This window comes from Megalops cyprinoides, chromosome 6 (assembly GCF_013368585.1).
Source record: "Megalops cyprinoides isolate fMegCyp1 chromosome 6, fMegCyp1.pri, whole genome shotgun sequence".
Taxonomy (NCBI): domain Eukaryota; kingdom Metazoa; phylum Chordata; class Actinopteri; order Elopiformes; family Megalopidae; genus Megalops; species Megalops cyprinoides.
The window spans coordinates 15,253,972-15,398,150 of NC_050588.1; the positions used below are offsets into that span (position 1 = coordinate 15,253,972).

The 144,179-nt window shown below is 42.9% G+C and overlaps 2 protein-coding genes across 3 annotated transcripts in view; both read right to left on the minus strand.

Moving 5' to 3' along the window:
* The window catches only part of LOC118779312 (PAK4-inhibitor INKA2-like), a 12,009-nt gene extending 7,454 nt beyond the window's left edge, over positions 1-4,555 (minus strand). Inside the window, exon 1 of the mRNA XM_036531356.1 lies at positions 4,072-4,555. Within this exon, the coding sequence (XP_036387249.1) occupies positions 4,072-4,143 (72 nt within the window). The 5' untranslated portion in view covers positions 4,144-4,555. The remainder of the gene's footprint in view (positions 1-4,071) is intronic.
* Positions 4,556-16,812: 12,257 nt separating this feature from the next.
* Positions 16,813-105,725, minus strand: LOC118779969 (potassium voltage-gated channel subfamily D member 3-like). 2 transcript variants are annotated; one of them, XM_036532335.1, is made up of 7 exons: positions 105,368-105,725; positions 102,963-104,139; positions 32,968-33,130; positions 24,315-24,416; positions 21,011-21,103; positions 19,194-19,438; positions 16,813-18,619 (listed from the first exon to the last, which is right to left on the minus strand). In XM_036532335.1, exons 2-7 carry the CDS (start codon positions 104,063-104,065, stop codon positions 18,430-18,432), a joined length of 1,896 nt encoding a protein of 631 aa, XP_036388228.1. In that variant the 5' UTR covers positions 104,066-104,139; positions 105,368-105,725; the 3' UTR covers positions 16,813-18,429. The 2 variants fall into 2 exon arrangements, with proteins under 2 accessions (XP_036388228.1, XP_036388227.1); XM_036532334.1 differs by having other exon boundaries at positions 32,962-33,130.
* Between the last annotated feature and the right edge of the window lie 38,454 nt (positions 105,726-144,179).

A 144,179-nucleotide genomic window follows, 5' to 3' on the forward strand; every position in this document is an offset into this window, starting at 1 on the left:
ACCATGGACATGCCACACTTCCTGTTCCACAGCTTGCAGGCTCTACGCATGCTAGCTGTTTCTCCTCCTGTCAACTTCCACCATGTTTATGAGGTAAAGCTAATGTCAGGGACAGACAGCAATGTTTTTTTTGCCGAGCCACTGAAGCACGAAGAGCACAGCTTTTTGTGTAGCACGATGTGCGTCAGTCAACTGTAAAGCCGAACTGGATCGCTCCTGGAGCCCAACAGCTGCATCCCTGCTTTTTCCTAGAGGTCAATGCACAATTAGCTGCCACAAACAAATGCTACATGAAATCTGCCTGAGATTATCAGGGACCTTCTCAAAAACAATGAGCACACACATAAACGCCACAGCTGCTATGACACCCAGGCCAATTTTAGCGGAGGGGAAGGAAGGACTGCTTAAAGAATGGAAAACCACAGGAAAGCAGGAACCATACACTGCAGCGTGACACAAAACACCAGCTTTGCCTGCGGTGTTACCCCCCTCTGCTTCCCCCACCTCACCTCAGAAAACCTCACACAATCAGCACTTGTATCAGATGACATCACACAGCAGTCTGTGCCCACAGCGGTAAATAAGATGACTCAAGGTGTGTAAGATATTAACAAGGACACAGTGGGGCGTACAGCAGAAGCTGGGCTAGTATCCACATCAAAGTGCTCACCTTTTCAGCTCTCAATTTGAGATCATTGTGCAGGTGTGTACTTTATATACCTGGAGGCGTGTTATCTCTACCCATTAGATCTATCCCTCCCAGCAGGGACAGGTCAGATGACACCACTTTAATTGTAGCAGGTCCAGAGACATAGCCAGCTTGTGTGTCTAGTTGTAGTCAATACCCTGCACCAAAATAGTTGGGGGTCACAGTTCACCTGTCTCTGGTTGACTTCTGACCCCTGAACATGTCAGATCTTTGCTTTGGAATCCAGAGGAGCTGAACATCAGAGTAAGTCTGATTCCTGGTCCACTTCAAATGCTTCACTGTATGATCGTTCTTTTTAACCCACACAGAGACTGGAGTGTTGGAGACCCGTTGCCTCTTCACAGGACCAGCAGATTTACAGATTATCAGAAGTATGGTTCTGTTCTAAGCATGGTTGTCCTTGTTATATCTGGTCCCATCAAAAGTAACCACCCACACACTTGCAGGGTTACACCAGAGCAAAAAGGTCCAATGTCTTGCCCTGCTGTATCTCTAACTTCTCAGGTCTGGGATCAGCCAGGATCCCTGTGCTTGCACGACCTATCGGTATACTAGAGCAGGCAGACAGACATGAGGTATGCGCTGTTCCCTGGCACCCATTTCTCCTACAGTGGGAACATGACGCTGCAGCAGATTGTTCTCAGTTTGATGTGGGGCAAAGAGAGGGTTTTATTTTTTATATTTGCACCTGTTATTAATTTCTCTGCATATCTGTCTCATGGATTGGATAACAGGTTTTTTTGTTTGTTGCGGCAAACATCCTGTTCCTCCTGTGCAGCCAGATATGTGTTCTAGCTGACAGATGTGAATGTGGAGCAATGCTGCCTGTCTGTCTGTAAGCTCCAGAACAAACCTGCTGCTGAACAAATCTCTGTGGAAATACAGAAAACAGTATTTTCACTTTGCTCATCAGTTCATCTTACCAGAGAGAGGCTTAGCAAGTTCACATTGTATGCTCCATACGTGCTCACCCTAATGCCTATAAACTATCAGAGTCAAAATGTTGTTTAGTTTTAAACTTACTAAATTTTGCAATGATTCCAGTGTTAAATGAATCATTTTTAGGCTTTTTTGTGATGTAAATTTGACAGAGTGGCTGAAAACTCCTCTGTAATAGTTAAATGGTTATGTCAGGTTTCAAAAGAAATTACATTTATTCATGATGTCATCCTCTTAATAAAATCTACTCTCATTCTAGGCACATTCCAGGAAGAGTCAAGCCGGTTAATGCTGCTCTGTAAATGTGTTGCATAACTCCTGAGCTCCACTTTTATGTGCAAGGCACACTAACCTACAATCCGTTTCAGGGAATTTCACATTTGAGGTCTAGAAGAATAAACAAGCAAGTGGATCACAGACAAGCTGGACTCGTATGGTCCATTCTTAAATTCTCATTGGCATCTTTGGATTTCTTAAGTTTTAAAGTCAGATTTAAACAAAATTAGAAGACATAAAGCTACTGCTGTGATAACTCAATAAAAGCATCACTAGGGAAGTAAGCACAACATGCAGGAATTAAGGTCCCTGTAAACCCAAGGAGTCTTAAAACCTGTATAAATGTATTACTTTGCTGCCATTTTTAAACCACAGTTTCTTATTGAGGGTGACAGGCTTTGTTATTTATCCAGTTAGAATTAGTCAAACCATAACTTGAACATTAATCTTAAATAAAATTCCTTTACGTTTACTGCAACATACCTGCAGACCTACAACACATGCTTCTTAACTGCTGTGAAGGAGCATTTGCTTCCACAGAAGGTGCATAATGTCCTGTGTGTAAATATGTTGTACATAACTGCGATGCTAACACAATGTAATTACATGGGTATTACAACCGATGGGGTGGGATTACATCTACATTTAAACTTACATTCATTCATCTGGTAGACGATTATAATAAAACATTCTTTTTTGTTTGCGACTACACAAACAGCTGTTTTAGAAAGATTGTGCTGGTGTAATGATGACAGCATTGCTGGCAAAATTCGTTACAGATTGTAGTTGTTCTGTAGCCTACTGACATGTTGATCTTGAATACTGTATAATGATTCCAAATTGGACTTCACAGTCGCTTAGATCTCAACATTACTTCACAGGACACTGTAACTAATAATAGACCGCATCGATTCGAACGTGTGAGCGTGGGGGGATGAGGGTGGTTGAATTAAAGTCATTATTATAATCCTCTCCTACAGTAATGACATTATAAGATAGAGTAATAGGATACAGAAGAAAAAAAGGATATATCGTCATACATTTTATTGTTATTATTATTATTATTATTATTTTATTTTTTTTAATCTATGTGTGGTTGGGACATATTCTGATTTCACCCACGGAAAAACAATCCTCCAAAAGATTTATGGATTTACTGTGAGGTAGCGGATGATCTTCCCTGTCTTATGGGTTTCATTACAGTGAACTGTGTTCTTCTGTCATTTGAACACACTTCACAGAAGAAACCCATTGCGCTGCGTTTACTGAATTAAAGGGCGAACATCTGGCAGGGAGACCAGGAGGGGGAGGGGTAAACAGGCTTTTTATACTTGGAGTGTGCGCCTACATGACATGAACACACAGTAATGTGGATATTTTAAAGGTGTGTGGTTCATGACCTTTCATTGGTTTTTTGTTCCATGTCCCAAACAGTTGGTTTTATCCACTGGATCCAATCGAAAGAGAACACACAAAACGTTTCATGTTTTAAATAGCACCTTCATTCCGACCAACACGGAAGACTTCAGGGAAGTCACTGCAAGGAGATAACTGTCTTACACACACACACACACACACACACACACACGCACACACACACACACACACACACACACACACACACACACACAGTTAATTGTATATAGCTACCCATAAGGCTTTTCACGGGTGAACATTATTATCATGTTGCATGTATTATTATGTTGCTATAAAGTATATAGGCCTAATATTTAATACTACATATGTTTTTTATATATAATATTGATACATTGCTGCGTGCGTTAAATGTACTTTCACATCTGCAGAAAAACTACACTCGGGAACGTGACACAGCCACTCAATTTCATACACATGGTCACTCATAAATTCGTACGGATGTTTTCTAATATGCCGGGTCACTAGTATTTACTCTGATCCTCCTCGTTCTGACCATCAAAAGCATGTACATACAGCTCCGCCACTAGCCTAAACCACATGCGTAAGAACGGATTTAGTTGCAAATTAATTGAAACTGCCAGCAATTTTCTCTCCACACACACACACACACACACGTCTCTTTGTCTGTATGTATATCTGTATGTATAGACAGACAGATAAACACAGAAACAGGGGAAAATATATCCTTATGGAGTTATTACTGTACATACCAGCTCCTGCTTCAGCCGCTTCAAGCAGTTATCCATATTTCTGCGCTCAGATCTTGAAAGATGACATTCCATTTCTACAGTTCAGCAATAAAATGCGGTCAGAAGTTTGTCAATTTCCAAAAAAAATTTTAACATGTATGTCACCGCGCCCGTAAAATCTCCAGGCAAAACATGCTAACGAAAATAATAACATCAAAACTTTCTTGCAACTAATTGTAGCAAAGGCAAATCAAAAGATTTGTTCCGGGATGCACGATCTACCGTTCGACATATTCCAGCAAGGTTCACAGCTGAAAACACTGCGCTCCGTCTTTCTCTTTTTATGTTAACTGCCAAAGTATTGCTGAAACGGTTGCATATCAAACAGTTCGGTGGTAGAGCGATCGACAGTCTGCGTTTGGATGTTGTCACTTAGCTTAGCAAGTCAGCTGTGATCTCCCAGGGTTTCCTCCTCTCGAACGGAGCGCTTACGTTAAACAAGCAGCGTTTCTCTCCATCCAATGAGACTCTGTCCTTGCGTAGAGCGTTAAAACCGCGCAGGGTAAAACTAATATACAGAAGCTTTATCAGACGCTCTGTCGCTGTGAGACCGAGGTTTCCTGCACAAACCGATTGCATTTCCCGTAGCCCTCTCCTATTACCACTATGTATAATTAAATACCTGTAATACAATGCAAATATTTAGATACATTTTGAGACGGTCTGAGAGAAATATCGAACTTGAGGTGCACGGATACTTTGTAAATAAACAATTTATACCGCTTGTAAAAAGTTCCCATGAGGTTTTTTTTAGTCGGTTACATTTCCCAGTGGGGGTGTTGCCGTTCAGGTTAAGGACAGTTTATGCAAAATTCTGTGTGATACTGTACATGGGCATTAACAGTAAAAACTTCCACAATAACATAAAGAACGAATGGACTGCCTCTGATGGCTACTTCATTTTTGGAAAAGTGTGTGCTGTTTACATGCCGATGCGTTGTACTATATGCATGGTAAAAAGTCCTTTGTGCCTGATAATCTCCTTGTAAATAATGGTCTTTCTGTGGTAAATGATGATTATTTTGATTATACTGGGTCTGTCCCATCCACTCTCAAGGTGTTCCTAGGTGTCCCTTGGGTGACCCTGCATGCTTCTGCATCCAGCTGGAGCTCCATCAGCTGCATCCAGCATTGCCATTTACAGATCCACCTTGGTATTGGTTTTATATTCCAGGAATCCCCACAGTGATGCTCTCTCTCTGTCAAATAAAAACAAAACAAAACAAAACAAACAAAACAAAAAAAAAACACTCAATTGCACGCACATACTGTATTGGAGTTTGAAAGTACATGAGTTAGTATAAGTTTTAAGTTTGCCTTAAAATAGCTTAAATTGTTTAAATACACTCTTAGCCCCCCTCTCAGAAATCATCTCTGTCCACTCCCATTAAGTTATCACCACATGGATAATTATGTATGAGTTAGTCTTGTATGTATTGGGACATATAACTGAAGTCATAGGAAATGACTGTTCTATACTGAAACCAAAGTGCACAGGAAAGCTAGTCCTTGTGTACCAGTTTGAACACTCCGGGGTCAGTCAGAGGGAAGTACTGAAGGGAAAGAGATGGTTATTACAGGCTCTGGCTGGACAGGGTGGAGGAAGCACCTGGGCTGGTTAATGTTGTGGGCTGCAGTTTGACCTGGAAGCAATATGTGTCCTTCTGTGGAAAAAAGGAGGAAGTAGGGTTTGGCAGTCGGTTTAGCCTCTCTCCTCCCAGACTACTTGGCTATTAAATTTAGCCCTCTTCTGTCATCTAGTCCATCTCCCCCAGTGAGCCGCTAAGGAAACTTGCTGAGTGTTGTGATATTATTGCATTACTGAAAACTCTCCTGCAATTCCCTTTCCTCTGACATAATTCGCTCTTTTGGGCGTTGTGAGTTTCTCCACATCCGTGAAGGTGAAAATATCTTAAGGATAGGGAAAAGGTGGGGGAAAAAATGGCTCTTAATTTCTGTCAGTCTTTCCCGTTTATTTTGTACATCCTCCTTGTGGGATAAATGCAAGGAAAACAGGGTTGTTTCACTGGGAAATGTGAACTCTGAAGTCATGTGTAGAATGGAAGTGTGGAAGTGCAAGTGCAAGCAGGACACAACATTAAATATTCAATGGTGAATCAATGTTACATCATTGAAATAAGATGAAATAATGCTTAAAACTTGTTGTTCTGCTGATGGAATCAAAATAAAATATTAAACATAAGTAATAAAAAATTAAGCAACTGAGGATACAAAATAGAATAGGTGTGGGAATTTGTATATTTGCATTTATGTAGAAAATACAAGGTTTCACAGCCCCATGTCCATTAGATGCTGTATTTGTGTTATCCAACTATTTCACTTTATTTCAACAAAGACACTACACTGAAATGCTGGATGCCTGCTGGGCTCCTCTGAAGCACAGAAAAGTACTGAATGCCACAAAGGATGAGTCCACTGGATGCAAGGAAGAGACACAATTCACCGCTGATGACAAAATTGCACCACACTCCTTTCTCCCATGAGCATTTCAGAGGTGGGAATGCTTTATTTTTCATTAGCTGCAATGACTTGTAAGATATTTTTGACCTTGTGCTGTGGTCTGACTACAGAAGACAGGAAGGTTTGAATTACTGTCCTCTATCATCACCACATCGAATGTAGTTCAGTTAATCCCAGTAAGAGATTCTTTGTTGTTGTGATTGCCAAAAAGGGGTCGCCTTTTCCAGTCTGCTGTTCCAGATGCTGAGACTGCTTAAGAAAATATGTTTAATTGAACGAGGGAAAGTGTGGTTGCAGGCCAGTATGTTTTCAGCTGTAAATTTCCCATGATAATTCAATGTAAGTGCCTGTCTTTGCACAGTAAGGTTGATTGGATATAGTGCTAAGACGCAAAGCAACGGACCCATAAAGTTAGCTTTCCGTTTGGGTGGAGATACTGCATCTTTCCATCATTCTGGAACATACTCTGATGAACTTGAGGCTGTGCCCCTAACAGAAGAGGGGTTTGGATATAGAGTAACCATGTGCTTTGAGGGGTCCCATATCCCTTTGACAGTGTGTTGTGTTATCACTTATTCTGCAACAAAAGAGGGATCAATAATAAATTGTTTGGTTGCGTGATGCTGTTAGATGCTGTGCAATGGCTGTCCACAGTATAGTCTCAGTCCTGCTTAAAATGCTTTCTTCACGAGGACAGCCCCAACACAGGTATAGAATTTCTGAGTCAGAGTCAGAGGCTTATCAAAGAGATAAGGGATTGTCAGAGGATATGCGCACAGTTGTGCAACTAACACATCCACTTAACATCCAACTAACATACACCCACACTGACACACACACACACACACACACACATTTTAGTAGTGGGAAAAGGTTCCACTACAGCACACTTTTCTGTCAGAGATGCTTCTTACTTTGGACATTAAAGGGAACTGAGAGCTGAGACACATCTGTCTGCTTTTTTCAGTTGTACTGACAGCTGACGGCTAGTTATGATTAGGATCTGCATTTGAATTACACATAGGGATTTGTGTTTGAATGAGATGAGTGGCTCTGTGTTGCCTTTTAGGTAGGTGTGGTGTGCATCATTCATGCAATTATTTCTCATTAGTACTCTGCTGGGTAATGCTTTGTACGTCTGATAAGGATAGTGAGGGCATCTGTCACATAAATAAATTATATATTAACAGTGACAGCACCACAATGATGAACCTTTTTGTCTGAGAGTAAACCCTTAGACCCCTCTTCCATTGAAGTCTTTGCCTGAATTACGTTGTTAAAATGGTTTCAACTTTGTGGTCTCCTATGTTCTTATTCCTAAACAGCCCCAGGTGAGTTACATGTTCAGGTTAGCTGATTCCCTAACACCCCCCCCCCAAATATATAAAACATTTTGTTTAAATGTAGAGAGGTTTGATTCTGCTCCAGAGGAAGAGGCTCCCAGTCTCTCGCCTCAGCAGCTCTAACTGGATTCCAAAGTTCCTCTGCTCCTGTTAGCTGACCTAAATCCATCTAAATGAACACCATTATCATCTTAATATTCATCCTTGCCACATGCGCACGGTATCCCTGGGATGCATGCGGGGAGGAGGATGTGGTGGGGATCCAGCCTCTCCGCGCGTGGAGAGGAGGAGATGGATGCATAAATAAATCATACCCTGAAAGGAAACGCAGAGCCGCTTCGGGGGGGAAAAAACAGCCAACGCGGACCGCGGCCCGACAGCGCTGCTCGGCTTTGGCTGCTGCCGCTGTGATGACATTTTGAAAATATGCAGAAAGGCCGCCTGTACTTTTAAAAGGTGGAATATGATAGAAAACATTTTGCATCATAAATAGAGAGAGACGGAGTTAGACGGGTGGCTGTTTGCTTTCAGGTTCCCATTTTAAAAGGCTTTAGGCTAAAAATAAAATGCATGGATGTTGCACTTTGTGTAGTTGCATGCATGTTTGATGTGCATATTGGTAAAGCATTGAGGCCTTTTTTTCACTAAGACACAACTTAAGTGGCCATTAGATTTTAATGGCCAGTTGTTTTCTGCATTAGTGGGCAGCACCCGTGCAGCTCAGCAGTTCCAGTAAAGACACTGGCTCGTGCAGGAAGTTTCACTGTGCGGATACAATGGCAAGGCATGTTGCTGCCCCTTGTTGTGTTCTGTTTTGTTGCTATAAAAAAGTGACTTTCTTCCTGAGATTGATAACCTACGCTGAGCATTTCCTGATACTATTTGTTCAGGTCTCAAATGGCCTCAAAACTGTAAAGTGCTCTTAAAGGGAAGCTGGCTTGGTTGAGTGGTAAGGTCCAGAGTTGGACCTGAGGTTCAGAGGCCCGCAGCTGACTGTTCACGTGTGGCTCTTTTCCTCTGGCTGACAGTGTGACCCCCTATTGGAGCAAATGTCCACGGTCCCTAAGCCCACACCATTGGGCATGCAACCGTCTGTTGGCTGTGCCCCTCTTACATAACAAGAAGGGATGTCAAGATACTTTCAGTTTGAATCGGTTGCTGGTTTCTCTCATGGCGGTTCCTCCATGGCTGTTCCCAGGCGCTCCCCTGCTGATGCTGTGCTGGCACGGGGTGCAGCTCTTTCGGAGGCAGACGGAGGCCGGCTCTCGGTGGCCCGTGGTGTGTTGGATTTCTTCAATTATGGAGTGGCGAAGAGCTCAGGTGGAAAGAAAAGGAACGATGTGGCCCTCCAGGTACTGAGTGTGTACTCAAGTGACCTGGCGCCAATGCATCTTGTCCCACAGAAGCCCTTAGGAAGTATACTGGCTGTATATTCTCCGACTCACATCCTTAGCTAAACAAGACCCATCAGTGTGCATTATTATTAGTATTGTTATTATTAATTTTCTTGGGTGATGCCCTTATCAAATATATCAGCACCCAAACCACTACAGCTAACAAATGTGGGCCCCAAGGACATTTTGTGATGAGTTCTTTTTGATGTCATCATGATCCCCTGTGCATGGGTTGTCTGCATCTTTTCCATAATCCTCTGACTCATTCGTCTCAGCTGCTGTGCACAGTCTGAATAAGACATGAAAGTCTCTGTTTTAGAAAGTAAAAGTGGTTGTATGCTTCTGTTGACCATGTCTTGTACTGGTCAGTCACACATGTCTTCTGTATGCTACTGTGCTACACTGTTACGCTATTTTTTTTTACAAGGCATAGATGTCAACTTATGACAATAAGTTCAGTAAGACAGTGCCAACAGAATTGCTTAACGAACAAAAAACTCTTCAGTTCAGTGAGGGAAATGCCAGCCTAACTTAAAGAAATGATTGCTATTGCAGAAAAATGGCATAAAATGCTAGACCTCTGTCTGACAGTGCAGTGGCACACTCAATGCACCTTCAAAACAGGAGAAATGCTTTAGGTATATTGACAAAATCTTCTGTGTAATTCAGAATGTACTTTTCAAAGTCTAAATTTTTAGTTGTGTGTCTGTTGGCAAACACACCATTTTCTCAGCCTGTCTGTGCAAGAAGTTATTAGTGCCTGACCACAAATCAACCTTTGGGGTTTTTTCACATTTATAAATGCATGAATATGTGCAAGGGTGAATGCTCTCTCTGAGGACGGAATTTTTCAGTTCATTTCCAAATTCTGGGTGCATATTGTGAAAAAAGTCATGAACATATGATATTTATTAATCATGCTGTCCGCAAACAACAATATGTTGTATATTCATTTCTCTTCCTTTTATTATTAACAAAAACAATGACAAATACTAACAGTAGTTGTACTTGTCACCAATCCTATTAATACAATATTCATTAGTATTAATAGGATTGTTGTGGCGCACGCTCTGTATTACGTCATTAAAAACTTTGATGTTCAAGCGCCACCTGCTGTTGAATTTCTCAATTGTAACGGAGAAGCTCTGACCTTTGTACCAATGCTTTGTCAATTGAGAATTCTCAGACAGACTGCTTCCGCTATTCGTTATATCCGGGCAATGTTTTCCAAGTGTTAATACGAGATTATTTACATTTGCTTTGAAACACATTTTACAGGCTTTTGTCACTATAAATCACTATTAAGGTAGTGGAAAAAGCAAACTAATAAACAAATAATAAAGGAGACAAATGAGCTCTTTCAAGGTCTTGATAGCAAAGATACCTTATTCGAGTGTAAACAAAATTAAGACCAGACAGGCACTTTAGTTGAATTGCCCCCCTTATTTATGACTTTCGCCATTTGGCGGTCAAATGAAGGAACCGCTCAGTTATTGGGTCTTTGAGTGAGCGAGTGTAAGCGAAGGTTAATGGCAGAAGTCCTTATTTAGAGCCAGAAAAGATCACAATCAGCATCATGTACGTCCAGGTGTTGGATGGTGTTGCTTGACAGATAAAAATGTTATTACATAATTCAAGCCAACAGTAAAAATACTGTAAAATGGAGGAAACATATATAAATAAGAGGAGACAATGTTCCAGGCAACTCCCAACACAAACATGCATCCTGTCCAAGGTGCTGAATTCTTTCTCATCATGAAGCAAGGCCTGGAAAACCTGCTGCTTGGATCTCCCTGGTGCTGCTTTGTGTTCCAGTCAAAATGGAAATCTTCAATTCCCACAATGCACCGCTAATTGATCTACAGTCTGAAATAGCCATTTAAAATAATATGTAATCCAGGGTCATATTTTGTCAAAAATGTACATATATACATGTCATGATGAATGAATATTTAATGCTTTTTTTCCAAGAACTTAATCGGTCAACTCAACTACTTCTCAAAAAAAAATACTTTTATTTCAGTAGCACATCTGGGAAGACATCCTTTGAAAAGATGCCCATACTGCATACAATCTGATTGCCTGATTGACTGATTGATTAGTGAGAAGCACACTGCTGAAAGTATAGACACCTGGTTGCTGATGCTGAGCACCTGCCTGAGGTAAACAGAGTTCAGAGACAAAGCAAATAGCAATGAGCCAGGTAAGCACTCTATTCATCAGTTCAGAAATATAATTATGGAAGCACTGACATGCATAGTCTCAGTTTTCTTGATTGATTGGCTGGAACGAAAAACAGCAAACAAACTGAAAGGCCTCAGGGCTGAGTTTTAGAAGCATTGTTTTATTTAAGCAAACAATCTACACATTGTAGCTCTCATGGTTTGCAAAATGGCTATTCCAGTGAAAGGACTGTTAGATGGAATGATGATGCTCAGTTCGGAGGGGGCAGACTTCTGCTGTTAGCCATGGCAGCAGGGTGACTTAATGGTAAGCAGCAGGGGCTGGTTACCTAAAATTGGCTGGCTCCACTGCCACGACAGCCACTGCTGTTGCACCCCTGGACAAAGCATTTGCCTCAGTAAGTATCCAGCTGTATCAGTGAATACTGTGGAAAAATTGTAAGATGTATAATTTGTGTCTGGATAAGCTCCATTGGCTCCTGGGAACCCTCTCCAAATCAGTCAATCAGAACCTGAGACAAATAAAAGAACTAAACTTAATATTATTAATAGTGACATTTCATGTGTTTAACCAGGACGTCAGGAAGTTGAAGAAACACCTTTACTTTAATCTTTATTTTTGGCTGAAAATACACCCAAAAACAAATTTTGCTTTCACCAAGATTTCATCATAGAGAATGCAAAGGATGTCAAATATTGTATTCAGTTAATAGCAAAATCAAAACTTGTTCACTTGGAATGAAAATCAGTGTACAGAACAAGAATAGGGAAGTATTGCTGTTAGACATATTATATCCACACAATGTCCTAACGGCTTTCATGGTCTATGCATGTGCAGGAGAGGAGCACTTTGAGGCAAGCCCGATGTGTGCTTTAGCTTCACGTTTGTAAAGGTGTTGTTTTAATCAAATTGACTCCTAAATGTTATCTGAAAGCAAATCATTGTGTTCATTATGAGGAGCTTTTACATGGAGTAATGCTGTGTAGTCCATTAGCCTGAAGTCTGTCACAGGCCGACTTCAGCTGTGTCTTTCTTATACTCTCCCAATTTCTTGTCTCATTTCTCTTCGTTACCCAAATTGTTGCTGATGAACATGTTAGACAGGTGGTAGAGGAAGTGAATGAGGAGGACAAGGCCAGATTTGAAGGAGAGCAGGCCATGAAATGCTGTGTGTAAAGTAGGAACATTTAAGGGCCTTGTGCATGTGTTTTAGGTATAGTGAAGTAAGTACTACCGTAAATGTCAGTTAGATGGAATACAGCATGACTGATCTCATATCTAAGGTACGAATTCCATCCTAACAATTTTGTAGAGCCCAAGCTTTTAAGGTCAGCATGTTTATAGGGAATATGGAATCACAGCAGTTTTCTCTTTGTATGTATGCTGCACTATATTCCATTTTTATGTTGAAGCCTTTCACGTACATGATTCACTGCATAGCATGCAGCATGTTTAAGTTAGTCCAGATCCAGCTACACAGCATAGCGTTTGTTTTTTCATGTGGTGAAGCACAAAAACTTTCAGTCTGCATGTGTGTCCACTGTTGACTGATCCTGGTGGGCTATCAACAACTTTGAAATTTCTGACATTATAACTGCAGGGCCTGCAGGGCCTGCAGGGCCTCGTGTTTTTTTTTTTTTTTTAACAATTTTCACAGAAAAGCAGCAAAATACCTGGCCTTTTTAAACCACAAATTCAGATTAAACTGACTTTCACCTATCACACTCTATTCTCATTTATTTAACCCATGTTTTCAAGCACCGGTGTGCGAAAGTCTCACAATTAGTCTGATTAATACTATTTAGCTTATTGAACAGTGCCATCTAGTGGACAAAATCTGACACTGGTTAAACTAAACATGCTACCAGAAAAAAAAATTCTGCTACGTCAATTATCCTGATATCACATCAGATTTTCAGATGTTTCAGCTTCCCAATCCAACACAAACACAACAAATTCCATCTGTCCATTGGTGTATCTGGTGCTATTACAGTGGGGCTGACACTGTAGGCGGAATTTGCAAAAGGTAAACTCTGTTGTTTGTACATGGCATACAAAGACGCCACATACAGCTGGCAGGTGCATGGTGCATTCTCCTCATTTCCTCCCTCTATCTCCACAGTCGTTTTCAGCACCTGGTGTGTAGAGTGCCTGTCTACAGAAGTGTGAAGCAAGTGTGAGAGCAAGGGGGCTGCCTCCATGTTTGCATTGCTCTCTCTCCTAGCTCTAAAGGTTTTCTACTGATAGGCATGATAGGCAGCTATCACTGTGCTGTCAGTTCACTCAGCAGTATCTCCTCACAACTCCTTGGGTCTAGAGTGTTTGCATTGTGTTGTATTACTTTACTGCTAGAAACATTAAAGAAAAATCCTCTGCAGCCAGAACACATTTCAGTTGCACTTTAATGCTGTGTATTGCTGTCACTAATTGTTAAATTATTTACCATTAAAGCCTTGATTTCCTCAGATGAGCAGATCTGAACACATTGAAACATATCATGCAAACGTATTATTGTGGAACTATGCTCAAATGCGAATTATGTGTGATTTCACTGGTAACAGCTAGAAATAATGGTAACCCAAGTACAAAATAGCACAGATGTTTTATTTCTATCAGTGTTTATATTTCTGTAGCTTTGAAATGGCTCTCCATACAGCCAAATGTAAATACAGGTAGAGTGAGGCGTAAGTGAACTCTGACCTTGCTGGGAGGGATAAAGGGTCAAATGTTAAAGAAAGTTAAAAAATTAAAATACATATGACCATTTTAAATAACACAGCTATGGTATAAGAGCATGGGGCCCTGTACATTTGTGTTACTTGGAGCATCAATTACAGCAGTTTGGTGAGAGTTTCTTAAACAAAAGATGCACGCGCACACACACACACCTATGCACACAAACACACACACACAAACACACACACGCACAAAAATGGACCCAGAGTCATTGGAAGAATTAATTCCACAAGGTTGTATTTGTGGCAGATACAGATTGCAATCAGGCTCTTCACAGTCATTGAGACACAAGACAAAGTCATAACTGATACACAACATCTGACAAGAGTACGCACAGCAAATAGCCAGAATTCAAACGAAAGAACTGCAAAGGGGAGGGAGGGCAGAAAGAGAGAAAGACAGAAAGGAAAAGGGGAGACAAACATATCACATTTTTTTTTCCTTTGAAAAACAACAACACAAAGAATACACACTCCTGAAGACTGCCCTTCCCTCCATCCCTTCCCCTTTTGGGATGGCAGACACACCCTGGTAACCACAGTAACTTCCAGAAGACCATGCAATGTGGTATGACGAGGCTGCCCCTCACAGCCTGCCGCTGAGGGCGAATAGATCAGCAGAGAGCGGCACCTACCACTTGTTCTCTGTCCACACCTGATTGATGTCTGTCTGCGCTGTGTCGTTCGGAGACAGGGGGGAAACCTCCGTTGACTTGCTTCCATTCTTCATGGGCCTTGCTGCTCCTGACTTTATAAGGGCTATAGAGCAGCAGCAGCAGTGGTACAGGATGCTAGGCATGGTACAGCAGTTTGCCGATCACTGCCCCAGCACTGAGCAGTAAACTCCACTCACCATGCTGAGGGATGTGGTCAGTGCAGAAAAATGCCCCTGTCCTGCTGCTGGATACAGTACCTAGCGAGCTTGCTCCCCTCTGGAATTCTCTCTCTTGCGAAGGGAGGGGACTGGAGCTGTTGGCTGCTATAGCCCAAACATCAAGACATCAGTGGTTTTTCAGGTTGTGTTCACGTGTCAGTATGTGATGTTCCAAGTTAAAAATGCTTTCTGAGCTTTGGCGCATTAAAGTTATCAACTGCTTTACCGTACCACCCCTGCTATGCCATCTGACATTTTTGTATCATGCATATGGTATGCTGTATACGTGTGCCTATGTGTGTGTGTGTGTGTGTGTGTGTGTGTGTGTGTGTGTGTAAAATAGTGACTTGCAATTGTTGCATCAAAGTTCAGGCACTGTTTGCTCAGTTTTTCCTTATAGACTGATTACTGCTTGCTGTCTTTTTGCATGTGAGGGTAGCCACCCCAATGCTCCTTAGTCTATTTGAGAAAAGCAGAATGAATGTCCAGACACTAGCAGAGTAGCAGTTAGTAGCAGTAGCACTAGCAGTTAGTACTGAATTCTAGGGCTGGGGAGTTATTTCAAGATTAAAGCTTCCTCAGTGCTGGCCTGCTGAGTATATGCCAAAGCACCACTGGAGAAGTGCACAAAACTGATGCCCAGTACACATCAGGTCACAGTCTTTTCAGGTCCTTACATGTTTGGCAGAATGACCTTTCCCTTAATGATCCACATATTCCACAGCCTTTGGTCCTGTTCACACCTGTTTTCTATTGCAGGGCCAGGCTAAGGCCAGGACTAGCGGACTGCTGGCCCAGCTTGCCACATTAACACAGTTACTCCCCATTCGTGTTACACTAAGCAGGCCAGCAAGACAATTCCGTGACATCACACACTGACATCAGACGGTGACATATGGCACTGATCCAGAGTGGGTCTTCAAGACCTGTTTGCTGTATTTGTGACAGAAGCCATTCTCTAGCGGAAGAAATCGTGGTCAATGAAGTGGTGACCTGCTAGTTGTTTAAACTGACGTATAGAGCAATAAAAGAAGAAAGAAGAGTTATAGTTACTGGCAATGGCCAGGAATCCCCCCATTATGCTTTGTCATTGATTTCAGTGTTGGAGTAAACCCGAAGAAAAAATCCATTTTTCCAAGGTCTGTAAAGCTACACTTGCAAAAACAAAGATGCAGAAATCTCCATTCACATCAGAAAATGTGCTTTAAAGTGACCCTGCCAATACTGGCCAGACTGAGAGAATGAATCACAGAGCATGATGGGGGAACAAGGGAAACAGAGTCAGAGGCTGAGGCTTGACTCCTCCTGCATGGTCTGGGTGTTGTGCGTGTGTGTGTGTGTGTGTGTGTGTGTGTGTGTGTGTGTGTGTGTGTGTGTGCGTGTGTGTTTGTGTGAGTATGAGAGAGAGAGCAAGAGCATGTGCATGTATACATTTAAGTCTACTGTAAGCATAAACAGAATGGAGCTGAAATCCTTTCAGGTTCTAATGACCTGGTAAAGTTGGAGAAAATGTCTGGAGTACTGTGATTCACACCCACTATGTTGATGTTTCTCTGGTTTACACAAACGTACAGGTGCTGCTCTTGCGTCAGAGGGAAAATGGGCATGATGGACAAGCCCATACACCTCCCACAACACCTACAATTACACGCACAAGGATCAACTGTGGGGATGTTTTCAGACTGGAAGAGGGTTAGTAATTTATTGAAATCACTTATTTATGGCCCATTGAATTGATAAAAAACCTAATTATTAAGAATTAAATTAAGATGAAATATATTTTTGCTTCAGATCACACTACAATATTATTTCATAAATCACTGCACAGGGATCGAGATATGCTTATCTACTTTTATAAATGAAAAAGCCTAATTACAGACCACTCATTTGGTCATCACAGTTTTACTCAAAAGCACGGTTTCTCTTTGATCTGGGTAAGCTGTCTTGCATGACTCCAGACTCCTTGGACAGTATGTTTCAAAACAGAAAAAAATGAAAAGCCACAGAAAAGGGAGCATTTTGACTGGGTACAGTTCAAAGGGGAGAGAGGGGAGGGAAGGAGCAGGTTTCACAGAGAGCTCAAAGGTTGCAGGATTGCCACAGCAACAGATGAATCAAGTACTTTAGAGAGCAACTGAGAACAACTTGTTTGGGGAAAGAACACGGAAAGCCTATCCATGTGTCATTAACAGCTGACAATTAAACTCCAAGAGAGAAAACAAGGCCTAAACAATTGCTGAAAGAGAGAGAAAGAGTAAGAGAGAGAGAGAGAAATAGAGACGAATGGTTTGCCATGTGATGGCCAATATTACAAAATATTTAGGAACCCTTTTATTCACTAACAAGTCAGAGGTGAGGTGACACATATCTGCTTACTGTTAGATTTTCAGCTTGTGAATCTAGGGGATAATGCAACCCTTGGACATTTGAAATCCATTTTCTTCACAAGGAAAAAAGAGCGAACAGAAGCCTTGTCAGAGACTAAACAAGCATTGCCTAGATGAGGGCACAATTTGTGCTTTATTAAGAGGCTGTTGAGTATTTTGGACAAAAATATGTAATCAGGACCTCACCTCTACTGGCAGCAAGTTAATTTGCCCACAACCTGTGAAAGCCCAACACTTAGAAAACTGTACAATATTTCTCGTTCACACATAAATAAATTACATCCGTCCATAAAAATAAAACTAACATCTCTGTGACTGACACGCCTACCTTGTTCTTTTTTTTTCATTTTGCTTGAGCAAAATAAAATAATATTTAGAAATATTTTGGCAAAAGATTTTTTTTTGTTTGATTCTGTCTATCAAGGTAAATAGGCTGATCATAAGAACGACACAAAACAAATGGCAACCAAACTGGAGATAAACACATCGGCAAATACCTCATCTAAATGCTTCTCTTATAAAAGTGAACTGTTTGCATTGTTGCATTGGTTTTTCCTTTACTTTGTGTTGCTGTTAAAAGACCTTGCAGACCATAAGACTTTTAAAAAGGTGCTTAGTGCGCAGTGACACATTACTTTCTCATCTAATCGGTTTACAGTGGAACACGATTGGCCAGTTTGAAGATGCTCCCGCCTCCAGAAACCACAGGCTTCCAGCTTCTCTCCCCTCCCCCACCGCAGTGTTAAATCCAATCCTTCACCTCTGGGAGTTTCCCCCCTCCCCTCCACCTCCCCTGAGGTACAGGTTTCTCCAGGCACAGTTACAGCCAACAGTATGTCCTCTCTCTAAGGCTCCCCCTGCTGCTTTTCAAGGGTCACTGCGTCCATTTTGAAGATGACTCACTGCTCTTCGCTCCGGCCCTCACAGCGCAGACACCTTGACAATGTTCGAGCTGGACATGGTCTGGATGCTGGGGCTGGGGGGCCGCTGGGCTTCGCCCTCGGGGGTGACGGCCGGGGGCGTGGGGATGCTGATGATCGCTGTGGCGATCTGCCCGCCCTTGCAGTTGAGGCGGGCGCCATCGTCTGATTTCATGTTGAGGCTGGAGCGGCTGAAAAGGAGAGGATCTTATCTGGAGCGAGAAGGATTTTTTCAGTTTCCCCCTACTGCTCCCCTCCTAGCAGCAGAACTAGTCAGTCTGTTTAGGCTGCTGACTGCATCAGAAAAAGGTTACATCCCCAAAACTCCCTACCCCAACTCTCTCTCAGTATAATGGAATTGCAGGCAGAAGTTTTAGACTAAAATGCATCTGCATAACTAAATCTTGTTTTTTTCTGTATTACGTACTTGCCTGTTAATTTACTTTTTGTGTTTAAGTATTAAACCGGTATTGGTAGATAGGTAATGAGTTAGGCCATAAACAAAAATGTAATATTTCAATGCAAATAAAATAAAATTGAACCAGATTAATTTGGGAAGCTCCCTATAGTTAGTTTGTAATAGTTGGAGTGCAGAGCTAGTAATGAACATCACTGAAGAAGCAGCTGCAATTAAAGGCACAAAACCTTTCCGCATATAAACAGACAAATGAACTTACGGGCAAGTGCCTGCTTTCACATCTCATGTTCTGATGCCCTCTAGTGGCACATACTGAACTGCACTACTACTCAGACTCTGGCGCTGACCTGCCACTGTGGGGGGGCTGGCTCCCACACTGGATGTGGATGGCGCTGAGTTCCTGCAGGCTGCGCAGGTGTGCGGGGGGTGCGCTGGAGTTGGGCAGGTGGGTGCTCTTCTTGGTGCGGCGGGAGCAGCAGGTGCCCAAAGTGCCGCCCTGACTGGAGAGGGAGGGGCTGCGGGAGTGGTAGCTCTGGAGCGCCCCCTCCAGGCAGTTCTGCTCATACACCTGCTCATCCACAAACTCGTGGGCCTGTTGGCAGATAGAAAAGCATCTGTTAGTCATTGTGAGGCAAACATGTCTTGCATTTTATCATTACCTCAAAGAATCCATTCACAAATGAATGGTTACTTATAAAATACATGCAACATTCTCATTCTGAAGATTTCAGCCAGCAGAAGGAAAGTTCTGTGCACCCTTCTTTCAAGTCTAGATGACAAAAACGGTGCTAGCTTGATGTTATCCCCACAAATGAGTTGGGTTTGTTCACCGGTGAGCATTTTAAATGAAATATAGAGACCGAAGCACAACTGAGATTCCAGAGTATTCTTTGACAAGTCTATTCAGGCCATTTTAGCCTGACAAAAGCGGAGTTGAATAGCTTTTATCTAAAGCCATAATCATTTATTATACATCATAACTACCCACCTCATCTCTGCTGAAGGCTTTTGATTCTCATTTGGTGAAATTAATGAATTTTGATCCATGTGGAATGAGCATCAGTTGTATTTGGGTAATTTCTGATTCATGGTGGATGAGTACTGCATTAATTCCTAACAAACAGATGGAACAATGGAGAGTGCAGTGCTTCATTTGGCCAATTTGAGTGAATCCATTTTGATATTGGATATTTGCAAGGCCTGTTTATTTAACTGATATAGTGCCACACCGTATTTTATGGTTATATGCCAAAGGTAATAGCTTTACTTAATCACAATTAGTCAGCTTACATTAAAAAACAACTGCATGGACTCTGTATATTCCTTTTATTATGCTGACTCATACATATGCTGAGTTCTATCAAGTAACTGATAGATAGAATGATAGACAGAATGTCGTAAATGATAGATAGTGGTCCTGTGTGGCATTGTAGACATTTCCAGGACATGTGTAACACAAATACATTTCTTTGTAGCAGTTACCCCATGTTGCATGGGTGTTTACAGTATATGAACATACATTAACTGACATCTTTACTTCACTTAAAGTTATTGCAGCTGAGCTACAGCTTTCTTGTTTTTTTGTGCGATTTTTCACTTATGGGGTTTCTATTTTCTCACTTCACATGTCTTTTAATATATATTTTGTCTTTACATTTTTCCTGCCTCTAGGTTTAAAACAAATGAAAGCAACATCAATGAAAAATAACCCCTTTCATCATATCATCAAGGGGAAAAAGCTTAAGACACAGAGAATTGGATTCAATGCAGGGAACCAAGACATTATCCAATGTATATTTCTGTACCATCTATACGAATGAACATACAGTATCAGCTCTATAGCACATAGACAGGATCACAATAGTGCACCATCAATCATCAGAAAGAATAAGGCATATGAGGAAAACACCAGCACACATTCAAACCCATTCATTCATACCCATTCATCAAGGGATCCTCCTGCCCTATGTACAGTATCTTGACTAAATCACAGGCACTTCAAAATGGAGTCACACTTAACCAACAGGCATGGCTATAGTAAAGCTGCTGCAGTGTGTCAATATTATGACAGTGGTGCAACATTGCAGAGGCGCTGTGAGAACGCTGAGAGAACGCTGTGTTACCTGTGAGATGGTTAAGCACAGGGGGCTGTGGGCGGACTCACCGTGGTCTTCTCCAGACAGTGCAGTAGGTGGTGGTGTTGGCTCTCCAGTAAAGACGTGTTCTTATTCAGCTGCTGCTCTTCCCCATCAGAGCCCTGGAGCAGGCAAAGACACACACACACACACACACACACACACACACACACGCACATACGTGCATTCACACACATGCATACACACACATAAATACACACATGTGCATACATACATGTGTGTGCACACACACGCACAAACACACACACACACACACACACACACACACACACACACACACAATGTTCAGAACCTCAGAGATGCTGGATGCATTGCCAGGGCCAAGCATGCAGAGCCGTGTTCTTCTGTATGTCCAGTTCTGTGTTCTCTTCTTAAAGTTCCTGCTCACAGGAACTATGGCTCAGTTTGGGGTCAAAATTAAAATGGAGACTAAAATAGAGACAGTGGAACAGTTTTACTCTTTTACTGCTTGGTGTTGCATGATATAAATCTCATTTCCTCGTTTTGCTTCATAAATGGGTCACTATTCTCTGCTTAGGCTTGGATTCCATCCAGATTTCCATCCACCAGGTGAAATCACAGCACGGCGCTGCTCTCAGCACAGTCAGAAACAAGATCTTTCCACCAACAAATATGTCACACGCAAACCTGAGATGAGTCAAATAAATCATTTGCCACTGGTGGAAATGTGAACTCTGACCAAAATAGTATGACAACATCTAAAAATAGTTACATAGCTAATGTACTTTTTATGGCCATACCCTCATGTCAAAAGCCTGAAGCCCATTTTAACAGTAAGAGGGAAGCCACAAAAAGAGACTGAGACTGACACATCCCACAGTGAACAGACAGTCTAGAACAGATCCTGCTGCACGCCAGCTGTTGTGCGCTCCAGCTTGGTGTCTGAGATTCAGCAGTAGCCTTGACTCATCCGCTCTCATTTTTCAGTAGTGACAGGGGGATGTTAACAGATATGAGCGGGCTGCTCTCCACCCAGATCCCATGGCTGTGCAGGTCTCCCAGCTTGCTCCTGGAGATCCACCTTCCAGCCAGGTTTCTGTATCACCCTAAATCATCGGCTCCTGGATCAGCGGGGTGATGTAATCGAACCACAGACTCCATAAAGCACATTTTCATTGGGCAGAACCCCCCTCTGATCCGGTCTCTCTTGAACCAGTGACTGGTTTGACCTGTGATAAAAGGGGAGGAAAACTGGCTGGGAGGTAGCTCTCTGAGCCCAGTGCTGGTGACCACTTGACTTCTGATACCCAGATTCGCTCAGTGCAGCGTGTTTCTGGGCGATAACAGCACAGGTCAAGACAATGAGATGGGGACACTCCATGAAGTGTAATGGATCGAGAAAGTTTTTTTTTTTTTTAATTTTGAATTTTCCACAGTCTTTCTGTGAAAAGTGGCAGCTAAGACGTGCTCAGCTTTTGGGCAGCAGCCTTTCTCCAGAGCATGCTCTGTGCACATGTTTTTAGTGACTCCTGTTGGGTCGTCCTGATGGACTGGCTCCATCCAGAGCCTCTCTCTGTTGCAGACTGACAGTATGTGTCCAAATGCGCTGAAATGGAGTGGGGTGAAATGGGTCAGGCTAAAACGCTTCACAGGCGTTCGTCTAGGAGCCATGTGGGATCGTGCGGGCAACTCTCACCCTTTCATAGCACCTCCATACTCAAAACGAGGTTCCCAAGATTCACTCTTCCATTTCTCTATGGGAGACAACTGCCACTGGCAACTTTGGAATGTCTTATTTACTGTAAACGCGCTGACAAAATACAGCCATGGGCAATTTTGGGAGGTAGGGCTGATGTGATAGTTATACTTTCCTACTTAAATGGATTTTTTTATTATTTTGAATAGAGTGCAGCATTTACAACAAAACACTAGTGAAAGAGAGGCAGAACTCTAACAGCCACGAAGAAAAACACTGTCAGCCCAAACACAAAGGCCTTCCCTGACTCGGCTGGCCTTCGGCCCAGCTGGCCTCTGTTAAATAAATAAAATAGTCCGCAAATTGCAGGTATTGTTTTGAGGCGCAAGCTACTGGCCTTTTGAGCATATCCAGCAACATTCCTGGAAATAAAAAAGGAAAACAAACCAAAACAAAAGAGCGCAGCAGGGGAACAGGTGGAGAGCCAGCTCCGGGTGCTTTTGGCATGATAAGTCCCTTCAGAACACAAACGGCCTGGTCGGGTTTAATTTCTCCTCTCATGTATAATTTGTCCTGCCCTGTATGTAGCTGAGGGAAGCAATGCATTTGTGCCAATGCTACTGGATGGAAAAAATGCTGCCATCCACTAAAACTGGCCATTCCCTCTTATCACAAACAGAGGCCCCAAGGCGAACACATGGACCACTCTTCTCTCAACATCCAACTATCACACATATCTCTAGTTTTGCTGAACAACTGCGCCCACACATGAGATTCACTGAGCGAGAGTGTTTTCTGTCAAGATAAAGATGGATTCAATGTAAACTCCTAGCTTGGACAGAATGGAAATGCACAGCACTCAGTGTGAGGCTGAAGACCAAGCAGTGTGTTCCACATAGGTCCAGAAGCAGATGGACAGCCCCAAACTGGATGGGATAGTAAAAAGCTGCATTGTGGTTTTGTGGCTGAGTTTTATGGTGGGCTCTGGGTGAGCATTATGGGAATGAATGGCAATGCGGTTTGGCCTAGAGAGCAGCCTGCTACTGAGAAGGCCCCAGTTAGTTCTGTCCTTGCTTTGATGCAGCCTTCGGCTGTTTAGCTCACTCACTCTGTTTACTTCACTTGTAAATAAACTTTTCCTTCATCTGAGGTGCCAGTTCTAGCCTCTCGCAGGGGGAGAATTACAATGCCAGGTTCTTACAGGCCCACTCCATGGAGCTCCATGGGAGTCCAAGTAAAGGTGAGGGCTGCTGGTAAACAGTCTGCTCACACTTTGCTGATGCACTGTTCTGCAATGCGATTTAAGACTGTCTCCTTTGGCCTAATAGGCTGGACTGCTGAACAAGTAGAAATTCCAATAATTTAGCAGTGTTATGATTTGAGATGTCTATTACCTGTCAGTGCCTGACTAGATTTAGAGGGAGAGGCTTTGGAGTGAAGGGAGGGGTGCTATTTATTGTGTGTGCGTGCGTGTGTGTGTTTGTGTGTGTGAGTTTGTGTCTCTGTGTGTGTACGAGAGTGTACACTGGTGTGTGTGTGCTGGTGGTGGTGTGTGTGTGTGTGTGTGTGTGTGTGTGTGTGTGTGCGTGCGTGCGTGCGTGCGTGCGTGCGTGCGTGTGTGTGTGTGTGTGTGGGAGCGGTGTGTGTATGCTTACCGTGAGCTCCAGCAGCTCATTAAACAGGCCGTTGCGCTTGCTGTGGAGGAAGGCGTTGGAGCTGCCCGTCTTGGCTATTCGTATCCTGGCCAGTCTGGCTTTCTGTACGGGGAGAAATTCAAAAGTTACACTCCATGCACTGTTGAGTGAATGTTTTAGTTAATAGCGGTCAGAACACACTGTTCTGATTAATCTCTGTTCCCTCTTTTAATTTATGGATGAATAATCACACATTCAAACTGAAATGTGTAATTGGATGAGCTTGAATCTACAGTAAAAATGGTTTCATACCAGGTTTTCCAAAGTATTGTAAATTTATTATGTGCACACATGTAACTGCACATACCTGATGACCAATGACCATTTTTTTTTTCATAAAAATGTTATCTAGCTATTTGTAGTTGCATTTCTGTTATTTGCGTGCAGACAATTTACCTAACATAACAACAATGCAAATACAAAGGCATACTGGATGATTAATTTACTGTGTGAAATTCCATGATAACCATTATTTCTTTTGAAAATCTGCTTAGATTTTATTGACATTACTAAAACTTTGGAGCAATGCTTTTAAACACAATTATCTTGGTGTCGTATTTATATAAGTAACTGTTTTGAAGTAGACACACAAATTTGGAAAAGTTGCTGTGCCATTTTACTGGCATACATAATTTGGATTTGTTGAATTACAGGAGTCTTTGCCTGAAATAAAAGTAATACTTAAGAATAATTTGAGAAAGGGGGAATGCTTCTGTTCTAATATTGTGCCACCAAATCTTCTCTGCTTGACTCCTGGCTTTGAAAAGGGCACAAGTCTTGTTTTTCATAGCTCTATACAGCATCTCCACGGGCCCAGATTTCAGCAAACTGATGTTCTTGTAATTCCCGTGCTTTTAAAACATGATCTGGTTATAAATCAGGCACTCAAGAACAAGCGCATGAACGGAACGGGACCGCATCAACTGGACAGACAAGAGGTTGGCCAGAGTGCAAAGGCTGCCTGTCCAAGCCAAGCTATAACTACCATTAAAGGGGAAGCTTTGGTGAGATCAGTGAGTTAACGATGAAGTTCCAATGGGTGACGGGAGCCGATGGTTGTTGTAGTTCACGTTCCCCTCCCCCACAGTCTTACTCATCCACTCATAATAAATGCAGAACAAGACAACAAGTCTCTGGCGAAAGCTTAGTTTATCATTTCCTACAAGCGTCTGTCTCCACAGATACACTGGCAGCTGTGAATCAGCAGGGATCTCTGTACTCTGCTGCCCCCCTCATATGCCACAGAATGGGCTTTTTTCCAACTGATCTGACTAAGATTCTTAGACAGTCACATAGCAAAAAAGACCAGCTATATTCCAGATATTTATATGGCTGATATTTATCATCCTTTGACAACTTGAAATGGTAATATTGCTTTTTGTGTGTGTGTATGTGTGTGAGTGTGTGTGTGTGTGTGTGTGTGTGGGGGGGGGGGGGGGGGGGGTAGGAGTACAGAAAACATTACAGAAAGGCTGGAACATGTGATGATGCTTCAAAAAAAGAGGCCTGTCTGTGTTTATATGTGTGGCTGACCTGTATCACTGGGCAGACTGTTCTTTTAGATAAACCTCTTCTGTTTCCCAGAATGCACCTCTTTCCTGTAGTTTTTACCAAACTCTAAAGACAGGGTCCCCTGTGGATCTTCTTCCTCCAGTGGAGCTGTACTAGTCCTGTAACCTCCAGTCTCAGGGGTAGCAGAAAGGACAGAGGTTCACCAGTCAGAGCTTGAAAGGTGGCCATATTATATAACATTCATGGATGTGAGGAGAAAAAATTTCCCTTGACATGGTATTCCCAGATCAGATCTCTGGGGTCATTGTGACTGTGACAGACATGTTTTTCCTGTTTATTTTTAATAATTGTTTTAAACAAATGAATTGGAAAAAATACTGCCTGCATCAATCCCTCTGGGGAAAAGCTGAGAGAATAAAGAGTGAGAGATAGGAAAAATGGATTAGAAAAGGAGATTAGAGTACCTACTTGAGAATCATTAATGGCTTGAGAGTGCCTGTCTCTCACCGGAAGGAAGAGTAACCCCTCTCACACTCCAGCATCCAGAGAATGCCTTTCTGGATGATGCTCTTAAAGCGAATACGACTATGGTCTGGGAGTGCTTTCATTGTCGTAGATACCAGTTCCTTAATGAAACCTGCTTAGCTCTACTGAGAGTTCAAACAGAGAGAAAAATTGCATCTGATATTGGGTTTTTTGTTGCTCAAGTACCCCCTCAAACTGTTTAGGTTGCAATGCCAGTACTGAATGAAAGGAGGCTGTCATCCTGAGGCCTGCAACCTGAACAGTCATTGAACAGGGGGTAGGGGCACAATGAGACACTTGAGGCTGTTGTGGTAGCTGTACCTTTTAAATGTGACACTAGATGTTCAAACTGCAGCGCACCATTTGGATTGTAAAATCTCTGCGCTTAACCTCTGAACTGCCTGCTGCCACCGGCGGGACTCAATTAGCTTTGAGTCATGTTTAAAAACGTTCGCTTTGATCTGTTTTTCCAACCGCTGCTGCTTTCCAGCCTAATCCCTGTGAAGGTGACCCCGGCGTATCAACGTGCTCAAGTGTGCTCAGCGCTAAAACTCGCTGTCGACACAGACTCAGTCAGAGGGCGCAGTGAAACTGGATGGAGCGGAGAGCAACAGGGACATTCAATAGGCTTGTCACCATATCCTGTGACTCGTCCTGAAGAGGAGATAAGATGAAAGAGCTGCGGGCGAGTGCATCTTCACCACCCTTCCCCTTGCCCAGCCTGGTAAATCCAATCCGGCGTAGTGAGACAAGATCGAGTTTGTGCTTCATTTCGGGCACCGTTTTTAATCAAGATTGGTTGACTGAAAGTTATCACAAAATTGGTGGTATGTTCAAACCTAGTCCTAATAGCTGACTTAGTTTGGATTTAAACAGAAGATGACTCCCCTGCATTGCAGATTTTTGTTTCCTTGTGGCTTTCAAATGTTTCAGTCTTTCAGTGGTTTCCTGTCTGAGTGTCAGACTGTTTATTTGTCTCACCAGTTTTCTTGGACTAAATGTTTCAGTGGTGGTGTTTTTACTTACAGCCGCTGCTTTCACGGCTGTGCTTTTTCTCCGCTGCGGGTTTGTCTGCTGATTACACCACAGCTCGTAAATGGAACCATTTATCAGATCAGGTCGGTGGGCAGCGACAGCCGTCGGCGCAGTTACTCGGATTTCTCTTAAAGAGAATCCAGCCTCCAGAGCCCGCAGTCACCTTCCCTCCTTTTCTCTCTCTCTCTCTCTCTCTCCCGGTATGCTTTTCTTTGGACCTGACAGCTGTCTGTCTCGCTGGCGCACTTGACTTTCCGTCACCCCCACCACTGTGACCCGAGCTGAATTAGAAGCCTTGTGGTGGCCGCAATCACTCCCTGCAGCTGCCGGGCTTGGCAGATTGGCTTCCTGATTTGTGCTACACTTAAAAAAACAGCATCACTGTGCAGAACGAACAGAGTGTGTGTCTGACAGAGAGAGAGAGAGAGAGAGAGAGAGAGAGAGAGAGAGAGAGAGAGAGAGAGAGAGAGAGAGAGAGAGAGAGAGACAGCAGAGAGGTCCTGCTGGAAATGACTGATGCAGGTGACTGGTGCTGCAGGGACAACAGGAACGAAACACTGGAACCACGTGACGATTTAGGATGTGATATGAGGAGGTCCAATTTTCACACGAGGGGGCCCTGTGTGGTTTTTTTTGGTGCAAGGAGAATAAAGGAGACGTCAGGAGTTTCATTAAGTGGGGCCCCAGATGGCCGCGTAATTGTAGTGGGAGCCCAGAACAGCCCGCCATCAGAGGGAAATGGAGACAGATGGGGAGGGGATAGGACTGATCTCTCCCTCTCACTGACACACCTATGGACAGAGGCATGTGGGAGGCTGCTTGTGGGGTGAACCAGGAGGAGCATTAATTATGAATTAGTATTAATTGGGCAGAAAGGGACTCTGGGTAAGACATGGCAAGAGAAAAGCAAAGTGCAGCCACCTGCCTCTTCACTTCTCCTATTCTGAACAGGCTCGCAGCATCACTGTAGCATCATCATACACGTGACCGTATAACCTCGGTTCGGGTTATTATTTTAATTATTTGCTTGGAAGACATCCTTAAACAGAACATTGTACACTTCACATATTAATCATTACTCAGATACACATTGTACGTGGATATTCACAGAAGCAGAGAGGAAGCCAATCCCAGGACCTGACCTGACCACTGTGACACAATGTTCAAAGGATGACAGAGAACACCAAAAGCACTGTAACTGGATAATTAGGAGCACTGTGGTGAGCTATCAATCAGACTGATACATCAACTAAAGTTTTTGTTCAAATTTATTCAGGTTTAATAACATTTAATACTCTAATGCTGCCACTTAATGATTGTGCATCAATTGCCATTCTTGCCCAAGAAGCCCCTCTAATGTTGCTCAGCTTTTGCACTTGGTGCGCTGTTTTTAGGTTTGCACCCATAGCAGGAGTGATTGATGGAGGCGCCGAGCGTTCCTGAGCATTTTCATCAGTGCTGCCCTTAAGAAACAGCAATAATAGTTGGCGAGTGTTCCCGCGAACCCAAATTGGTGATAACAATTAAAGTCTAAATCAGTGACTGTGTCCCACAGCTTTGCCTCTCCCTCTGTTGGCATGGTTTCTCCAAGAGTGTGTTAACACACTGATCAGACTTTTTCACACTTTAAAACTTCCAGCACGTTGTCACGTGAGATGTTTTCATGGGAAGGCTTTGAGCGAAAGGGAAAATTATGTTAATTTCATAAGAACACTCATAACAATGAAAAGACCCCCTATAAGTCTTCCATGGACTGGCGGTGATAATTACAGGACCCTTTGCGCAGACCGTTCCTCAGTGATAGCCGAATGATTTTTCATTTTTTACTCCGTGTTCTTCCACAGTGCACTACACTACACGATCCCTGTCCACTGGAACACTTCCAAACCAACATTCGCCTGTAATGTCTCATAACCCCTCAACTGGCTGTTTTATCGCTCAGCTCTATGGGGTTTTCAGCATGCCTGTTGGATTGGTTCCTGAGGTAAGTTCTATCATATTACTTCCTCACAAGGAGAAAAGGGTCAGTGCACAAGACACCTTTGACTACACAGGAATGATCCTTCCAGCAGTGCAAATTGCCACTTCGTTTAGAAGGTATGTCAACCTGGAACCAGCAGAGGTAGAAGCCCACAATAAAGGATCAGAGAGTAGAAGACCCTCTGTGTTGTCACGCAGGCTCACTTTTGCAGCATCAACACAGCACCAACAGGGCTGGTGTGTGTTTAAGGGTTGCTGTCACTTTTATTTTGCTTTTTTATACTTTTCTTTTGAATTTGAAATCACCAGTTGTACTTTAAGCTCTCCTCACTGCAGCTCCTTCTACACTACGCACCTACACAGCAGTACCGAAGCACGAGGAATACTCATATGACACCATCAGCTAGTTTTCACACTACAAATCCCACACTGCACCACGGGAGAGCAAATGGCAAAAGCAGAATATGTTCATCTCTCTCTGATGTCATCTGAGTTACTCATAAGCCCCTGATGAGTTACAGGGTGCTAATGAGTGTTGCAACGAGGAGACCCTGGTTGATGTGACCCACCCTACCCTGCCAGAATGGAGCCAATTATGGTACTCCGCTGCGGACTCCCGGTCATTGTCGGCTAATAACATAGCCCTGACACAAACTTGTGATATCTTGGACCATGGGGCTCAGCCTGTGTCTGTAACAAGCGCTTTAGCTGACTGAGCTACTTGGTAGCTATGGCCACTTTTTTGGCATACAATCAAAGCAAATCCCTTGACCTCACGAGTCCATACCACTCAAACTCGGTCCTTATCATGCAGCAGAGGCTGTATGTGATGAGCATGGAAACAGCAGTTTGGGTGGCAGGCTTTAACTGGCCTCACTCTTGCCATGTTCTTCACACAATCAATGACTGCTGAAGGATTAACACTAGATGTTCTGTAAACAGCAATTAATTGCAGGGAAAGCTAATTGCACCCTCTCAAGTGTAATCCCAAAAATGAATTGCTCCTTCAAGGACAGGGACAAATGTAGACAGAATGTTCCAAAAAAGCAAACAGACACAGATGAGGTACATGGGCACTGGAGGGATTATGGAAAGCCTGTGTTTGAGCAACTTCAAGATCTTTTATACACAGAAAATGTGCGCACGTAATGGGTTCAACAATGTTGTTGAAATGACAAAGGAGAAAAAACAGCTCAGGATTTTGTGGTGGTTGTAAATGTAGGATATCAAAAGTAAAACATTTTCTTTGATTTGCTTAAAACTACAGGTTACACTTTATATTGTTGTCCTGTACCAGAGTAGTTACCTTGTAACTGACAATCACAATGAAGTTACTGTGTGACAACATGCAGTTACACTGCAACTACACTGGTGAAGTAAAGTGTTACTGAACTATTCTACAAAAAATAATGTCTTGAATGAATTTCCTCATACAATATACAATACCTAACTGACATTTCAGAATCAGAAACCCTGCCATGGAACTGTGGGTAATGTGATGGAGGAAGTCAATCTTAAGCACGTCCTCTGCTGCAGTTTCAGGAAGGGGACGTCTCCTTTGAGTCCTGGCAGGTAGGCAGGTATGACAGAACAAGGTTAGTGCCAGTGACTTTCTTTAACTACAAGATACTTTAGCAAGGTCTTATTCAGGAGAGCTATTTGTGGAATAATGCACCATTAAGGACGAACATCTCTCCAGGCTCTCTCTCTCTCTCTCCCTCACTCTCTCTCTCTCTATCTCTCTCTCTCTCTCTCTCTCTCTCTCTCTCTCTCTCTCTCTCTCTCTCTCTCTGTACATCTCTCTCACACCTGCACTATGCCTCCAACCACACTTTTCACTGCTTCTTTAAAAGGTTAACTCCGCTGGGTCCGGACATTCACGGATCGTTGGCCGGGCCATTGTTAGTTACTGAAACACTGAAGCCAACCAAGCAGAGCTATGTACAGCTTTGGGAACATTATGTCCGTGGAGACGACAACAGCAAAATGACATATCTCTCTTTTAAAAACCACACTCATTACCATACATTAACTCTCAACACTAAGCTAACCGCTGGGATGGGGAGACAACTGCGGGCTATTACCGTGCCGACTGTGGTTGCAATCGTTCAATTTAATTTAAAATTTCAGCATTTTGAGTTTCCCCAATGTCTAATGTGCTGCAGTTCCGCCCTTTGGGTTTTCTAAACGCTGAACAAAACATGGAATGAAATCTGCATTTGAACAAAAGAGCAAAATAGAAGCAAAACACAAAAGCATACTAGAAAAAACATAGAAAGAACTCTGACGCACTTTGCTGCACATAAGATAAATAACAAATGTTTCTCTGAAAAAAAGAGGCTGATGACAAATGTGTTTTGGACTAATGAGAGCTACCTCAGTACATAATGCGACTGCAGTCCCCTCCCTTTTCAAACCATCCACTACATCCCCCATTCATGAGGACTCAAAAGACACATACATTGTGTTTGTTCTTTTTTTGTTGTAATCAACCTAATTAGCTGTGAAATTAACTCATCATTAGCTGCTATCAGCTTGCCGAAATGTGGATAGAGTCCCAGAGGCCCAGAGTGGTTTGACAATCAGAGGAAAGAAGAAAGTTAATTAAGCTGTAACGAACACTTGAGGGACATAAATTGGCCTTAGTTGGGGCATGTTTTCCCCCCACCTCTTTCACTGTCCTGCTTGGATGTGAAGGTGCTAAAATATGAACCTGCGTTTTTCAAAGGCTGGATGTTAAGATAATATCAGTGCACAGCTTAGCTGAGCTTTTGTGAGACATGGATGCAAGTCTGAAGTGTGTTTTTGAGCTATTCTCTGGTAGTTGCTTAGTTGTTGCTTAGTCTTAGTTTATGCTTAGCTGTTCATGGCCCAACTATCATTTCACATGTACGTCTAACTAAAGATTGGAAGCGATTTAAATTTTCTCAATAAGTTCAAAAGACCCTGAATTTGGATGCTGAATGAAAGTGTTTAGCTGGACCAAGTTGAGCCCTCATTAAGCTATGTTTGACATAGTGTGTATTAAGTCACTGGTTTCATTTTCTCAGAGAAAAAACCCTAGTACCCTAGTGCTGACAGTTCTCTGAATGGTAGACTTTCGCACAACAGACAGAAGAAGGTGCCATAGTAATGAAGGGCAATATTGCAAATGATGTGGAATTTTTTTTATAGATACAAGAAATACAAGAAAACTGCAACATACCTAAAACCACATTTGGCAAAGCGGACCAGGGGTAATGGCTGGCTTGCAAATCGCTATTAGCGATAAGTCACCCCTGGCAACCTCTCATGAATTCTCAGATGTTAGCCGAGGGAGATTAGTGCCAGCACATTGTTCTGGTCTGCCCACCTTCGCCAGCCAGTGATCAAACCCTTCACTGGGGTGTTAAAGCTAATGATCGTCTGCACTAATGGTTGATAAGTGGGCACCGTGCTCACTCAAGGGCAAAGACGCAACGCCCCCTCGGAGATGCAGGGATGTCCAAAGTCCACGAGCCCCCCGCACCCCTGACCCACAGGGCCCGAGCTCATCTAATAGTTTACTGCGTTTCACCTGTACCTTCTGCGCCCGACGTTTGTCTGCTCTCTGGTTCTGGTGATAGATTCGGCTAAAGTTGGAGACGATGACGGGAACGGGCAGGGCGATTACCAGCACCCCGCTCAGCGAGCAGATGGAGCCAAAGATCTTCCCAGCAATGGTCTTAGGCACCATATCCCCGTACCTACAGAGAGAGAGAGAGAGAAAGAGGGAGGAGGGGAAGGGAAGAGGGGGAAGAAAGGAGGAGGGGGAGAGAACAAGGGAGAGAATGGGTTACAGGAGAGAACGAGGGGGTGAAGGACAAAAAAGGGGGTCAGAGAGAGTAGGATGAAACAGGCAGATAGTTAGAGAATAAGAAGAAGAGAGAGGCACAGAGAGAGGGAGAGAAAAATGGAGAGTGTGAGTTATTTCCCTTCCGGCAAGGACTGCAGGAGGTTGAGGAAGGCAATTCCCACACTTGCAGTCAGAGGTTTGGTCCTGTGTGTGTGTGTTGATCCCTGTGCAACAGGAATGACTTTGAGCAGGCTTGCCATCGGTGTTTGCCGCATCAGTCTTCTCTCTCCATTTGCAACCTTCCCTCTCCTCTCACCCCTTTCCTCCTGTGTGAAACAGTTACACAACAGGAAGAAACACAGAAAGCCCTTGTCTGCATTTCCTCAGCGTGGTGTGAGAGAGGTGTGGGGCCTGTCGGGCTTCTGGATAGCACCAGGAGAAGCAAGGGAGACCGGAGAGGCTCAGGTGCCCCTGTGTGATGTCTGCCAGGGGTCTAACTGCCAGGGCACTGCCAGCACTGACCCTGAGACGTCTGCCTGGAAGACTAACGCCGCGGGGGCCCCAAATCACTGTATCAGCAGAAAAGTGAAGACAAGACTGCACAGACTCCGGCTGCTTTGGCGTAGCTACAGAACTCAGACAGGGTTTCAAAAGAAGAGGCGTTATGCTGTCTGGAGGTGGCACTACTACTAAGGGTAATGTGTGTAGAGATCAATGATGCTTCTGATGGTAGTGGAAGCAGTGAAATGTAATCACACCATGGCTGATAACACTGTCAGATGTCCTGATGACATATCTCGGAGAGCCACAGGCCTGAGCCAGAGAGGTCTTTACACAGAGACACATGCACGTCACCACAGACATTTTTAAAAACACACACACGCACACCTAACACACACAGACAAAAGCATGTGACCACAGACAGATAGATATACACACACTCGTGCATGCAAGTATATACAGACAAATGAAACACACATATGCTCAAACATACACACAGAATGTACTGCACATACACAGAGATGTATAAAAATACACACATACACAGACACACACACACACACACACACACACACACACACACACACACACACACACACACAGATTCACAGCCCGGGCACACTCATTAGTATTCCTGCTATTCCTGCTCCTGGTTTGTCCACAATCACAGCAAACTCCATCTCTCCCATTTACGAACGCTGCACTGAAGTAATGCCGTCCCATCACCCCTCTCCGGCACCTGCCCCTGCATTCGCAAACCTCCCAATTACTTGCAAGAAAGGACAGAGAGATTCGACAGCGCTTTCGCTCATCAATAATGGAGCATCTTCAGGAGGCCGGGCCAATCAGAGAGCCCGTGGAGTAAGAGGAAAACGCATCAGCAAGCCGATGAGCGGCAGCCCAGGTGATGCGGATAGAAGAGGCGATCACCGTAAAAAAGCAGCGAGCCTCAGCCTCGGCCGCTCTTACGGCGGGGGACAGAAAGAAGCGACAGAAGAGTGCGGAGAGACGCAGGCGGAGACTTAATGAGCAGCGACGAAGAGACCGAAATCTGGAGGTGGCTGCAGAGTGGGAAATGTTTAATTAAAACCCCAGCGTGCTGCGTGTGAGCTTGATCCCTTTTCAAAGTTAGATTAAAAAATAAGCTTCCGAATTTTCATCTCGTCCTCCCTGCTTTTGAGTGCTGTTCTGGGTTTGCTGCTGGTGCAGTGGTGGGGCAGGGCAAATAAAGCCAAACATGACTGTGTCCATTTTTAATGGAGAAGCAGAAGGGTTTGTGGTGTAGACACCAAGGCAGGCATTTGGCTGCAGGTGTAATGTTCCCAGCGACAGCAGCTGCTGCAAGCGGTTTCACACCCCATGATCAGTCCGGCCTTGCCTGCCTTACCACCCCCCCTCCCCCGTGTGGTGTCCAGAGAGTGGGGGGGATCAGACGTACGAGAAGCTCAGCAAAAACCACGCTGGGGCCCAGGCAGTGTCATCACATAAACACAGAAAAAGACTTTGTGCCTTTGAGGCAGTCATTAATATTTTCCACTTAAGTCTCTCCCCCGACCCGCCCCAACGAGAGGAATGGAATAAACAGGAAATGAATCACAGTTGCGCCAGCCCCTGGGGATGACTGAAGAGAGAGGGTGGGGTGGGGTGGGGTGGGTGTGTGGGTGGGGTGGTTCTTGATGCATAGGAGCCGATTCACGCTGGAGCCTCCCTCAGCCTCCTCCCTTCTCCTTCCACCACGCAGAGCCTATATTTATCAGCATCCCACCCAAAGCAGGCTCGGGAAGCCCGCTGAAGGGCTTTTCGTTTGCATTTAGGGCACGACAACAAGATGAGACGTCGGCAAGGAAACAAATCCGAGTGGGATCTTCCCACAGATCCTCTCTTTTTTTGACTCCCCGTTGATTGAGTGTCTGAGTCAAAACTCTGGGGGGAGAGAACGGTGCTGCTAATCCCTTCTGCTCTGCCGCACCACTCCATCAGCAAAGAAACGTGTCGCTCTGTTCACATTTACATGCTGCATCGGAGGCAGGGCTACAGTCCCTAACGCAGGGAACAGCAGCTCCAGAGCAGAACGCAGGATCAGAGTGGCAGCTCTTGGTTCTGCCTCAGCTCATTATCTTTTATTTGAAGTCCTTATTTAAATACCCAGCCTGCTGTTCCAGGGTACTAATACTACTGTGATTGTGAAACCCACTTTCATGGTGCAGGATTGGAAAAGTCTGTCTCTTACTTTAGAGGGTCGTCCACACAGGCCAACAGTGCTGGATGTAACAGTCACATTTTAACATAATGTAGCCAATGTACAGTCTTCCACACTTCCCCTGTTGCTGTTTATAGGGCTTTCTCCATGCTGCACAATCACCCAACTAGAATCAACCTTTGGTCTGGGAGCTATGTAACACGCTAATAAAGCTTGGGTGTGTGTGTGTGGCTTCATGATCCTTTCTTCCATTAAAGCACTCTGAATAACCCCTGAATCACAGGTGACTCAACATGGTGACAGGCAACAGGGGTCATGACTACGGTTGCTGAGACTTCAGCTGGGGAGGGGGCCAAAGGAAAGCACAGATACTAATTCCAGCCTTTTTTGCAGCATTCAGTTGGAGGCACATGGTCTGATGATGGCACACTGTTAAACAGAAATTACAGAGAGCATCCCACAGAGAAAACTCATGATGAGTAGGCATTAGACGCTAAGCATTTTCTGTTTGCATTACATCAATTTATACAGACAAATGGCTTCCGTCTCTTTTGCAATAAGTGTGTGCACTCATGCAAGGCTGCCACTCGGATTTAACCCTGTGAAAACCGGCTGAGAGCACAGACACAATGACAGTGTGAACTAGTAAGACTGGCTGCTTTTAAATGACTCTGCATGAAAGCAAAGCTTCTTATTCAGTTGATAGCATAATGAGGATAGGAATTTAGTGCGCAGAATGTAAAGGCATCACAGACCACATTAGTAAAACACTGACGATTGCACTGCATAGTGGGTCAGAGGCTGGACCTGTCACATGGACGTTTGCCATTTCAAATCCCGGTCATTTGTATGTCTGTTCTTCCTCTGAGCAAGATACTTAACCTGCAGTGCTGCAGTAAATATCTAGCTGTATAAATGGATAGTGTGTGAAAATGCAAATGACTGAGTGTAATAATCAGTATGAATGTTGTAGCTCTTAACAAGTGACACACAGCTCTGTTTCCACCTGTTGCGTCAGGAACAAAGGATGCTGTGGTGTATATCTGAGGCAGTTACCTCTCCGATGTTTACTGCTGGGACAGCACTTAAGTTACAAGCTACATCCCTGTCACAGGTATTGGCTTGTGCTGAAAATGAACTGATAATAGATCATAAACTGCACACACAGATTACTGACCCTGATGTGGGCAGCAGCTGTGGTGTGCCATTGGAGAGCCTCGTTCCAGTGGGAGCACCGGGCCTTTACATTACTGCAGACACACGCACAGACATCCACTGCACTTTTGTGAGGGCTCAGAATTTCAGTTCACCACACATTGCCATAATCACGGCAGCATTAAAGTGAGGAGGAGAGGTTGCCTCCATGCAGAAATTCAGCTTTCAGTGTCGCGTGACTGCCACGGGGATGACGCCAGAGACGACTTCAAAACGGTGACGGGCCCCAGCTGTCAATGCGGTAAACAGTAAACAGACACACGCAAAGGTTAAAGGTTAAAGGCTGAAGGCCTTCCTAATTTTATCCAGACAGCAGCAAGAGAGGTTGTGAATGCAACCAAAGGAACCTCTGTGCCACCCCTGCGTCGCAGAGGGCAGCTGCACAGCTGTGTGCTGCAGTGACGCAGATGTGACATAGAAATATGTACTATGCACTATCAAAATCCCCAGCCTTTCAAAAAAAAAACTATTGAAGCAGCTGCTTTCCTTAAATGCTGCAGTGGCACCATATGTGTTATACACTCCACTTTACTAATTATAATCATTTTCTTAATGTAGAAGCTGCTGCTGCTGACACCCGCTGTTGGATTTAGCTCAGTGCGGCCTATGAAAGCACCATGCAGACTTCTTAAAAGACCCCAGACAGCGAGGGAGAATTAGAGGGTGCTCCCTTTCTCGCTGTCTCTTTCTCTTTGTAATATAATGCCAGAGAATGGCAAGGAGCACTCTCGAGACAGGCAGACGTTTGCTATCCATCTCTCTCCCTCTGTCTCTCCGGAGCAGCAGAACGCAAGCTCCGGCCGGCCTCCGAGGTTATGAGCGGGATTTATTTTGTCCAGGTTGCCAACAGGGCATCTTTCACTGAGCACTGGCTGTCAGGCTGTTAATAATAGCCTCTTGGCCCCTCTGGCTCTGAGACATATGGGGCTTCGGATGGAGATATGAAAAATATGGCCGTGTGTGTTGGATTTTCTTTTTTCGCAAAGCCTTTGGTAATAATAATAATATTTTAAAAAGTTACTGGCTGTTATAGCTCTCTGGGACCACACATCTAGGCAGAGGGCCTCCATCTGTCTTAGAAGCACCCAGAGAGGCACTTTATGAAGAAAAAAAAATGATTTGGAAAGCATTTGGTAAGAAGTACAAAGATTGCGTGCATAATATTCCTTTACATTACATTTCGTCATCTGGCAGGCACTCTTACCTGGAACTCTTATTCTTTTTCTAGGAAACATTTTGCTGGGGCTTCATTTTCAAGTGTTTGTGACTATTCTCTAGAAAACATTTGACTGAATTGTCAGTAGTTATTTGATAAATCATAGTTGCAAGGCAGTGATGTTGGGTTGTTATTAAGCTGAGCTGCACTGAGGCGTGCAGTTGCATGATGGAGGGCTCAAAAGGGGTCTGATGCCACACAGCTGTCCTCAGGCTCCATTTCAGGCCTGACACAGGAGCTGACATCAAGCACGGTGGGGTGGACATGACTGATCAGCTCCTCTCCTTCTCAGCTTCCCACAGCTTCCATCAGGCAAGCACTCTGATGCATGGTGAAAAAGAACCAAAGCTAAACAACAAAAACAACAAAGAAAAATGCCACGTCCCTAATCTGACTGGAAAGAGAGATCAAAGAAGTATGAGAAGTGAAGAACCATCTTGCCAACCCGCTGCTCACGAGTCACGGCCGCTGATGCCCTGGCACACAGGAGGGGGGTTGGCTTCCTTGCCGAATGCGTTCAAAGGCCATTCGCTTCCCATTATAATCACCAAAGTCTGACAAGCAACTTGCAAAAAGTGCTCTGAGGTTGGCTGTCTCTTAATTATTTTATATTCAGCGAAGAGTGAGACAACGCTTTCCAGCAACATGTTGGTGACCTTTCAGATGAGACAGGGTTATTATCATTGTCGCATGGCTTGGAACACTGAAGCGTTACCAAGGTCATTTTTTTTTACTTCTCTCCAACCTGGAACCTGTCCTAAATCCCCAGCTTTCATTGGCCGGGCTACAACATACCAGTGAGGAGAAAGACGGATGTGAGCGAGCTCAACCCAGGCTAATGTCCATAACTGCAAACACAAAACTCGTAATATATATTAGTGCCCAGGAGAAAAATGGAACCAAAACCCTTTATATTTCAAATAACATATTATTAGACTCACATATGGCCTGCTCTATCATTACTAACAGAAATACTTCCTCTGTCTCTGTCTTCACAATTTATTAATTTTTACCACCAACCAGGAGGACAAAAGTAAACAGGAAGACAGTGATTACAAACAACTAGGAGAACACACAGAAACAAATTCTCTAGCTGAAATTCAAACGTCACTGAATTGGAACCCCATTTTGACAGGGCAATTAGAATTAATCAGGAAGTCTGCAAATTACTGACTGTGAAAAGGGATCAAATTACACAATTTAACATATAATTGTGAAGTCAATTCTCAGTTAATGCAAAGCCTAATAAAAGGTTAACCGCAGTCATCATGAGCATTCAATTCATGGCTAAATCCATTTAGGACAGTTGCACAAATAATAAAGGATTGTTTGGCAGAATTTTTGAACCTTGAAGAAAGTAGCCATGCCTGAGCATGCAGTTATCCTTTCATTTGAGTCATTTTCAGGATATTGTATGGTGCTGATCATCTCAGGTAGGGAAGGTGGGGGAGTTTTATCTAACATCACAGTGTTTTATGCTTAACCTTGAGAAAGCAATGGAGCAAGCATTACATTTTTATTCTTGCACATCATCCAAAAAAGGCAATGCTACATCTGTTTCAATTTGTTACTGAAATTTAAGACTGGATCACCCACCCCCACACCCTTTACTGTAAAGAGCTTGGGTCTCTTAATGTGCAATGTCTTCTGAGTGTGGTTTATGCGGCACAGAACTTCCCACAGAAGGACTCCGAGGGAAAAGCCAGAGAGTGCTAGAACAGCTCCTCTTTGTGGGCTGTTGGACATGGTAGCAATTCCAGTCTGCACACTGATGGATGTTCCCTGCGGTGTCTTCTCATTCAGAAAAGGAGGACAGGCTTCCTACACAGCCATAAATGCTGACACAACTCAGCAGGTCTCTTCAGCCTCCCCAGGGAGAGCCCCTTTGAGCTGGGATCTGAAACATTCACTTTGTGACCATGTACGCATTCATGCTGCCCAAAGGCCGTTGAAGATATTGGCATTTTTCTTGTTTCTTCCCCTGACCATCTACCTCTCTGATTGTTTGAGACAGAAAGAGAAAAAAAGGAAATCAATTTTCATGCATTTATGTATTCAGACTGTGTTTCATCTTTCCTATTTTCCGCTTGTTGAGGTCTTCATTAACTGAAGACCCTTTCCAGTAGGCGACTGAAATCAGTTTATGTTGGCGGGCTCCGATTGAGCTTGTATGGGCCTTAAATGAAATAAATTGTGTTTGTCACAGCACGTCCAAACCGGCACCTGAAAACAAAACAAACGTTTAACTCAGCAATTGGAGCTGTGCCTCAGAACAAATCGCCTGTGGTTTCTGAAGTGCAGTCATGGCTTTGATATGCTTCACAGTAAACACTGTGGCTGACTCATGGTAATGAATGGCACTGCAGCACCAGCATTATTTGAATGCAAAGACCCCAGCCCAGTTCCATCCTTTGTGTTTGTCTGCTTTCAGGATCTTCATACAGGAACTTCGCACAACTAACACTCACCCTGTAAACACAATCAAGTTGGCACTATGATCCACATGTCTATTGATGACATTACATCATTAACAGCCCATTTTTCATCTAAATGCTCAACGTCATGTATGGATTATCAAGCTCAGTGCTGGTCAAGCTCATATCATGACGATCTTCCTTCAGTCCATCACAAGACTGGGGCATATGCTTTTAAATCAGTCTATAACAATGTCATGTAAAATAATCATTTAGATGACCGGAAATTGAACACATATGCCTCACTACATGTTTTATTGAGAGAGGTATTTTTGGTTTACAGTGCTCCATTGTGACCTGGAAACAAGCTGGGACATCCCCGTTTTGAAAAAATGACATAAAAATGAGATTTGGACAGCCCTGTTTTAAAGAAATGATCTGAAAATGGGGTTTGGACATCCCTGTTTTAAAGAAATGATCTAAAAATGGGGTTTGGACACCTCTGTTTTAAAGAAGTATTCTGAAAATGAGGTTTGGACACTCCCGTTTTAACGAAACCTGTGGCAAGTGAAGAACAGCTGCTGCGGTCCTCATGACTATGCACTGCACACGTACCCTCAAAGGAACGGACTCTGCTTAATGAAAAATTTTTTAGCAGGACGCAATGAGAATAACTTTCCCGACGCTCGACACGAAATCTCAAAAGCATGGTGAGGGGAGGCTAATGAAAGAGCTGAAATAAAACAATCTATTCGAGGTGTGATGCCATCTGGGTGGAAGTCTAATTTCTGTTTGCGTCCGTCGGGATTAAAACAAACCTAGTCTTTTATCTGCCTGTGAAGGAGAAGACCGGGCTGGAAAGTACGGGAGCTGAATGGAGGATGGAAACCTGCAGAAATTTCCATGCCATCGTCCTGTCTTTGGCGATGAAGGCGGAATTAAACCTTACCTTGAAATGCATAACATCTACATCAACAACAATAACAACAAAAAGGGAACCCTTCATAAATACGGTAAAATGGATAGAATATGCTGGCAGGGAGTATTAGGGCTGTAGGAGCCTATCGCCTTCGAGAGGCAACTTCATGAATAATGAGCCAGGCCCTGCATTCCTGCCCAAGCCGCACTGGAAGGAAAGAGAAGTGTTACTCAGAGTGTCTGTGGGTCAGCACCGTGGACAGCTCCCAGCCCAGCGGCAGCTGCGCAGGCTGGACGGCCTGAGGGCTCACGGCTGCAGCAGACTGCAGCTGTGGAGCAACAGGGCTGCTCGCCGGACGGCTGCAAGCCAGCACCCTCTCCGCTCCGACCGCGGTGCACATGTGCCCTCTTGGTATTTTGGCTGGGAGGCCTGGAGTTCTGCTTGTCACCCCTGTTTAAGTACGGCATCTGAAGGCTGGACAGGCCACTGCCTTATTCCAGGAAGATGCCTGCCCCAGATCAAAGGCTTATTTTCCACAGCGGCGGTCATTCCTGTACTATCTCAGGCTCAGAAACAGAATGCCTACTCTTAAAATGTTGCAGGCCTGTTTATGAACTAGACTGCATACTAATACAGATTACCATAGGTAAAAACCATGCAGTACACAGCGTGCCCCTAACTGCATAAGCTACAACAAATATACTAGGTTATTTTAAAAACAGACATTTAATAGAAACAAAACAATGTGCTGCCAAAGATAAATGGGTGTGTTAGCTCAAACATTCATCTCAAAGTTTCCTGCTTTCAAAGTCCTCACTCATATACAAACCCAAAGTCATTTTCCCATTCATTTCTCTTAAATTAAACACTAGAGGAGCCATTATCCTCTCTCACGCTGTGCTCATTTCTGATGCAAGACGGGATGAGTAATTTTGTGTATTCACGCTGCCCTCGGAGCGGTGGGCTGTACGCTCCTCCGTGATGATTTCAGACGAAAGGAGACATGTCGAAGACGGTCCGCGAAGGAGGCCACAGTTGACCTGTACGCGAAAGCCGAGGGTAACTCGCGATGAAACACGTTCTGCAGCAAATAGGTTTTAATTTGCGAGGTATCTCGCAGCGCGCCACAGGTCACGGAGCTCGCAGCCATCAGGGAGAAGCATTCAGCTCATTAACGCTTTCCGGGTTATTGGGAGATTACCAAGGCGTTCTTTCAGATGTCACTTTAGCATCGACATCCGTGACGCCCCACTGCTAATTACTGAGTATTACCGCATCTACCACAGATGTGTCCCCCGATCCCTCACCTTCCGTTCTCAGCCTTTAAAAACCTATTTGCTGTACATTAGTGTCTGGGATGGGGCTTCCACACCTCCAGAAATGCCCTCTGCCCTCTCCTGTATGGCCCGTTCACAAAAGTATCACCCAAAGGTGGTCTGCTTTTTATGAATGCCCTTGCTCAGAGGTCATTCACTGTGCAGCACAGCAGGACTAATACTTGATGAAACAAGGTGTAATTGCTGTGTGTAATTGAACTCAGAAGTGATTACTCCTTCCTCCAGCTGGTGGACTTGACTGTCTTCAGCCGCAGAAACTGGGCTTGGTGAGGTCAAGGGATGAACTGTGCTACATGCTTCTGACAAACTAAAGGGTTCAAGTCACTACGGACTTCCTGGCACTACTTAACTTGTTAAGCACAGCAGTTTCCAAGACTATCAATTCAGGAGCAGGGTTACACACACAAAGTCCAGAGACTGATATCTAGGGTTTAAACTGGATTTTTGCCTAGATGCCCACATGGATGGGTCACCAGCCTTGACTGGATTCTGTGCCACTGGGCCAGCGAGGCAGGGGAGTCCCCTGCTGGGCTTGCTACCCGAACAAAAGGCTGCTGAACTGAGTGACAAGATTGTTCGGTTCCCCTTCAGGCTTTTCAATCCCCGTGCACTGGGGATGAGTCTGAAGGGGCTTTCGGAGCCTTTTTGCCACCTCTGCTCTTCCAGCAGACGTCTTAATCTAGGCTAACAGCAGATAAGTCAGGAGTACAAAGGCAGGGGAAGATAACTATTATCACTTCTCCTCAATTTATTCCTTTAGGCTAATGCGTCTTTCTTGTGAAGTCCGATTTCTTTCTGAGGAAAGCCTTGGTAGCTTTGGTAGGATTCCTGAATAGCTTTGTTTTTATTAGAGAAAAAAAGTGCCTGGATCAGCTCATCCATCGCTAATCTTAACTCCAGCAATTTTGCCCATACAGCGGATACTGACTCAGGATCAGGGGAATTATCTATCTAAGTCACTGTAGAGCACAGATAGACTAAAATAAAGCTGTGTGTTCTTTCATCAGCTCAAAAAAACAATAAATCAAACAGCACATTTCACTTTTCCTTGCAGGTCATTACAAAATTCTAGAGACAAATAACAGCTAAGTTGCTGCAGACTAACACTTAACTGTTTCTGACATTCTGATATAACATGTCAACATCGTATTGTTCTTATCAGAGTTTACGCCGTGGGGCTTATTGATATCCAGACATGTGCGCATGTGTGAAATCATTTATTAACAGCAAATTTCACAGGAATAACAGCCACCGCTTATGTTAATCCAAGTGTCTGCCCCGATTGCTCTCGGCTTTGTTTATCAGAACACAATTAAACCTATTCAATTTCTGCTGAACATGAAGGGCCATTGAAATTAACCAACGCACATTCAGTAATGGCCGTTGTTTGTGATTCGTGTTAAGAGTGTACCTTCGTGCTCCAATACCCAAATGAGGTGGGAAGCCATCTGCAAACCTCTGCTGCAGAGGGGAGAAGCTATGGCAGCCTGAGGGCGAGTGTCTCTGGCTCTGTCCTTGGGATGACAGCTCTGTCGGGCCAGTAATGAGGTGTGAGCGTGTGCTACGACCACAGAGAAGGTTACTGTAATGACCCTCATGGCAGCAGCGGAGGTGTTTGGGTGGGAGCCCTTTTCGTGAGCGTTCTGTGTCTGACGGACTGCTGCGAGCGCTGTAATTAGCTTACGCCATTATACACTGCCTTTCTGCACTGTTATGGAAAACATGTCATTCATCATGCAAATGAGGGACTGGCCTTATCCTCATCTCCTAAAGACATACACGCATACACACACACACACACACACACGCATGCGCGCGCACACACACACACACACACACACACACACACACACACACATCTGGGTCCATTTACTTCCAACAGCTGCTGCTTATGCCTACACAAAACGGTGCTGAGAAAAAAAAAAACACGTTTATGAAAATGTGTACATCTGCATGCACACATTACACTCAACACGTTGCCCTTCTGATCCTCCTGATTGCAGGAGTACTTTTCGCTGCGCTTGGATCCACATTCCAGCCCTTGTTACCACTTCAGGAAAAGGCCATACGTAATAAAAAAAAACACAGGGCTAGAAAGCCAGCCCACCGCCCTGCACTGAATTTGTCTCCCATGCACAGCAGCGATTACTCTCGCAAGCCACGCTCTCTCTTTGTCAAACTGTGACACACTGCTGGAGGGATTTGGGCTGCAAAAACAAATGCTAATCCCCACACCTGCCAGAGCCGTCTCCTCAGAGCGCCCACTGCATTTTTATTATCTATTAGCTGAGCGGACGGCCCTACCCAGGGACATTTACATAGTCCACACATTATCCATTTGTTTGGTAACATTGATGGTAACTGAACCAATTCCAGCTAAGTGCCTTCCCTCAGGGGTACCATGGCAGTACTCCATCTGGGATCTGGACCCAAAACCTTGGAGGCACAGACCCAGTTCCCTAACCACTATTCAGACCCATCACTTTCCAACCATTAGCCAAATAATACCACTACTCAAACCTACTCTTCAAACCTACCACTACACAAATGTACTATTATTCAAACCCATCATTTTTCACACCTACAACTATTCAAGCTGCCTGTAATTCACTGAAAAAGGCCAGTGCTTCTCACTATAGAGAAAATGTCAGGAAACACTCGCCAACTGGCCAGGTCTGGACACCTCTCCTGGCACTTGTGTGGTCTATTTTAAGGAGGAGTTCACTGCACTTTAATTGAAAGCTGCCTCCTTCTTCCGTATGGGTTCCAGGAGAGCAGCAAGGAGGGAAAAGAAATGAGCAACTTCCCACATTCCCACACACAGCAGTCTCTCTCTCTCTCTTTTTTTGAAGTTTCTAACTAGGTTACGGGCAGAAATAGGCCACCACCAGGACCCGGGAGACCCGTAGACGTCTTGGTGTTCACCAGCAAGGGGCAGCGTCCTACTTCACAGTCGGTCGGTGCCCAAGGAGACAGAGCATATTGAGTGACACAGCAGCAAGCCCGTCATGGACTTCCCAGGGGCCTCCGCACTGCCACACCCAGGCAAAGGACCCTGGGAGAGCGGAAGCGGAGTACTGGTGTGGATGCAGAGGAGGCGGGGCCCCATGGGGAAGCGTGCCCAGGTTAAAGACCGAGTGCCTTGGCAGTCCAGAACATGCATTGGGTCCTCTGGAAGCGGTTCTGGTTAAGGGGATCAGGCTCTGCTCAACCTGCCAAACAATGTGGACGTACAGCCTGTACAGTGAGGCATCTCCGACCCTCTATTTGCCATTGGTTTTGGTTGAGCTGTTCGTTAGCATTGCTCATCTGTGGTACGAAGTTAAGCAGGAGAGCAATTACTTAAATGGGACCACTTCAGAAAATAAATTCAAAGTGTGATTAAAAGTGCTGCTGGTAGCGTAATAAGAGAGCGTGAAAACACAGGTCTTCAGATCAAATCACAATGGAAATCAAAACAATGCTGTCTGGATTAGAAGATTCCAGTCCTTTTTTTCATGACAAACAAGGACACTGTTGGCTTCTTCTGTACCAGCTATTTATTGACTCTAAAAAACAGCCTTGTGGATGAGGTCATAGTTTGTCTGAACTTCAATCAGATCCATTAGATAACAACTACACTTTATGGACAAAAGTATTTGGACACCTGACCATTACACCAACAGGGACTGTAATGACATTGTATTCAAATACATATACTTTAATATGGAGTTTTTGCAGCTATAACAGCTTCCACTCTTCCTGGAAGGCTTTCCACAAAATTTTGGAGTGTTTCTGTGGGAATTTGTGCCCATTTATCCTGTAGAGCATTTATGAGGTCAGGCACTGATGTTGGACAAGAAGGCTGGGCTCGCAATCTCCGTTCCAGTTCATCCCAAAGTTGCTTGATGGGGTTGAGGTCAGGACTGTATGTGGGCCAGTCAAGTTCTTCCACACCAAACTCATCAAACCATGTCTTTACAGTCCTTGCTTTGTGCACTGAGGCACAGTCATGTTGGAATAGAAAAGGGTCTTCCCCAAACTGTTGCCACAAAGTTGGAAGCATAGCATTGTCCAAAATGTCTTGGTATGCTGAAGCATTAAGATTGCCCTTCACTGGAGATAGGGGATCTAGCCCAAACCCTGAAAAACAGGTGTGGCCAAATACTTTTGTCCATATAGTGTAGCTGCCATGACTGCATCATACAGCAACTCTGCCCTTTATTTATTTATTTATTATTTATAAAGATATGGGTTTTCTCCTTGTACATACTCTTATTCTTAATTTTGTAACACTTCCTGGTGGTCTATGCAAGCTGCAAATAGGCATTTTTAGATAACATACTTTCTCTCCAAGAGGCTGGCAGTAGTGGGATAGTGGTCATATGAGGTGGGTTAAAGCGGAGAGAGTGGAGGCTCCATGCAGAGATGTGGAGTGCAATAGGAGACATGCATTCATGTGCCAGTCCCAGTGGATGAATGGCTTATCATGTGAGGGTGGGACGGGCTGGTACAAGCAACAGCATCCACACCTGATCTCTATCACTACTTGCAGGGAAATAGAGGGGGTTAACACCGGAATTTGCAGGGCAAATGGATAACTCTGATTGGATTTTAATGACAGCACTGACATGGATCCAAATTGACACAAGGACACAATTACCATTACCACTCGACTCACCTAAAAAAAAAGAGACCTGGGCAAGGACGACGATGACGAGTTTAATTCATTCCCCTTCCACTCAACGGCTGCCTTTCCACTGTCCTCTGACGGAGATGCAATCTGCGGCCACAGCCCCCTCCCTAACAACTTTCAGCCAGCCCCATTCAGCCGCGCGCATTAACTGCAAGAGCGCCTCTGTTTAGCTCTTCTCTGGGCCCTTTCTGCAAACCCATGTGTTCATTTAATCAAACGAGACACGCTCTGTTCTTTCGTCCGGCTGTTATTGACAAGCCTTTGTGGCTCACTACCCTCGGAGGTTTTAGAGAGACAAAAACAAACGCCGGATAATTACACCAAATAAACGTCTCTTTAATATTCTGAACACAGGTAAACTGGCCAGGTGTTGGAAGTGTGTTTGGCTTGCTGATTTCCCCGCTGCTGAATCCAGACAGACCGTGCCCTCTGTCCCGCTCACCATACAACCAAGCCAGCAGGGAGCCTGGCTTTGGGTGTGTGTGTGTGTGTGTGTGAGTGACGGGGCTTATCAAGTGTTAAGTTCTGAACTGGCATTCCATTTTTTTCAGCCTCAATCCACAGTGGCAGCCCGTGTCAATAACGAACGGATCTCCACAAGTGGTGGAAGTAAGAGAGGAGAATTACTCACACTTTCAACTCCATATCTCTCATTACTATGGATCATCACCGTCTAATTCGAGCGCTGCAGGCTTCCGAGCAAATCATCTGCATTGAAAGTTAATTGGAAATTAATCTGATTTTGTATTTTCTCCCAGGCCTCTTCTGCATACCACGCACAGCCTTGTTAATATTCCGAGCACTATTAAAAGCATATTTTTATACTTTCTATGGTTTGAAGAAATTCTGGGACTTTGAGGTAAGGGGAAAAACCCAAGCCATGTGCTGAACTCCTAGGAGAGAATCAGTAGTCATAGTGACGCAGGGTGTGTGTGTGTGCTGTCTTAGCTATGGAACATTTATTAGGAATGCAAAGTGCATTAAAGATGGCGATTTCTTTAACGTCCCTGTCTGTGGCAGTAACAGATGGGATGCATCAGCGGCGGAGGCTTCGGCAGCTCTAATGTGTGGTGGTCACAGAAATGGAGAGGGAGACATGAAGGGGGGGGGGGTGCTAATGAGTTGGAACATAACCGAAACATTCTCTGATTTGCCACAATTACTCAACACCAGGACACATACATAGGTGCCCTGTGCAACAGCAACCAATTGTAAAATTGAGGCTGCAGTGTAATCCCTTTGATCCCTTTAGTTTTTTGTTGTGGCATTTCTCTGCATTATTTCAATAAATAGCTAGACGTGCTCCATCCAAAGATGCCTAGGGGTGTTTCTCAAAGAAGACGAACCAATCCAGGGAAAGTTTTTATTTCTGAATCAGCCTCTGCCAGATGCCTCTGCCTTGGTACGTGCCTGGTGCATCCAACTCAATACTTCCCTCGAGCTTAATTTTCAAGTAATTACTCTTTTCCAGAAAACCTGAAATTCATATCAGCTTGCAGTTATGCGCGTACACACATTTAACAAGAAGGTTACGCTAAACTATCAAGGTTCTTCAGAGAATAGCCTGAGGTACCCTTTAAAACGACAGTGCTCTGCACGATAAAGACTCACACTTGTTACATAAATGACTCTGTGTTCAGGTGGTACTTATATTTTCCTCATTTCAATTTGCATTTATATAAGTTCTCCCTCCCCCCCTCTTCTCACCATGAACTTTTGGTTAAACTCCCTGCTAGTGTGCTATATTACCTTTAGTGTGTGCCCATTTAAAAGGAAGAATGAATTAAACACCACAGTCTTGAATGGAATCCAAGGACTCTTCGAACTGCTTCTGTGAGCTTTTGCTTTGAAAACATTATCAATTCCCACCCCCTCACTCCCAATTACTCTTAATCTACATGAGCTTTAAAAAAGCCTTTGCAGTGAGCTATTTTGTAGTGAGTATATTTTTTTATTATGAATGAATGTTTCAGAATGATTTGACAAATGAACAGTGCAGGTAGTGGCTCAGTGAGTGCCCCTTCTGGAATGGAATTATCAGCTCCCCATCTGGATCAGTGCTGTTATAAATTGCTTTGTGCTTTTTGTGTTTTTGTTTTCTTGTTACCGCCTTTACTCTGGCACTCACTGCACTGTTTTGAAGTTGGATCTTATTAGTTGTCCTATACTCTATAGCTGTATAAATTAGCTAGTACTGTGTCCTCAAACAGACTCAGCTGAGAACTACTGTCACATTGTGGAACTGTACACATCCTACTGTCGCTATACTTACTGTATGCATTTTTGTACGTCGCTTTGGATAAAAGCATCTGCTAAATAAATAAATGTAAATGTAAATGTAAATTATGGGAAGTGGAGTACTGGACAGGTGGCCCAGCACTCTCCACATGACACTGCAAGAGACAGAGGAGCAGGCCTACCTAGAGTTCATTATGGCTGGCCTTCTTCCTGATCTTGGCTCCTCTGTTGAGGCCTCTCCAGAAACACTTGCCCGCCTCTCTCTTGAAAGCTGTTACTTTGTTGTGCAATATGCTCTTGAGCTGGGCATATTTGCCAAAATGAAGTCAAACTGCCAGTATCCTGGTCTAGCACTGTGTCTGAAGCCAAGCTTTGGGTGTCCTGCAATTCTCTATGAGTACAGCAAGGAGGCCTTGGAGCAGCTCTCCCTCCCCCAAACGAGTCTCGCCAGCAGCAGACAGGTTCCCCTCTGCCACCTCAACCTCAAGGCTCCTCTTACGGGGGATTTGGAAATGGCTGGCACAGTGCTGTGCCCCAAGCGGGCAGATTGGAACCTGAGGGGGTACAAGAGCTCAGCTGTGCCAGGGGTGAGCAGTCTGACGCTCAGTGCTGGGCGCCCAGGCTGGGCTGACAACTGTTCTGTTAACCCACTGAGAGCGAGGCAAGTATCCAGGAGCACTCTCTACTCAACATGCATGGAGTCAGGTCAGTCTGTCAGTTTAGTATTTTCAGGCTTAAGGATAACAAGCCTCACAGTAATGAGCAGTATTCTTCCTTTGACTGCAAAACAATGCACCCCCCTCTGTCACATGGAGTATCAAGCACCCTGTCTCTTTTCACCTGCGTAACATGACTTTATTTGGCTGCAATCCCTTTTGAATGATTATAAACCCTGATTATCTCACAAGCTTAGAGAAACATTTGTACTCAGACACTAATTATTAGGCTGATTCTACAACAAACTTGATAAGAGATGGACCCCTTTGTAGCATTCCAAATTATGTAGGATAAAAGAAAAAACATCCATTTGCATGATGTCCCGTTTGCTCCGACCGCTTCAGCGCTCAACCGGGACATCCCTGCCACTCCGGCAACGAAAAGACGGCACTATCACCGGATCAATTATCTCCACTGCTTCTCTGATGAGTCTGCAAAGCCTGCCTCTCCCAGAGGGGGCCCTCTACACACCGCTAAACAGCCTAATATGAAGTGATCCGGCTTCAAATCCATGACAACTGCATGCGCAGCTGTTGTTTACATCCGGGGCTGGCGGTTCCCTCCAAGTCTCTATTTCCTTGAGGGACTTCCTCTCCTTCTGTGAACCTTTGCCTCCGGACTGAATCAAGGCTGACTGAACAGGCTGCCTGCGAGTTGGGGGAGAATGTTGGCTTCTTTGAGGCAAGAACTTCTTCAATGGAGCTTTGACATGAAACTTTGGGAACGGAGTGAGTGAGTGAGCTACAGACACCTCCTGGTCTCTGCTCCATCCCTACCTCCTGTTTCTTTCGGAGTACCCAGTCCATGACATATACATTGGAGATAGGTTGGAGTGAGGTGTGGGGACCAGAAAGTTTATCCGGATGGCCAGATGTGGCCTCTGTCTCAGATTCTCTAACCATGTCCATGCTAAGCTGTATACTCCTGTCAAATCCAGCTTCTACTGTCTGGGCATTCATTTAGTGAAAACAATTTGAAATGTTTTTTTTATTTCTTGGCTCTCAGAAAGCCAACTTCAAGCTTAACCTGGCCACTGCTCAGACACAACTGCGCTGAACTTTCCAGGCTGTGTTTAGTGGTGGGGAGGCAGACAGGAGATTCTCATCCTGTAGAGAGGCACTATGATGAAATGCACTTACTGTTTAACCATAATCCTGAATGCACTGTTGGTGACTGCAAAAAATGCCAAGCTTCCCAATAAATGTCTGTGATGATGGTATTCAAGGTTTTTTTCCCCATTGAAAAACAAGGGATGTTCAGTTTGTGACACCTAGTAAAGGTCTCTTCCCTCTCCAGACCAGTCTCTGTTCATTACTTCCTTGTGAAAAACATACAGACCTGCGAAAAACACAGTCATTCAATAAAGTGATTGCTTACTCTTTAATGCAGTGGTAATCCATAACTAAGGAAAGACAACCCTTGTGAGGATTTCATCACAACAGAAGATTCTCCATTCATTCAATCATTTGTACAAAATTCAGTAACCTGGCATAAAGTTCACAGGTACAATCAAACTGTCAAAAATTCACATTGCAAACTGACACATGATTCACATTCATGGTTTGGCCAGAAGAAAAGAGCTTCTAATCACAGCCAAAGCTGACAACAGCAAAGACAAAAAAACACTCATTCCTCCTCTCATCCAATGCAATGCATCTGGTCAAGGGTCAACCGCTGCCTCTCCACTGACCGAGGTGGGTCTCGGCCTGTTGGACGATGGTGATCGGTGCTCTGTCACTTAGTTCCACACAATTACACTAAGTATACCCCGGTGAAAATGAGAGCTGCCTTGGAGCTTTGGGAACCCGCTTAGAGGTGCGGGAAAATGGTTGACGATTATCCTGTTGGTGGGTTCGATGGAGCAGAAAGATGGCGCTGGGGACATGGTTCCCTTGCTCCTGGCCCTGCACAAAGCAGAAGGCAGCAGCCTCCAACAATGCACCATTTAACAGACCAGCAGAACAGCACTGCCAGGCTAATGTCACTAACCTTCACTGTGGCTGGACCAAACACAGCAAAAACATGTTAATATGAGGTCTCCAACTGTGCTGTAATCACCCCACTGAGACTTTGCACATGGATGGTGATCTACCAGCACATGGAGTGCACTAAGAACATCTGGACAATATCTCTTTGCAAAGCTGCCATGGAAAACAGATGACTGGCCCCCGATTCAACAAACTCAGGCCTCCCTTCTCATTGGCTGGTGAGTGCCAACAAACGGCCAGTGGATACCACTTTAAGGCAGAAGGTGATTAGGGTGATGTTAACGAAATGAAATTAGGCTGGAAGGTCAAATTACATTCCACCTGCTGCTTTGGAGGCTGGGAGCCCCCCGTCTGCCGACAGATTGGAGCAAACTTGTCGAATGTAAACTGCCGCGGGGCCAGATGGCGTCTATGGCAACCTGCAACACCTAAGTCTTTGCTCTTCACGCCTCTAGTGAAGGGAGCACAAATGTGACCTTTCCCCTTACAATGAGCTCAATCAAGAGCATGAGGGGACAACACAGAGACTGACAGGTTCACAAGGTCTGTGGCTGTTATGGCTGTAGCCTCTGTTCATCTTTAGGAAAAGAAAGTGATGTAACTGCATCCACTAAAAGAACAATTGAAAAGAGTGGTGTAAAAAGTATGTGGCATAAAAGAGGAAACATTCAAAGCCTCTGAAGATCAGGTGAAGTGAGTTACAAAGAGAAACACAGGGAAATCAATTTGCAGGGAAATGAAGACAATGTAAAACAACTGCTCCGACACCTACTCAGTTTCGGCAGAGAATCCAACACATTTAGAACAGGACTAGACAGTCAGCACCCAGACAGCAGGTGTAAAAAAACCCTTATGGATAACAGCCTACGCAGCTTGAATTTATCTCTTCAATCCATTTACTCAGCTATGCATTGATTCCAGCAAAATGGTTTATTTACCTGACTTGTGCATGCAACTGTCATTGGACCATTTAGGAATCAAACCTGCAACACTTGAGTTACAAGTGAAGGTGATAGCAGAACAGTGAAATGTGAATAAACACACAGTACACTCAGAAAACTACAGTATAATGCTGTAAGCCCCACAGAACATACTCTTACATTAACAATAGTACAATCGATAGTTCCTTTACACATTTTTTAATGTGCACAGACTGGCTATTTTCTTCATTGTTTTCACAGAGCTCCATGGCCACGAGCTCACCTTGGGTTCCTTTGCAGAAGACACAACGTAGATACGGTTTTCAAAAAGCTCTCCTTTAGATCTTTAGATCTTTGGATCTAGATTTGAGCTTTGCTCCCCAAATGACAATGCTATATACTATTATATATTCCAGTAAGTAAAGCCAACAAAGTACCTATCCTTCCTAATACTATCAAACATGAACTGAAGGATCCTGATACCCTAGTCGAACAATGGCATAACCATAGTTAATTTAAGCCATTAATATTACCATCTGCTTGTCATTCTCTCACCATGTTTAAAGCCTTAAAATAAACATAATTATTTCCATTGCTTGGTAAACAGCTGCTATCCAGTGATGTGATTGAAGACTCAGGGATCAGTCTGTGGGAGCCACTTATGCTTCATGTAAATTGGTTAGATTTTTCTTTCAATAAATTATTTTGTATTTCTCAGACATGAAGGGGTTTTATCAGAGGATGAAAATAATGAAATGAAATCTGTGCAATAAATATAACAGTAGCGCCTGGTCTGTTTATTGATCTTCTCTCTTTGCGCCTGTGTACAATACCTGGTCACCTATGAGCCATTAGAAACCACTGATGCCATGGTACCAAGAGATAGTGCCCAAATAACCAAATCAAAAGTTGTGGACCTCGCCATATTGAAATGGCATGGGCGGCAGTGTTTCATATCGGTTAAGAAACAGACCCTGTAATTAGGAAGTTCAAGGAACTGATGGAGGTTAGCGTAGACCTCCTCATCAAAAAAAGTAGTGTGGCTTGAATATATTGTTGCCCAAAGGTAAACAACTACAGTTCCTATGGTCCCCTATCTTTCCTTTGCTTCCCTATACATTGTAAATAGCAAAACCTTTAGTGTCAGCAACTCCTACAGGCACTCTGCATTTGGCAGTAAGACCTGCGGTGTCCTCATACAAGCAATGATAGAATTTTTAGAAACGAATCTTTCTGCGTAGAAGCAGAATAAATACATGACTTTACATTCACAGCCATCAACATACACCACATGTACACAACATACATGGCAGAGATAATGATCTCCAGCTGAAGAACACCATTGTGCTCCTTACCCCTGGCCTCCAACCTGCTGGTCTACCATGCAAATGAAGAAGTCATGCATAAAATCTGCCATAGAATTTTCCCTCACCAAATAACATATAGATGTGTGTGCGTGTGTGTGTGTGAGTGTGTTTGAATGCATGCATACATGTGTATGTGTGTGTGTGTGTGTGTGTGCGTGTCAGTGATTTCTACAGCAGGGACACCACTCTGACACTAATGAGGGTATTCCACTGCAATCTGCACATGATATGTGGTTGCGAGGTCATTGGTCAGCGCTCCTCTGATACTGTGCATATGGGATTGAATCGAAGCGTACTTTGCATATGAATGCGTGCGCTTCATTTCAACGGGGCTGTCATCTCATGTCCACTGTGGTGCGTCAGGGGCAGAAAGATAATGAGATTGTGTCGGTGTCTTGAGGACATTCGGGGAGGCAGCCAAACTCATCACTGATTGGGGGATCAGGCCGAGAGACATAGTGGCCCAGACGAGAAACAGGCAATTGTCCTTTATGGCGAGCGAGTCAACGAAAGACAGTGAGGGAGAGAGAGAGAGGGAGAGAGAGGGGGGAGAAGAAAGAGACAGCGGGGCTAAGCGAAAACAAATGACCCGGCCATGTGGAGACTGCTGATAGCCCGTGAGTGGTCAGGAAACAGCTTGATGGATTCCTGCCCTCGATCTGCCGGTAGCCGGTCAGGCACACAATGGCGGTGGCAGCGTCCTTTGTGTGGCGCTTGACAGACGGCACGGAAGGGACACACGTGGGGTCACGACGCTGAAGCCGCATGGTGCCACTTGGCAAAGCACAATCCCCCTGCCTCTCTGCAGGCTTGAGAGGAAAACAGGTTAAATAAAGGAGCCAACGGCGAGAGGGCAGCCACAGGGTGCCGAGAGCCGCTCCCCTGATGATGTCACCAAAAGAAAGCGAGGGCCACTCTGTGAGAAAATAAAACCCAAGGAAAGTCACTGGTTTGCCAAGTCAAGTGTTTAAATTCACCCTGGTAAGACGCATTGGCTTCTACATGCAGCGGAATGCAAACAGGCCATTGTCGGATCACTTTCATATACTTCGATGCAGTATGCAGAAATCCTCTCTGCCCCACAGACACCTCCACCTTGCCAAGTGCCTCCTCCTGGCGATGGCGGCTCAGCCCATAATGAAAAGAAACCAACTTTGTAATCGCTGCCGTCTTCCAAAACAAATTTCCTGAGCCGTACCGGGCTCCCCTGCGCACTCTGGCTTTAAATGTGATTCTGACGGAGGAATCAGATTTTTACCCCCGGGTCCCTGAAAATGAATCCCAACCTCAAAGACGTGTGTGAAATTGCCATGGTCCGACCGGCGGTCCCAGAGGGAGTGCTGTGATATTACAACCCTGCAACAGCAGCTGGCTCGGAGTGTGAGCCTGCTCTAAAGCATTTAGTGGCTGACAATCTTCAGTTAAAGTGCAGGCTCTGCACCAATTTGCCCCACCTCTACATCTGGCCCATTTGACTGCTTGGAACTGAGGGTTGCATGGAAGGTTGAGTAAATTTAACTTTGGAGAGCACAGGATTAAAAGGCCAGGTGTTCAAAAATGCAGCCATATTGGAAGGAAAATAAAATGGTGTGAGTTCCAACATATGTGCCAAAAAATGAATTGCGGCTTACAGGTATAACTATTTTTGTTATGAGCCAACTAATTATTATGACACTTTCAGAATCTTTGCGCCAGCAGCTCTGAAGACATCTGTGGGCACCAGTGCGGGCATTTCCAGACATGTGCAGAATGATCTGGAAGAATCCACACCACCCAAGCTGCTTCAGCATTTGCCTCCCTCTCTCCGCCAGCCCCCACACTGTAGATCAGAGGGGCACTGGCATGGGACCACCCCCAAGGGATCCATGGTGCTGTGAAGCCCCCCTCCCACAGAGTCCCAGTCAGCCTGGCTGTTGCCCCAGTCAGGCTTTGAGGCCTGACCTCCTCCCTCTTTCATGTCTGCCTCTGACCTTTTCCCTGTCCGTATGGCCCCTCTGACTGCTGCGCTTTTGCCTGCAGCGCATGGTTTATTTATTTCGTTTCTATAGATCAGAAGCAGGTTTGTTTTAACAGCAGCCCCCAAACCCTGTTTGCCTGGCGATTGCGGGTCCCATCAATGGAGTCGCCTCTGACCCTTCAGTTCAGTACTGCAGGCCTCAGCAAAAACAGAGCCAAGACTACATTAAAAAAGCTGACTTTTCACAAAGGAAAGTTTTTTTTTTATAGAGAGAAGCTATGAGAAGGAGTCGCTTTGTTCCTGGTTCAAAGACTTCTATCTTTCATCTGACTTATCCTTCAAGCAAAAGGACTATGTGTTCCATACTAAAAAAGAAAAATTGGGCATCTGACCACAACTTTGGATCAATCTTAAAAGTATAATGTGGTACGATTACATAAGGCTGTGGTCTAAGGATACTTCAACCATCTTACTACACATTCAGTACTCTGCAGCATTATGAATCGTATACTTTTCATTTCTCAATAAACGGGTACTGGCAAATATTGATGCTGCACTGAACATCAGCATAGGTTCAGCTGAAGAATATCTCACTAACAGCAAGGCATTTTGACAAACAGCACGATGTGAGAAGTTACACAAGTAGAGAGAATGCAGGGACTGCATCGCTACATGTGAATGGTTTAGAAAGCTACTGCAACCCTAGAAAGGCCTTTGGAGGGGGCAATGCTGGATTTAAAGCTTGTGTTTGATTTTCCCAATGCTTGTTGTGGATTTCTGCATTGACAGCGATCAAAGGGTGGAAGAAGGGTGCTCTAAGAACCTTCAAATTTTTCTTGTGATGGAATTCTGAAAATATTGAAACAAAACATACAAACAAAACCAAAACACAGGAAAGAGGAGGAAGAAGAAATGACAGATTAAAATGAAGGGAGGTGAGGGGGAGTTTGCCCTTTGTCCACCATTGACCTTTAGCCACAAGGCACAACTTCGGTGTGGGGCTAACACGCTGAGATTTCCTCACGCAAAAGAGTCAAATTAACACATAGTGCCAAGTAGCTTAACACATCCCACCAACTTGCACTCCAGGCACTAACACCTCATAACTGATTCATCTGAAAAACATGCATTTACTATTAATCCCAGAGGGCGTTATTAATAGCAGAGCTATTAACAGCAGCGTGTGTGTGTGCGTGTGTGTGTGTGTGTGTGTGTGTGTGTGTATCAAGGATTTCCGGCACACATTCTTGCAATCCTTTGCTTGCTATTAAGCAATCCAAGATTAACCCTGTATTCCTCTTTTACATCTTTCTGACAAAGTACACACACATAATCAAAGGCATGACAGTAGCAGCTACTGTACAGGCACTCTTGTTGTCCCTTTCTTCTCTCTCTCTTACTGCACTCATCTCCACTTCCACAGCGCAGCTGCGGGCCAGAGTGCGGCACTGATCGTGTGCTGCGCTCTCTCTCTTTCTCTTTTGCCTCTCTCTCTCTCTTTCTCTCACCGCCTCTCTCTCTCTCTCTCTCAGCTGAAAAAGATCGATAGCCCGCATTTGTGACTGTTGTTTGCAAACAGAGCCGACGACAGTAGCTGACTGATTGACTGCTCCGCTGGGCCACCAGTCATATTAGTAAAATATAATTGCAGCGCAAAGGCGGAAGCAGACAGACTAGGGCTTTGCACTCACTCCATGGAAGACTGTAGCCAGCTTAAACAGTGGCTGTGTAATTACTAGCCTGTTGAGCAGAATGGGCTTTTTTATATATACTTTTGTACGGAGATGGACAGATTTGAAGTGTGGCAAACAACAAGAAAAACAAATTATGCAATGGCTGGGACTGAATGACAGAGAATGAAAAGGGCTCTTGGCTGCCCATGGTATAGGCGTGGAACCCAATTAGGCAGCACAGATTGCCTATCGAGACAGCGTGCAGCGCTACCGAGCAGCGGGGATGAAAGGAGGCGGGAGTGAGGGGGCTGCGGCGCACGCGGTACCACAGAGAGGCGTGCGGGAGCCCATTCCCATTCCCTGCCTGCTCGCAAAAAGCGTGAGGCTTTCAAACCAGTCTGAGAAAGGCTTCAAAGTTTGATGGCCAGAGCCCAGCTCAGTGACACCCGTGTGATCAATGGCTTCTCTCGCGCACTGCTGTTTTCAGAGGCGAGACCCGACTCTGAGAGAGAAGCGAGGGGGAAGTGATCAAAACCCCCGGCCCTGTGCGGGGCTGTGAGAGGACAGCGCCTGACAGTTAGGGAGGGCGGAGTGGGGCGGCAGGCCGGGGAGACGTGAGAGAACATGCGCGGCTGTGGTGGAACAGATTCAGGCCGATGTGGAGAGAAAGGAGGCCCTGGCCACTCTGCAGGGCAAGCTGCGTGGTGGAGATCTGGCAGCTCAAATGACAGTCCATCAGCATAACGTGGCAGGCCGGGGAGGGCGCTTTGTCACAGGGGGCCAGCTCTGTGGGTTATCAGAAGTAGCTTTCACCCCATTTTACAGGATATCCTCACCTGGAGCGACAGGTGACACAATTCACACCTGACCTGGAATGTGTGATGCCCTCGGACCAACAGAGGACACTGCAGGCTTACTCGACTCATGTTCTGCTTCTTGATTATAGTCTAACTCAAAGCAGGCCATTTCATTGCCTCAGAGCTGAATGGGCATTGGAGACGTACTTAAACAACCACATGCAGCATGCTTTTTTTTGGGTCCTCCCAGTGGATGCTGTGATAATGTTCCTTCAAGACTGCGTCAGCACTGTCGCAGTATATCAGGGCTCCGTGTTCGTTGCGGCAGTCCGGCAGCACGCAGGAATGTGAAGTAATCAGGAGAGGATGGTGGAAATTCAGCACACATTATGTAAGGCGAGCACACAGTGAAGTTGTATGATCTAGGGGAGAAGTTAATGCTTGCAGCAACATCGCAATCTCCCTGCATGTCCCTAATGCGTCTGTTCCTACAACATGTTACGAAGCTGCAGACATGTGGGAGAAAACTTAAATGGGCAGGGGACACATTATGCTTACCTATGGAGATCAAGGGGAATAATTCAAGCCAGGTCCAGGGTACAGCCACAGGAAGAGAAAGAAAGAGACTTGATTAGTGTACCTATTTGACTTATCATTCAACAACACCCTTTGGAGTAAACCAATGTTCTGGACTACATATCATTCAACAGCACAACAGAGTGTTAGCCAGTGTTTTGATCATTTTGACCTACCTGTTGTGCTGTGTGTGCATGTATATATATGGGGGAGGGGGGGTGGGGTCACAGTGATTAGCCCATGAAGTGAACACAAGTTTAGCCAAAAGGCTTTTGTTGCTCCCCTTTGCGTCTGTTATGCTTGTCTATTGTGCTAATGTGTAATGTGTAGTGTGTACAACAGACGATGTTTTTCATCCAATAGGAAAAGAGTCAGCAACACAAGAGATGAGAGGTGGTCTCTAAAAGCCACTTGTCATTACTTTACTAAAAGACTGCTAATGCAGGAGGAGCAAACCCTCTACGTGCTGCATTACAGACGCAAACAAATTTGCCTCACTGTTAAGCTAAAACACTTTGTCTAATCAAATATGACAAATATGAACCAATATCCATAAAGCCTTCATTTTTCCTAAAGAGCTTAGATTGATAAAATCAGTTCTTATTTTATGTACTTAATTTTGACATTTGTGTTTATTTTGCTCACAGCGTGTTTTTTTTTTTTCATGAGTAGACTGAACAGGTGGCCTTGCATAATCACACAGTAACTACTTTTCCATCTGAAAGCAAATTTGCTGGTTAGTGCTCTTTATTGATTTAAATTTTAAATCAAATACTCAAAAACAAACAGGAGATATTTGAAATGTACAGCTAGTACTCAAAACAAACAAGGCCCTAACGTCTGCAGTTTACATTCCCATAGCATACCCCTGTATAGACCAAACAACTAAAGAGAAGAATGCTCATCTATTGTAGGAGGACCTGTGGAAAACCCCCCTCAAAACTCCAATATAAAAGTCAGGTTATGCATTCCAGATTCGGAAGGGAAGTCTGGTGGTAGTAGGATAAGTTCTTGAATTACCTGAGCGCAAACATGTCCTTGTATTTGATCTTGGACTGAAGCACCTTCGACCACACAGCCCGTGTGCGCTCACAGTACCAGCGCACTGCATGCACTAACGGAAACGCTGTGGATTTGTTGGCAATGAAAACATGCCGCTCGCTGCGCACCACTTCCCTATGGCATAGATACGCTGCTGAGGAACTCACCCTAGGCTCCTCTACGCCCCAGCACCCCCCCATCCTGAGGAGTTAAATACCTCCCAGTCCCCCCCCCCCCCCCCCCCCACAGGACGTGACTGAGCTGGAGCAGAGGGAGGGGGAGTGATTTAGGCACCGAGGTGAAGCAAACGTACCTGGCTCCCCATTAGCTGCTAGAGGTCGAGCGCATCAGCAGCTGAAAACGCATTCCCTTCTCTGTGGAGCCCGGAAACAGCGGAGAGCAAACAAGCATCATGCAAATGAGCGAGGACGTCGCCTCCCTCGGGCCGCGCGGAAATGCCTTTAATTGGCGAACGCGGAGGCCGGCCCACTCCTGGTTGGCTGCCTAGCCTTGAACAGCACCTGAGTGAAAGCTTGGGCGATTAGCGCGCTGCCAGGTAAACACTGCTCTGTTGTTCACACTCCGCTGAGCTGGCGTTCGGCGAGTCTACCTGAAGAGGTGCAGACCAATTCTGCGATAACGAGGCAAGCTGTAACGAGGTGGGGGAAAAAAAAAACTTCCATTAAACCACCAGGTGCGCAAGTTATGACACCATCACAGCAGCCTGCATCCTCAGAGCCTGCTGTGTGCTGCAATTCCGACCTTAAATCAAGACTTTCATTCTGCATGTATTCTGTGTAGTCTATGTGAGAGCATATTTTCAGACATATTGTTTTTCAAAGTGTTTCAGACAATGTTTCCTATTAATGTTATTATCACACTCTTAAAAGAGACTTTTCCTTGCGTTCTATTTATGTTATGGAAAAACTTCTTCCCCTTGTGGCTGGTGTTCACCACATCAGTAAACTTGCCCATGTACAACATAAGCAGAGGCGTAAAAGATTGATACATTATGATGCCTCAGATAACTTATGTAAAACACTATGTAGTGAGCACAAGCATTTAATTCTCTTATGAGATCACTGTATTAATGCTTGGGGCAACATAAAAAATTAAAAAGCAAAAAAACTGCACTGCAAATTTGTGCACAAGACTTGTGGTAAACAGCAAGCGCCCCCCCCAGCCCTGACTTGTCATCTCCACACATTATTGGCTATTAGTTCCTCACAGCATTCCTTCAGGCAGCACTAATGGCAGTATTTGCTTTTTGCTCCATTACGAGGAGAACTTAATTTCAGAAACATTATGTTCCAACAAAATCAATCACGTTAATAGTTCAGCATAGCCTCGGCATTGTAATTTCAAAGAAAGCCAACCACATATCTAATGTGCCATGTTTTGGACAGCGGTGTAGGAAACTCTGAGTATGTATCACCGGAATGGCTGACAATACCCGATCAAACAGAATGACCTTTTTTTGGGTTGAAAATTTCTGGCTCATCAACACTAGTCATTTCTGAGAGTGCTCGACGCAGGCCTCCTGCATTTAGAAGACATATATTTTTAGCGCGGCAGATTTAATTAGCATGCATTTTTTTTCTTCCTCTCTCCATGCGGAGGAGATCAAGCACGGCTGTATAGAAACTGCAAAAATAGCCTCTCCTCCTGATAGTCTTTATAATCCCCATCTGGAATAGGATGCACTTTTGTGGAAAGAAAAACAAACAAACGATGTTGTCTGGGATTAAAAGATGAGGACGCTGAGAGGGACATGCTGTTATAATGAGCCCCGCACAGCAACATGTCCCTGCAGTGTGCTGATTATGCAGGCTCTGTCCAGCAGCAGGAGTGGTTACAGCACGGGCGTGCGCTGACAGCAAACTTATAAAGCTTATAAAAGCTTCATTCGCTGTAAATTTTCTGCTGAGTTACGACACTGACTGGTACTAAGACTGAGGCTCGCAGGTTTCAGTTACAGGGTTTATGTGGTTGATTGGATTCTGCAGTTTTTATGCATGGTTGACAAATAAGCAGGATTTTGTGACCACTGTTGTGAAACTATGACCAGAAATGCTTATAAATGGTGGCAAAACCAGCAGACTAGAACTCATTCATAATGTTGTTACAACATCCTACCACCAGTATATTTTACCAACACAATATTTTATAGCATTATAATTGCGAACATGACAATTGCAGCAATTGTCAGAGAATTGGTTATAGCACCCCTAAACTGAATGTGATCAGAACGGAATGTTGTTTTAACACCACTTAACTTGCAATCAGAGTTTCAGGATGTCTCAGATGTCTATTACATGAAGGCAACAGGGCTCCTCAGCTCATTCTATCAGCATGACTACAGCAAGGTCTTGTTTGTCCAGGTTTGACATACAGTCTTGTCAAGGCCATCCACAGAGATACACATTTAGAAGCAGGCCAATGAAGTAAATGTATTGTTTGATAGGAGATTCTGTGTTTTGGCAAGATGGGTCAGGATGTGTCAGGCTCTTCCAACAGTACAATACAGCTGATGGCTTCAGCAAGGCGCTGCAGCTTTGAAACAGATGCAAAGAACAAACACGATGGTGTGGGGTGGGTGTGTGTGTGTGTGTGTGTGTGTGTGTGTGTGTGTGCATGTGTGTCTGTGACAGGAGCTTGTTTCTCTCAATCTCATTGGAGCTACTTATTGTCAAAAGCTGGCAGGAGATGTTTTATCTCCTCTCTCATTGTCTGATCATTAAGCAAACTTTTCTTTTCTGCCTTCTTTGGAACTTTGAAATCATCCTTTTTTCTTTTTGTGAAAAGTTTTGGAACAGCAGGAAGTGTTATTGTTTGCTTTCTTAGTCATACCACAACGGAGAATTTGTTTTGTTGGTACTTTATCTCCAGGAGGAGGTTTTTATTTGAAATGTTCTGGAGCTGACTTGCAAAAAAAAAAAAACAACAAAAAAACTGTCCAGCTTCATATTAGTGCAATTTTATCGGATGAAATGCGATTGTAATTCAAGGTGTCATGAATAAATAAATCCTTCTTAATCCCACTGGCAGATCCTCACACCAACAAAAGCTTCATGATATTTAATGAAATTTTATTCATCCTCACTTTATTAGGAGACCCCATTCTGACATAAAATTTAAGACTCCTGTAGCACTATCAAAACAACCTCTACCACTGAAACAAACTCAGTCCTCTGGTCCCCACAGTACTATCCAGAAGTCACTGACATCTACTGCCCATTAACAATGGTGCACCACTGTGGTTGTGTGGCAAAATGAACTCAAGGGAAAGTATTTGGTTGGCTGTTGGTTGGTTTGCTTTATAGATCTGCTTCCTAAGGGTCACTGACATGTGTGTTCAGCACAGCCAACTGAACACCCTCCCTGGAGTTCATTTTGAAATAGTTACAGAGTTTTGCTTATTTTGAGAGCTATGGCCCCTCTATATGGCTGGGAGCTGGATGATTGGACCACCCTGTCAAATGGAAGACATGGATGACGCTCTGTGGTCAGCTTGGTGTACGGGACGGCAATGATGTGCTGCGCAGCCGGTGTTACCGGGATGTGTTTAGAGAGCACGAAGAGTGACATCCACCGAGCCGAGCCGCAGGCTGCAGACGCAGTCAGGTCTGTTTGGGGTAGAAGCAGCGGAGACCCGGCGCTCGCACGCTGAGTAGAAAGGGGGAGACGCTTGGAAAATAATCACATTATGGAGTAATTATGTCATCTGCACAGCATGGCACTGCAACACTGGCTGTTGAGTGTTTTTTTTATAACATCTCTCCCCTGCAGGAAAGACAAATGCTAGAGAACCAGAGGCCTAGCGCTGGATGTGAAGACTGGGGAGACTTCAAACAGTCAATTCTGAATCTCCACCTGCCTTCGGTAAATATTGCCGTCTAAAAAACCTCACTGAGAGGCATGAGAGACGCGGGGCCTAAGAATGAGCTGAGGCCCTAGGTCTCGGTAGGGAAGAAATGGGGAGAAAATAGCGTGAAATCAATGTGCGCCTGACTTGACAGGAAGTAAACAGAGAATGGCGAGAGGGAAAATAGGTTTGTGCATCTGCCTGTGAGACAGGGGACCAGGCTGAGACACCTGACTGATGTATCCATGGTGACTCCTGGCCAAGGCAGCCACCCCCCCAGGGGGGACTTATTACTGGAGCACATTAGGGAGCCTTCTGCTAATCAGGCAGAGCCTCAGGTGAGAATACTCACATTGAAACAGGACCTCCCCCAGTTCTGTGGCATTTCCTGTAGGAGGTATAGGGGTCACCAGTCTCTATCAGGAAAGAAGGGCACGTGTAAAAATTGTAAAAAGATGTCACTGGAGGGGTTAGAATTGTTACACATTTGTCTGAACATGCATATGGCAAATTGTTAGTTTTTTGTTCAAAAAGATGTTTTTGCTTAAATGCCACATAGAGAGAGATTTTGGACACAATGACAGGTATTCATTTTTGCAAACATTGCTAGAACAGCAAGCACAATTCACCCCATTTGCCTCAGAAAGGTCCACTCGGTGGCCATAAAACTAGACAAAAAAATAATATGACAGTTGCATAACTTGTAACATTCCCCTTCTTTGTAGTACAGCATTTGTCACAATGGGAGTTTTCTCCACATCCTCCTCCTACTTTCTTCTTTCACGAGACAAGACTCCCTCATCGGAGAGATGATTTAAAGTTGTGAAAGTAGGTCTTAATGATCACATCACAGTGATGATAGACGAGGCAGGGAGAAGTTATAAGATATATATAGTCAATCTCTTTTATAAGATGAACTGAACTCATAAAAATTGAGACCCTGGATGAGATCATGGACCTGTCGAAATGTAGCGTTTATCTAATTTAATTTCACCGATCCAACTGATCTATATTTAGTTGATCCCATAATGATGAATCAGTTTGAGGCTCCAAAATAACCTCGCAGAAAGGATGTCAAGGATTTCCAGGATGAGAGGACCAGAAACCGCAGAGGAAGCCGGAGATAAAAACGAGGAACAAGTACGGAGAAGCAACAGGCCTCCCTTTCCTCAGGATACCACAGGATATTGCGAAAGCGTAGCACCATTTCCTTACGCCTGCTCAACAACCTGCTAATATAATCACGGGAGGGGGAGGAAGCCGCAGTACAAATGGACCCGGGGGGGGGCTGACGTTTGAATTTGCCATCCCTACACGTCAGGGCCTCTAGTCAATCAGTCAATAGAAGGCCTCCTTCGGCCTTCCCCATTGATCCTAATGAGGCAGATTACGGCAGTAATTATCACAACCTCGGGAGCTTCTGCAAGTATCGACCGTTTCCATGACGCCCGGAGCACGGAGCCTCAGCCTCCGCAGTTTGCTCAGCTTAGGAGATGACCCGATCAATGTTACCCATAGGCCATTTCACCATGATCCCTTTTTTCTCTTCTTTGATTCTCAAAGACAATATCCTTATTTTTTTATATGTATATATGTATGTATGTATTTATTTATATACCCCAAGGTGATACATTACTCATACATGTGCACCCTGGTTTTTCTGCTACTGTAAAATGCCTTACTGAAGCACAGGGGCAAGGCATTTCCTCTTCCTGCCTATGATAATCACAGCAGTCACTACTGAAATGTGACATGCTGGAATTAACTAACTGATTTTGTGTACATGTGAATTCACTATCTACAATCACAACACTTTGCTTCACTTCAAATGTGCATTTTATTTGTGTGTGTGTGTGAATCCTAGTATACTATATTACCCCACACATATAAATATACTTATACATATAGCTGTGCTATTCCAAAACATTGCTATTCCTTTGGCTGTGCACCTTTGGCATAAGACTGAGTAGATGAATCACATCTAAGAAGGTGTTTCTGCTGTTATCTGAGCTTTCACTCATTAAGCCTCAGAAAGGAAACAGTAAAATGATCTAAACAGATGAAAGGAATGTGGCTTGTTGTTTTTCTGTGTGCCTTTCAGCACATGCTGTCCCGGTAAGGATGAGCTGATGGCCTCTCATTATGCTTCATGGTCTTCTGCTCTAAATGAGTCAGGCAGCCCGATGTTCGTGCTCCTGGTAACAGGAGACTGTGTTAGAACAGAAAGAAAAGAGAACACACCAAGACACTCTGAATGAAATGAGGTACTTCAATGCCCACGCACACAAACTCACACATTCACAAATGCACACACACACACAAACACACAAACACACGCACACGCACACACACACACACACACATTCACAGACACAATCACACTCACACTCACACAAATGAAGCACAAAAGAAGCTTTCTCAATTTAGGCCTTATTCATCAGTGGGCAATTTATGGAACTACTCAATTAGGGATTTATTAATTTGGACAACTATGGAGGGACAACTTTGAAAATTAGAGGAGGTGAGAACACAATAATCTGATTTAGATGTCCAGGCTGCGCACTCCCCACCTCCCAGCTCCACCAAAGTCCCCACCCCCCCTATTTTTCCTGAGGTACCGTTCATCACCACTGAAGTTACTATGGGAACGCCTGTTGCTAGGGCATGAAGAACGAGCCAGCAATCAGATTTGGAGAGCCGTGTAATAACATTACATTGGAAAAAGGGGGGAAAAAAGCACACTAACTATTTTGGCAGAATTGATTTGAAAACGGAGGCCTTTAATATCCTACATTTCTTATGGGGATAAGCTCAGGACAGGACAGGTTTCCCCGAGAGAGGAGCAGCCGTCGAACAGCCATCTCCTGTTCGCCTCACCATAACTCTGCCTCTAATTCACCCTCAAGCAAATGGAGGGGTAAGACCGCAAGGACGATTTGTCCAGATGAGCTGGAATAAGATGCCAAAAAGGAGGGTGAATAATTTTTTTCACTTCATTCTGACCACCCATCTCTTGGTTAGATGGACTTATAAGCTATGAAATCACAAACCTGACCACAGAGTGGTCATCACAGATGACAAAATATGGCTGAATAAAATGGATGACAAAAGGGATTTCATTGGATATTACTTCTACCTATACCTGGATGATCCTTAATATCTATTTAAAAGGTTTGTGAAGATCTGAACCATGTCTTGTAAAGATCTTAACACATGCATTGCATATCTATGCCCTTAAAAGGACATGCTGCGTAAACACCAGACGGAATTTACTGTAAATAGATTATTCACAAAGACAGTTTGAGTTACAGAGAGGATCTCACTGGGTTCATATCCCTCGGCACATTGGAGGATAAGGGACATTTCAAAAACACACAATATAAGCCTGTATGACTAAATATTAAGGGGACATTGCAATCAGTGTGCGAAATACCCGGTGGCAATTGGGGGGGGGGAGCTGGGGGGGGCCTACCCATGCCTGCCAACATTTCAAATACAGGAGGTTTTTTCGGCGGGATGGTGGGGAGGGGTTGTGGATAGTAAATAAATAAGTAAATAAATTGTATTTTGTACAATTGTAATTGTATTGTAGTGTGTGGATTGTGTGTGTACATTGTGTTTCACAGATGATCTGGCAACTTGGGTCACATAAACATACAAAACTTATGGATCCGTGTATGACGATTATTCATAATAAAGTTTGCCATGCAAATTACGGGAGTTTCCCGGGAGAAACAACAAAACAGGAGGGCATTGGGAGATGACCTTGAAATACGGAAGAAACCCAGGAAAACAGTTGTGTTGGCAGGTATGCCCCTACCTAGTGTTCCAGTGTTATGATGAAGTTTTACACAGACTCAATACACAATATACAAGATTTCATGGATGCAAGCCAAGGCAATCAACTAGGCTATACACGATTTGTACACACATCACCAAGGCTTATATCGTTAACAATAAGGCCACTCACACAACTACACAACCATGCAACAACTATGCCCTGCAACAGAATCCACACAGCACGCTCGCCTAACCTGACACACGCACACACATACACACCACACACACTGGAACCCGACACACGCACACTTGTGTGTTGCTGTACAACTTTTCACCGTATGCACAGCAGGTCTATCACAATTCAGTCACAGCAAACATAGGCTAGAGATCTGTCTTCATAACATGATTACTTCGGTATGTACAAATATGTGACTAGCTTCATTACAAAGCTCTGGTTCCGCTCTTTCTTGTGATATGTGTTCCATATCTATGCAATGACGAGTTCATGAGTAATTCAAACAAGAGTAATGGGTGTGGAGATGGACGCAAAGCTGTATGCAGATTGTAACTATGATTAAATTTGATGTAAATTCAAAATAATTTTTCTTGACAACACTTTGTTGCATAGACAAGCAACTAGCATCATTAGCGATGAATACTTCGTGAGCAATTCAACCTAGAAGGGATGTGAATTTGGACGCAGGCTGCATCTGTCGGGCTTTAAGGGTTAAAAGACATTTTTAGTGACAATTGCAAGTGACAGATAATTTTTAAAAGATTTTTCCAGTGACCCCATCCAAAATTTTGCTGTTGAGGCTTTCAGGGGGTCTCAAGTGTCTCAATCAAGAGGTCTCGGACCCCCCGAGACCCCTCGTATTTCGCACCCTGATTGCAATGTTTCAAAAGCCTAATCCACTCCACTAACATATATAGAATAGCTGGACAGAGGAGAAGAGTGACAGGAATGTGACATGAAAAAAGCATGAAATGCAGTTTTTACATGTTATGCCGTTATACAGCTGGATATGTACTGAGACACTCAGGCACACTTTGCCCAAGGGTACAAGCACAATACACCACCTTGGGATTGCAACAACACACCTTTAGGTTATGAGCCCTATCCTTCGCCATGACTCCACACTGCGGAGATACAGTGAGAAAATGACACGAAACGAATTTATAGCCTCCACCTCTCTAAATCCCCATCACAGCCTTTGCTTATATTCAATAACACAAGAAAACATCAGATCAAGTATACAGTAACTGACATCAGCCTTTCAAAACACCTTGACAAAACTGTCAGGAATGTTTTCCTCCAGAGGAAGGTATTCACTGGTGCTATTCAGTTCCTCAACATTCAGTTAATTCAGCTCAAGGAAGGAAATTCTTTTCTCAGCACAGACCTTGCTTTTTTGTATTCAAGCCAGGAACATCACCATTCCCTCACCAAATATGGGAAGACACTTCTGTATAAAAAGAATAAATATGAAATATATTATTAATATTATAAATAAATATTCTGACATTTTAGAACACCGCAGTGCCATGCCATTTGGTTAGGTGGCAGAATAAGCCTTTGGTCCATGGAGAAGAACTCATGTCACTGTCACCATTGTTCATGCTTCTCTGTAGACATCAGGCATACAGTCTCTCCATAAAGAATTTTGCTCTGTTTTAGGACTTAAAGGCTAGCTAGCTCTTATTTATGCATGCATGTGTAAATGTTTTCATGGGATGGATGACCTTAAATAATGCAGCTGGGTTGAGGAGATCCTTGGCTTCTAGATACTGCACTTTCTTCCGCTTTTTGTCTTTCTTATATTTTGTTTTAAAGCTCCCAGAGCACAGTTTGACTTACCGACACATTCAAAGCATTGATGTCCAGTCAACAAAAGCTACGATTAAAGAAAATCAATATTGGTAACATCACATAGGCAGGCCAGATTGCTGTCAGTTCTGTGCATTCTCTGAGGTTAGAAAACTAAATGTTTGACCATTCACAGCAGCTGAACATCTGCGTAACACATGAAAACGTCCTCCTGTATTAGGTTATTATTAATTTTAGATTATTAATTTTTCATTATTATTATTCATTTTAAAAGCAACATTCAAATGGCCATGACGGTAAGGTGGTTCAAAATCTCCACAAAAAGTAGCAGCGCTGAAATAGTGAACAAACCCTGGCTTGTGCAAATGCTCAGTTGATCTATGACCAGGTAGAAACCAAAAGGTGTCACTGGTGCACACAAGAGCATCCGCAGTTTCCTGTCAAATTTTACAGGACTGCCTGACAAACACTTCCTTCAGTGAAGAGCACAATCCTTGCCACATCACCAGAGTTGTTACGTTAACAGCAAAGGCAATAAAAATGGAAAAAAGCAAACCACAAAGAGTCATTACTGTAAAGTTGGGGCCCTGTCATCTCAAGGAAGTCAATCTAGTATCTACTGACAAATTTACAATGCCTTAACCAGCCGCTCAATAATATCGACCGGCTCATCCCCACTGATTCTGCTATTGATGTCTTCACACACCGCCGCCCCCCGATATTCCCAGGACTCCACTGTTGTTCCACCACAACCGACACAACGATTAATGTCCTTAGCACTGCCTCTTCGAGATTTTTCTTGGTTGTCACAATAGCCAGTCAACCTGGGCTGGTCTGGCTGAAACAGATCTCTCAGTCACTTCCGGAGCTGCCTCTCTCCAGCCCTCAGCCCCGCCCCCCAACCCAACACTGCGAAGAGCAGCAGGCATGCCCCGTGCACTCAGAAGTAAGTCAGTGGAGCATACAGCGCAAATATGTATTCCCAAGCGATGGACTCGACTGCTATTTTTAGCTGGGCTGATGCATTTACAACGCTCAACACAGCAGAAAACTGCCAAAATGGCGCACTCAGGCTTCTGCTGAAAACACAAGCCACGCGGAAACACAAAGGCTGTGCTCTCCTTCCCATTCGCACCGTGGTCGTGATGTAAAGTGATGCGTCCAATCAGGGCAGGCCGGCATCGAATTATGTGCTGCTCGCTCTGCCCATGCGGGACTAATGACAGAGCAGCAGAGCAGGCTTGCACGTCTCCCCTTGTGGATTCATTAAAGCACCACTTTCATCCAAGTGTGAGTTCCTGATTGATTTTAGGGGCACCTAGCTACATATACTGTATATAATGCTCCGTGGTAGTCATCTGCTGCAGCCATGTAAATCCTCATTTGCCCTCAGCTTATTAACTGCTGATTTATGTTATTATATTATCTTTACACAGATGTAAGGAGCACGGGTAACAATACCCAGCTGGCATGTTTGCGCACATTATCACCAAAGTAGACCCCGATATGAAGGGCTAAGGATACCCTGAGCTCCACTGAAGCAGCAATGTTATCCATTATCTTGAGATGCACAACAATACGGTCTCTGCTTGCTAATTGCTTTATTGTAGCACCATTTCAAATTAACATGTGTCTTGAAAATGTACAAATCAGTGACACATTTTTGATTCTCTCTAATAGTAATACAGTGTCCACTTGCTTGGTGACCAGGTGTTAGATTTTAATGGCAACACTGTTTTAATGATACAAACTCTGTTTTATGGTTCATTTTAATGATATGCAAATCAGGAATTTTTGGCACGTTCTGGCTGGTGTTTCTACCTTTGATGTCGAATGCCAAAGTGGCACACAGATGTCCTGGTATACACATTCCTGTATGCCTTGGTTTCTGCACTCTGATCATATTTAACAAACTATCCTGACAAACATTTATGCATATACCACCTAGAGCTGCTATCAGTAAAATGACCAGCTCCTACATGTACCATTCAACATGCATATCTATTTGTATATCTAATTTTTCAAAACAAACCTCAGCAAACTGCTTAGCTGGGCATAGGGTTCCAAGAAGACACTGAACCAATGGCCTTCACAAGGCTGATTATAAATGCTGGGTAAGTGCAATCAAACACTTTGCTCATGTTTCATTTTGTTCTCTGTGAGCCAGCCCAGGTGGCATTTAAATCTGGTCCCTGTGAGAGGACCACGCTCAGACTGGCACAGTGAGTGATCAGAACACTCGTCCTTTGGTACCGTGCCTAAGGGCCAAGAGTGGGGTGCAGAGCAGATTGCCCTCCCAGTGTGGAACAGAAGGGGATGCCAGACCATGAGTCACTGTTCATTCCTCCATTTATTTTCCCTGCTGGGTGCTTTAATGTCATGACAGTGAACAATCCTGTTGCTTATTACAGTACTTGCATTAGAAAACCTAGCAACAACTCATATGTATTGTCATATGTAATGGAGTATTGTAAAAATTCTGATGTAGTTCATTATCACAAAGGGATCCTCACTTTTGAAACACTTTTTCAGATCTTTTAGAAATGTTTTTTTCTAACTTTTATTTAAGAATGCGAGTGAAGAGTACAGCAGTTGGCCTGTCTATCCAAGGAGAAACTAGGGGTGCTACAAAGGGGAGACAAATGGATCAAATCTAATTAATTATTGGAACATAATAATGTAACAGGCAAACTTGGCTAATATGAAAAAGATTATTCATATAACTAATTCCAAGGGACAGTCTGCTCTACTGCAGATTTTTGAATATTTGGGCATGGACTGGGACTTCTACTGTGTCAGTTTCCTCAGGGGCAGCCAAAAATGAGTCACTTAGCCTTGGAAATATGGCATGCAGTGACTTTGATCCAGTGATGGCGAGCGCTTAATGGCAACAGATCCTTTGGACCTCTGCAGTGCAGAATGTCACAGAAAACTGTAAGACCGAGGTCGAGCTGTCACATCCAAAGCTATCTATCTTTATGTGATTCTGTAAATCTGGTATGTGAGCTGCAGCTAGTATCAAAAAAGGATAAGTTGATTACTGTAAGTTGATTGCATCTGTGTGATACTATCACTAAACACAATGAAAAATCAAAGGCTCCAGGAACCTGACACTGACGTCTCAGCACTGCAGCTCTGGACAAACTATTCCAGATGCCTCACTCAACACTGGGGAGAGCTTATGGCTCCTCCTTTGTAAGTCCCCACTCGCACCTAAATCTCAGGAACTCAATTTTAAGGCAGTAAACATGAGTGCTGATATCCACTGATGCCCAAACCAAGCCGAGGGAATGACATGGTGGTGCTGGCCAAAGCAAGTCTGATTGTCAGGCCCTCCGGGGGCACACAGCACCCGCTCTTGTAAAAGAATACAATTACCGCAGGACGGTGGGATGAACAGTGTTAAGAAAAGCCACAGCCCGCTGGCAGGAAGGAACGGACCAGATGTCACTTTGTGCCTTGCGAGGCCACTGCTGGCGTGAAGGGGCAGCCCGTAATGGCTTTGGGAGGGGACAGAGCCATTCGCTAAATTGTTTGTTTAATCAGCTAAACAGATTGTTTGCTGAAAGCCAGGGAAACAATAGGGTCTTTTTCTGCCGTGTTAATCAGCTCACAGAGTGCTCCGCTCCTCTTCGTGGTGAGCCTTTCTTGTAAGCTCTTGTAGGGAAATTTATCTCACTAAGCTGGAGTAGCATTGTCTGTGTGTGTCAGTGTGTGTGTGTGTTTTTATGTGTTCGTAACTGGCTGGCTGAACAACAATGGATTCATAATTCCCTTTAAGATGCCATACTCTGTACTCTTAATTTTTTTTTCTTACACATTATGTAAGTAAAAAAGTTCATTGTCATTATCAAAACTGAATAAAATCACCGTTGAAGCACATGGGCAGGTCTGCCTCTATCTCAGAGGACTCCAGGTGTATCACTGATCATGATGAAGGCTGGCATCATGATCTCAGTTTGTTCTAAGCATCAGATGTGGCTTTCACACAGAGAACACGCCACGAGCGAGTCTGCAAAGCTTCCATTTAAAACACACCGTGTAACAGACTGCTTCTACATATTGTGAACTGATCCACGCTGTCAAAATTGGGCTGGGGCCAAAGACTGGCTCTGCCGTTCTCTCTGATGGATGTGCTTTGAGGGACCATTCATTTCCCATTACGACCTATAAGAAGGAAAATGAGTCAATAACATGATAATAAATTGCCCCAACCCTTAAATCTGCCATGCTGGGAACCTTGGTGCCAAGTGTGCATGCATAGTGTGTAGTGCATCTCTCTGTATCTAGTGGGAACTGGGTATTGTGGTAGCACACTGCACCAGCTGGACCCCCTGGGACGCAAAAGGGAACCCAAACACAGGATCCATCCGAAGTGTACAGCCCTCCTGCTGCCCCCCTGTCCCTCCTACAGGGAAAGAAATTTTGAGAAGGTACATTCCCCCTGCTGGGCCCATCCTGATGACGGCAGCCGAGGCTTCTGGGAGACGACCCCTCAGACACATCCGGCAAGCCAAACGGCCCCAAATGCTGCTCCTGCTGTGCCGCGGCAGTGGGGAAATGATCATGAGAACGTGCCTCACGGAGCTCTCTGATGGAGGATGAGAGCAGAGAAGTGCTGCAGCCCAAGCTCTGCCTACCTCTTCAATGCATGTGTCTGCACACCTCTGCAGTTTCCTCTTAGGGAACATCGGAATACATTTGTAAATCCATACAAAGCGTGTGTAAAAGCTCTGGCCCGTGAACAAGGAATTTCTATTATTTTTCTGTCACCATTATTTTTGTTATTAAATGATCGATACAGATTTGTTTCTGGTGTAATACTGTGATGGGGGTGAAATGCATGAAATCAATACCCTCCTCACCACCCATCCGTTTCAGTGCATTTCTAATAACGGTGCTGTACAATCTGTTGTTTCTGATGGATCAAACGGAAAAACAGCTGTATCTTAAATCTTGTTCTTTTCCACACTATTGTATACAGTGAGCGTGGAGAGAGTTTAGATCAGATTTAGCCAACTGCATAAGCAGTCCGATTAGCAAATCTAATTGGCAGCGACAATCAGTTTGCCATCTGCACCCTTCATTCTCATCAGTTGCGCAGCGCAGACAAGAAATGATAGCTCCCTCTGATTACAGCCGACTTGAAAAGCGTGACTTGGCCTCTCATCAACAAAGCGTTCAATCCCAGGATTCCACATTCACATTCCTGCAGTTGACTGCCGCTGACTGTGTGAAAGAGCAGAGATGCGTCCGGCTAAGAGGACAACAAAAGCCATTAAACAGCAGCAGTCAAACTAATCCAATAAAGGTTTGCTAACAACGTGTCACCTCAGAGTATTGCCACAGGATGTCTGCAGCACGCTACCCCTTTTTAGCTGTTTGTTGTTAGCCAATGTTGACAGTGAACAGACAGCAGCCAGAAGATTTTTTTTAAAACATTCCCAAAATCTTCCAACTGTTCGTGGAGTGAAACAGTTGAAAAACTGATAAAAGACTGAAAAAAGATTTTGCTGTGTCCAACTTTTTTGGGCATTGCTACATAATTAGTTAACATGCCACTCTAATTTCTTGCTTGCAGGATGTCTTATGGTTCCTACAGCTCCAAGCACGAGAGGTATCCTATGACTACTAACTATGTGCCTCTTGTTGTTTCTCCCTAAACAACATGGTCATCCTTGTCAAAACCTCAGGCAAAATGCATCATTGTATATAATGAATCACAGCCAAATCCTGTCATCCTGCTGACAAAAAAAAAACTTACAAATGAGTTTCAAGATAAAAATAATACTGAAATCTCCCAAAGGCAATATTTAGTTGAGACACAGTCTGCTCTTGGAAAATAACCCATGCCAGAGAACACAAGCCACCACTCATCAAACGTGGTCAAAGGAAACGAAAAACCCACAGTTTTCAGATCTCTGGTGGAGCTAATGAGGGCGAGCCAACCGTGGAATTCAAACAACACTTTCCTGTATAGCATCTGCTCCTGAGATAGATGCCTGTTGCTGGCGAATGGTCAACAGAGCAACAGCTCGTCAATCTCTATTTCTGCTACACTACCTGTGGAAAAGTGATCAGTGTTCTCTCCAGAGGGCAGACTCAGTTTCTTGAATCTTGCATTAGTGCACCATTACAACAATGTCACCACGTACACCAACAAAAGCCAACAGGAAAAGGGCCCCAACAAGAAATTTCATGTGCAGGGGTGGGCGTAATGGGCTCTTCAAATTCTATTTATGGAAGTGGCCGTTCCTTAACCATCATTAAAAATGAATATGTACAAGCTTTTAAGTTTTATTGACTGCACTGCACTGCACTGCACTCTGTAGCAGTGACTGTATGGTGAACTGTGGTGCATCTCAGTGATTATCTCAGCTAAGAGGCAGTTAATGAAGACTGAGGAGGAGAGATAGGACAAGACCACTGAAGATGGCCATATTTCATGGCCCACTTCTGAAATTATGCCTGCAGATGGCCCACAGTCGGCAAAGTATAGACAGGAGGTAGTGAGAACCAGCAAAAAGTAAGAAGGCGCAAACTACAGTTTAGTCCAACATACAAGATTTTTCATTTTACACAAGGCTAAATTTGATTTTGAATTTTCCTGCCACATCCCACACTGGCAATGGTTGAAATCTTGTCCCTCCCTGAGGTTCAATTAAACGATGATCACTACACTTGTCCTCCACTGGTAACCCTGAGCTGAAGTCCTTGTTCTATTAGATTTCACTCTAGGGGTTAAGTCACAAGGGCAGACATTTTGCCTAGTCCCTGTGCCTTACCATACTTTGGCAGCACTTTGCAGTCATCTCTGGCAGAAAGACTCATAATCAATGGTGAATGCAGCAGGAGGCCAATCGAGCCAACGGCATTCTGGGTGAAAATAGCAGCACAACATCTGAGCTGGGCTTGATAAAACTGAGATATCAATATATTGCTGATGGGGTTTCAATATTGAACAGTACTGTATGAAAGCACAACGGGGCCACACAAATGCACCAAGAGGCTAATGAAGAATGTCACCATGTATGTTTCTGATGGTTTTTTAATAAAAATAACAGCTGAGAAAAAAGGAAAAACAGAACAGTGCTCAAGAGTTTTGTTTGAATTAATTAGGTAAACAATTTAATGAATTATGCAGTTGGGACCTAAGGTGGAAGATACTGTATGAGAAGATTACAGGCAGAAAGGCAGTCAATTACGAGGTGGCTGAAATATTGAGAATAAATTTGGCTGCTGTTTGCCCAGCACGAGCACCTGTTTGTAAAATTGAGTGAATATAAATTTTACAGCTGAATTAATTTAATGTAGGATACCAGAGTAGAAACCCATCCTGTTAGAACAGCGATCAGAAAAGTCACTGATAAAATAGATTTCATTGATTGGAGCACACTTTAGCAATGTGCAAGCATATCGTTACACTGCTATTTAGGGATCAAAAGGAAGGAACAATGAAAATAATGACTACCTTTCCACGAAAGCAATCACACATAACAGATTTATTGTTATAGAACCTTTTGTCTCAATTATCAATATTGCTCCTGTCCCTGTAGCACCGAAAACGCTGAGACACAAAGTCTATACATATTGTAATTAGGGACATGGAGAAGGCCCGGGAAAACAATTTATCACCAGATTCTGACTGGGCATATATCTTTACCACATCAGTAACATAAGTGGTCCTGTATCATTACCGGGAGACTGGAGTACATCATTATCAATACCATGACTACCTTTATCACTATACTGTAGGCCTGTGGCTTATCTGGGAGTCAACAGGATGGAGGCACATAAATAACCAAACCCCAGAATCTCATTTCAGCCTTTGGTTCAGTACTTACTGGGAAAACGATGTCCATATGATGCAGTAATTCAAGTACCGACAACAGCAAATTAATGAACAAATACCAATCATTTAAAAACATGATTTGGGGGCTTACAGTTAACCCTGAGTGTTCATTTTTGTGTATTCTGTACATCAACTATCATTTTAAAACTGATCAGACCTGTCAGAAACATATGCTTTAAAATCACTTATGCAAGTTACTTACCAAATATAAGTCATTATTTTTAACATTACACAATGCAAAGGTAGAAAGGCCTGGCATCCATTATGCCCTTAACAAGCCTTCTGCTTGGTATGCAGTTTAATATCTTGGAGACAGACCACTCTTCAGATCACACTAGTCAGTGAGAGGAAATGTACTTCTTTTTCTCATAGTATTGCTGTATTTTTCTGACCTGTTGTTACCCTTGGCTGGCAGTTACTTAAAGCAGTGATGCAATAGCACTCAGCTAACTCAGTCAAACTTTGCTGATGCCCTCTAGTTGCTGAGAAGACTCATTCATCATGACTGAGCATAATGCTTGCGTTGGTCCATTGTAATTTCATGGAATATCAACTTTTTGTTGTAGCATTATTTGTCAAACCATGGCTGCTTGTGAATGCATCACATCCCACAGAGAGGTCACACGCAGTACAGAAAACACTTATGTAACAGAATCAAACAGTATCTGTTCACTTTGTTGTTTGTTCACAGTTCTGTTTAAAGTGGTCTATAATTGATGTACACTATGCCATTTCTCTAAGAACTTTAATACTTAGTACATTCTGAGTGCTGTCTGTGCTGACAGAATACCTCTGTCATATAACGCAACTCTAAGGCTCCTTAATGAGAGGTTGAAGATAGAGCAGCTGAACTTAGATTCTTTGATACATTCACAGTTAATTTTAACCTGGAGCAAATGACCATGTTACACAGTCATACAATAAAAACCCTGAAACTACATGGGTAGGATAACATGTTGTTTAGTATGTGCTTTGCTAACAATGTCCCTGGGCCCCGCTCCCTTGATTGACAGCGAGGTGTCAACAGAAATGAGGCTCCACACTCTAACGGGAGCTAAATCTGTCCCCCCTCAGAGCTGACATCTCCACATTGATCTCCAGGGTTTGACAGTCCCACAGCAACCCCCTTCATGGATCTCAAAGAGCTTTACACCCACATGGGTGACGCTCGGCAGCGATCTTATGCCAGAACACTCCCCACACATTCGCAGAGGCACAGACAGGGAGTGATTGATTTAGCTGAAAAAAAGGAATAATTTCTTGGCCAAATTAAGATAGCCCGATTGGGAAATTGACCCTACACTTTTGCAATAAGCAATAGGGATCTTTAATGACCACAGTGAGTCAGGAGCTTGGTTTAATGCCTCATCCAAAGGATGCTGTCTCTGACAGCATAGCATCCTTATCACTGCTCTGGCAGTACTGTGATTTGCGTGTCACCAATATATGCGTTGTAACTGCAGGACTAAATCTCTCACGTAAATATCCTCTTTTACAGAATCAGTGAATGTACCCAGAGTTCAGGGAAGCCTATGTAAATCATGACCCTGCCCACAATTTAGAGAAGGCTTAGAGCAGGCTAGGGGTAGCAGTGTGGCATAGTGGTAGGGAGTAGGCTGATGGCTCTATTTCCTCCTGGAGCACTGTTGTTGTACCCTTGAACATGATACTTAACCCAGAATTGCCTCAATAAATATCCAGCTGTATAAATGGATACAATCGTAAGTCATTCTGGATAATGGTGTCCGTTAAATGACAATAATGTAATGTAACACAGATCATGACTCCCGCCCACAATCAGAACCCGGGGGTTCCTGTGGTCAGCTCTTTTCCTTTGTTAGTGAATTCAACACAGGCCTTAGTTAAAACAACCACATTTTACAGTAGCACTGTTCCCACACAAAAAGGCCACTCTAAAACCAATCAAGTTCCTTTTGCCAAAGTTTTCAAGGAGACATCTGATAAATGTACTTCTCTGTCTGAATTTTGAAAAGTATCAAAACACAATAAAAACCTCAGGAAGACACAGACATGAATGCTGGAGAGAGGGTGGGAGTGAAAGAGAGAGAGAGGGAGAGAGATGAAAACCTTCAGGTTTTGTCATCGCTCCTCACAGCAAAGCTGTGACAGCCACGGGTTAATTTGTTATCAGACGACAGGTCCAAATGAGAAATTGAGTGATTATTAGTCACTGCCATCACCTTGGATTTCAGAAGCGTACCAGACCGTACCAGCTGACAGAGGGCACAATTTGTTGTATTCATCATTACACATTCTATGAATATCAAGCAGTGAGAGGCAGGCGTAAGGGTGTCAGGCTGCATAATAACGGCTATTTACTGAGTGCTTTCTAATCAAATCAGAAAATCTGTCCGAATTGACGAATCACTGGGGAACTACGCATTCTCAAGCCAGGCCCTCGGCCTTTTTGCCTGAGAGAGACAGCACGAAATAACATTTTAATCCGGGTGAAATTCTGACACGGGGAGGGGAAAAACAAAAGCACTGGGTAGTTTTCACATTTGTCTGACAGGGCACATAAATTTGACTTTGAGGCAAGGGGACCTGAACAGCCTGACTTATGTTTCTCCCTTCTGGCTGTATTTATGACAGTAAAACACTTTGGTCAATAACAATAAACACATTTTGTTCATAACAATGTCAGTGAGGCATAGGTGCTGGAGTTATATTAAAGTGAAAGTCAGGGACACAAACAGTTGGGCACAAGCACTGGGAAGTACTGGGACAGCTGGTAACTGTATATTAGGGTATCCTGCTCAAGATCACACCATGGTATCAGGCTCCCTGCACGCACCCTGCACATACTCCAGCATTCCTGTGATGTCATGGGTGTCACCGCATGGAATTATGGTGGTTGAGATCATTGGGTGCCACTGCCCTTTGCTTAAGCGACACAACCGATGCACTGCATTTCCAAAAGACAAATTACAAAACAACAGATGCATGATGGGAGCTGCAAAGTTGAGGAGGGAATTTCATACTTGAAGCTTGTAGATCAATGCACACAGAAGCTCGGACAGCAACGCTCAATCACAGTGACTGCAATAATTAAAGAACAATGAGCATAGAGCGCAATTACTGTGAAAAAAAGGAGAAGAGATATAATTGGAAATTGAAATGTGGTATGTGTGGGGTGGTGGGGATTTCATAAAATAGGATTAATGACTAGTTTATGTAAATATTTTGGAAAACTCTGGCTTTTCTCATTTCACAAAAGCAATCTAGTGAGGCTCATAATCTGAGCAACACAATCTTAAACATGTAAGAACACAATACCTCTAAGTTAACCTGGCTGTGTGTACAAATGAACACATTCTCTGTATTGAAAATCTTGAAGTCACCTTGATAGCGATCCCCTTGGTACTGACTAAAGTGAGTCAGGCTAGTATTGCAATGTGTTTTGGATTCTGTTATCTAGTAATTGTGATGTATAGTGGCTTGTGTGTATTTGGCTTCCCTTAGTTTCTAGGCATCTAGTCAGGTTGCTCAAGTTAACTTGTGGTAGGGCTTGAATAGTGTTACACTCACACTCTAACTGGTCTGGGAGTGTTGTTAACCTGGACTGACACTGTTCCTCATTCAACTTGAATGGGTACACTTCTGCTCTTTTGTGTTGGAAGTTGCACAAAATCAAGATGATGTAATGTCGAGAGAAAAAAGAGAAATAGACTTGAACCTGCCTAATGTAGGTCACCTCTGTGAACCAGGCCCTAGGCTCTGACTAAACCATGGAAGGATATTTGCATTTAGTGGAAATTAAATGCAATTCAGTGAGAATGAACTGTGAAGTTCTCAGGGTGTGTCACTTTCCAGGCTGAGACACTAGGGCACCGCGCCTGTTGGCTGTTACACGACCTCTCCCTCTGCTTTCGAATGGAAAACACAAGACTCTACCTGTTTCTGCCCGCACTCTTAACGTGACCCCTCGCTGACTCCCGCTGCCACAGTCTGCGCTGATCTCTCCTCCTGGAGGCAGCTCCGCCGCCCATCTGTCTTCACACGTCGCGCCAAACTTTGTTTACGAGAAGCGGCTGCCCGGGTGCACGTCAGTCACTTCCAAAAAGGCCACTTTGTACAAACGAATTTAGAGCGGAGTCATAACATCGCTGTGTAAAAACAGTTCTAATGCAACGGACAGCCCCTGGCTGATCCCCGGCATGAAGGCGAGAGAGCCGGAATGCGTCCTGACAGGCAAAAGTCAGCCGTTGTTGTAAGGGCAGTATGCCACCAGCACTCCGCCAGCGCGACGCTGGGGGCACGTGGTCGACTGAGAGTCCACAGCTGTCCATTACTGGATTAGGAAACCCTGGACAGAAAGCTGCGGATGTGATTCCAAAACGTCACTCTTACTCCTTTTGTAATGGTTTTGCCTCATTGAGTCCTTATAAGCTTTCTGTACATTTGTTAAAAGAGTGAGGCAAAACTGCACGGAATGGTGGGAAATTGTACTTCTTTTGTTGCTTCTTACTTTATTCCTGCAGGTACAATAAGAGTCGTGACAGAAACCACCATGTTGGCCATTATTTGTAATCCTACCAATTTCTTTATTGACCTTTTCTCGCCTACAGTCACACCGGTGTGATTAACCCTTTTGCACGTACAGTCAAACTGGTCTGATTACAGCACTAGATTGGAAAGATTCTAGCTAACATTAGCTTTGAGGAAACAGTGATTTAACGTTACAAAGTATAGCAAATGCAGCGGTTCTGCCGCTGGTGAGCACTGAAACAGAGACTCTAAGACTCTCCAATGGCGTAATAATTGAATTTCCAACTGCCAACATAATTGGAAATAAATTTCAAAAGTTTTTATTCCTAATTCCATTCAATTAGTCCTTAAAACTGAGCCTCATTTTGAGAAAGAAGAGAATAAACAATGTCAGAAATGATTCAACGATTCAAGCCTTGGAACTGGTTTAATAAATGGCCGTTTAGGTTTGTCTCCATTCCAAAATTCTTTCATTTCCTTCTACAATCCACATTGGTTCATCTTGATTGACCCATAATCCGCCTAGCCAGGGGTCTGTTTTAATGTGCGATAAAAAGACTTTCAATGACATTACTGTCTTGCAAATCTTCATTTCTGCTAAGCTTTTTTTCAGGATCAAAATCAGGCCAAAATCAATCCTTGCATTCCTAAAAAAAAATGAATTGACTCTGGAATTTATGAAATCTTCCATCCTTACTGCTAACCAAAGTAACCATGGAAACAGTAACTCCTGGGGCTTTGAGTGCAATTGAGACCCATTGTGAATGAGCCGGGGCAGCGCACAGAAACTGGCAAAAATAGTACCCTTTCTAAAGCAGATTTAGTTTATAAACGCACCTCCAACAAAGCAAAATATAATTCCAAAACTGTCCCTGGAGAGGTTGCCTTTAATGATGCCGGCATTGTGAAATCAGTAGCCAGGTTTCCTACAGTTGAATATGTTATAGTGTAATGTCCCATGAGCTTGCAGGCCCACTCGTTCAGATCTGCCAGGCTACAAAACGTACTATTAATTCTATTTGAAGCTGAGATACCAAGGAGGATCGGGTGGCTTTGTAGGGAAGCTCCCAGATGGTTTGGGAGGAGTACTTTCGCTCCTACGAAACATTCACAGTGCACTTCAGACAGCCACGGACCAGCTCCAACCAGCTCCGTTTCATCTGGGCACAGAGGTGCAGAGCTGAATGATTCACTCCAGATCTCTGCTGTTCAGAAGATTAAAGCAGTAAAGTGATTCTAATGCAGAGCCCAGTCAATCCGTACTGCAGGCCCTATCCTCCTCCTTCTTATTCACTTTCTCATGCACACCATCCGCCCCCTTACGTTTGCTTTATCAATGAAAGGCACAAACAACCTGTTGTCAGTACCACTCCACCCCTGGGAGCCAGTGTATTGTATTAAACTGTAATGCTGAACCAATTATTAAACTCAAGGTGAACAGAAATGGGCTATAATAATATATCAGTGATAAATGATACAAAATGTACCACTGTCACCGATGCAACTCCACTTATGTTACTGGAAATGCTGTACAATACATGTGATTTCATGTGTGAAATATGTGTTATTTTCCAGCTGTGTGTGGATTAAGATACACCTTTAGGAGTGGCATAATTTTAACATAAAGCTGATATCTGTGATCCTTATATCTGGGGTCAGGGCATGTCTCAGGTGCTCTTAGAGACTGGCGAGACACACAGATGCGTACAGCACCAACATTTCAGATGCAGCTGAACCAAAGCAGAAAAAAACAAAAGCTCAGCTTCGCAATGCCATAGGAACCGCTGGTCATTCTATGCAATTAACCTCATTTCCAGGTTTTTTATATTTGTTTAAGGCTGGGGCAATGTAAAAGCCATTAAAAGAAAAGGACAGACACAGTGTTCCTTGCTAGGGAAGGGTACAGTTTCTGGAGAGTGTGTTTGTATTTGACATCTGGGAAAATGTAAGAGAGAGTGAGGATGGGAGTGGGGGTAGAGGATGGGGGGTGCAGTGGGGAAACTGCTCCACTGATTAAGTGCCCAAGCTGTGAGCATCCCCCCGTAAAAAACGCTTTTGTGCTGAATCGCTCCCCCACAGATATAATTACTTGACCCCGAATAAAAGTCAGAGGACTACATTCAGACTGCAGAAAATGCTCTTATCTCGCCAGCCACCGTTTCCCATCTTTTATGTCTCAGAATTATAGATTAGCACACAGGAGAGAGTGTTAAACGTCTCTCTGAAGCAGATTATATATAGCCACTGATTAAGGCAGGCGAGAACATGACCTACATGCAAAACAACATTTCACTCGCCTCGCCCTCCGCTTGGAAATGCGTCCAGGTTTCAGCAGCTGGGAAAAACGGCACTAATTATGAAGCGCCTGAAGTCCGCCGTTCATTGCGGATATCACGCTGTCATATTTTACCGCACCTCTTAAAAGTTACCTACATCCTCTTAATTTATTTCTCCCTTTATCAGGCTAATATGTCATGGAGCTTATGACAAGCGCTGCCAGATTGATAGAGGAGCCCACAGCCAATTCAGAGGTGTCGACAAAAGGATACGATCGGCTGTCAGAATGTCATTTTAACGGAAAGCGCGCCGCTGATGTGCCCGAAATATCCCGGCCCCTCGGGGGCCTGCTCGGGGATGCGGGTTGAAAGGGCTTTCTCTGCACTCATCAATCCTCAGCATTCTGTCTCATGCTCTCGCCGGCAGCTGGATTCTACCACAGACGTCCGGGGCGCTCAGTGCAACTTCTGCTGGAGCGACAGGCACAGACAATCAAGGCTCCTTTCAGCAGACACCTGAGCCTGTTTCCATATGCCCAGCCTGGGAGAGAAAGGGGTGTGTCTTACTCTCCCCAGCACACCCCACACCATATCAGTGCCTGCAATATCCCATTACTTTTTCCGCACAGAACGATGTGGGACTATACTTTGCGATGATGAATGAATGGACAGCTTGGTCAGCAACCAATGGAGACTCACCTAAGCAGAGGGTCGGTGCTAAGACAGGGGGGTGGCAAACAAGGGGCAGACAGGTTTAAGACAGAATGAACAGGGTGTGAGAGTGGTTCCAAATGAGAGCCTCCTGCGGAATAGACACATGTCGTGCGTTCTACATTGATGGGTTATAGTGGACATGGATTACAGCTGGAACAGAGGCTATGTTCATTGCAAGTGAAGGAAATCATTTACGTTAGTGCAAGCAGCACAGTATTTACAGGAACAAAACAGTATGAAGGCACATACCCATAGAGGTGGAGATTATGGGACTATAGAGGGTACACATAGCACCGAAGAGAGCACTTAGGGCTGTGAAGTGACCAGCAGTGCCCTTTACGGTTATAATTTAACCCATATCTGACTGGATACTGAAATGAATCAATACATTAAAAAGACCAAATCATAAATCAAGATCATTATATCAATTCATAAGGATCCAGGGGAAAGTGTTGAATTGGATGTAATAAGCCGATGCCTGGTGAATGGCCCGAATAAGGCTGACTTGCACGTAACGTCCAACCAAACATAATTCTCCGCAATCACTTTAAGAGCCTTTTGGGTGAGAGTCATTTACCCTATGAAGATTGGAGAGCAGAAAACTGGTTAGCCACTGTTTATGCATTATAACGGTACTGTATTTATATGACCATAAATTCTCGTTGCTCACAGTTAAGGGCAAAGGTCATCAGCAGTTAGATCTGTGCTCACTGCTGTGTTGTGAAGGGTATGTTTATGTCATTTCATAGTGGATATGTAAAGTCTTTGAATTTACAAAATTTTTCATCATACATTAGTGTATGCTACATGCTAGATATATAAATCTTCAGACAAAGTGCACTTAAATGCCTATCCCCTCGAAATATTTCCATCATTCCTGCATGTACTCACAAATCATCCGTCGTTCCCTTATCACATTCAACAGTCTCCCTGTATTTCATATCGTGGGGTATCCTAAACCTTACTTTATATCAGTCCCCCTCCGCCTTGACGTAGTCACCGACACTGAGAGGGAGTGATCTGCATTTAGTCATGACAGCACAGAGAGTTAACACAGGTTAAATGTATGCCAATGTGGCCGGCTCTACTTTCTGCACTCTGTGATGTAACGCTCTGTCCCAACTCCTGACACTGATAAGTTTACGGCCCCGGGGCGCTCAGCTCTCATTCGCTGTTTTATGGCTTAGCTGTGCACAACAGGAGACTCCATAAAAGCCTGCGCTGGTCTTATTAATGCCCTCACTTTGGTATCAATACTTTAATCAAGGTGACATCAGGGGAATACTGCTATCGTTTGGTAAAGTGGAGGAGCTCATCCTTCCAGATGACACTTATGTTTGTTCAGTAAATCACACACGTCCAGCCTAGAGGCTGTAATCCTGCATAAATGCTCCACCTTAAACCCCCTTTTTTAAAAAAAAAAAAAATGAGAGCAGACAATATAAAACCACTGTCCTCTGTAAAAAATACCATACATTACAGGCATTCATCTTTGACCGATTTAGCAGGAATGGAGATGGAGCGCCGGGCCTTGTTTCGTGATCCCTCACGCATGGAGACAGATGGGGGTTCTGTGACCTCACTACCTTAGCAGATGTCTTTGCAGCAGGTGCACAAAAGCAGTGGGCTCTTTTCCAAGTGGGGAGCTCAATGCCATCAGGACAGCCATTTCATCATGGATGCCATGGAGCTGTATTGTCAACCAGACACCGGGCTCACCACATGTGGCAACGCCAGTGATCTGGACCTGGGAGAGTCTCATGTGGCCTCTACCCTCTGACTGCGCATTGACCACAGGGGGATGCAGGCCTGCAGACAACTGGTGCTACAGACATTGTGCAGAGACATGTGAAAACACCTGAAGAAGGGTCTTTACATTGGGATGAGGGGGCTTTGTAAGGCAAACCTGTGGAGTGGATCAGTAATGAGATGTGCATGGTGATTTACTCCACCTTCAGGGGAGCCCGTAACAGTTTCTCTTAACGGAGGAAGCCCAGCTGTATTCTGTTCTCTATAACTGTGCTCTGCTTTGACCTTGGTGTCCTGTGGAAGTGTAGACCTTGTGTCTGGCACTGCCCTGCATAATATGCGTGAAGTAAGAGGATGGTGATTAGGGTCAATATATGAGATGTCTTTCCCCAAAACCCCTCTCACGCAAACACACACACGCACAGCTGATGAGAGGTTACTGCTTTAGGGGGTAAGGGGTCGGTAACTACATTTTAAATCAGCAACCTCCTCAAAAAAGAGCACAGGAAATGGCCGGAGTCTTCTTTTGCACAACGCTTCTTTGCATTCTGGGGTACTGAAGGATAAAATAAAGACTGACAAAGAAAGTGGAGTCCAAAGAGAGAAAGGCAGGGAAGGGTGACAGAGAGGAGATGGATCATTTCCCCTCTTTCAAACTCAGACTGAGCTGAAATGAGCACAAAAATATCAGACAGTAGGGAATAATAGGTTTCCTAAGCTGCCGTCACAAAGAATGGATCATTTGGGCTTAAGCTCCGCAGCCCAGACATACTCTAAGAATTGTACGCTCTGATAACACTGGGAGGTCATCGTCCAGTGGGGGTTTACCTGAGGTGGCACAGGGCTCGTTCCCACAGACAGACTGGCATTCGCACGCACCTCTTCACATGCCACAGCAAACAAAATGACCTGTGAGAAGAGGCAGTGGCGAGTGCAGAAAGCTCATGCCACCGGTCATGGCAAAAACGGGACCTCAACAAATTATTCGCCTCCCTAAAGACACTGCTCCTCATCATCACCATTATGTGGAAACACACAGCTCATTCTCCCTCTCAGTTAGCTGGGCCATTAACTGTCCTCCTCCTTTGGCATTTTGTGAGGAAACAGCCTAAGCGGGTGCGTGCTACTTCCCCCTGTTAACTCATGGTAGCTGTGAATGTGTATGTATGTGCCTGGTAGTTGGATGACCTCATCAATGGAACCTTGAACTGAAAAAATATTCATTCACCTTCCAGTTACCATTCAATATGTAAAATAAATGAAGCTGGAAATTAAGATCAACCTCATAAGACTGTAAGTGTTTGAAAATGATTAAAATGTTTACTTGGAAGAAGAGCAGCAAGCACACATGAAGAAAATAACTCTCCCAAGACTAATTTCCAGTGGGTGCTATGTGCAACAAAATGATTGTCTAGGCTAAATTCTTTTCCTCATTGATAGGCATAGATGTCTTACAATGAAAGGAGTCTGTTAACTCCATGGCTCCCCATTTCTGACATCATCACCGCAGTGCTCCAATCAGACAGAGTCTAGTGCAGAATTGCGCTCATGCTCAGGCACATGGCAGAAAGAAAAGACATTCTAAAAAAAGAAGGTATGAATTTGGAGTGGTGTATTTTCGCACTTCCATGCATATGCACCCATCTGTGCCTCCCGCCTTGCCCAGAGCCTCCTCTCATATCTGTCACACTTGCTTTATATGATTCTACAGCTCTGTCGTGCCAAATGTTAGGAATACTGCCACTCAATGGTAGTGGCAAAACATTAATCAGTACTCATGGATAACTTTTTGCTCTGTACGACAAAAGAAATGCCTGCTTTTTCATTTAGCACACATTTCTCCATCTTACCTTTTCATGGTACAAAGGCTTAAAAATTCCAAAACACGAGCCGCAGACAAAAACTGGGAGGTCATGTTCAATGCACTTTTGTCCTTATGTATGCAGCCATAAAACAAAAAGTCTGTTTGTGCAACGAAGTTTAAAATGCTTACATCAGCTTTTGTATATCTACAATCTACATCTTGTAAAATAAAGTTTTTAATGAGCAAAGGAACCAAACTGTAATTGAAAACGGTTTTGCATCCCTGTGTCTTATCCTACATTTTCCCACTGAGGTAAATTCATGTCTACCTTTATGCTTATTCCTCTGCACCTGTACCATCACTGCCACAAGCTTGGGGGAATCACTGGGAAAAACCTATATATACAAACACGCATATGCACATAAACTGTGTTATAATAAACAATATGAAGTACCAAACGCAATAATCCTCAAACAGAGGTGCTAAAATCTCTCAGAGCCTTCCTACAAAACAACCACCGCATGTTTTCCTTTGTTTTTCTCAGCGGTTTCTACCACCAACAGTGGTGGAGACACAAAACAGTCATTATTTTCCTATTTCCTCTGAAGCTCCTCACTCTGCTCTCATAATATCATGGTCCTCCTTTCTGAAATGGATAACTGGTGTCTCTCTACGGTGAGTCATTTCTAAATGGTGCCTCTTTCATGTATTTTCCTCTACACACCAGATAACTAAGTGGAGTAACCACACCTCTCCGGCTTCCCGATTTGATAATGAGACAAGTTGCTTTTTCAGATCTGAAAGGAAAAAAGAGGCTTTCAAAGAGAGTGTACTCAATGTGTGGCCATTACGAGTCTGTATCCACACTGTCTCTATATATCTGTCCCTCGCTCTTGCTCTCTGTTTCTTCTGTCCTTTAATTCTTGCTTTCCTTCTCATTCCATGTCCATCTTTGCCCACTTTCATTTTGTCTGAGCAGCTGATTTACCAGAATGAACCAGGGAGCCCTCCGGCCAGCTTGTCCTGGCCAGCTGTAGATAAAGTATATCTGTTTTCACTCTGCCAGATCATGGCTTGTTCCTCTCCCTTTTTCTACCAGATTTCCTCCTTGATGCGGCCCTGCAGGGATCGCAAACAAGTACTCCCTCCCGCCTCCCCCGCCCTCTCCCTGCCCGTCCTATCCCACCTTGACCGTGCAAGAGATGTCACACCCCTGAAGGAACATGCAGCTCCAGGGGAGTGCTCGGGTTATGTGTGCCCAGTGTTGCGAGTGTTCCATTGGCGCAGCAGTCGTAATGGCCTTTGATATGAGCAGGTGGGGATTACAGAGAGCCAAGTGTGATGCGTAATTCAAGGGTCACTTGAGAATTACGTTTGCGTCCCTGATCGACTTCTGTGCCCTTGAGCAAAGGGCTTTATATTTGTCATTCTGGTGAGAAATACCGAAGCTGAATAAATGAGCTCCAAAACTCGAGCCACCAGTCACCATGGAGATGGGCACTAGCTGAGGAAACAGGTAGCATTACTGGGAAGTTAAAATGTCGTACAGCAGTAATGGCCAAAGCGAAACAGCTGAAGGTCAAACTCCAATTTATGCCCGGCGAGAGTGGCGTCATGGACACACGCAGCCACTCATGGAGGGCCACACAAACATACCGAAGTGGTTCACTATGGCTGCGCGAGGCACCCAGCAACTTGTATTGGAGTCAATCCATCAAAGCCGGGACACTTCTGCACGTGTACGGATTGCCAATACGAGACAACCTCCAGAGCCACTCCGACACACGCACAGCGCATACAAATGCACGAATCAGCTCACTCTGCTAATTATAGGAGCTTCATTTGCATCCCCTTTCAACTAGGATATTTCTGTCAGCCGTGCTGAGCTCCTCATCCACCCCCAGTGAGATGAGGAATCCCTGCAGGACAGTCCACATGGTGTGGAGTGTGTTAACCCCGGAGGTGTGGTCCGTGCCATGTCGTTGTCACATGTTTTGTATGCCACACCCTGACATTACCCAGGGAGGATACTGAGGTATTTTTTCAAGTCAAGGCAAAATTTTATAAACACCCAAAATCTGTGTGGGAGTGAGGTTAGAACACTGTATGAGACAATGTGCTGAATTTGCAAAGCATACTACTAAATAATGTTGGCACAACTCATTTGCCTGGGTGTACACTATTCCCCTTGCTTTTGACAGCACTGCAATTTGAATTTCAGAGAGGATCCTCCATCTAAATGTCATGAATGAGGTGGCAATTAAATTCAATTTCTGTTCATTTTTTGAGGGTAAATCCAATTACAGTATTTCAGTACAGAAGAAATTACAGAGCTTTGCATGAACGGCGATGAACAGGTGGCCTACATACATACATACTGACAACTGCTTTTATGCTGTCCTCAGGATAATGTGGACTTTATAAATCCAAACACAGTGTTGAGGCAAGTAAATGACCCCCTGTGTGCATTTGCCAAGCAGATCTCACTCATGCTTGGAAGTGACAAATGAGACTTACGCATTTAGAATGGATGCAGTTTCAAGATATTTACAGTCCTTTCAACAGCATAAACATACACAGATAGCTGCGAAACAGGAAGGAAGACGGAGAGGGGGAAGGCAAAAATGCAAAGCACCAAAGAGCCGCGCGCAAATGGCTCGGAGCGCTGCGGCGGAACTGCGGCGGAAGACTGACAGTGAAAAACGATGTGCATCTGATCAATGATTCAAGTTTGAAGCGTGGTGCCAGCCGGCCGCCGCCTCCCAGTGAAGAGCAACACAGAGAAGGAGCCCGGCGGCAGTGAGTTGGGGGGGGGGGGGGGGGTGTTGGGGGGGTTTGGGGAGGTAGGGGGAGATGGAGAAGGATGTCATAGGGGAGGTCCGGCTGTTACTGTAATTCACGCATGCGTCTCATGGGCCTTTGAAACCCCTGCTCAAGTGACAGCTTGAGAAGAAAGCAATCTCCCTGCTCTGCCCGGCACAATGGGGCTCTGGATGGGGAAATCAGTCATGCAGCAGGCTGAATAAGCAGGACGAGACAGGTGGAGAAATTGGGATCCACCGCAAGACAGAGGGAGCAGGGAGAGGACAGGTCATCCACCCCGGCCACCCCAGCCAGCCAGCCCTTAGATACATCTGATGTCAGCTCTGGGGAATTAACCCTTTAAAGGCTGGCATGCACAAGTGGAAGCATCCCAACATCACCAGTGATACAATATAATAGCATACAATTTTCTTATTCCAGATACAAGCCACTGAACCAATCAGTGAAACTTATTCTTTCACATGATCTTGTTGTTGCATTTCTCTCCACAGTGGATTATATAAAAAGACAGTAAAGCATATACCCCAGTGACTCATTGTGTAATCTGAAGAGAAAATCAAATAAAACCTCCTCTCTTTCCCAGTATTATTGATAAACTTGTGAAAAAAATTATTTTTACCAGAGAAACTGCGACAAAATAATTATTTACTGCACAGTGTTTCCAGTTTTAGCTGACGATCCCATCAAAAGTTTTAGGCACTAAACAAATTGTTACACAGTCTGAGAGACTTCTTAATGCTTGAGAAATCATGCTTTGTTTTATTATCCAACATCAGACATACTGGAATAGTCTTTAAGAGCCAAAGGAGGGTTCTGTGCCCTGGATCCCATTCCCTCACCTCTCCTGCAGACCATTGTTCCCAGCCTTCTCCCATTCATCTCTGAACTGATAAATTGTCATTCTCCACAGGCTGTGCGCCTGCAGCCTTCGAGGAGGCGTGAGTCACACCTCTGCTGAAGAAAAGGACTCTGGACCCATTTCCTGTCCGCATTTATTGACCAGTCTCTCTCCTTCCCTTTCTCTCTAAAACACTACAATATGCAATTGCTTCTTTTCTCTCCCAGAACGAGCTTCTTGACCCCTTCTAGTATAGCTTCAGACTAATCATTCCTACCCTTTTCTCCACCACTGAAGCTCTTCAGTCAGCCAGAGCATCCTCCCTCTTCTGCAGCTTTTGATACATTGGACCCTACCCTATTTCTGTCTACCTTGGCTACATTGGGAATGTCTGACACTGCTCTCCTTTGGGGTCAATCCTAGCTCTCTGGACACTCTTTCAGGGTGTCCTGAAACAGTGGGTTGTCTAGACCCCACAGCCTACCACAGTTCCTCAAAGCTCTGTACTCTGTCCCTTCCTGTCATTTCCTCCCATTGCTTGTCATACCACTTGATGATGACACTCAATTTTTCCTGTCTTTTCTGCCATTTGACACACAGGTCTCTGCATGCATCTCAGCTTCTGATGGTAGACCACCATCTAAAGCTTAACCTTGCTAAGACTGAGATGCTTTACATCCTTTCCAGGTCCTCTCTGTTTCAGGAGCCCTCCCTTAGTCTATATTCTACAAGTTATTTCACCAATAGCACTCCTACTGTCTAAAGTAATGCTTGGGGTAATGTTGAGCGGTGAGTCAGCCATGAAGATTCTTTTGGTACAACATCCCCCACACACACACACACACCTACAAGCAGTCTTCAAACCAGCCTGATCACTACGCTCTGAAAACATGGGGCAAATGACTGTCCCAACCCTGGCGGGGTCACTCCTCTCAGCCACAATGACAGTCTGCAGACTGAACACCCACCTCTTCAGACTCCATCTCGGTTCTACCTCAATCCCCACCCCCTAACACCTGCTGCTTGTATTACTTGCTTCTGATTTTACTTGTAGCATCGCAATGTGCAATGGATACCGTGGTCTAGTGACTGCGATATATGGTAGAGTGTGTACTTAGTCTCCCTTAGTTTCTAGGCTGTGTAGCTTCAGGCTAGCAAAACTTGTGGTAGTGCTTGAATGGTGTTACGCTCACACTCACTGGTTTGGGAGTGTTGTTAGCCTGGTCTGACACTGTTGCTCATTTAACGGAATGGATACACTTTTGTTCTCCTGTGCTGGAAGTCATTCTGGATAAGAGCATTTGCTAAATGAATATAATTTAATGGTTCTTTGTGATTGCTGACCTGGAGGAGGTTCAAATCTTCACATGCTGGGGTTTCAAGGAACACTTTAGCCACAGAAATAAAAAAAGTCATATCTGCCCATCTTCCAAATATTTTAATAAATGTCATGAAAGAATTTAATTTGGAGTCTGAAAATTGGTTTATGTCAGCAGGGGGCAAAGACAATAACGTTTTGCCAAAAACTGAAAATGAAAGTTGGAGGTCAGGCTGAAGGAATCAATCACTGAAAACAAGATTTGTGGCCAACATAATTTTCATGTACCGTAAGCTGCACAATGGTCAAAGGTCTTTTGCACTGACGCAAAAATTTAAAGGGCACATTGGGTCCTTCACTGAAAAAGAATTAAATCCAGATGAAGCAGCTGGCATAGCAAGCATTACTCAATCTTTCTTGTGAGGGTCATTCACTCTGTGCATGCTTTGCAGACCCATGTGTATTCAGAAACTCATTAAATCCAGCAAACTTTAAAAACAGTTTCAAAAGCTCCTAATGATATTTTGAGTTCAAAACAAAACCAGAAGGGTGAACTAATGATCCCTTTTTTCTCTGAAATAATCCCCAGAGCACATCTGAAGGATACAAATGAATGTGGCGTGCCATTGTTCCGCATCAGGTTGGGGGAAACGTCAGATCGTGGATTCACAGGGGCGAGGAAGCTGAGCACATGAAAGGCAAAAGGAGAGAAACACACTGATCTGCGCCAGGTGGGAGAGGGATAAGTGCGAATGGAGAGAGGTGAAAAGTGCCACACATCACACGCGAACTTCGCAAAAACCTTCTGACTTTGGCAAGTGCACAAGAGCGGCGCTCATTGTTAGCACAGCCCCTCCCTCGCCGTTGCTTTCAGGAGTGGCCCTCCAATAAACAGAAACAGATTAGTGCTGTTAAAAATAAACAACATTACCTTAGTATATTGCTTCTTTCAGCTGTGACTGGCGGACATATTGTACCTTTCCACAGGCGTCAAACGTCAGCCTCTGAGAGACTGCATTGATCCTGCTTTAGCAAGGTTAATGGCCAAATGTTTCCAGAGACTGGTTTGGTGTCTTATCATATAAACAGGTCCTTTTCATTGAGAGCGCTGATCCCCACTGATCTCAATTACTGCCAGCATCAGACTAACAGGGCCAAGGAAGGCTTGACTCTGACAGGGCTGTCTGTTAGTAAGAACTGGAGGAAAAAAATAGCCCAGGAATGAATCTACAGCTGTGTTTTATTCCCTGAAGGAATGGATATAAAGTCCCAAGTTCAAGTTCTAACCGTTTCAAAACTCATAATCTTCCATCTCATTTGTCATTGTACATATTTATCACCCACCTGACAGTCTGCCCCTGAGAATGATAAGGCAGGATATACGGAATACATATAATCAGTGGGTCTAATAATCTGCCTGCTTAAATGTAAAGGCCATTCACTAACCTGTCAGTGTTGGAATTATCAGGAAAATAAGGAGGCCGCGGCCAGCTCTCTAGTTACTCTTCAGACCAAGACAGCTGCCATTTTGGAGTTGTCAGTAGGCTGAAGTCAAAATGAGAAGGCTGTCAAACTCACTAATACATATTTACTAAAAAATCATCCCTGCACTGACACACAGGAGTAGCAATGTGCTGATGCATTTCTACCGAAATCACCTTCAGCTGAGATCCGATTTATGAGCAGGGCCGGGGAGACCCCGGGGGCCGACGGCTGTAACAGCTACCACGATAAAACAAATGGGAGATTTATTCACCTCACGCGTTTCGCCACAGTGTGCTATTATGTTCTGAGCAGACGGCACCTTTGCGGCCTCCCAGGGGAGGAGCGCGGAGGTGAATCTCTGCCGGGGCCGTGAAAGTGACGCGTGATTGCATCAGCGACGGCGCCCTCTGCGGAGAGTCCTCTCCGCCACTCACGCCACCGATACAAAGCGAACGTTCTGCCGCAGACAGCTGCAGCTCGGCGGTGCCACACATGTGGCTCAGGTGACGCACGCGGTGACGTCCACGCAGGGCGCAGAGGAGCCGAAGTCTCGAGGCGCGTGCGACGGGAGCCGGCGAGCATCTGCCTGGGGAACCTGCGCTCAGGAATGCGAAGCACCGTAAAGGTAAAAAGCAGGGCTCCACTGCTGCACGTGCTGACGCACTGTGCCGTCCCTGCTAAGTCTGGAGTGTGCCTTGCCATCCCTATGTAGACGCAAGGTTGTGTCCCTCCTCTGGAAGACATTGTGGGGGTCATATGGAGCACTGAGAGTGCGTAATTGCTTGGGGCGCGATGTGCTCTGATACACGTGTGCCAGGCTGAGCCCACTGGCCTTTCAAAGGGAGAGGATGAGGTGGATGCGGCCCCAGTCTTTTATCTTCCTGCCCCCTCCCGCCTGACGGGACTGCTGGGAGGTGCCAAGGTCACTTCACTCAGCCGGTTTCAAAGCACCATGACTCCCGGCAGATGCAGCAACAGCCCACTCCTGATTGGAGCGGGTCACTCTGAAAGTGGAAATACAGGCGCGAAATAAGACTGAGAGAGAGGCAGGATGGGAGGTTATTTCAGGGGTGTGGGGGCGCAGGGCACATCAGCCCTGAACGGGATCCCAATTTCAGACAGAGAGGAGGTCAAGGTGGGGGGTCAGTCTGTTGATGCACACAACCCGGTGGCACAAAGGGTGGACTGAACAGTGTATTCATCTATTCTGGGCCAGACACCCGCTTACAGTCCATGGCTTTTTGATAACAACCTAGGTGGAAAAAAAGCATCAGACACACACAGACGCAAAACTGCATGCAACTAACATGCAAATAACCTCATTTATGACTCTACTTATTCATGTCGCTGTCCCAACAAGGCTGATAACCCCTGTTTTCCCTCCAATCGCTTAGAGCAATCATTGGTGACACCTTCACACAGAGAGACAGGCCAGGACCTCGACTGATACCAAGCAATAACAGGGTACAGAGACAGATCTCACATGTACACCACCCCCCCCCACCCCACCACAACCTGATACACCCGTTGTTCAACAGAGTGCCTCTTTTGCCTCTGACTGAGCACCTGGTTTTAATCAGAACCGAAAAGGATTTCATGCCTATGGTGTGAGCAAGCCATTAGGGAGCACTGATCTGCATCAAGACGAGCACGTGCAATTACAGCCAAGCTCAACATCAAGCCATCCAGATGGTTAAGCCTTGGTCAGAGACCCACAACAGCAAAAAAAAAAGACAAATGCATAAAAATTGAATACTAGTACTGCCTACCTGAACAAAATAAAATAGAAGAAATTACATTAAGAAAACAGTGTTAATCAATACTGTAGTATGTCAGGGGGATTGGGAACTGCTGCAGAGAGACTTCAGGCCATGGCAACCATCACAAGGTCGACAACAGTGGTTTATTAATAATAGTCCCTGATTGTGTGTCCAATCCATGTGCTTAGACACAAAAACAGTGAAAACCCTTATTGGTCGACTCAATACTCTTCAATAGTTGTGACCAGTTGGAAATTTCCATTGCAGCCAGTCGTTGCAATTGCTGTTTAATATTTCCAAATTCCTATTTGTGTCATTGCTATTTTTTATGTCACATTGTGTCTCATCACCTTAACATCTATAGTGACCGTCTGAAAAGACCACCGGAATCGGATGCATTGCTGTGATTCATTGCTGTGAAAGCCGGTGAGATTAAAAACCATGTCTGGCACAAGACAGAAACACATAAATCATTGGCTTTCAACCCTCCCTTGCACCCAGATCCTCACACAGAGAGATACCAATAGCTGGGTGCCTTCCTCCTAGGAAAAACCAAGCAATCTGTGCACGAATATGTTTGATGTTTTACGTCTGTAAACAAACAATTTTCTGAAATATGTAACTTAACAATTTCTTTCATGTTTTGGACAGACTCACAAGTAAAATGCTTCACAGGAATTTTTATTTGTCTCCTGCAATGATTCTGTGAGCTGCCATGTTCTCTATTTGAAGCATTAACACAAATGAGAGAAATATTCAAGAATTTGAATTGCTTAACAAAATAGATTGATTACCTTATGGTCAAGCTTGTCACTGAGTTGAAAAGGGCAGGAAGTTAAATACATATGCTTAATTAATGTGGGATTAACTGTTTTTGTAGTCAGTTGGCATCTAGGTAAAATCTTGAACGTAATGTACAGTAAAACTCATATGCTTTTGTAAAGCATATGAAAAGATATGTTGTAAAGATCTGTTTTTGTAAAGCTCTTGGATGAAAACATTGTATAAAATCATGTAAAGTATCTATGTGTAACATAAATGTAACACTGTATTAACATTGGTACATTGAGTAACAACCTGTGTAGCGGATTCTGGTAATTATCATGTGTAAGTCATAAGTAATTGCTTTGTGACAACATACTGCTACATATATACCTTAGATAATGGATTGCTGTCAAGAATTAAAAGCATGTTTACAGCTATTGAGACAGCAATGTCTACTTACAAAAGAAGTAAGGGTTCTGTTTTATGTATTTGCTTTAAAGTTGGACTGCTGCTTAGACCTGAATATTATTTCAAAAATGTCATAAATAATGTGACAATTGAAACGACAATAACAAAAAAATTCATCACAGCTAGATGGAAAAACATTTGGCCCCATTGCTTTACAACAATTCCCATCAATAACCTAAGCCAGGAGATAGTATTTGAAAAGAATGTGTTAAAATGACTCATTTCACAAACACAGGGCAATGGTGTCAACTCACAACCTTCAAACAGTTCCCATCAGCCCTGTGGTGAAGGTAATACAGGGAACTACTTAAATTCAATGCAAAACACATCTACTGTCTGTCTCCAGGGCTTCTTCTGTCAATTGCACATGAGCCTGTAGCTGAAAAAATGTCAGAGTGTCATTTGGGCTGATTATTTCTATTATAAAATAGTGCCATTTTTTTTCTCCAACAATGTCAGAAACAAAGGAGAAATTTCATCTCTGAATAATTGATTACTTAGTGTCACTATTATCATCATCTTTTTTACATGACAGATAAACTGCATGCAATAAGCTTTCAAAAGATTTCATGAATTACCTCTAGTGAGAAATTTTGTGGTATAAGAATCTGTTTTGACAAAAGGCAACATGAAGCAAAGATCTAGTCAAATGGGAACACTGGCTTAAACCAAAGCTCCTTCTACATGCTTTCCAAAGTAACAGAAAAATGTAAATCTTATGAATATAGGGATCTCAAGAACGCAGTGCTGTTTTCCTTGTGTTGATATAATGCTAGGAGGAAATATTATCTTTTTATTTATAAATGCTACATCAGCCCAGACTATTGTATGTATTTCTACATCCTTCAGAGAACTAGTGAATCTTCACTGAAAAAGGAGATCCGTAAAGATCACTTTCAGAAAACCAACCATAATTTTCAAAAGACAAAATAAAACAGAAGAACATTTATAACCCATTTGGAAGACCTTACTGATCTCAGGAAAATGACTACATGTAGAAATGTCTGCCCTTCAAATGGAGAGCCCATCATATTAATGAAATCATATCATGTCCTGACAGAAGAGAAATCCTTTTCAAGACATGACAGATTTGGCCTTCTCTCAAATGGTCTAAATTGTAAAAATGCAATATGGTGTCAAGCAATAACAACTTTGCAGACAATTTGCGCAGTAAATGAGAACAAATGGGGGATGGGGGTGAGTAACAGAATTTCATGAGACATGCTGGGATAACACCAGAAAGGGACAACACATTTTAAGAATACCACATAGGATCAAACAGTAGGAGTGATCCAGTTAAATAAATTAAAGAAAGTCCTTGGCACATAAATCAAGCCTCTGAAAGGAGATTTAGCTAAAGCATATGACCTATACCAAAGGACAGTAAACACAACTTGAAATGTTCAAGAACAGAATTGGCATGAGCTTGCTTTTTTCCCAATGTGACATTTTAGTAAAGAAACCAGTGTAGTAGTCACTTAAAAGGAACAGCATACATGATAACCATTTCAAATGTGTTCAAAAATCCCACCACTACAAGCATTGCTTTTGTCAAATTACATCCTTTATCCACTGAAACTGTTGTCAGATTAACAAAACAACAATGAACAGCCAACCAAGTGAGAATACACTACACTGTCTAAAATTTTTATTGAGAGACAGGCAGCAAACCAAGATTAGTTAGCACCGCCTTTGCGTCTTTAGAGAAACAGAGGAGTGGAACATTAATGTAGTAACCAACAATATTTCCTCTAACTTGGCTTTGATGAATCTATCTTGCCATTTTTTTATCAGAACAGTTTGTTCAGTGTTGTATCCAAACAAAGGTGGAGGACATGTAACAAGCAGAAGGCAAATGATCTGTGAGAAGTGAACGGCACAAATGCGCCCTTGCCTCGAACAGCACGCAGCATGATTAAAGACGTGTGACAGCGTATCTGTTCCCAGGGGAATCGATGCCCACAGAAGAGCCGAGCTACAGGACACTGCGTTCTAGAACCATGTGTCCAGCACTCCGAGTCTTTCAGCATGGCTTGACATTAACGAGGAACGCTAACATGAGCAAAGCTGGTGCGAAGACATTTTTTGCTTCCTCTTCAAGTATTGTTAGCCTATCAAAATCTAATTCACGTTCATGTCATTCAAAATGCTAAATAAAATACTACAACCACTACAGCTGCAGTTGTTACTACAAATTGTTTAAAGTTTCCTTAACAAATCAAGGTCATTGAGAGCACTTTCTCTTGTGCAACCACAACAAAAATAATAATAAATTCTTTACTGTCATCAAGTATACCCAAGTTTCTGTAACTATGCATAATTACTAACAAGGATGTCATTCAAACATCATTCAAGGAGGGGAAAAAAGCATTAGCATTTTGTTGCTGGCTCTGAGTTAGCAAACATTGTCCCTTGTTAGGGTGTTCAGTTGGTCCGGTGATGTCACAGACCAACCGGTGACAGAAAGTGACCTTTAACCTGACATGCGTTACCAGCCTCGATTCAGCGGATCCCGGAGGAGACACCACCCTGCCACTGGAACTCATACCCAGGCCCGGGGATCTGCACGTGGGCACACCAGTGCAGCATGCGGCAGCTATGCCCTTATTAAGCTGGCCTCTGTGTGGTAAATAGTGCTAAGGATGTGATGAGAGTTTGCATTAGTCAGCAGATGTAGTGGTACACACCATTACTCATCCTGACACCCACTTGCGTGTTGGTAGTTTATTGAAGAGGAAAGGCTTCTCACTTCATAACAGCAGAAGTGGCCTGCCATGAAATGCCCCCCCCCCCCCCCCCCCCACACACACACACACACACACACACACACACACACACGCATGCAAATGCACAAACACACACACACACACGCACACACAAACACACACATACCCCAACCATGCCATTACCCCCACCCCCAGTGAGAGGTGAAATGCACCAAATACCCAAATGCACCCTCGCCTCAAACAGTATGCAGTATGATTAAAGTTGTACAACAGCATATCTGTTTCCCCCCACATCAACTATACACCAACCCACCCATCCAATCAGGGCTCCCCTACAACAGGAGAACATCAGATGAGTCCTCTTGTGCATTAACAGAAGCCAAGTAAACACCACAAAAAACAGAATTTAGGTTTGAGTATCATCACATTTGCAGTATTTTTTCCTTGCTAATAAAGCTATGCTAAAAAAAGACATGCAGTGCCTTTCAAGAAATAAAGAATGACAAAGAACATACAAGAATAACTCTACAGAGGCCACCATCACATCCAAACCATCTGTACTGACAGCCAAGTGCTGGTGCAACTGGCAACACAGATACATATTGATAGTTCAGACTTGCTTTGGAGTTGTAGCTCCACAACCAGTGTAAGGACAGACACAGTCTGGTACTGTTGTAAAATACAGGAACAACCCCTGGACTGCATCTCATATACTAACTCAAACCCATCAGTACAATGATCACATCATTCATCACACCATGCTTAGTAATATTCATTACTGCATTCAAGTATAATTTAAATAAGAGTGAATCATTTGAAGGTCACAGTAGAAAGCAAATTACCTCTCTTAATGTTTTTCATGCCATTTATGGTGACACATTGTAAGATGTGTAGCTAAATGAATGTTTCTTCAACCAAAACACATAGCTGATCAGTAATGTGAAAAGTCAAGCCTAAAAAATTCCTTCAAAATCTACAATATGCTGTAGATTCCTGTATATTCCAAGACAACGACATTTTTGGTTGTTTGTATAGGTCTCACCCTTTAAAATGCCAATTTCTAAAGTACAAAAAATAAAGTTATTCCATGAAACAATTTTATACATACAGAGAGAGAGAGAGAGAGAGAGAGGAAATGGGTAAAATGGGATGAGAGACAACCACCATGAACTGAATCACTGACCCATACTCCTATATCTGTGACTTCTCTGCAAAATCGGAAAAAAATGTCTGACTTCTGTCCTTAATGTGGGTTCTTGTTATTTCTGCATCACTAAGACTTACTTTCAGCACAATTTCTCAGGAGACCATACCCTTTTAAGAGAGTAGACAAAAAATAGTCTACAGTTTGCAGAGAGATGGAGACAGAGAGAGCGAGGGGGAAAGAGCTGCAGAGAAGAGACAGAGGACAGGGAAAAATAAGCAGACCTACCCCAAGGTGGTCATGGTCACAATGGTGTACCAGAAGGATGCCGGGATGCTGGTGAACTTGCTGGAGCTGGAGCCCTTCTCGGCGTAGAACATGACGGTGGCGAAGATGATGATGGCCATGGTGAGGGAGAAGAGCAGGAAGCCCAGCTCCGAGGCGCAGCTCTTCAGCGTGTAGCCCAGGATGCGCAGCCCCTGCGAGTGGCGTGAGAACTTGAAGATCCGGAAGACGCGGAAGACCCTGAGCGTGACGAAGGCCCCACTGACGTCCTCGTTGTCGGTCATGACCAGGCCGATGTAGTAGGGCAGGATGGCCACCACGTCGATGATGCTCATCACGCTGCGCATGAAGCGGTAGCGGCTGGGCGCGGCGAACAGGCGCATCAGGTACTCCACCGTGAAGATCATGACGCAGGCCGTGTCCATGCAGAAGAAGGCCACCGTGTAGCGCTCCCCGCACGGCATGTCCTTCTGGTTGGGCGTGGAGCCGCACGGCACCGTCTCCACCACGTTGGTGATGACCGAGATGGCAATGAAGAAGCCGGTGACATAGTAGAAGACCAAGGCCATGGTGCTGGTGTGGGGGTTCTCGAAGGCCCGCCACATGGTCTCGCGGAAGTTCATGTTGGGCAGCTTGCTGTCCTTGTTGTCCTCCTGGTCGTCCATGAGGCGCTCAGCGTTCTCCCGCTTGCGGTCCTTGTACTCTTCGTAGCAGCAGTCGCCGATGATCTCCGGGATGATGCCGAAGAAGGCCAGCTCCTCGTCGTAGGCCGAGATGCACTCGTGGCGCGGGTAGTGCAACTTGCCTGTCCGGTAGAAGTTGAGAACACTGCGGAAGGCGTCAGGATCGCGGTCGAAGAAGTACTCCTTGGTTTCCTCATTGTAGAAGAACTCCTTCTCTGAGGAGCCCAGCAGAGTGTCTGGGTAGCGGTCCAGGGTGGTTCTCCAGGTCTGGAAGCGTCGCCCGCTCACGTTCAGGATGATCAGCTCGTCCTGCCTCTTGTTTTGGTCCCTGGGAGCAAGGGGCATGGGGCAACTGGCCACTGGCATCCAGCCGATGGCTGCTGCCCGGGCGAAGGGGAGCCACGCCGCCACTCCCGCCGCCATGGTGATGCCGGCTTGATACTCGGGAAGGGAGTTGAACACCTTCAGAACGAGCTTGCCCTCAGATCCATAACCACCTGATGAGAGACAAAAGAACACAAAGGAAAATGTCAGTCAGAAGCTCCAGGGGTGTTGGGAGAACTACCTTCTTTCCCCACTGTCTTACTGAAGCCATTTCCATGGTCTGCCTGTGGGCACAACATAAAATTTTAGCAAAGTAATGGAACCAAGGTTAATAACCTGCTGGCAGACTTTCAGCAATATTCTAAAGTGTGCTAGATTCCATAATGGAGATGGAAAAGCTATAAACCCACTTAAACTCCTTTCTGACTGCCATCAAGGTTATAGTCAGTGTTATAAATGATATATAAAAATAATGAACATAATCATCATTAAAGTTCACAGCAATGTATAATATTTGGAGCTCAAAAGGAGGATAAAATAAATAATGGCACGTAATATCAACAGCATAAAATTTTAATAATATTTTTGGTTGGATAATGACTGCATGGTAAAAAAAAATACATTTATCAGAACCTCAGCACAAAAAAATCATAAGAGACAAACCAAAATACCATAAGATAGTCGGTATGCGCAAACGTAAGTGGTTAGGGGAACTGTAATCATATCACAGTGATTATACAAGCGACTTATAAATACGTAACGCACACTTTACAAATGAGTCTTATTCTGATCATAAAGGTACACACATACACAAATCACGTCCTAAAAGTGATGACAACGAAAAAACTTTCAAAACCTCCCTAATTAAATGCCCTGCAGCTAAACAATTTGTTCAACCAGGGGGTTCCATACCTGTTGAGTCAAAACTACAAAACTGTTGTAAATGTTGCGGTAAATTGGCATGTCACCTCTAGTTTTTCTGTTACAGTAGGCGTCTGGATGAAGCATTGGCATCCTTTTTTTTTAGTTTCGTATTGATCGAAATCAATACCTTTTTTCACTGACTACTTATGTTGGATCGGAAACGAACGAATACATTTCTGCAACTCACTGAGCACTTATAATTGTGTTAATTTGTGTAAATCTTTTCATTTATAATCTATATTAAATCTGTTAAATTTGTTTCCTCTTAAGTAACACATACGAAATATATAGAGACAATCCATGACAGAAATTATCTAAGTGAATTTATAGGGATTCAATTCTGTTGTTAATTAATCGGTATAACATCGCGGGTCAAAGTTTCAGTGCATTGCGTTGAATCTACACAGCAACAGGGTATCTCCATCAACCAAGTTCACTTTACCATAAAGAAGCTCGTTTAGCAGTAATCAAACTTACCTCTATGGGAAAACCGTGCTCGTCCTTCCAAATATATACAAAGCAATATCCTCGAGAAAAGTAACTTTGGGAAAGATGATACCCCGTACAGTAGAAAAATCGCACCCGAAAAATCCACGTAGGTACCAGAGAGTAGAGCAAGAGGAAAGGAGAGAACACAAATATGGGGAAAAATAGAAACGACGTGGGGGAAAAACGTGTCGATAATGAGGAAAACTGTTCTGTCACCTTTTCATTATTGTACTACATTTGCCTTCGATTTCACTCTGTGCGCTGAGGAGCCTCATGCCTTTCTCACCATCAGTTTGAAATGGTACCTTGAGAAGCTGCGCTCTCGTAATGACACCTTGCTGGATGCGTCGATGATGGGCAGAAGCTACTCCCCCCATCCCCCGTCGTTCGTTCTCTCTCTCTCTCTCACACACACACACACACACACTCTCTTTAGTACGCGTTTTCTCTCGCCTTTGCTTCATTCTTCCTTCACGCAGAACTTACTTTCGGTAGCACGACGAGAGAGACGTACTAAAGCAGTATCTGCTTACTTTAGTAGGTGAAGCGTTTAAAAAAAGGATCGCAATGGGAGCCAGTATTTATGTTGTTAATGTGTGGTTGACCTATTTAGTAAAAGTCGTACCATGTCAGCAACAAATTTAACATTTTCGTCGTATTTTAGACAAGATAAGTGTATTCCAGTTATCATTTACCGCATAACCACATAACCAGCGGGTTTCTCCTTTTGAATATGAGTGTCCCCGGCCTGCGGTAACATAAATGCAGAGCAGTGGGAGCTTTCTATGCATAAATAGTCCGTCAGATATAGATCAATATAAATCAATTCCCATACTAACTATACTAATGAAGCTTGTCAATAGCTTGTCACATCATTTTTTTCTCTTGTGAAAATACTATTATTGTAAAAAAAGGTTATATTGACAATCTGATTTCTTTCAATCTTTACGACGTTGAAGACCAATCGATATTAATTCAATGCACTCAACATGAAAAGACGAAAGAATTCAAATTACGTGGACGGTTATGTGTACTTTTACGGTGATGTTCGTGGATTTGATGCCAATGGTTCGGACGTAGTACCAATCCACTGGAAGATGAGTGAAAAGTACTGATGCCGCTCATTTGTATGTAAGATGATATTCTTCCGTAAATGCACTGTATAAGATTTTTTAAATCCCATGGAATGTTGTCAAGGGTGAGAGCTCTTTATACAAAAATATCAATTGAATTGTCATTGCAAAACACTAATGCGTATAAACAGATAATGCGTCCAGTTACCCCGAGACAGTACAACAAAATAAAATTGCAATAAAAAAGGAACTACGAAAATTAATAATTAAAAGAGGATGCACGTGTTGCAAAGCCCCCTTATAAGAGTCAGTTATGACTCCATGGGTTATGCTTTTTCAACAATAATTGGGATACATATCCGTGTGCTGATGTATTTGTTGACCATGCGCTTTCTTTAGCTTCAGATTCACTCATACGCTTGTTTCTGTCTCAACCTGGAGAGGTACACCAAATTTGCGCAGAGATGGTGGACTGTATATCTAGGATGTAATGGAATGGAATAATTGCCTTTTCAAAATGAACAGGTTGAAATCCTTCCCCCTGGGAAGAACAGGGCACTGCAACATTTGGGCAGTTTGTCACAAGTTGCTAACTTCCTTGGATTTTCTTTTTTCATTGTGAAAAGTAATACTTAATGGTCATTGTACTTATGCTCCTGAGCAGACCTTGAGAAATATGGGTGGTGTGGGTTTCCAGCATAGAGGATCATACATTACATATACACTATATGGACAAAAGTATTTGGCCACACCTGTTTTTCAGGGTTTGGGCTAGGCCCCTTATCTCCAGTGAAGGGCAATCTTAATGCTTCAGCATACCAAGACATTTTGGACAATGCTATGCTTCCAACTTTGTGGCAACAGTCTGGGGAAGGCCCTTTTCTATTCCAACATGACTGTGCCCCAGTGCACAAAGCAAGGACTGTAAAGACGTGGTTTGATGAGTTCGGTGTGGAAGAACTTGACTGGCCCACATACAGCCCTGACCTCAACCCCATTAAGCACCTTTGGGATGAACTGGAACGGAGATTGCGAGCCAGGGCTTCTCGTCCAACATCAGTGCCTGACCTCATAAATGCCCACAGAAACACTCCAAAATCTTGTTGAAAGCCTTCTACGAAGAGTGGAAGCTATTATAGTTGCAAAAGGGGGACCAACTCCATATTAAAGTATATGTATCTGAATACAATGTCACTACAGTCCCTGTTGGTGTAATGGTCAGGCATCCGAATACTTTTGACCATATAGTGTATGTTTCCTAAGATCAACTGAGGAGACTTTTGACAACAAAAGGGCCTAATCACTTGGACAACCCTGCTCAATGCTTAGTTTATAGATTTTTTTTCCTGTTCTTTGAATGTCACTGCCAGCTTGAGGTATGGGGAACCCAGGGCAATGGCTGTAATCTATGAATCTAAAAGCTCTAATTATGCATCAGAGGTTAACTGTGCTGTACATCACAAGGAAGTGTATTCCATTGTATCTTCGCTTAGCAGAGCTGTATCCTGCTTGACCCAGTGCATTTAGAAATGCCTGTTTTATTTCTTCCTGTGCTTTTAAATGCATGTACCTGCAGCTGTCTATAATTCTTTGCTCCCCATTGAATTTACTAGTGTGAAGTCCTTGATGATTATTTATTCACAAAGCCCCAATAGTTTTATTTAAAGTCTAACATTGTTGATTGTGACTTGGCACTGGTATTGGTTGTCATTAGAAAAATAATGCAGTGACACACTAAGCTAATCCATAGCCCCCTTGGCGACCATTCAACACCTAATACGGTCATGAGTCACGATGCAGATGCTGATTTCTGTCAGATCCTTCACAAATGCCATATCTCATTTTGGGATGCTGCTGAAATCATGTTTATCACCATCGTTATAGGTCTGTTTACAGGGCATAAAGTGCAACGTGGAATGTATGAATTCACTTCGCGTGGTCTAACAATAAACCAGCCCTCTACATTATTTAGAATGTGAAGCAGCAGCATTTTGATTGGTGGGTGTTGTCAGTGAGAACCAGTAACCAGAATCCTGTGCTAGTGTTTGTCTCATAATGATTAGGGGATGGGTATATGTATAGCAAGGGAAAGATAACTAATATATCCAAGGGGAGAAGTAGACTTCTAAAGAATTGAGGAAACAGCCAAACATTTTATTCCTCAGCCCATTAATACAGTTTCAAATTTGTCCTCATAACTTTTTGTAAATTATAGGTCCTCTTCCAAATGAGCTTTGAGTGTGATCATGCAAGTGTATATCAGTTGTCTATGGATAAGTAAAGAGTAAATGGAAATATATTTTGAGAGCTTGCCTTCTTGGGATTTTCTGCTGAGATGTTGCCCTTTGAAATCAAATTCCATTCCCATTATCTGCTCTCATAAATAAATGAAATCATGTTGACTCTATGTAAACTATTTTTGTAATATTAGAGAGATTTTTTTTGGCAAAAACCAATGGCATCAAGCACCTTAATGGAATGACTGCAACAGGTAGCTTTACACAGAGTACTGTAAAAATGTCATTTTAAAATAAGAATGTACAATATTTTTCAGAGGTGCTCTCTTTCATGTGGCTCTCATTTTTGGACTGGCACTAAGCAGCCCTAGAAGCAGAGGTGTCACTCACACTCACACACACACACACCGCCTCTCTCACTCAATTACTCACTCAGTGAATTACTGACTAGCTCCCCTACTGTAATAACAGTGCCTTCCCTTTGCCACCAGATGGGGAGGAGGAATTGAGAAGTTATCCACTGTAGTCACGACGCTTGAACAATGTCTTTTTTTTCTGACAAGCTGCCTCAAGACTAAAGAAAAAATCAAGTCCTTATTTAAAAAAAATGCACAATCTCAAAATGAGTTCAGTAAGGGCATTTTTGTAGTGTGTGTAATTATTGTGTCACACGTGGGTGTTCTGTTTTGCCCTGACAGGGCACCACAGCAGGAGGCACGTCACCATGGAGGAGTCCTGACAGAAGAGAGCGGCCTCCCATTGTAGACCTTCAACAAGCTGACGGGACGTCCTCCCTGATGAATCAGCTCGAGGTAACCTTAAATAATGCCTCTCCCAAGAGCCGGGGATGTGATGGTGCTGGTGGTGGTGGGGGCAGAAATCCCTGTCCAAACGCTTCTCATTCCTCTCAATCAAGCCGAAGGAGAGAGAGAGAGAGCACACAGAGTCTCTCCCAGAGTGCTCGGCTCTAATTCACACTTCAGCCCCAGTCAATAGACTCTTAGTTTCCAGGAGGGAGATGTGAAGATCGGCTTTGCAGACAGTTTAGTGGCAGGAGAAAGAGAGAGGGAGAGAGAGAGACAGAGAGGAGGGATCACTGTGGTGCCAGAACACAATGCTGCTGATGAGTGTTCCTCCATTTTTTGAGATGAAGGTGCCAGAAAGCAATCAAACACCGCACTCAAAAGCAGGGCACAAAACCCGCCACTTTGATAGCCTTTCCATGCAGTCTTCCTGTTCCTGGAAGTGAACCCGTCAGTTACCATGTGTCCCTTCTCACACAACACATATTGGCTGTAGATGGGTCTTACAGGCTTTTAGGCTTCGCAAAGGTCATGCTGTACCAGCTATTTGTTGCCTTTTACCTTTCGTCCAGCCTCCAGCAATGACTATCTTGTAAGGAAGTCACTCTCAAAAGCCAGGCTGGTTCCCCAAATGCTTCTCTTAATGGATCATAAACACTTTACTTGGGTGCTATTGGCTGTGTTGGTCTCAGGGGAAATTTGCTCAGGGGTTTCTATCCACGGCTGTGGTCACAAGGATTTAACGCTTGTGGAGGTATGCAATTTCTTCATCATATGCCAATTAAACACATGGTCAAGCGTTTAAAACTTCAATGAAAACTTTTCTGCAAGAAATAATTGAAAGAAAAAAAAAAACAAAACAAAAATAGAAAGAAATAATTGGGGAAAAATAATCCTGACCCTTGTTTCACACCATTGACTTTTGGATATAGTCTCAGGACTATTGGCTTCTCTGCACAAAATTAACCACACTGTTTCATTATAATGGTGCTTGGTGCTTTTTTGGATTAAGTAGCACTTTCTCCCTTCATTACTTGGCAGTTTGACCTTGTTTAGATTGGTCTGTAAATGCAACATACTGGTGTATCTGATTTTGGGACAAGTCCAGTCAATTTTTTCTTGCCTAGTCTGGACATACCTTCTCTGGAGGCTGGGTTTCATTGGAATTGAATCAGAGTCTGAATGCTCCAATATGCCACCCTGGATGCAAACTCCGGCAGCATTTTTCAACATGCTTATGTTAACTGTGGCTGTCATAATGAAGGCTACAAACAACAACCTGCTTCACCGGGGAAGCATATTCCATGTCAGATGTTCCCTTCCCTGGTCACACAACATACACACATTCCTGACAAAAACCTCCAGCATCTTCTCTGTTGCACAGACTTCTGACATACTTAAGATGGCATCTGACACCTGGGCTCTGAATGGTGACATCACATCCTCATGACAGTCTAGAAGGTATACCTTCTGCACTGTAATGCAGTTTCAGTCTGCATGCTCAGGCTTAGGTTTCTAATGTGGACAGTTGGAAATCTCAATTAATCATTGGTTGCTAATATTTAAGTGTAACGTGGCTTGGTCTTGTCAAAGGAAGGAAGGAGAAATGAAATCAGCTGTACCTAGGCCCTAAGGTGCCCCTGTGACTGAAGTGTTGTTCTGATATTAGGCTAATGAAGGCATTCTTATATTTACAAGACTTGATAGTATTAGTATTGACGTTGTGACTGTGTGTGTACTTAAGATGGTTGCAATAGAATAGAGAAGTGTGGGCGTGGAGGTCATTTCTTGTTGATAACCCTGACAAAAGGAAGGCATTTTTTGTATGTAGGTTGAAAATAAAACAATAAACTTCCAGAATGTAAAAAAATCTCCTCCACACAAGCATCTTGTAAAAAAAACCCATAAACAAAACAAACAAAAAAAAACAGTGTTTTTATTTTTAACAAGCCAACGCTATCATCAGCTGTACTTCCTGAGAGCAAGTGTACACGTCTGTACAACGCAGATATTTCTGAAGAGAAAAACACACTCAGCAAATCAGAGTAGCCAATAAATCAATAGGCAGACTGACAGCTCAAGGTAGTAATCACAGCAGAACAAAAGATGCAGTTTTTCTTTCCACATCAGCCTTGACCAATTCTTGGAGTCTCAGCAGAGGGTCTGTGATGTGGTTACACACCATATGGTGAAGTGCTTACTGACTCACACCTTATCTTTTAACATTATTTTTTGGTATAATCCTACAGGACCCTTACAAATTCAGGCAGCTGGCTGCCTAGTCCTCCTAATTTAAAAAAAGAAATGAACAGACATTGCTACTGCCCTGGGTAGCTTTACCCAATAGCTATCATTGTCAAGATGTTCCGCACCAAATATTGGTTTTAGAATAAATCGGCAACCCATTGCCATGAGGGAGGAAGACAGCATGCTGCCGTATAAGTCATCCAGATAATGGCGTCATCTCCTAAACAAGCCACAGTATCATTAGTACACGTGTTGGGAGCAAAACAAATAGTGTAGATTTTGAAACATTCAACTGTGCACTCCTTATGATACAAGTATAAAATATTCACATCTGTTTACATGTACGTGTGATGCTTTTCTCACTCCTCCAGTATTTTGCAGAGGAAGAGTATCAGGAAAGGGAAGTGGCAGAAAGAGCATCATGATTTATGGCAAACTGTTTGTTGAACCCATTCTATCCAATCTAAATGGATACCACGATTTCAGAAAGAGCATATACCGTATTACAACTGCTGAAATGATTACTTTTCATATCTATTACATCTTTTGGCAAGTGCTCAGAGACGGGATTATTGCCGCCAAAGCAAGTCTGTAACTGACTGTTTAAAGTGACATAAGAAATTCTTTGCTTGTCTATCTGCAATTCAACACAAGGTTCCCTCCACTGACAAATGGAACAAACCCCACAGAAAAGACGTGATTCCGATTACTTCTGGAAACTCAGAACTCACCTCCGTATAGCACTCAGGCATTCCACAATCCAATCACCGCCATCCTGGCAAAATTTTCAGTATGACTCTTTCAATCTGGGCATATAATTATCCCCCAGATTAATGAAATGCATCACTCCCTCTTCACCTTGGATGATGTGTGGTGAGCGTTCTAGTGCAAAATTGCTGCTGTAAATCGTCTAGGTGAGTGCGGTACACCCACTCACTGTGAAGTACTTGATCTATGAAACCTGCTGTATAAATGCAAACCACCATTGAACCAACATAACCTAGCTGGCCTTTCCCAAACAGTGTTTTTAGCAGAATCTCAATGTAATTCTTATCATTCAGTGGATTTCTTATAGTAAATAAATGATGTAAAGAGACAGTACAATAAAATAATAATCTGAGCATTCAGTTTTTGCATGTGTTCGCTGAATAACCCAATCTGTTTTCATTCTTATGGAATTACCCCTCAAAGATCACTGATCTAGTTCAGTGATTTGAATTATTTAAACTTTAATGAAAGTTCCTGGAATTATGAGCTCCAGCCACTCTTTAAATGTTAAGAAGGGTTTAGGTCTGGTAACATTCCAGGATGGTAGAAGCTCAAAGAAAATGAGATTGGCATATGTTTGGATAATCCATCATGTTTGCTACTATGCTAATAAATGTGGATGTTTGTGTGAAATTTAAGTGGTCTGCCCAAAGATGGCACTCTCCATTAAAGAGTTCAAGTTCTTACTAAAGAATTCTGGCAAATACTGCTCTCATTCTTGAGTATTCTTGAATATTCATGAGAACATTGGCTGGGATTACATTTTCATTCTGAATAATAAGACATTCAAAGATTCCAAACATATTGATATGAATCATAATCAAAACCCAGCTAGTATGGGTCTCGCTGCTGATGAATATTCATAAGCACCTGCCTTCACCAAAACATATTGGGTTAAAAAATGCAGGGAGGAAACTTTTAATTTGAAAGTACTGAGAGTCAGACATAGCATCCAACAAATAGGATCTCTCCAGATTGCCCATTGATTTCCACAGTGGTGATAGCCCATTTGAGGCCCCAGGGGAATATCTACAAATGTCTCCAGCAAGATACACCAGAAAATATGACTACTTGGAAGATTTCAAACTGCAAGGAAAAAAAAGGAATGTACAATGCAGCTTGTTTGCTAATATGCCAGAGACAGAATCAGGGATGAGGAAAGAGAGCCAGACTCAGACAAAATAAAAGGATAATGCCACTGTGTAGGCTGGAGAAAAAATGAGGGAGAAGAATGCTTAGTTGAGTAACTATGGCAACCACCATTCAAAAACCGTACCTCCAGAGGTAACAATCATTATTTGTTTATTGCAGGCGCAAACATTTTCTTAAATCTTGCATGCACTAATCCATCAAGCTTTTCCTTTTTGTACTTTTTTCTTCTCATTACTTTTAGCATATTCCTTTAAATCAGAGAATATTTTACAGTATATACACTTTACATGCTCATTTTAAAGCCAAAAATATTTTACACATACATGCATTTTTTTAATCAAACTAAGAGCTGTTTGAAGATTATTTAATTTTAATAGTGTGGTGCAGTCATTTTCCTTGTGTGTGGTGATTGCTGGGTGATTGGGATGTCATTGAACCTGTTATTTGCACTTGGTCTTGTGGAAAAAAGCTGAAATGGTATAAAAGAAACATGTATGGCATCTAGAAAAGTAATGGTGTGCAATAAGGATACAATAAAAGTTACAGTAAGAGACTGAAACTGCATACAATCAGACATGAGTGCAAGATGCACATATGCTCCTCACCTAGGATGCTTGTATGTTTTATATAATTATTGAAAAAATTCTGTTCCATTACTTCTCTGAGAAAATAACAAATCTGTTGCATTGACATGGGCATGGAGAGTGCCCCTTACTGTCCCAACTGACCAGCAGGACACATTCCTAATTAGACCTCCAAGATTGATGGTGTGCTGGGACACTGCTCGAAGAGGCCCCCTGAGTGCTTAATTATGGCCAGGGTGGTTAATGACAAAGGTCTTTCGCTATTATTCAGTGAGCACTTGAATAACAGAATCTGCTCTGTGGAATGTAGTTTTTTCTTATTTTCAATTCAGTTTTGAAGAAAAAAGTGTAGTCCTTGTATATACGAGGGATTTGAAGCTGTTTGTGTTCTCTTCTGTCTGTGTTCTATTCATTATGAAATGGAGCATAGAGGTCCAAGAGAAGAAGCAATAGTGAAAAAGAGAGAACATTTTTTTTTTTGCAGGTATATCTGTGAAGGAAACTATCCTTGCCTTCAGCCCTGTTAACCTTACTGCCTGAAACCTCAACCTTCATTTCCTTCATCAGTGTCCCTGATACACCACAAAAAAGAGGGGAAAAAAGCGAAAACCTACTGTCTTGCAGCAATCTTATTTACCTCATCCACGTGTAATCGTTAGCAATTACGGTCTTGTTAAAACTGCCGATGGAGATGAGGAGGAATCGGGAGAACCTAATTACGGGCACAAAATACCCCTGGCGTAAATTCACTATAAGGTATGCAGTCACTTGGTGTGTGTGTGTGGTGCTGCTGTATGTAAGGATTCATTAGCATTCTCAGATTAATTTGTTAGAAAGCACACACGCTGACTACCAAAATTGGCAACATTAGTTCAACCAGCTCAAAATTAGCCCAGAACACCTGTAGGGGAAAGCTGAGGTCTAAATGGCTTTTTATTACAGCAGTAAAAAACGAGAAAGTTATTAACGCCAGAGAAAACAGGAGAATTTTCCAGTAAATTGAATCGAGGCATTTACGATCACAAGCTGTTGGTATCCTTTCACAAACAGAATGAGACCTCCAATTTGTCACGCATTATTTGAATCAAGGACAGTAAAAGGCTGCACCTCTCAGAAACATTCAGTATTGACAGCAATGAGAACACGATGACACTGTGCATGACTGTAACCTCCCCTGACATCTAGAGGGTGCAGTGTGTTTGTTAATGTCTGCTATGAAACATGAATGTAGCAGGCTCATTCTGAGGCTAATGTTACAGACTGAATGTCCAAATTTATCGATTTAGAGTTCATGAAACCTAGGCTGAAGATTAATCTTGGACTTGGAAACATCAGAGTACGGTTGAATTCCACATGTCCCCACCCCAAATCATATCATGCTTAGAGGCCTTTTGTTGACATGATGAGGCAAGGATGAGGAGGATAGAGACTAGACATGCCTCTCATTTGCTTCTAACCTTTGGGCTTATACTAGAGTTTGGCTGACCTCTCCAGGTTTGGCTTCTTTTCTGTGGAGTGTGGAAAATAGTGACAGTTTTTTTTTTTTTCCACAGAAACTAAAGGTGCCCTTTAAAAGTGTTCTGCAGAAGTCCTGCCTGTTGTAAGTCAAATGAAACTCCAAAAGAGTCTCAGCTGTCCGGGGTCAGATGCAGGCTTGACCTGGCCAGGGCGTTCATACAGATCCAGACTATACAAGGCTTAGGCATGGGAAAGAAATGGCCCGCAATTTAGGCCCAAGCAACCAAGAGCCACACCGCCATAATGAAGGTAAGTATAATAAATGACACAAGAAACAGCTTGCACTGCAGAGCGACCCTCTTCAAGGTGATCAATAACAAGAAAAGAAATGAGTAATGCCGAACATTAATCTAAACCAGCCCTGCCAAATAATGACATTTCATTCAACTCTACATTTAATTTAGCATTTAATTTACTGTGACCCTCTCTTGACACACGGTACTGCAAAGGTTTCGCAAAGACAGGTCACATTGTGAATGGTGGAAGAAGATAGTGTGCACTCTGCTGTGTGCCATGTAATTGTTAAGCAGGACTACTCTAAGAAACTCGGTCATAAACCATTACACTGCGCTGCGCCTCTGTGTTATGATGAACTTCAAAAAGGCTGAGTTGTGCAACCTTGGATTTGTGATTTGGTATGATGTAAGAAGGTAATGTGTAAACACTGTGTGTTTGACTGCTTGGTCAAAATGGATGTGATGATGTGTGAAAACACAACAGAAGATGACTGCAACTGTACATGTGTGGTGCAGAACTTTAATCATGCTGCAAGCATATGTCATCTGGATGGCTTACCCTATCCCCTGTGCCCAATACATCAGCTAATCCACAACTCAAAGATCAGTGGAATTAAATGGTTTACCAAGTCTTAAACTGGGGCAAAAAAATAAGAATAGGACATGTGCTTCTCTGAGAATGTATAGAGTAGGTTTGAAAATGGGGTGCAAATGTCCTTTACTGGCTGAGTATTCAGCACCTGCATTGGTCCTGGTACCCAGAATCCACCACAAATGATAAACAGTGATAACTTTGATGTCAGTTGGATGATAACACAGCTGACAGCATGGTTTATCATTATGTTTCTGTTGGCATTTCAAAGGGCACATGATACCCTGGTGGTTAAATTTATTTTCCAATATATGCAGAATATTGTGACATATGCATATATTGTAGAATCCATGGTAAAATTACATGTATCATTACTTATATCCTATGTGCATATAGTCTGAAATTGCAGACACAAAAGCAACAATTGATACATTTTATCATTTACAGTATGCACCATAACATAGAACTTTGTTTTACTTGTTGACATATGTATATCACTTCTTCATGAGGATATTACTTGGAATTGATAACAAAGGATTGGTTGCACGCCAGTTAAACAGGAAGTAAATGTTTCTGATCTGGTCCTCTGTTGCTACTTAGTATTCCCATTTATTCGCTTGCCAAGTCGTTCTTTACTTTCTTTGCCAACTGCTGTTGTTGCAGTGCCCCTAAACAATGTGGAAACATAGCTTTTGGATTGAACTCCAAGGGCCCGCAGCCATTACACAGTTTAGCCTTGCACAATTCCAAAAAAGCCAATTACAGAATCCTCCCGTGTAACATTGATGCCTTGTACTATTACTTTTGTGCCTATTAGCCTCTGACATTTTCATATTTGTTTATTTTTCCTGGAGTGTGCAACAGGGAAAGCACAGCACAGGTTGCTAAGAGATATGAAAATTCAGAATAGCGTGTTAACGTTTTTTGTGTGTTTGTCAGTAAGGGACATCGGCAACAGATTTTGAGAGGACAGTCTGAAACTCAGTTATCAAAATTCTTTGCTGTGAAATCATCTTGTTTTGCAATGCTTATGTTTTGTACATTAGCTTTGCTTATGTCTGTACTGGAATACTAGCTGCATCAGCTGTGCAGCCATGCTACATTTTGATGTGTCTTTGTAGGTGTGTTCTTCCAAATGAAATGCCCCTAACATTTTGTTTCTAGCCGAAAAATAAAGTAAAATAAGTCTTGTTTGAGAAGATGAGTTTAGTTTTCTGCATCATCATTCCCATGAGTTGTTTTAATACCAGGAATAGAAAATTACATGCAGTATCAAAACTCTACAGTTTGTCCTTTATAAGCAAATTCATACTTCAAGACCCACATTAGTGTGTGTGCATGTGTAGTTGGGGGGGGGGGGGGGTGTTGAATGATTCATGTTGAATGACTGGCCACTTATTACAATTGCTTCTTTTTTCCCTGTCAAAACAAGCCGAATTGTTCTCATCCTCTTTAATTACCTTTTAAAACAATCACAGCACACAATTTGAGAACACCTGCCAGCAAATGGGCATTAAAGGGCACCGGGCCAAGAGGGAGACAGATGGTAACAGCAGAGAAAGGGAGCAGAGAGATTCAGGGTAGAAAAGGGACAGAGGGTGTTGAATGAAACTCTTCTCATGAGCCAGCTGTTCAACTTCCAGGTGTAACACATGTTCACAGGTCTGGAAAACATTTGTCCATATTCATAAAGTCTTTCCGTCATCTTAAATTTGCCATCTGCTTCTTCTCCTGGTTTCTCCTGTTTCTTTCTTGTTCTTTTTGCATTGTCATGCATGCAGCTTCACTATAGTAATCACTTACATACCTTGCGTAAGTCCCTCAGAATTGAAGCATCTCTCAAAGGACTAAATGTAGTGTAAATGCTTCTCATTCTTTATTTAGAAAATAAACATCCTCTAATCCAACTACAACTTTAGTTAAAACATATATTATTAATAATCTCCATTTATTTATTTATTTATTATTTATTTATTTATCTCCATGTTACTGCCATGCCCATGTTTTTCACCTGAAACACTGCTATTAAAAACGAAACTGCTAAAAAACCTCCCAACAATAAAAAAACTTTTTGGACTCTTCTAGCGATATATCCTAATCTACAAGTGTCACAAATCTGTCTTGAGAGAAACTATTATCGTCTTGACAAGATGAAGTGATTTGTGCAATATGGAGTTATTGATTGCTTGTGGCAGTGAGTTGACATGATTTACACAGAGGATTCAGAGAAGATATTAATGCACCGTTGGAGACATTTCACACTATACTAAAGTGGCTCAGTATAGCTATGGATAGCCACTCAATAACTGACATTTTCCTTTTCTTTGTTGTGCTGTGGCCCCAATCAATTTATGCATATACACACAAACTTTCTGCAGTTTTCAAGATTAAATGCCCTGAGGTATTGTTTTTCTCTAGAATTTTTTCCATCCAGTATTCTTCCGATTTTCCATTTTACTCTGTGTATAAGCTACCTGTAATTCCAGGTCTGTCAGCAAGAATAGAAGTGAGGAAGCAAACAGATTTGTTTCAGGAAACATTCATGTTTCATTGTTTAAAGTATGAAGGAAGTCCTCTAACAGACCTGGTGTATGCAACAAACAATGTGTCATTCATGCTATTGTTCCATTTACCTAATGTCAGTTGTTGTCTGTTGTAATAACAATCCCTTGTTAAATACAGGGTTTCAGTTCCAGGGTAAAACAAGGTGACATGGTCTAAAACATTCTCCATTATGTTGTCACAGTGGCTATGTTTGGCTTGTCCTAGGCAGTCCTTCGTGGGGGAAAAAATCCTTGATGCAACCTGTAGCCCTGACACAACAGCACAACTTTTCAGACACTAGTTAAGCACTGTGTTTCTTCTGACTTAAGTCCTGTAATTGGCTTGTCTAAAATACTACAAATGCAGACTTCCTGAGACTGACTCAGAACTGTATTTTTTAAGTGTTTCCTGAGGCGGAAAGAGAAGTATAGCTGCTTGATGGGTTAATTGCTTTCCTGTTTGAATCAAAGTACAATGCATGTAAGTCAATGTTGAGCAGTTCCTGTTTTGATCTTCCACAAGAGCCTTCAGTAAGCTGAAAACAAGGGGCTGTGTGGGTCCTGCTGCACTGAAATTCTATGCAGATTTATATGTAAAATATGCATGTACTGCTCTGCTAAGTCTTCTGAAAGAACACACTGACTTGTATATAGATTTATAAATACTCTTTTGCAGGGATGGGAAAAGGACCACTGCTTTGTGTCATGCCATGACTAAAAGTACACATTTGATGTGTCAATTTCCCTCCCCACGATACAGAGTGTATGTTCCCCTCCAATCGGAAATCTTGAAAATTACCTAAAGTAAAGTAGAAGATTTTCTCTCTCGCCCTTGTATTAACAGTTCACTAATGAAAGTTTGCATGTTGCATAATTTTAAGCAGCATAACTGGGGATGCAGGCAGACAATAAAAAGCTTTGTCTTAGTAACCTGGCAAATAAGTGCTCCAACTCATGCATGTGTTAAACAATAACCATAATATATGCTCTAGCTCTGTGTCAACTCTGAGACATGGATTTTTGATACATTGGTGGGATCCTTACAAATGAGTTTAAAGTGCCCCACAGGAGTCAGTAAGGAAGACTTCTGGACCACATCTCTGTAGCTTGAGAATGCTGTGGCTGCTTGTCTCCATGTGTCTATGTTCTAATAAACCTCGATTGCTGATTGTGATTCCATCTCTGGCTGGTTCTTCATTCTTTTCTTTCACCAAAGCTCCTGGGCCAAAGTCTCACCCTATCACTCCATGTGATTTGGGGGAAAAAAGTGCACTTGAACTGAAACTGTAACATTGTTGTGTTTATATTCATACCAGAAAAAAATTCCAAGCCCATAGTCTTCATTTTCTGAAAGTCTTCCCAATAAATATGGTCCTCAAGTGGTACCTGTGTCACAGGCTGAGGGGGTTGCTCAACAGACAGTGATGGGTCATACGGAAAGGCTAGGCCAATGCAGGCAGTTGGAATGGGCATAAACAGTTGGGTATTTTCCCCCTGAGAACACCAGTGTCAATCAATAAGCACAGAGTTCTTCTGCAGGGACCCATTACTGGCTGCTAATAAATATGAATTATTTATCATAATGGGGGCACTCACTGCTCCTGGCTCATACCAGAGTGTGTGTGTCTGTATCGCAACGCATGCGTACATGCTTATTCAGAAGTTGACAAGCAACCAGCTTGTGTTGTGCCTCAAGTACTCTCTGAAACATGAGGACACCCTGCTTCAATTATACCTTCACGGAAAACATTTTTCAGGGCTCAAACCAGGGGAAAAGAGATAAATAAATAGGGCACAATTTAACTGTTGCATTTTAATTACTATACTTAGTTGCCTGGGGGCACATTTAAGAAACAGCTTTACTTCGGAAGCAAATAATATCTCAGATTATGGTTTTAGCCTAACCTGCAGGCTCCTTTGTTTTGGTGTTATTTTCTTGTTGAAATTATTTTCTTTTTTTCCTCCTGATCTCATCTCCCTTGAGGGACTGTTTGTCACATAAACTACACAGATACTGATCCTCTACCTCCCCATCACCTTCCGTCTATTGACAGAAAAACACTGTGCTGCTCATTAAAAGACTGTTCTACAAAGATATGCTCAGTGACTTTTACAAAGATATATTCAGTGACAGGGGCGGATTATGTCAAAGTGTACAGCCACAGAGTTCTCCTCACACTTATTCCAGTCGTGGAGCACTTCACCTAAGACAGAAAATAAACTTTTACAGTTATGCAGTAGCATTGTGGATCAATGTCCTGCTAATTAGATAGGGGCCGCATTTTCTATATCAGTTGGACATCCATTATAGTCTTTGTGGGGAGCAGTGACGGTAGAGATATTTATCATGTATTTTCTTTGCAGATCACATTACTGAAGATACATATGTCATACTTTACAAATCAGTTGTACAGTTGAATATTTACTAGTGAAGGTTAAGGATTTTCCCTTGTTCAGGGGTACAGCAGCATTTGTAATGATTGTACTTACAGTTCTGGAATGTAATTATTTCAGGGCTGTCATCAAAACTGAAGTAACTAGTTTTATTATTGATGCTCATGAAATGTAATGTCGGAGCACTTTACAAAACCCACATTTGACACTACATAAACTGAATTTTAGACATGTTCCAAAACCTGCATTTGCAATCAGAAGGTCATAGTTCACTCTCAACAGGAGAGGAGAGAGACTAATTGGCAAATACCATTCTAATATTATTGACACAAAACAAGGGTTTACCCTCTGGGACGACAGAAATCAAACTGCATTAACACACCGCCAAGCCTGGTTTCATTTGACTGAAGCCATCAGACTTCATCTCTGTCTATTCCCATTCTGACAAGTCCATTATCCATTCAAAGTCTGGCACACTCCAAACTGAAAGCCTGCTTAATTAACAGTGCTTTTTTCGTTAGGCAGCCCTGGTTGGGTACTTTCATTTCTGAAAGAGCAGAGAGGATTCGCTAAAGAGATTGAAAACATTTTTCAAAATGTGATTATTGACTGCAAAAAAATAAATAAAATATGGTGTACATAGACAAAATTCCACTATTTGTACTATGCCTGATAGTTTTGTGCATACACTATAATACTCTGTACCAGTGGTTATAAAGCTTCACTGTTTTTTTTTTATTTATTTTAGATTGTGTCATGCTGCAAGTGTGCTGTAGAACATTTCAAGCACCTATACCTTTAAAGCACATAATGCCAATACCTGTGCTCCATTTACAATGAATGCTTTCTGCAGCTCTGCCGGAATGATTCTGTTAACCTGGTCAATGTATGAAACAGTCACTCGGTGAATATTAATACGTCAGTTGCTTTATTATGAACAAAGGACAAAAAAGGCAGGAGCGGCTTTTCGACAACTGTGTGAAAATATGAAATATTAACAATTTGAAAAGCACAAAGATCTAAAAGCATAACAAAAGAAGTGAACTGTGCAGGTCCAGGTGAAACTTGAGGATTTTACATTTATTTCAAGTAAAAGAAGATTTCCATTTCAGTAGGACTCTGACTGACAATGATAACCTCATGAAGACAAAAGAATGAGTCTCAACCATTGGCAGGTATTCAAAGACGAATCTGATTATGTAAATGTTCTGCAGAATTTCAGACACCCAAGGGTTGCGATGAAGGACTCTTTTTGGTTTTTAGACTGGAATACTTTGTACATTAAGTGGAACAGTGTCACATGACACACATGACATAACTGGGGAGAGAAGTTTCCCAATGTCATGCGACCCTGTTGGCAGGGTTGGATGTGACATTTGTTTCTACACAGGACGTTATAACATGGGATAAAGCGTGTCATATATCATACACAATGTATTGCAGATGCTTAAGGCACCCATTATGCAGTGCTTATGTTGGCTTTATTATGCTTTCTGTAGTTGCAGTTACAATGTGACCTTAGACTTCATGATATGCCATTGAATGCCTTTGAGTTATTATCTGATTATTATATCAGGGCAGGGGGTCAGGACAGATAGGCATAAGAGATATAGTTTAGGTGATGTGTGTGTGCATTTCAGACAGACCACAGTATAAGCTTGTCTATCAAGGCTCCCACTGTGGCATGGACCAGCTGGCTGAATAGTTTTGAAGAACACAACCAATTAGAAGACAGAAATCTCCAGTGTAAGTTTTTTTTTGGAGATTAGGGAGCCTGGGGGATGATTCTGTATTGCAGTGTACCTTTCTGAAAAAGGAAAAAAAAAAAAGACAGGTGTTCTGTCAAATCATATTGATCACCTGCAAGGTCTCCGACCGATTTCTCCTCTACAAAAAATAGACTTAGGGCAAGCAGACGATTTATTTTCACACAACTGAAAATGGATCATGTTACTGAGAGAAGAGAACCAAGGTCTTTATCAGTCGACAAACAGCCCATTACTTGCAAAACAAGGCTGCTTGTTTAAAATTTCATAATATTAACACCTCGATGGTAATATGAAATTGCACCGCTTTCATTAAGGATTCATTAAAAAAAAGTCAAAACATCACAGACATTTAAAAAAAAAATCTCAATTTCCATATCAAAATCAAATACATATGATTCTACTTGTTCCTGATTTGGATCTTGCTTCAGCTAAGTCCACAGATGAAAGACTTCTTTACCAGCTTTGCCATGCTGTGTAGCATAACCTCTTCTATAGAGAGCAGAACCGCAGCCTGACAGAGCCATTGTACCACAGTGGGAAATGTGTCTATTAAAAAAGAATTTTACCCACAAAAAGATTAAAGATGTTTAATGATACAGTATTACCCACAGTGATGCTAGTGTTTCCCAGTTGTTCTTTAATTTGGTGTCATGCACAGTTTCTCGCTGCCTGGCATTACAGAGCAACATGAACAGCAAACCATTAACGTGTGATGTGCACTTATTCGAGTTTAATTATATCCCAGCTGGCATGAAGGATGCAGCGCCTGGATGACTCCTCACATTCAGAAGTCCAAGATTCACCACAGAAAATATTCCTAATGGCCTCTAGCAGTGTGGAATGGAGGGTATAACAGTGCACACCTCTTTCCTGTACACACTCTCCATCAGTAATTACCACCAAACCCTCTGGACCTACTGCCAGCCTTGGCCTTGTACAGATATTGAACTTTAATGCAGAGCCAGAGGGTGAGTAATAAGTATGTATCACCATCACCCCATAAAGGGCACTTGTTGTCTCAAATGTTATTAGTCTGTTACCTCGTACTTCTCATTTAATACATGCACATCACTGGATTCTGTACGGAATGTCTACTTTTCCAGAAAAAAAAGAGGTATTTGACAATGGTCCAGAGGTATTTGACAATGAATCTAAGGAAAAGCAGTGATAGGGAGCCTTGCATCCTTCTTACAGTATGTCTACAGACTTAATAATGTGGCCATGTAATACTACGACCAAAACAGCCAAGAGCAGCTGTGACTGCATGCCATTTTATCAGGGTAGATAAAGGTTTACAGTTAACATGACATGCTTTGAAGCGGTTGTCCAAGTGAACGCACTGTTTTTGTAATACGATAATGATCTTGGACTGATGTGGGTATTTTGAATATCAGCTCAAACACGAATGGCACTGGTAATTACAATGCGAGGGATGCCGAGTGCAAACCACATCCAAGTCCAATTTTTTATCAAATGCATACAGAAACTCAAGGGAAAATAAGGTTTGTGCAGATGCACTGGCATTTTAATGTGGTCATTTGGGGAAAGACAGCACATGATTTATGGCAAGTAATGAGGATGGTTTTAGACATGATATGAATTGGTTACGATTACTTGACTATGCATTAAGTATGTGTGTGTTCATCATTATTGTGTGTGATTGACAGGTACACAGACTAAAAAGAGAAATGCTTCATATTATGTTTCTGTTACCAATATTTGCAAATGAATAAGCTTAGTGAAACCAAATGCCTTTTAATGTTAGAAAGTTTAGTCAAATATGAGGATGTTTAGTACTACAGATTTGTTTAATTAGTTAAGTTAAGCATTAAAAGTTAAGCATTAAAATACTTTGCAAAATGTTTTAAGTAATATGAAATACCTTAATAATACTGATATTACTGCATTGTTCTGTTTTTGGACTACAGAGCTGCAAAAGAGGTGATATTGACATTGATTGAAAAACATTTCACTGATGCACAATCTCAGATGATTGCAAGTTACATCAAAACCAGAATATACCATGAAGCTCAGTTCATGGCACTAACACCGTGACGGAAGCGAAGGTCAAGAGAAAGGTTCTTGAGAAGGAGTTTCAGATCCTGCACTTACTCCACAGAGAGCTTTTCAGCTTAAAGAGCATCTCGTTCAGAACACTCAGCTGGACATGATGTCCCATTGACCCTCTCAAATACACCACTCATGACTGACATAGGCGTCTCTACGTAATGGTCTCTTGACACCTTCCATCATAAAATTTTTTGTACTTCAAGGGAAAGTGAATCCATGTGAATATTGCACTGCATGATGTACAGGTAAAATGGTCTTGTTTTCCTAAGTAAGCAAATATATCATCTTTAATAACATTATTACATGCAACATTTCAACATTTTAATCCAAACCTTTTTATTGGGCATTTTAAATGGAATTTGAGAAAATATCTATTTGGCCTGTCAGTAAATGCATCTAACTGTCTGTTCTGTCCAGAGCAGAATGGTTCCTTTCCTTTCCTTTTCTCAGAGCCTTTGAAACTGCTCCCAACACCCTCTTCATTTCGGCAATTGTTTCATGTTGATTCAATAAAGCAAATCTCCCTGTTACATCAAAATGTCTGGGCTGATTTGTGGCTACAAAAGAATGATGCCAATTGGCTGCTCATTAACTGAGAGGCCCATCCTCCCCTGAAGTAGAGCCAATGAGTTTGGTAATGCTGGAAACAATTGCCATTGTGGGAAATCATAACCATACTAAGAATTGGTTCAATTGAATCTCATTTAGCCATTGCATTGTGCTATTCCTAAACTCTTCCCAAATATCCCCGTAAGGGTGAATTATGGATTTATCCTGTAGTCATGGTTTTTTGCTGTTGAGGTCAGATGAAAACTTAGCAATGGAGACCTTAAAAGTGACTAATATCGGTCAAAATGATATCTTTTATAATTAATATTTTAAATCATTAGTCTTAATTTTATATCATGCAGATCTACTACTATCTATCAGGCTTACATAAAATGTACAATATACTGTATACACCTTTAACAGCTGCAGCTACATACAATATACTATTTTGTGGTATATGTAATATTTACTTAATATTAGCTGCAAAAAACTCATTTATTTTGTGGAATCCTTAAATCATCATTGCTGACCAAACAAAACAGCTGGTAGCCTTGGATAAATATGTGATGGAGTAGCTTACTAGCTTGGGTAGCTAAGTGGAAAGCAAAGCAAAGCTGGTTAGTGTTGTTAGTTCCATGGCAATTTCAAGGGTATGTAGCTACAGTCATCGCCATAGATGCAAACACAACTAAAGTGTAACAGGCTAGCTAGGTAAAGGTATGTGTGTGGATAACTGTTTGCAACTGCTTGAATCTTGCCATCTTCTCCCACATCAGTTTACACTCCACTTACAGACACAATGTGTGGGGAAAAACATCAGGAAATGAAATGTGTCAATCATCAATAGGACACACACATTATCTTTGCAGTTCATCTCAGATCATAGCAATACCCATCCTAAAGTCCTGCAAACTGCCACCTCCAGTGGAGGGAAACCATCTCGCCTGTGTTGAAGCCAGTGATGAATCAATCACCTGTAAAACAAGCCTTCAAACAGCACAGTTATCCCTCGAGTTTCAAAAATCTATCAATAAAATGGGGGGCTTTCTCCCTTTCATCATGGCACAAAGGATCAGACACACCACAGTTCATTATACAAAAAGAAAAAGCACAAATCGAATTGTGGCAGCGCTGAATCCAGGCTGCGTCATTATAAACGATTCACCAGCTGCGCTCAAAGCAGAACCGAAAAGAGCTCCTGCAAATGCAGCCCCGTTGCCTTCTCTGCTTAATGCCCACATTCAAAAGTCCACATCAACGCGTTCTCAGCTCCTGCTGGGTTCGCAGTTCAATGGGCACAGTGCAGTGCTTTTGGATGCTGAACAGAGAACGCTGGGTAAAAACTTTTTAAGCCTTGTATGCAAATTGGTGCATGCTGGGAAGCACAGACTGTTCAGACTGGCTGCAAACACACGGCAGTCTTGCCTGACATTTGCTTGAATTGAGCAATGAAGTGCCAGGACCTCATCGCTGAGTGAGAATGAGGCAAATTATCCTTCATCAAACTCACCAGCCTTCACTTGGTATGAAAAGCGAAGATGTGGCAAATTCCCACGCTGACATTAATAGTATGATTTAATTTCACACTTGCCAGAGTAATCTACTCATGGAAAATATAGAGTCCATGCTGTGATGGGAATTTGCAATGAGAGTGCTTGCAGTCTTCACAGGCTAGTATCACACTGATTTTTGTCACTCCATATCCCCCCCCCCAAAAAAATAAATAAAAACAAAAAGAAAATGAGAATAAAATGAGCATAATTAAGTACAAGTGAAGAAATCTGATAAGTACCTACATGCATGAAAAAAAATTTATATTTTTACATCCCGTAAATACATAAGACGACAGGAAGCCTTTCACAAATTTCACAAAACCCTAATTTGTCTATGTAGATTTGTATTCACATTGCTGTAGTGCTGCACTTCTCAGACACACCATCCCCCTGCTCCTCTGCCAAAAATGAAACGGGGCCAAGTTTTAATATTTTAACCCAGTCACAATGTGCAGGCATCGCCGGGTTGACCTGAATGCGCTGCGCGGGTGAATCCCCCTTCACACCCTAAACAGGGGATGTGTCCTCAGTGGAACCAGGGAACACAACTTCTCCATTACCGCCATCCAGCCCAGTCTGTGCCTTTGGAACACACGAGAGGAGAGTGTCATTACCTGACAGAACAGGCCCGTCTGTCTGACCTAGTAATGTCAGCAAGAAAGCAAACCCCCATCCCCCCAATCCCTCCCTCACACTCACACACACACACACACGCACGCACGCACACACCTTTGCCAGGGAGCTTAAACAATGACCTACCATGAAAAAATGATCACCTTGCTCCAAAAAAAAAAAAAAAAAAAAACTGGGTTTCTGATTCAAAGGCACATTGGGTACAGAGCTTGCTCATGTGCACTGATGCTTCTGTTCACCTCGGACCAGAACGGAGACCGTGTGAACTGAACAGAGTGCTAATGAGGAGCAATGGAAAGGGAAGGGGAGGGAAGGGGTTCGACGCCTGAGGTAAACTGACAGGCAGATTGGAGGGACATGCAACAGGGCCGGTGCCAGAGACTGGGAAAAGACGGCTCCCGCTGCCCACACAGCGGGGCTGGAGCTGTCTGGTGTTGAAAGCCGGGATCAGCTGCGCTCAATCGACCCAAACCACTGAGCCTTGCGCCATAATCAAGAGGGAGGCACGAAAACAGCGTCTCAGAGCCCAGAGGGGGAGAGGCCCCTAATGCCTGCTTATTGCCTAGAGCTGTTTAACCCCCGACCTCCATCGATCACAATAACTCAATCTGATTAGAGCTTCCTATTTGCAGGTTCACTAAATATTATACGACCTATTCTACTGTGGCAATCACTGAGGGAAAAATAAACCCTTTTACTCTTTTTTTATTGAATAACTTGGTCCAATAATCATATTTTTAGCAGCCTGACAGTTGCTTCATGCTTTATGCTTAATTAAATACCATGATCTTAAAATTGTTGCTATAACCACTTTTCAGTGCGCTGGATATATACCTAGGTTTTTATCCACTGTTTTCAACATGGGCAGTGCAGGTAGGCTAACACGTCTGCTTACTGCCGTGATAACCTTACCCCAGATCTGCTGAGGACAAATTCTGTCCACTGCTGACTTTTTGGTATGGCGCCACCCTTAACATCTTAGCACCACAATAGCAAATTTTGGCTAGTCTACAAATGTCACAGGAGTTACATACAGTTAAATATTCTATGTATTCTTAAGAATAAAGCCCACCTCATTTTCAAACCAATGTAGTAAATACATTCATTGTACAATACAGTAGTTATTATGCCCTGCATTAAAGGGGGGCATTCTATGTCCTGAAGCTGGTGTATTTCTTTTCACACATTCAAAGCTGACTGACTTTGTTAAAAGTACATTGATCCCTCTTTGCTACTCCACTGCCTCATCATGGTGACCAAGTCTTTGCCCTTTAGTATTTTATTACACTTTAGGCAGTGACATTTATGTGCACTTACCATCATGACACATCATCTTTCCTTATGTTATCTCATGCTGAAATTATGAAGATTTAATATCCAATCAAATTTGCTTATACAGAGGCTTGATACCTCTGCAAGCCTGAAAACAAATGACCATTTAAAATTAAATGTAGAAAATTATGAGGAACCACACAGCAGTAGATACAGGCTTGATGTGTATATATACTACATTGAGCAATGGACAAAAGGGCAAAGCTTCTCCTTTAGGTTCTGTAATGATTGCTTCATTCGTCCACTTAGACTGTTCATCATTTCTGATGGAATAAAGGCCTCAGATTTCTCAAGGTTGTTTGCATTTCAGCATAATTACCCCTTCAATCACTTTCTATTTCCGCTCTCTTTTTGCTTTTGGGGGAGGGGGCTCCTTGTGATGTGCTGCAGTCAGCTTATGCGCTCTCCATTCTGTGCTCCATGCAACACACAAGCCACACCTAGATTCAGGTTGCCTTGCCAACCATAAAAAATATCTCCTTAAGTAAGGGCAGAAAGTACATCATTTCACACAACTTGCTGTTAAATAATGATACAAGTATACAAGGGTAACTGAACGTATTTCGCAGAAGCTGGGTTCAAATGGTCCCCAGTACACCCCACAAATAACCATGTTTATTGCATTTATTGTACTACAGCGCTCCGGAGATGCCCACAAAATTGCTCATTCATTTAATCATTAATAACAGTGCAAGAAGGTCTTAATGTAGTGCTTAAGTATCCATTTCGTCTCTCTTTGGGGTACCTTTGACTTCAGGTCCCTATGGTGGTCCTACAAGGAAACAAACCCCAAACAAAGAGTGGGGCTGGACATACCAAGCATTTGTAAAGATCTCCATGTCCCATGGCCACCTATGCATGGAGCAGTGTCAACTAATCAGGAACTTGCATTCTGTTCCTACCAAAAAAGGAATAAAAAAAATGTCATTTCAATCCATGCAGTTCATCCCCCAATCATCTCACCCCTCCAGAAGAATGTGTTTTTCTGAGAACAAAAAGTATGTAAATTAATATGGTTATTTTGACAGCGTTTGGGTCATGTTCAGGCTGTAAGACTCCGGCAACTGGAAACTCTTTTGGCGTGTCTGGCATGTGTGTACCAGTGTGTGTGTGTCTGTGTCTTACTCTCACCCATCTCCACCCAAAGACAAAACAAACAAAAAAAAAATCACACAAACGCACCTGATCATTAAAAGTTGAGAAAATTGACACTGGAGGCAAGTTTCACATCGTCAGGGGAAGCACCCTGGCTCAATTTGCTGTTTTTAATTAATTCATTTTGACATTAATTAAACCCTATTTGGCAAGTAATCAGAACTGCAGCTGGCACTTCTCGAATTTTTCATAGTACTGTGGCTGTTTTTATTGCCTCCCTCCTTGTATCACTTACAGGGCTAAGGGGAGAGTTACCCTTCCCACTTTTATGTTTGTAGAATTTGCAAGGGTTCTTTGCATGCTAATCCCTGCATTTAAGCAAAACTCCAAAGTCAGAGGCAAATTTATTTTTATCAGCATTGATTTTGACCAGTTGAGGAACCACACCTCAAAAAACTCTTGAAGATGTGGGTATCGCACAAGGTAAGGCCAACGGAGTGAGCCAGAGCCGGAGATCTTCCCTGCTTCTCTTCCCTCTGTTACCTGCTTGCCCTGAGCCATCTGCAGCTCTTTATAGCCAGCACAGCGCGGCTCTAGCAGTGTTTACAGTTGTAAGTAAGTAGGGGCAACGGGGAGAGGGCAATGCGGTGATTTCGCGGCTTTCGCGAATCATCTTCCAGCCACTTCCTTTGCTCTTGTGTCGTTTTGTAGAAATTTAATTTTAAAAATGAGCATGACATCAGGAACCACCGAAAGATAAACTGACACAGAATGTCATTCTCCGAGCATTTGTTTGCTTTTTTGGAAAAGGTCTCACTTTTTAGTACACCTTTAATAGACAGTGGATAAGTCAGTGACTAATGATGAATGGAAAAAATTTAGTGTGACATGACCCTGGTGAAGAAGGGCTGGACTGTATATATTATAGCCTGCTGAATCTCACTCACTCACTCAATCTCAATCTCAGTCATTGAAAATAAAAATTTAAGGCCAAAAATTATCAGAATAAATTGCCAAAAATAAAGTCATTATTATCAAAAACATCTACCATCAAGCATTACGAATAAAATGATGACACTCCTCTCTCCTACATTTGGCCAAAATTGTTAGCAGCTTTAATCATTGATAAAATGATTGATGATTCCTCTGAGTGTACAGACATGTCATCCAAAACACTTGTTAGACTAGTGGTCTACCTTTTCCTGCTTGTTTCCTTATTCCTGATCTAATCATTCCTTTTCATGCTCCACTTGAATGCCACTATGCCATGTAAAGGGGAAACTAGCCCCTGAAATGCCAGAGCAAAGTAAGGGGAGGGGAAGCATGCTGCTCTCAGCCATGAGAAGTGGTATCAAACTTTTATGAGGGCCGGCCCCACGGGGATGATGTTCCTGCATGATGTTTACAGAGCGGAGTCCTCCGGTTGCAGGTTTCGCACATTGCACTGAGTCTTGCATTAGAAATGGGAACTAGGCCCAACAGCCAAACTGCACAGGAGTGTAATCATTTTGTCTGAAGCATCAACCCCTATTCTACCATACTAACAATGCAGTCTTCACTGTTTGCTGCCATTTCACCTAATAATTGTAAATAAAATTATATATTACATTATATAATGTACACACACATACATATACATTTAATGAACTTGTCAGACTCACAATTTGATTCTTATGAGCAGTTGAATCTTATGTGCAGAATTACAAATGAATGGGTAAAATCAATGTTCATATTTTTTAAAAAAATCCTCCTACTGAACTGAGAAATACCCTGAACTAAATTCCTCAGACATGTAACATAACCTATTTGAATGAGCAGTGTTTCTATACGACCTTTCGTTAAATAACTCGAGTCACATTAAATATATTTGTCTTCATGCAGATTTCTACTGCCATGTAGGGTATAATGCTGTGTCTTTAATTAAATTCAAATATAAAATAATCATTTGAGTCCTGCTAATTACTTTTGAGTATCTCCAGGATGATGTTCTCCATGTCTTTTACAATATTACGCAGTGTAGAATATGGAATGTCTACACTATGAAGAATTTCATAAGACTCAAGATGGTACCATTTTTGTTGTTGCAAATGTTTTTCTATATCCTGGCACGTGGACTGGCATACAGGGTCTTGACTAAACTGAAATATCCTTTTCCTAAAAGCATTTACATGATAGGTGCTAGGAAATTAGTACAACATATGAGCTTCTGAATACACACAGACTTTAAACGTAAACACTTGCCTTTTGAGCAGGTTACACAACCATTGATCATTAATCAAATGTAACAATAATCAGGAATCTCTCCATTACAGTTCAGCTCAGTCAGTCATGGCAAGCATGTTGATCAAATTTTTCATTTAATCTGATGGTATGGAAAAAGAAATCATTGTTCCCACAATTAGAGCTTTAGAACAGGGCCCATTATATATTATACACATAAAATGCATGGTGGGTTGTGGTATGCAGGTCATAATATTTTCAGGTATAAAATACAGGATTCATACATAATTGAGAAAAAATTTCACCAAATAAAGCCTTGAACTGAAATTTCCATTGATTTTTTTTCTGTTCCTATTTCCTTAGCAGATGCCCTAATCAAGAATGATATATCTTACCTTTTACACAGTACTCTGATATTTTTATGAAGAAAAACAGAAAAAAACACACAACAGTTCAAGTACCTTTCACAAGTGCACAATAGCAATAACCCACCCAAGTCTCAATCCTGCAACCTTTTGGTTACAAAGCACAGCTCCCCAACCCCCAACCACTATGTCTCACCATCACCTGCAGGCCATGTCACCTCCTGATTAGGTATTGTGGCATAGTTAAAAAAAGACTTGAACTGCTTTGAGCTGCTACCAGGATCCAGTAAGTTGTGGAGTCCAAGATAGTGGCTGTCACTTTAACATGGTACCAAGGCGTGAAATTATACTCTTGCCACCAAGCTGGGCCCTGAGCCCAGAATCCAGTAAAATTATCATGCAGAGATGAGCTCCCTTTCAAAATCCCCCTCTGCTAACAACTTAGCCACGGGTCTTTGCTTCCTTTTAATTAAGGCTGTTGTTGCTGCTTGTATAGGGGATGCTACTCCCCTGCTTTTGAACTATGGTGGTACCCTGTCAAAAGCTGTCTGGTCTTCCAAACCCTCTTGATGCCTTATTTTCATGATACCAAGCTTCATGGGGGCACTCCCTTTGTGTTCAGTTTCAACTGGGGAAAAGGGATGGGAAAGGGAAAAGTGATCAGCATATAAGGACAGTGCAGGAATCTGTTGAAAATCTCTCTTTCAAAGGCTTAAGGAGAAGATGAGCAGAACTGTGCTTATAACATTACATGGAAAGTCATCATCAATCACTTAAGCACAGAGGAGCAGCAAAAGGAGCAAAAACAAACTGTAGATTGTGATTTAGAGAGCTGGGCCAAACAGTGTCTAATCTGCATAATCAAATGTGCATCATGTTACCGTTGAGGTTTATGATGTTATATCTGTGGCTTGTAAATGTTTTCTTGCATAATGTGAAAGTATGATTATTAATATCATTGTGCCAGTAACACTGCCAGAACATTATGCTATAGTAGATCAATGTTAACAAGGGGATGGATTCACCTCTCCTACTCTATATTTTTTTCAGTGCCTTTAGATGCACCCGCAGTAGAATAAGGAAATGGTTTACAATAACTGGTTTCCCTTTGTGTACATGCCAAAAAGGTGATATTCTATTAATTTGCCTTTCTCGAAAAATAGGAAAAAGAAAAGGACAGAAGGGTGAATAGGGTCAATCGGTTCACTTTTCACTGAGGGCAGAGTGAGAAATAGAATTTGTGGGGAATAAATAATTACCGACAAAGTTTAAAAGTCCTTGAAGATTCCATACTCATGAATCACTCAGACACCATCATATCTGATATTTTACTTCTCAGTTTTACTTGCTGCTTGTATGCTGTGGTTACCAGAGGGTTTCCCTACATAGCCAGTTAATCTCACATAGCAAAAGGTGGCCAGGCTGCAATGGGCCACACAAGCACTAGTGTCCCCTTCGTGACAGCAAAAAGCCTTTCTTTTACATTCCTGGCCTGCGGTTTCTACTACACAAGAGGCTCCTCTCACATTAGGGGTAGCAAGGCATTACCAAGTAGCATTGCTAAAACACGTGGAACATTGTTAATTGTGTCATTCACACTGGCAGTTTCAAATAAGGGTATCTAATGTCAGCATATATACTATATATGCTGCTGGATCTTAAATGAGTTGATTGAAACCCAAAATAGGTACATACATAGATGCAATGCCATGCAGGTGAAGGTAATTCATGAAGGAATAGAGCCTTGATAGAGTGAATTAATGAATGAATAAATGTTGTGGATGTTAGTAAAGATGTATTTGAAATTTTAAAAAATCATTTTAAGTACGCTACCATATAGCATGGAGTTTATTTATGTTTCAGAAAGTGGGAATGCCAGATTTTTTAATCAAACTTTGGAGCCCGCTTCTAACAAATGAAGAAAAAATAAATTATGCCAATGCTACAATGGTACAATGCTAACAGCACAGATTTACTTTCTACTGCAGATTTGTTATGACTCTAAACTACCGCTCCGCATCAGCAATCTGTTGCAGGCTGTCAAGAGTTTCCATGGACTCTTCTGTGCTGAGCCCAGAATTATACAGAAACAACAAAGGCAGAAAGATAATGTGTCACACAGTTCAAGTTGAACCAAAAAATATACTTTCTTATAACTAGCTTTCACACAAAACATGTGTCCAGCCAACCGGAATGTTAAATTTCTTTTAACTGTGTTGCATTACGCAAGCAATGGTCTTTTTTCTCTGTGGGGAGACTTTGGATAGAATTCCCTAAGCATGCTGGGAACCCAAGGTAGAGAAGAGCAATGTGGTAGAAATCCCATCACTCTCACTGGAAACCGTAAAAAAAACACCCCTGTAGAAATACAAATGACTTAATTAGTCTAAGACAGCTACCTGAGCATGCCTTGAAGGCTTATATCTTTAAAATGCTAAATTATCACACAGAGCCTGAAAATCCCATTCACCCATTTAGTATCCATTCACTTCTAAATCACTGAAAAGGGGAAATGCAACATTCTGACTATATCTGAGGAATAAATGGCAGAGGTCATTGCCCTCTTGATGGGTTTGTCCACTTCACTTGAATACCCACTAAAACTGTAAGGAAAGGAGAAACTTACGAATACATTTGTTATAGTGTTTGGGGTTGCTTTAAAGTAGTGGTGTCCTCCCCATGTCTAAGGCATAGCAGGTGTCTTAAAACCAGCAACTACACCTGAAAGAGGTGATTCCATTTTCCAGCAGATGACATCATGAAGACCAAAGTAAACTCCATAGAACACCAAGGATCTTACAAAGGCCTCTGAACTCAACTCAAATGTCTGTGCACTCATGTTCATTGACAGCCCTGTGTCCCTGAAAAAAAGAAGTTTCTTAATCAGTATCTCACGGTAATGAGGCCCCCCAGCCGGTAATTGAGTGATTGACCTGTCTGTGTGAGAAGGACCTACGTCAATCAATCTGTCACTTAGTGACTCGTCAAACTGGCAGTATTTTTAGGCAGCCTGACTGACAAATGCAAAACACCGCCAGCTTGTTCTTCAAGGCCTAAAAAGGAGCAAATGATTTAGGACAGTGGCATTGTGCAATATTGTCTCACTCAACCCACTCTGCCATGATTAGGAATAAGTAGTACCACGGATAGCCTATTTACTGAGCATTCAGTCTCTTGTTTAAGAGCCTCTGGTGATTTTCCAAAAATACAGACCGTCTTCAGAATACTGAATTACAATCATTTTTGTCTCCGCACTCTAGGTTAGTGGATTTTATAATGCCAGAAAATATTACAAAAGACACTTAATGAAGTGGGCAAAGGATATTAAAAGTTACTCCATTCAGGGTACGCAAAACATACTTTGAAGTTATCCAATCATCAGTGGTGTATAATTTATGGCAGGTAATGAAAAGCCACCAGGTTTGAGCTTATTGGGTATGGTGGATCACCGGGGGATGAAATGTGTCTTGCAGCCCTGGACATTGTGTCCAATATGTGTCTTTACAGTGGCAGCTCTAAGCTGAAACCATGTTCTTGAAGTACAATTTCTTCAGGTAAGTGTACATTTTATTCAAAACCATCTGTGCCCAGCATCTAAGACTCAGTGCGTTGCACAAGTGAAATACACACAGTGTAAGAGAACTAGAAGTCCTCCTGAAAGTAATCACATACTCAGTAGCTATCACCATCAATAGCTTTCTATGGCTGTTCAGTCTTCTGACTCTGATGGACAGCAATTTCAAAACAGAATCAGCGCCAAGGACAATGTCCACTTCTCCACAAATGAGATTGACCCTCATGCAACCAACAAGTGCTATGGGGTGAGAACTAACAGGTGATTTGTAAACCTCAAATCTGTCACATTCCAATAATGCAAATAAATATGCAAGATAGAACACCTTACATCAAAGTCTAACCATTCTGCTGCTGCAGTCCTGGAGAATTGCCAGAAACCCCTGAAGTTCAGTAAGTCACCCTTTCTTTCAACATCAAAGACCAGAAAGTGAATGAGACCATGGGGAAATCACAAAGGAACAGAGAAGGCAACTCCCCTAACAAAAAAGTATAAATTTGAGTGGGTCTAAATTAGTTTCCCTGGTCACTTGGAACCTCTAGCTACAAATAACCTGGATGAACTGGTAACCTGACATTTCCCAATTGAACAGAAATGCACAGGTCTAGTATTGGTCTTTAAAAAGCACCTGGACAGATCAACAAAACAGCATATATTGTTGTTTCAAGTCAAAAATGATGTCAATACTGTTAAAGTCTATAGAAAAGATGTGTAACATTGTTTACCACATTGAGGGGACTGATTTATTGTTGAAATTTTTGTTGGTACTGTTCTACTCTTTTTGTCATTATTGTTGGCCAACATAGTTAATTTGTCTTAAAGTCTCAAGTTCCCTGAAGTGTGAGTGGCAGTTATGTACAGCTGACTTCTTAGTGTAATTTGCGTGCACTTCGATGTTCTCACCTTGTCAGTACTGCGGCATCTTAAGCCGGTTTGTTTTGTTTTCCCCGTCCTTGTGCTCTTGTTTACTGTTTCCCTGTGTTCCAGCCCTGACCTGCTCTCCGCCCTGTCTCCGCCCACCTGATTACCCGATGGTCTCCACCTGCTCCACGTGTCTCTTGTCTTGTTGCCAGTTCGTCTCAGTCTTCTGTTACGCTACTCGCCGTTTGTTCCGTTTCTGCCTGCCGGTTCTGTTGCCTTGCCTGTTTCCCTCGACTTCGTATTCTCGGATCTGCTTTTTGGTATTGATAGCTGTGTTTTTCTGGTTTTGGACTTTGCCTATTTTGACCATGTTTTTGGATTACGCTTTGGATTTAATAAACCCTTCGTGTACCAGTCTTCCCTGTCTGCGCCTGAGTCCCTGCCTGAGTTCTGACACCTCTCCATTTCTGTAAAAGAAACAATGTTTCATTAAGAAGTCAGTCTTGCAGTTTCAAGAATATTGCTCAAGTGAAATGGAGTCACACAGCTGTGGCAAAAGGCTCACTTGCTCCAAATTGTCTTTCTATAAATTCTTCATTCACATGAGTTGACTTGCACCTTGTACAGCTTTGAATAATTACAGCCACAGCTCTTTTTCATTTAGGGAAAGACTGAGATGATGCTATGGCTGTGCTCCACAGGAAACAGATATACAAGGTCCTGTGCCATACAACACTCCAGACATCCCTCTGATCGGCCCAAAACATTACTGCATTTTGGTCTGCCTCTGTGAAGACCAAGTTGAAATTGGTCTTACAACAGCGACATGAGTTAGACTATAAAAAAGGACATAGCACCAATGAACCAGACTAAATACAACCATAAATTTAATATTATAGGTTTTTTTGTGGTACCAGTAATTGAATACAGTTATGATAAACAGCAATTCTTCAGTGTATCCTTTTTTCACCAGTTACAGAAATAATAAGAAACTCAATACTTGGTGACATGGCTAAGCAATATCCATTTACTAGCCTAAAGATTGTTCATTTAGTTTACACATGAGACATGCAAGCAGAATCAATATTCAGGGTGTGGATTTATTTCCCCGCACTAAATCACCCTCTGAGGCATGTAGTTCTGGTCTGTGAGAGGATTAGAATTACCCACAGGTCTCAGAGGCAGATGGTTAAAAACAAGACAGCAATCTTAACTTCCTCAGCCCCACAGCTAGCAATTAAAACACAGAACGGAAGTAAAATGACTGATTACATTGTCCTTGTGTGCATGCCAAAATTCGGGTTTTAGTCCCCCAAGAATTGAGAATACATTTCCCAGCTTTCACTGGGGCAGCTCTCAAAAGACAAGGCAGCTTCTGAGTGTTTGGCATACAGAGGCAAACACTTGCATCCATTTAAATGTTTTACTGTTCACTTTAAATCTACATAAAAAAGTCTTTGGATCAAGTAGGGTAGGGGTGTAGGTTGGCAAGTACAGGTTTCAATGATCATAATAAGTTATTTGGCCAACTTTAGGGAGGTTTAATTTTTATGTGTGTCTTGACTGTATCAGAGTTTCACTCTGGCAGGTAATAGTTTGTGGTTACCTGACATTATCTAACAGAATACCTCATAGTTAGCAGATAACTTCAGCTCTAAGTTTGTAAACTACAACTGTTACAGTGAATACTTTCCCTCAATTCCCCATTTAAACTGCAGATTTCCCTTGGTACAAGATGTTCTGCTTTTCACTTACCCTGTGAACACTGCTGGGTCATTTCCTCTGTAGATCGGTATCAAATTCCAATCCAAAATTCATCATCAATTTTTGATGATTTAGCCTACCCCAATCTGTTGCAAAGACAAAAATCAGATTGAGAATGGTACCGGCCACAGGCACACAACTGATCCAGAGAGGGAAGAATAAAACAAGCTCCATCACCAAGCACGCGCATTTACTGAGTGGTAGAATTATTTATTAAAATTGCTTTTCTACTGTGTCTGTTCATCTTGGAGCAGTATTTACCCTTACAGTCTTTAGCTGTGTATCAGAACATGGGGAATATAGACACATGTTCCAAATGAAACTCATTTTGACAGCTCCAGCTTCACCAACACCGAGACTTTTCCAGCCCCTCCATCTACACCTGAAAACGTGCTATCCCACACCTTCCCAGAGACCAAACAAAAAGCCACTCAATGCTCCTCTATAGTTTGGATGAGGATTCAAGCCAGGTAATTAAAAACTGTGTGTGTGTCATACTGTCATGCATCAGGTTATCGTTTCTGGGAAGAGTTTTACTGTACAGAGTGAGCAATAACCATACAGTAGATAATAAAATGGAATGAGCCTTTTGCACTGCACTGAATGAGGATTAGCAGACGTTGATCCTGTAGTTAATATGTAGGTGCAAATTAGTCTAACTAGCAGTTGTTATTTAGCATTGTAAAACCAACAACAGGTAGAACATTCTACACACTACAATGAAATTTGGAAATCAATAAAAATGTGGCAGCATTCTCAAAAGAAAACTGTAATTTACTTACTGTAATAAATGCATGTTAATTACAGTGCTGTCTTTACAAATATGCTGTGCAAGATTTCAAGGTAAGTGAACATGATTAAAATTCAAAGCTTGTGTTTGGCATTCAGGGAGACAGCGGTCTCCATGGCAGAAATTTTGTAAATTGAATTTTGCAGGGATCGAGCAGGACAGGAAGTTATTAACAGGTAAACACGGCTTATTAGGTGCCAGTGCAAGTGGCATAAGCAAATGCAACATCTGATCCCAGGGTGTTTGTATTTTGTACAAGCTGTCTGGAAAAAAAGCTGTTAAACAAGGAAAGTATGAATGAAAGTTATTAATTCTTATGAATTAGCATCACACAAGGACATTACCCAAATATACCAAGGTCATGTTCACATGCCATGTCTCAGGGGGTCATTTGCACAGAGTACACTCAGGAATTTCATTGGTGTGACCCTGACTTCAGACAAAGACTTTGCTTTAAACTGTTACCGTTTATTGATGCTACAAGAAACACGGGCAAGTTGAGGAGATGATAGGAGTAGGACATTTCATTCCATACACTATTACATCCTCTGGTGAACTTACACTGAAAGGAGGCAGGAATATGAACCAAAGAATTAAGCTCAATATGAAACTGGATGCCTTCACATTAATTCTCCAAAGAGAAGAATCCTGCTGGTGGGAATGTCACACCAAGACCACATATCTTGATTGCCAATGTCTGATTCTGGCTTTCTGAATTTCCCGCTTCCTGCATTTTAAAAGCTGGCAATCAATTGAATTACTCTGCTTACCTTTAACATCCAAAACTATTAAATCAAGGGCAATGTTCCTCCCATTTTTTTTCCAGTGTCACTTACTGAAGACCCATGTGTGCCTGGTCTGTTGTTCCAGCTCTGATCTTAATTGCTACATTGATTGCTACCATTGATTAGAAAAGAACTTGAATCATCTGGTGTCCTAGGTGTCAAATACCTGGACTGTAGACCATCAGGCCCAGAATGCAACACCACTGTAATAGGTGAATAGGATTTTTAGAAAGAATAAAACTGTCCAGAGAGAATAATATATTCAGGTCAACACCTCTCAGGGGTAATCGTCCAGCCAGTCAAATTACATTGTACTGCAAGTCGATTTGAGTCATAGCCCCATAAACTTCATAAACTTCTCACAATTCAAAATGAATAATAAAGAAATATGTGCCTCATATTGCATCCAAAGTATTAGCTATCCAGTGTACTGTTCAGACAACAGTAATAACCATAACACCTACACAGCAAAAAGGTGCATGAAATTCAAGAGAAAATTAATGAAAGCCTTCTGGAATAAAGATTTGATGTCTGGACGACAAGACTATTAACAGCACTAACAAATATGCAAACTGTATGGAGAATTCAGTGATACATTTTTGTAAAGCTTATTTGAGCTCAGAGCCATTAAATATCAATCATTTCCTATTAAAAAAAAATCCTTCAAAGAAAACTAAAAAATGCTAAGCTGTTTAACTGGCCTCCTTAATTAGTATGTTGGATGTCAGGAAGGCAGATTGAACCACCTCAAAAAAGGCACATTTTTCACTCCAAATGGTGTCAGGTTTGTTGTTAGTGCAAATGAGCCATTTGAGATCTTTTAGTGACCTGAACACAACCAGAGGCGAAGTGGACCGTGTTGGGCAAAGTCAATCAGGGGCTAAAAAGTGGCAAAGAAAAAAAAAGTTTTTCATGTTGCTTTAGAGAAACAAAAACATTGCCCGAAGGCATGGGAATGGCACTGTAAATGAGCTGAAAAGTGGTCTACAGGAACAATGTCAATCAAGCTCTGACTGGAGGGCTATGTAATGGTTATATTAGGTCATGGATCTCAGATAATGTCAAAAATAGAAGCTTGCAATAAAAAACAACTGGAGTCACATTGGTTAATATTACAATTTGTGCTAGGACATTCCTTGTGCCAGTTTTGATCTCTCCTTTTAATCAACAAAATTTCAAGTGCCCTTCAGTGTATTTTACAATATTTTGTTGTCCTTCATGAAAATTCATATTTTTGCTTCTCCTATTTGGTAAGGGGGCATTGGGTTTCCATTTTGTCTTTTTGTATCAATGCAGCAGCTAATAGCATGCTTGCATGATATCCCTCTTTGATCATCATAAACCCTAAAAGCACTGGATCCAGGGCAATTCAGAGGTCCCAAATTATTTCCAGCATTTGTTGCAAAAAAGCAATGAACAATGGCTGGAAAATAAATTTTTTGTACTCCTGCATACACACACACACACACACACACACACACACCACATCAAGCCACAGGCAAGATCTGTCCTCAGAATGTGTTGAAGAATCGATTGGATGAAAACGATCCGCCTGAAATGATATAGCACAGATCAATTTCAGCTGGACCCCAGCCCCAGAGAGAGATGTCTGACTGGCCCTACCCATCATGCATCGCCCCTGTGTCCACCTGTCATGCACAGCCACCGTTGTTAATGGGAGTGTGATTTCTCTCAGGTTCCCTGCACCACAGGGCATCTATATCAATTAGCCGCTTCCCAGGCCTACAGTGAAGGATCATCAATTGGAGAAAAGGGTACAGTCAAAGGCATTGACTGCTGTCACTTCTGGTTCTGAAAGCCATAGCTCTTTACCGCGAAAAGAGACTCCACATGTTGTGAGCGTGGCAGCAAGATGATCTGAGTCAGAGGGCTGCCAGCTCTTACTCTCCTCAACTTTTGAATTCATTCAAATGCATGCTGTCATGGCTGAAGATTAGTGTGGAAGGTAGCACTACTTGTAAGCAGTACAGGAAGGTTGGCAGAGGTAATGTCATCCTTGAAAAAACATTTACATTTATTCATTTGCCAGATGCCTTTATCCAAAGCAACTTACAAGTGAGGCAGAGCACAAACAGGGAACCCTTTAATCAGAAACCAAAAACGCGACAAGCTTAGGGAACTCCTGTTGCCATTTCATTGGATGTCTATCAGTCTAGCCCTCAGGGATTCAACACACACACACACACGTGTACGCACGTATGTATGCACACCCATGCACACCTGCCAATAGTTTGTAGCGCAGCCATGTCATGCCAGAAGATATTGCCTGGTGTGCACATCCGTCTGGTCCTGAAACAAGAATAATGTAGAGTGTTGGAGGATAGAAAGCCAGAGGGTTTGTAGGTTTTGAAAAGTAGGGGGAATCCATCTTTTCTTATGAATGCACAGCAGGTGGACCCCTTATGGAGTGAGGAGAAAATTAATGGGACTGGAAGAAGAAATAAAGTTTCAAATCTTATTCTGTGCATCAAGGCAAACCATTTGCCTTTCAGGTGTTGACTGATGACTGCAGCAGTGTTTTGCTGTAGATGGGTTTCTTGGATACTGAGCTAGGTTGCATAAATATTCAGCCAGATTTCCATCAAGTGACGAATGTAGAGCTGTTCCACAAAACCATTTTTTTCAGAGACAGCAGGCTTTCCTGTTCCACAAAGATCATTAAGGTGTTGCTACAACAGTGAGTAGTCCTCAAAAGTCTCAACACCCAGTATTTTTCTTCCTTTCTGGCAAAATATACAGTTGTATACAGTAGGTCAGGGTCATGGCTATATCCTCTGGGGGAGGTTTTCGTGGTATATTTGGATGAAACTTAAAGGTTAACACACAAAAATGAAAATCAATGTGTTGAATCTATTCACAAAATGTTCAGTGGAGGATTGTTACAGTTTTTTCTTTTATGAGCATTTGGATATGTCTATATGTTGTCAGGAATAACGATAACAGTGTGTATGGATAAAACTCTAGAATATGTAGCCACCACAGCTGCTATTGTTTGTCATTTGCAAATAGTAGGCATGTGACACTGTAGAAACCAAAAGGATAAATGTTTAATCCAATGATAGAGTACATAAATGACTAATTTATCCATAAATGAGGTCACAATGGAGTACACTATGCTTTGTGAAGGAGCTCTTCCTGCTTTGTGCTTCACTACAGTAGTAATAATAATGTTCATTTACATTTACGCTTTCTATATGTTGTAAACCTGTATCATTGAAAACAAGATCGCCACAAACCAGGGATTGCAGGCAACACCAACCAACCATCACAAG

Excerpts from the sequence above, each read along its gene's own strand:
- LOC118779969 (XM_036532334.1), bottom strand. The coding sequence starts at position 104,065 with ATGGCGGCGGGAGTGGCGGCGTGGCTCCCCTTCGCCCGGGCAGCAGCC. Across the intron at positions 24,417-32,961 it reads GTCGGGCGCAGAAGGTACAG|AAAGCCAGACTGGCCAGGAT; the intron begins GTGAAACGCAGT and ends CTCCCCGTACAG. Across the intron at positions 18,620-19,193 it reads CAGCCCCCCCACAGTGGCAG|CCGCTCCAGCCTCAACATGA; the intron begins GTCAGCGCCAGA and ends TCTCCTTTTCAG.